Source organism: Anser brachyrhynchus, assembly GCF_964034855.1.
Source record: "Anser brachyrhynchus genome assembly, chromosome: 10".
Taxonomy (NCBI): Eukaryota; Metazoa; Chordata; class Aves; order Anseriformes; family Anatidae; genus Anser; species Anser brachyrhynchus.
The window spans coordinates 7,509,931-7,633,447 of NC_137705.1; the positions used below are offsets into that span (position 1 = coordinate 7,509,931).

The window sequence follows — 123,517 nt, forward strand, 5'->3', positions numbered from 1 at the left end:
GGGACTCTTGCATTCAATCTGCCTTTCTACCCTGGAGAAGGAGCATCTGCTTTTTCCATAAGCTTTCACAGAAAAAGCAAGGGGCTGGGGGAAGAGGTTGGGCTCACATTAACTGTACAAAGCTGCGATGCCCACATGGATAAAGCTACCAGAATTAGGCCTCGCTTTGATCTGTGAATATTTACCCTCCAGGTCAGGCCAGGCCCTTGCCCTGGGACCAGCCCCACCACCCGAGCAGCCCTTTCCCTGCTGAGCTCCATCCCCAAACCCATTCACATTGCTTCTTTCAGCTCCATTACAAGCTGCAGAAAGACACAGACCTGTCCTCTCTAAACAGCTGGCTGCCGTCCTCCTGCCACAGCTTGACCAAAATCCAATGCAAAGCATCCTCTTTGTTTCTGGAAGCACTAAGAACCTTTTCATGCCAAGGAGTTAAATCTGGTGACACAGCTGACGTTAATTTCCCTCTTTTAGCACCAAAGGTTTTCATCCCATCCTGTTTTATATATATTTTTATGTACCAAAGCTAGATCACTGTCACCTTTTCAAGCAAGGGAGAGGAGAAAAGGAAAGGGGTTGCACTGTTTTGCTGGTTCGCCCAGAGGCCTGCTAAATTCTTACCGAGGATGCTCTGTTACTGGCGTGCGAGAACGCTTTTTGTGCCCCGGAGGACTATTACGGAGGGCTAAATGCTGGCTGTGAGCCAGGACCTTACAGGAAGGAATCAAAGCAAGCATGAGAACGATGAGCATTTAGCACCAAGGCCCTAGCCCTAACCACGCAAGGTGGTAGATATCACCCAGTTTCAACACCTGCACTTCATCAGCTGCCCTTTTCCCACTCCCCTAGTCCTGACCATCCCTGAGCTTATCTGCTTTCTCTCCTCTTCCCATTTTCAGGAAATAACAGGCCCAGCTGACTGACACGTTGAACTAAGTCACCCCTCTGGTCACACGAGCACACCTCTGCCAAAAGACGCATTGCAAAGGCTGGACTTGGAAATTCCTTCCGCAGTGATCGCTCATTGAACGGGCCAGCTGGAGGAGGAAATAAAAATAAATAAATAAAGCTCCGTCCAGAAGGCTCAGCCTTAAGGCGAAAAGCACGTGGATTAACTCAATTCTCACTGAAGGCTGCAGCAGATTGCCCCACGGGTGGCAGTGGCAAACCCCACCACGGGTGCTGCTCCACGGACCTCCCTGGGGGCTGCAGGGCAAGAGTCGACCCCGGGCTCAGCCCCTGGCACAGACACGAAGCCCTCGGCCCTATTTCACAGCCGTTCCTGCCAGGACACTGCCCACAGACACTTTCCCTGCACAGAAGCGAGGTCAGGCGGGTTTGGACAAGACTTTATTCCATTTGAAAGGGAACAGCAGAGGGGATTCAGGCACTCGGTGTTATCTCTGTGCGTGTTTCACTCCCACTTTCCTTGTAAAGTGCAAAGCTATTTCTTCCTTTAAAGCACCGGTCATTTGGTGGCTTTCATGTTTTTGATCTCCTGCAGCAGGTCAGACATTAGAGTGAGACTGACCAGCAAGATCATGAAATCTTCAAAGTCAATTTTGTTCTCTGTCTCCTCATCCAGGGCAGAAATTACTTCCTGGTATTTTGGTTTGTTTTCCTGGCCCTATGGAGAATTTTAAATGGAGAAAAAAAATAATTAAGCATTAAGTTCCTTTTTTATTGTATCATCTGTAAAGAAAAAAAAAAAAAGCATCATTTTTCGTTTCCTATATTTCTATTCAGGATTTTATGTTCACATGCATATTAGTTTTTCTAAAGTTATCCCAAAAAACTCAAACAGAAATATTATTGTAATCGGACAGGAAAACAACCAGTCCCCAAAGTTTCCTGGATGCAGAATACATCTTTGAGAAGATACCTAACCACGACTGAAAATCTGGCAGTGATGAGTGCAGCTGGTAATTGCAGCATTTCTACCACTTGATCAAACTCCTGTTCTTTTTGGTTTAGAAAGAGAGAGAAAAAAAATGCAAGAAGTTTGCAGCCACCAGTACTTATGTAGCTGGTTTTCCACCACAGCTGGCTGCTGGTTTTACTGGGGGGTGGGTGATGGATGGCGAGGTGCACATGGCTCCGTAGCACGGGGTCAGCGCTCTGGCAAACTCCCAAATCCCTAATTAAATGCAATGGGTTTCTTACCCCATAAACACACAAATACCTGTCATTATATGAGTTTTTTTTGTTTGTTTTTGTTCATTTGTTTGTTTGCAATTGCCCTACTTTATCAGCAACAATATAAGCAGGCATGTCAAGAGTGATTTATTGCTGATTCTCCTCCTTTAGCCCCACACCAGACTCAGGCTCAGCACAAAGCAACTAATCCAAAGGCGTTTTTCCCAAGCCACCAGCTCCTCACCTAGGATCACCCCGTGGATGGATGCGCACACAGCCCGAGATGCCCACTCGTCCAAACTCTCACCTGTATGAAACTCAAAAACTGGGTCTGCAGCAGGTTTTTGGTTTCAGCTTTGCTGAGTTTGCCCTCGGGGTCAGCAGCGTTGTTATACACCAGCGCAGCAGTAGCAACAGCTTTTTCAAGGTCTGAGCCTTTTTCTAGAGCTAGGGGGAAAAATGTTGCCAGCCTATCAGGAGCAGCAGCGTTTGAGGTATAATTGAAAGGAATGTGTCAGAAACATCCTGAGTGGGTGGAAATCAGCGTAGTTCCATTAAAGTTAATAAGCCTGAAACTGTTTGCACCCACAGAGGACCTGGCCTAGATTTTATTTGGAGTGGGCCAGCAACACACCTCCTGTCCCGTGGAAACACACCCGAAGGCAGGTTTCACGTGGCCGGGGTGGGCACCAGCAGGGACGTAGGGTTGTGGGTGAGACCTGCCCGGCTGCCCCCTCCTGGGGACCTGCTGTGCCAGGGGGACAGGCCACTCCAGACACCTCTTGGGTGCGTGGGGACCCCCTGGGCCCTCTAGCAGGGGAAATGAGGCCCAACAGATGTGCCCGTGTCTGAGTATCAGCGACAGAGCTGCATGCTAGTGTTGCCATGTATTCAGGATTCTGGCTAAAACATTTGGCTGGGTTTATCCCCTCACTCCTAAACCACTTCCTAAAGACCATACGTTCCCAGCAGGTACCAGAGGTGGTTTGGGCTGTGATTTTAAGGGAAAGGCAAGCAGAAGAGGAGACATGGATGAACGCTGGGGCATCCAGGGGCAGTGAAGGGTCCCCTTACCTTTTATTGATGCCAGCTGCTTGGCTATAGGTATGCTGGTAGGGAGAGAGAAAGGACACACAGTTATCACCTGGTGGATGGAGCATGCATATGGTTTCTCCATAATAAGCTTTCTCCCTTTCATTTTATGTAATCCCCCAGAAACCCGGGGCTTCCCAAAGGAGACTGTCTTTCCTTCGCAGCAGGAAGATCAACATCCCTCACAAGCGGCACACAGCATCACACAGCTCCCAGTTCTTAACCTAAGCAAGTAGCCTGGAGTTTTTATTAAAGATGATAATTAAATAACTTGATCACTGGAGAGAGGCACTGCAGCCTGCGGTAGGTCTCTTCCCGGAGCTCTTTCATGTTCTGAAGAAGTTCCTTGGTTTTGAGCCCGTCCCCAGGGAAGCACAGAGGGCTTTGCCATTCCCTGCCCAGGGGTCCTCCCGCTTGGGAGCAGACACCGATAATAAATTTAACATTTTTGCAGGTAAATAGATCCAGATAAAGCCTTTCACGAACAAATCACCAGAGATGCAAAGAGCAGAGCAGTCACTTACCGCTTGGGCATCCCCGCTGCGGCTGGAGGGCTCTTCTGGGGGGCAGCAGGACTGACGGAGTAGTGCTTTGTGCTGGGGACGCTGGCCTTGCAGCCACACATCGTGAGGGCAGGCTGTTTGTGATCTCTAAGCAACTGGAGTAACAGCAAACAGGTGGATTCAGGCTCTGCCCCGTGCAAGCAGCCTGCCTGCAGCCGTGCCCCATCAATAATGTAAGTGCTACCTGCTGGTCACGGGACCAGCAAATACGTGGGTCTCAACGGCCTCTGTGACGTTGGCAAGCGGAGTGGCTCTGTATTTTCTGGGAGAATTTAACAGAAACAAACCAGACTCAGATGGAGCCTGAATCTGTGGGGATGTAAAACTGCACCAGGACTAACTCAGCCACCAAAGCAGTACCCATTATCATTTCAATCAGAAGCCTTCCTGGTGTTGGGCTAATGTAACTTGCCCTGTGCTACGGAGAGAGCTGCTCCTGTAGACAGTCAGAAACCGGGTGTCTCCCAAATCCTGACCCAGCATCGTCCTAGGAGAGCACACTCCTGCTACGACATTCGCTCCCCCAGCGCAGCACAAAGCGCTCTGCTCCTGCCCCAGCTACTAGCACAGCAGCACCCAGCACCACGCCTTGGCTTCGGTTTTTCCCCGAGCAGACACCGCCTGCCTCCAAAAGCAGCACCGAGCCATCTGGCAGAGCAGTCGCGCAGTGGAGGAACTGGAAGGGCTCTGATGAACTTTGTTATTTATTGGCATGGATATGGCTCTCAGGAAACCCACAGCTTGTCACACCACCCATCTCTGGGCACGTTCTTGCCGAGCATCCTTTGCCTAGAGGTGTCCGGACAGGGTGACGGTGACCTAAAGGGCCGAGCAGCTATTTTCATCCTGGGGGGTCTGTTAAAAGGTACTGACTTCAGCTACCTCGTCCAGCACATCCTTCCTGGGGAAAAGATACAACGCGGTGTCAAAACTTCCCAGAATGAGACTTTATGTAACAGGACACGCAAAGGAGACTGCAACAGATGGCCTAGAGAATTAAAATGTTTTCCTCGTTTAGTAGAAGCTAAATTACTGAAGGCTAATGAATAAGGATGTTCACCACCTTACTGTTCCTGGATTTTAATTATCTTAAAAAGCATGGGAAAAGAGAACCTTTAATTTTCCATCTAAGAGTGTCATTACTCAAACAATTCAGAGCCTTTTTCTGAGAGGTTTAAGCTGTCTTAGATCTCTAGTGCGTTCTTTAGGACTGGCTCATGAATAAAACAGAGCCTATAATTGCAATGACGCAGCCAAAACACATATAATCAATGCTCATTATCCCATCAATTAACACACTAAAATTAAACAAGAATTCAGGCTTAGTAATCTGCCATAAGCTCTTAAAAAAAAAAAGTCTTGATATCACGTTGAAGTGATAATTCCCTTTTACATCTGTTGAACCATACAAGAAGGCATGAAAAGCCTTACATCCTGGTTAATCCACAGAACGGGGGTGTTTGGTCTCAGCATCCGAGGTAAAAAGGAGAGCGAGGAACAGCCCCCGTCGCGTGTTTATCAGCTACAGGCAGTGCTGGGAGCTGCCGAGCAGAGCCAGCTCCCTGGGTTTTGGGCTCTTTCCATCGCAGATCAGATTTCAGCTCAATTTTATTTTATTTTTTTTTAAATTTAGCTGACTTTTGGGAGCCTGTTCTCCAGAGCAGGTGATTTCCTTTGCTGGGGCATTAGCAAGCCCAGGCAAGCCTGGGAAACTTTCTCTCTCTAGGATGTATTAATTAGTGTACACGGGAGTGTTAGTGCATTACAGACACAGGGTAGCACAAGGATAACCCTTGCTTTTGCAAGCGTTGATCAGCTTTGAAGACAGCAAGATTTTGGCTGTATGTGTTGGTGCAGTATTCTGGTCAGCAAGGTGCGAGGGAGCGGGGCCATCTGTTCTGTATCTATTTTGATCCACTCTATTTATGTTTGAGATATCCAGGTGCTTCTATCAGGCAATTTTTAGCACATTTCACACGTTAACAATACTGTCTGCATAAAACATGCAACCTGATGCTTACGACTACACAATCTTTACATGCAGTTCAGTTCGGATTTTGCAAGCGCTGCAAAAAGCCTCTGCCTCCTCTTCCTTTTTGGTGCTTTCCCAGAGTTTTCCCATCCCTTCTAAGAACTTCCTGCCATTCAGGACGACTTATGTTGCAACACACTTGTGTGCACGGAGTCCCGGCTCCCTTAGCGATGCCCCTACAACAGCAGCCAGAGGCAGGTGTGAGCTTGCCCGTGCTGGGGCAGGGGCGGTGGCACAAGGGAGTGCCCAAAGCTGCAGATGCTCTCGTGCCATTTTCCAGCCAGCCTTCGTTTCTGCAGCAAACTCCCAGGAGCTGCAGAAGAAGCGTTGCTAACTTGCACCCAGGGAGCTAACAGCCTGATTTCTTTGTGACCAGAACGTGGTCGTTTTGATCTTGCCTGACGTGAATTTTTTCCCCCAAAGGGTGAGGACTGGGAAGCCCCCACGCGATGCCCCTGGGTCTCACTGTGCAGGCTGAGCTCCGTGGGCTCAACCCCAGCACCGTGGTGGCTGTGGGACCACAGCAGCCTGCTGTCCCCCAGCACTGCAGCCTGCTTTGGGGTCATTTCCGTGGAGCCTGCACCTAGAGACAGGGACACTTCGTCTCTAGAGGGAAACAAAAAAGGCAGCTCAACAGCAGGAGGGTAAAGCTGACACCAGCCTCCTGCTGAGGCTTCCTGATTGCCTTTATTGAGCTCACACGCTGCTAAGCATCCAGAAGAAAACAAAACGCAAGCCTGCGCAAAACCTGAACCTAGGAGTGACCAGGGAGAGGTCCCCACCCGGGAGGCACGGACACCTCAGCCCACCTCCCCGCCCCGTGCAGGAGATGGCTGCGTGTGGCGCTCAGCCTGGGGTCACGAACAAATAAAATGTTAATGAATCCCACTGCTGAGGCAGAGCAGGTAAAATGCCATTTAAGAAAAGCTATTAGAAACAGGCTGTCTGCAGGGAAACATCGTTTGTCATCGCACGCCCAGGCACTTTTCAGACGTGGCACATAGCACAGGCCAAAATCTGCTCGTGCTTCCCGTGGGGCTGCCGGGGAGCTCAGCGGCCGCAGGGGTCCCTGGCACGCAGGCACCCCGCTCCCTCGCTGCCTTTGAAGATCTATCATAGAAAAGATATAAGGCACGGTCCCAACAGTTTTGGTATGGCATTCGTTTTCAGTGTGAAGTCTGAAAATATTATTACCAAATAATCTTCCCTCTGAGACACATTTGGCTAAAGGAAGATTAGACTTTAAAAAGGCAGCTATACTCATTAAAAATGGAAAATCTTATTAAAGAAAGACACAACGATAAAAATGTAAGAAAAGAAACTGGTTGCTAAATGCAACAAAAGGGATGCCCCCCTGCTCGACTACTAAAATTTTAAAGCAAAATGCTAACAAAATCCAAATCTTCACACTAAGGACATATGCGTTGATGGACGATGGGACAACCTGTGCCAGATATTAATATTGAAACACAGATTGTTGCTGCTCTTAGAAAATTCCAGGAGGAGAAGCTCTTGGGTTTAGTAGCAAGAGGGAATAGAAAGTAATCCTGGAAAAGAATAGTTGAGTCAAGGAGAGCATAAAGTAAGTAGCTCATCCATCCACATACATGCAGATTTTGACCTGCAAAAAGGGAGCAAAGCAGGCAGCAGAGGCAGCTGGTACCCAAAGCCATGCTCCCTGCCCTCTCCAGCCCCTCTCCTCATCCCATGGAGGGGATGAGGCTGCAGCTCTGCAACATCCTTCCCTCTCCAGTCGAGGGCAATGGGGAAATCCCCAAAGAACACGTGAGCATACCTCTTGCTTGGCTGGGAGGCGCACGGAGAGAAAGTCCTGCGCTCCCACCTCCCTGTCGTGCTCACAGAGGTACCTGCCTCTCCTCCTCAGCGCTACACTTGGTAATGCAAATATGCTCCCATCCAGGGTAACTGAGAAATGGGCTATAAAGAGAAACACATGGGAAAACAGGAGGGACAGCACAGAAGCTCAGCTAACATTTTTTTCTCCCATGCTGACCTAGTTATTTAACTAACTGGCAGAGATACTCACTAATGATGGAGAAGAAAAGCAATCGGTCTGCCAGCAGCAGTTTCACAGAGGATGCTAGAGTTTACTTAGCTATTTGTCTTAAAACCAGGATACATCAAATAAAGTCTTTGCTGTCTTGCTGCTTGACATTCTGCTGTACAGTCACTATTCCCTGTTCAAATAAACTTCCAATTCCTCAGCGATTGCCAAAGGATGTGATAAGACTTGAATCCAGATGAACACAGAGGAAGCATTCAGAAACATTTTCTTATGTAACACAGACAAGTACATGTATCATTTTTGTTTTCACTTGTGCTACCGCCAGAGTATATTAATCTGAGGAGCTGTAGATGAAGAGATTTTCCATCCCTTCTAATTCACAGTGAAGACTAGTCCCTGAAGGATGTGTCGGACAACCACCAGCTCATCTGTTCTGCGTGGCAGCAAGGCAGTAGTGTACCTGTGGCCAACCAGTAAAGCAAAGGACAAGTCCTTCATGAAAACATGTGCCTTTTTTACTGCTTTTGTCAACTATAGCACTAGCTCTGCCCTTCACGAGACAATCTTTGCAAAATCTTAGATTAGGGGTTACACAATTAATACCCAAAATAAGTCTACGTCTCACTTCCACCAGGAACAAACCTCAGCAAAACTCAAGTTTCTGACACTCAGCATAGAAAAGTTTGGAAATGGGACCCTAATCACCTAGGTGGAAAAGTTGATGAAGAAAAATTTGGATCACACAAAAAGCGTACTCCTCTACCTCTAAGAGAGAGGCCTTGAGTACACAATTTACGATAGTCCCAATCAACTAATACAAAGTGGATTTAAAAAATAATAAAAAATTATGAGGGAAAGTAGGATGAGATGTGAAGAGCCCATTCCCATCCCTCCCCACTAGTACAGATTGCAATTTCTTTTTGCTTGCCTATATTTAACTTTTTTCCAAACTGAAAAATGAAGGAACAAAAGAACAGAAAGCCAAAATAAAATTTTTCAGACCCAGAAAATTGAATTTTGATCCCATTTGGAATACAAGGACATTTAGTTATTCAAGTTTGTCTGTTCTTCAGGTTGAGAAATGGCTTTTCCAGCAATCCACAGAACTGGTGTAGTTAGCACAGCACAGGGCTAGTCCTACTGACAGATGGAAAGAGAGGCATAGAGGTGGGCAGATATTAAATTGCACAGTTTAATTTTTGTTTAAACTTATGATAGTGACCTTTAATGACAAGTATCTGTAGAAGTGTTGTACTCCACTGAACATTAAAACAAACCTCATAAAGGTGTTGGAAAACAGTGAGAATATGACCAATAAGGTCAAGCACAGAGATAATATTCTATCCATCTTTTTAGTTATTTTGCAGTGACATTTTAATATTATCATACTCTGAAAACATGCATTGTATGCAATAACTTTATTAGGGTCAAATAGATATCACAATATAGATTCATCCACCGAGTAGCCATAAACTGGTTACAACAATCATAGAAGAAACTAAGCTGTTTTAAGCTAATATGCTTTCAACATTACAGCTCATACAATAAGATTATATACTGATACACTTTTATTTAGAAATGCAGATGATCAGTTTGGATTAGTATACTGTGCTTCAGGCTTTAATTTCTGTCAATGCATCCCATATGCCGTAGCGAGGAAGGGATTAATTTTCCAGGGAGAAATCGGAACGGGCTATGAACCTGGCTCTGGCTATTTTAGGGCGAGTTCCTCTGAACCTGGGTTATTTGGTCAATCCAGTTACATTCTCCAGTAGCACCAAGCTAGCGCTCAGAGCAGCAACAGAACAGAGGGATATCTAACAATCTCTGAACAGCACGGATAGAAAGACTGTCTTACAAGAAGAGGGTAGAGAGGAATATTTAAGCTTTGTAAGGTCACAACAGTACCACGCATTTTTCATGTTTTGCTGTACTGAGCAACAGGGAATCTTCACGTGGTTTTGTATACTGATATCTGCACCTCTGTTATCTTAGTTAAATAAATACCTTTGTAAACATATAACACAGTTACTTGGTCCTTATTCTCCACAGCTCACATTAAAAGATTCACAAAACATCCATAGAAATAGTGATTTATAGAAGGAATACTTAGCTCAGTTAAATGGAATAAACATTGGTTAGGTACCATATGTACTACTGAATGCCATTTCAAGGAAAAACATTTTTGTTACAAAGCATTCAGAACTTGGGTAAGCCATATATTCAACTCTGCAAAATATATAAAAGATGCATACTTCTTTTAAACGGACATTTAACAAAGTGTAGTGGCAGAAGTTGAGAAGTTCCATTTTCACAGTCCAGACATTTGGTAGTATGAAACTGCTTATCCATGCACTAAATTACAGATGACTCGCTTAATTGAAATAATAGCAAAATCTTATGAAACAGAAGATATAATCAAAACAAATGCTCTGAAGAGTCACAGACAGGCAGTTTTGAAAATGTTACATGCATGGATATACAGAATAATCAGTAGAAATAACAGTAAAACACTTCTGTTTGTCACCAAAACGCAGAAGGAAATTCAGTTATATTACACATATTAAATACTACGGACTTGTGGCTACAAAATGCTTCTACCATCTCAACACATACAAAACTACCATAAAGTTATCTCTACAGAACATACTACAACACGGACTCCAGGTCACCACCCGCAATGCGCACATCCTGACATTAGTCAGGGGCTAAAAATGTCAGCCCCAGCCACAGGCCACCTCCCGTCCACCTCAGAAGGTAGGGCAAGATCTTCGATCGACATTGAACACTGCATCGTAGTACTAATTTGTGTGAAACCCTTAAAAACCTGGTGCCGCTGAAACTCGAGACCTGTTAAACGCTGTGTGTGTGAGGGATGTAAGAGCTTGTGCTGCGTGAAACCTTAGATTTGATTAGCGAAGGAGGTTGGCCCGCTCTGGCCGTAGCTCTGGGGCTGGCCATAGTCACCCACCTGCCCATAGGAGCCCGGCTGGTTGTAGCCCCCGGCCGGCCCGTAGCTGTCTTGGTTGTAGCCACCCTGGTTGTAGCTGCTGGACTGCTTCTCCATGGTGTCCGGAGGGTGCCGCTGGCCCGAGGAATGCCAGCCCGTCTCCTTAAACACAAACCAAATGTTGCCTGCCCACAGGATAAAGTTCAAGAATCCAAAGACCTGGATGGGAGAAAAGGAGCTCATCACCCCGCAGCCACGGTGCCACCACCCAGCCTGATGGTTGGGACCCTGCGTGGTCCTTGGAGAAGTCAGGGCCGTTCCCAGTCAGTCCTTCTCCCCAAATCTGCCAGAAAGGATCCTCAGCTGTGGAGCAAACACCTAAATTCACCTCCGTTAGCTCTAGCTCACTAGGTTAAGTGCATTTCCCCTGCTTTTTTAGAACAAGGTTGGGATTTTCGGCCCATTTTTTGTTGTTTGAGAACATAATTTAGCTTAAAGAAACATTGGAAAGATAAAATGGGAAGAAAATATTTTTAAGAGAGAGAAATTAATTGCTCAGCTGACTTTAAATAATTTTGTTCTTTAAACATTTTCTAAATACTGAAATGACATTTAAATATGCCATTTAAACACAGAGATTGATTTATATTGCTCTTTTTGAAGATTTTTAAAGGAATCTGTCAGGCACAAAACCTTTCCTTCCTTAAGGACAGCACAGACCCCTTTTCCAAAGTGTTGAAGATGGGTGGCTTACAAGCAAGCTGTCTGACAGACACGCTCGGAAAGGCACATTGCTTCCCCCAAGCTCCTGCCCTTCACTCCTGTTCCATGGCACCTGCTCTGAGTCAGGCTCTACCTTTCCCCACAGCAAGCTTCTACTTGCAGCGACAGCATTTCAGCTAATGGGTTTGCATCAGCTAATTTAGGTCAAAACACGGGTGAAAGAGCTGAAAATACGTTTGTAAGGTAACGGTGAAAATAATCAAATTCACTTACAACCGAAGTGTTCAGGCTCGACATAACGGGACTGCGAACAGGCAAGCATTTGTTGGACTGCTGTTTGCAGGCTGACATCAGTAATAGCACCTCGTCTGGGTCGGTCGCAATCTTTACATCTGACAGTCCTTTAGCCCAAGCAGATGAGCCCACTAGCCACAAGAATGAGAAGACCACTGTCACAATGAAATCCTAAAAGACAAATCAGTTGGGAGCATTATACTGGTGTGTCCATTGAGAAGAAAAACAATTTTAAAAAATCACCAGAAAAATGAAAGCTTGAATCAGAGGAGAGAGAAATAAATAAATAAGAGCTTGTTATTTTGCAACAGGTCCTGATTACCATCATCACCTACAGCACTAATTTTCAGAAGAGCTTGGTGTGCCCTGTGGCTGCCATCAACATCTCCAGCCAGAGGGCAGATCCTTACAAGCACGTGGACGATATGCAGGGTGCTGAGCTGCCTTGGAAATCTGGCTGCTTGGGAAGTCTGGTGCAATTTAAAAATGCAGATGCCCAGGAAGGAGCTGGGCCCTCCTGAGGGCTGTCCCTGGTGTGGGTTTCCAATGGGAAGCGCTTCCATCGGCAGCGGCATCTGAGGCAGAACCTGGAACTGGCTAATCCTCAGCTACCAGATGAGGAGCTTTCTCACAAGCTACAGGTAAGGCCAAATGTCCCTGTTGCATGAACTGTGCAGCCGCTCATTATGACGAGCAAACAAATAAACAGAAAGCCTTGCCAAGCACAGAGACTGCTCAGCTCCTCTGTCCCGGCAGCGCTTTTGCTCCTAATTCCCATCGATGAGAGAAGAGGGGAGAAGGTGCGGCGGTGCCTCCAGGCTGCAGCGACTCCCGGCAGCTCTGCTCTGAACCACTCTGCTCACTTTTCCCTCGAAAGGCCTCAGGAGCACGCACAGGCATAAACTTCTCCTTGTCTTGGCCAGAACAAGTGGCCAAGTGACACTGTTGCTGTGTGGGTTTGGGGGGGAGAAGGGGGAGGAGGTGTGATTTTTCAAGCTTTCTTGTGTCTTGCTAAAACAGAAGAGCCTTTCTGCTGTCATCTCTCATCCCATCTGTCAGCCCACAGCAGATGGTGGAGGTGCCAAAGTCTAACATACCGCTGACTGCATTGCTGCGGCTTGATACCCCAGCTCCCGTGGGGGCTGCTCTCCCTTTCCCCCTACAAAGTAAAGGTGTGCGAGGAAGGAGGAGAAAACGGTTGTTAAGAACACGGCGTTTAGGGTCTGTATCCAAAGAAATAAGGGATCCCTGGGAAAAATCAGTCTCCTTTTCTACAGAGACCCTGACATTTGGGGATTGGGCTCTCCGTGGCACGAAGCGTGGACGCGAGCCTCTGCGATGGGAGAGGCAGCAGCCGATGAACCAGCCGCAAGAGCGAGTCCCGAACAAAGGACCGCTCCGCTCACGCAGATGGGATTAAATTAAGCGTGCTTGGATGCTTCCCAAAGGATACATCCTTTTTTTAAACAGTGCCACAACTTATTCTCTGCAGGCCCGTGTCTGCCACGGCGCTTTGAGTTCCTCTGACCTCCCTTGGTGCTGCCCAAACGGGCCCTCTGGGAGAGCGTGCTGCGCCAGGAGCTGACACCTATCTTAACGCCCAGCAGGACCTGGGGTAGGCAGAGGCACGTAGCCCACGGTGTATTCTCTCTTCGGGGAGATTTCCAGCAAGAGAAGTTATTATACGCTTTGTGTCCTCGCACTAACGGAATGAGAAATTATTTCCTAGAGGCAACAGCTCAATTTAAAATATTTTCCTAAAAATTCCAGCTGGTAGAGATGCCAAATACTTGCCAAGCTATGAATTTCGATGGTGTATGCTTTTTTCTTGCTATGAGGCTTGACGTGTTACATACCTGGCTGCCAACCCCACATATAGGTTCCCATGAACCCAATAGACTAGGATGCACCAGGGGTTTGGGGAATACTTTTGTTAAACAATAATGAATTCTCTCTCAATGTTGCCATGCTGTTATATTTTGCAAGTGAAATCAAGCTCTGGAATCAGTGCATTAACAGTAAAATAAACAAACAGCAGGTAGAAATTCAAGGGAGAGACAAACAGACCAAAACTAATGCAATATAGAAGATGAAACTTGCTAAAAAGAGGAAAGTTTTAAAGTAAGAAAAACTCTCCAAGCAGGTGCCTACAGCAGAAGGGTTCAGAACTGCTCTCCAGCTCACACCGTCAGGCTCCTGGTTGAACCCTTCCTGCTCACAAACATCACTTGTGAGCTGCTCCAGCACTTCCAGGTAGGACACGCTGAACCTCGGTGCTGCAGTCTGAAGGATTCAAATTGCTTCAAAAACTGCAGGGACTCGGGTCAGCGTGGTCTTCAGCCACTAACACAAACCTTTCTGCTCCAAGTGGAGCAGGGAGGTTGGAATTTGATGGTCTTTAAGGCCCCTTCCAACCCAAACCCTTCCACAATTGTGACTGGAGAATTTTCTCCGTCTCTTCCACACTGCAGGGAATAAAATTTATGATGAGAGCAAACTTGTGTCTTCCCTATTTATTTTGAATCTTTGCTAACCTTCAAGCTTTGGCTGGGACTTGAACCTTTCTTGTTTTCAAGTGGGTTTGGATTCCTGGCTGAACATTTTCACAGCTCTGGGTGGAACAGAGTTACAAGATAATGACATGCTGAAAATAAAAGTGAATTTCAAGCTAAGCTGTTCTGTGGCTTAATGTTTATCTGGGGAATTTCTCCTTGGTAATTAAAGCCAGAGTGCCTGCATACTAAAACAAATCTAGCATTTGAATGTTTAATATCCCCATAGCATGTTTCCTTTTTTTTTTTTCCCCCCTCCTTTGGAACAAAGTAATTTTTGTAGTTGTTGTCTTGAAACGATGCCTACAGATCTCTTTGGTGTGTATTGTGGTATGGTTACTCTATACTTCTAATTGTGAAGTTTCTTTTTCAGATCTCAGCTGAGATACTTTGGTCTGCCTACAGGTGCCTTTGGGAAGAAAGCAAAATAGGAACATGTAGGAGAAAGCAGAAAACAAGATTTAAAATATGCAGAATATCCAAGGAGGGAATTTTTAAGAGCTTGAAGCATGCACAGCAAAAAAAATCTTGCTGCCTTATTCACACTGAAACTTCCTATTACCAGCTTTGCAAAAAATTCCTAATTGGGACAATTTTATCTATTATATGATTTAGAATAGAACTGTGAATATGCCTTTTCCTCTCGTGGTAACCAACACGTTTCTCTTTGCTATCAAACCACCGGCTTTCGCCAAATTCCTGACTTTGGGGGCAGCAGTGAGATGTGGATCCAGAACCCCAGCACCCCGCACGCCCTCAGCCAGCCAAGCCCGCCTGCAGAAGGCACTGCTCCGCGCAGCAGCAGGTGCCTTCCCCTGCTCTGAGCTGCTCAGCGCCTTCAGCAGTCCCCAGGGACCTGTAACCCACATCCCTGCCTGCCCTGCTGTCCCTCCCGGCCAGCGCGGTACCAGGCAGGACAAACCACTCCAAAGCCTGGCTCTCACAGTCACGCAGGAACCACCCCACCGACAGGGGTCCAGGACAGCCCCAGCCTGGGACAGCAGCCAGTGGCCGCAGGTGACAAACACCTTACAATTTAGCTCTTTTTTGGTAGCAAAACGTGCTTCATCTTTTCCCATGTCACTCGTACCTCTCCCCAAGGAGCCCCGAGCACACGGGTGAGGCGCGTGCTGCTGCACCCCAGGGCAGGGCAGCGGGCTCCCCTTGCTCTTTGTTTGCCCCTTGGTCTGCCCAAGGTCCCACCCAGGGTTTCCTGCAGAACCCAGCTTCGAGCCAGTTACGCACTTCTTGTCGCGGTCTGCGGCCCTGGGAGCTCTCTGACAGCAGACACACGTGGGGCTCTTTGGGAGGCACCCGCTGTTGCAGCAAGGTCAGGGAGCTTTGAAAAAGAGATGACAGAAATGGGCTGAAACAGCTCTTTGAAATGCAAAGAGCTACTCAGGTTATTCACATTTTGTTGTTGTTTTGTTTTTTACTAAAAAGGAATTCGTCTTTGTTTTTACAGGTGGCCCTCTATTCTTTGCCTATTTATTTTCTAGAAGGCAGAGCAAAGCAGAGGAAATTAAACATGTTTAATCAAAGACACCTCCAAAGAGAGAATTAGCAGTATACTTTACTCACTTGGTCCACAAAACATGTAAAGAACCAAATGGCTTTCTGCTTAATGTGATTATTCACGGGACTCCAGATGCGAAGGATCTCATCTCCTTACCTGTAAGCATCTTTATGCACTGCAATCATGAGATTATCAAATCACTACAAAAATTAAGTATCTCTTTCCAGGGTTACATTAGTCGGGTTTTTTTTTTTTGGCTAAATCACTTTATGCTCTTATATCAATTGATTGGGATACTAATCAAGAGATAAACATACACACAAATGCATCTGATTTTTCCCTCTGCAACTTTAATCCCAGGTAAATTCCCTTCATTCCTTTAGGAACTGGCAATCCAAGGTCTTCTCTCAGATTTATCTATCCAGGATGAAACCACCCAAATTATCTGTCTGTGGAGCCAGCAAGGCAAGATGAGGGCGCACACGTTAGCTACAGCTGTTGCTCACTGCACAGTGAATCCAGACAGCCACAGGAGGAGCTAGCGGCTCCTCGTACTGGGAATATTTCCCTGCCATGACATCTCACTCCTCTCTGAACATTAAAATATTTTTCCACAGTTAAAGTGCTGCTCAGCTGAGCTCTCAGCACAGGCAGTTGCTCTTCTCTGTATTTGTGTGAACAAGGCGAATGCAAAACGTTTGTGACTGAAATTCTCTCCATGAGTTTCCTGTGACCAAGTGCTCATTTAATTCTTTACAGTCATATGGTCCGCATTCAGTCAGGCCTGCTGCAATTTGGGATGCATTGATAGTGCTTTACTGCCTGTGCAAGGGATTTTTGATTTTATTGTTTTTTTTCTCTCCTCTCTCTACTTCTATCATACTTATTTTTCAAATCCTAAGAAGTTGTCAGGAAGAAAGGCAGCCAGCTCTGGGAGGGCGCAGCCAAAAGGCAGATGCCACCCCAGACTGAGCAGCTACCAAGCCAAGAGGAAGTAGAAGGCTTAAAATGGGAAGGGTTTTAAATACAAAAAGGGTTTTAAAATTGTGATCAGGCACTGCAGCAGAAGCAAGGACAGACAAAACCATCTCCGAGGTCATCACTAAGAGACAAAAAACCTGGTAGCCTGGCAGCGCTGCCTGACCCACTGATCCGCTCTGCCTAGGAGGGGTGAGCGAGGACGGCTCTGCCTCCCACACCGATGCGCTGGGTGACTGCTGGTGCAGCTCCAGCGTGCACAAAGCAACCCAGATCTCCGCAGAGATTGTCTTCGGCAGGAACAATCTCAATCAAATATCTGATTTGTTACAGGTGTGATCTCGTTGGGTACTTCACTGCAGGGTAGCATCTTCCCAGAGCTGGGAGATGCGTCGCCTACCTCCCTTGCACAAGGTGTGACATCCCTCAGGTGAGCCCTGCAGCCCTGGGGAGCTGGTTTGCACTCCAAGTGTCCCTTCACCCTTGAATCCCTTCTGGCTAAAGCTGCTTTCTTCTCTGCCTTAGACCCTGCATTTTCCTTAAATCTCCACCGCACAGGACTCACACCTTGCCCCAGGCAGGCTGCAGATATCTACAACCATTGCAGTGGGCAGCCTCTGAGGAGACCACAGGGGATGTGATCCAGGTGAAAAGTTTTTTTTTTTTTTTGTAAACAAAACAGAGCTGGCAGCACAGAGGAGATGCTGGAGCACACAGGACTCCCTTCCTGGCAGGATTAACTGGACATAACCCTAAGCCACAGCCCAGCACCTCTTGGCCCGGCTCCTGCCCCAGCAGGAGTTGCTTTTGCTGTAGGGCACAGAAGTATCTTTACATTCAGAACAAATAAGGTCATTTAGGCTTAGTTTAAAGACTGGAAAACTGCAAACAGCGGCTTTGGTAACAGACACCAGTTAAATTTAACCTGTAGATTCAATTACAATCCATTACACAGAACAAATTAAATCAATGCCACGCTGATGCTGTAGCGGATTGCACCACGCATCCTGTGACAAACACGACTGCAGCAGCTGTGTCAGGAAAGTCCTAGACAATGGCAAATGGCAGCATCATAAGCTGACATATTAGCATTATTTATCTTGTTCCTTTTTCTATTACGCAGGATAGCGTGGTTGGTCAGAAAAAAGAATTATTTTCCACAATAAAGTTAAAATGGCATATCTACGCAACTGATCCGTTGATGAGACAGTTTGAAATGAGATATTGCTTGGTACCAACCGAATCAAGCAAAGCAAGGCACTATTTATTTACTGTTTCTAAAGGGACCCCTTCATCTTGCCCAGTTTACCTCTCCTTTTTCTGTGATTTCCCTTCCTTCCTCCTTAATTTTTCAGGGTGAGGGGGAAATTCCCAAAGACTTCCAAAGGAAGAAGCTTCATTCCCTTTAACGCAGATTGAGAACCTTTACTTCTGTATCAATTCATCACTTTTCAATGATGCAACCTTAAATTACTCACATTTTCTTGCAGCAGAAAATCTCTCTCTCAAAACTGCCAAGATTACCTTCCTACAGTTTTATCTTTCACCTGCTGTTACTGGAGCTATTTCCTTTATCAGGTACAGACTTTTTGAGCCGGTGATTTATTTTCCTTCCTATTATGTTTTTCTGATGTTATTTTTTGGTGGCTTTCAGTCATTTGAGAAACAGGTCTCACCCAAACACCTAGTTCCTGGGAGTGTTAAACTTCATATTTTCTGAAATAGAGAATCGACTTTTTCCTTAGCTAAGTCCTGACTAAAACCTTGCCTTCTGTTTGAGTTGCTCTCTTTGCACCAACACTTGAGCATGGTATTTCCTTTCTTTAGTGTAACCTTATTCTTGCGACCAAGGAGGAGAGTATTGCCTGTAGCAGTGTGATGTGCCCCTAAAACCTGTGCATGCAGGGACCTAGCCAAACTTGATGCAGCTGAGGATTTGTGCACAAGTAAGACCAAGGGGTCTGTCACAGGTCATGATGCACTAACAGGTAAGGGACACCTCGAACAAAATAGCTGTCATGCGTTTCACAGCCTTGATTTATAAGAAAATGAATACATAGCAGCACTCGCTTCTTGTCATGACCCTTTCAGAGTCAGTAAAAAGAAAAATAAAGGCACAAACAGGAAAAGGTTGATGGGTGCATATAGTGATAAGTGGAAGGTGAGGAAGCTCCTAAACCAGCATGGAGACAAATGTACTGGGTGCTCATGGTAATTGTGGAAAAGCCACCACGTAATTCTCTGAAGAAAAGTCAATCGGCCGCACCCAGCAGTAATTGCACACTTACAATTAGAGGTCCCCTGTTGTTTTCACGGTACTTGTTCTGGAAGAAGATGTAAACCACGGTGGCAGCCAGCGAGTAGAGGAAGGCGAAGACCGCAATGGTGACGAAGAACTCCGCGGAAGAGGAGAAGTCCCCTATCAAGGAGAGCTTTTCTCGGCGCTTCCCTTCACAAGTGGGAGCATCAAAATTCACTTGATGCAACCTGGAAAATATTCCAAAGAGCAGCAGGTGAAGCACAGAAATAGAGAACCATTACCTGAATAAAGATACATCGATATTTGCCGCTTCCCTGTCTCATTCCTGATGCACATGGATCTCCTGCTTGAATAACCGGCCCTGCGAGCAGCCTTGTAGGCTGTGCTCTCTGGAGCTGCTCGTACACGTGAGGTTGCTTCTGGGTGAGACCCAGAACCTGCACACATGTTTTCATCAGACTTTTAATCAATCTGAGAGAAAAGTTGCTGTTCCAGTGGTTTGGTACAACTCACCTGCTCTGGGGCTTTGCCATGGCAACAACTGAAAAAGGGTGACACGAGAAGTGATTTGAGTCTTGAATTCTTACCATCAAGGAAGAACAGAACAGGTCTTATCCTCTCTATCAGTACCATGGGATACCTACATTTGGAAACTCAAAACTTGTGTAAAACAGCTTAGTGCACAGCTACCTGCAGCTGTTGGGCCGTGGGGCTGAGAACTGTACAGAGCCTTCTATGCTAAAAGTTTTTAAAGCCGAGCTGCAGCAGAAATACACAACTTGAGTCAAAGAAACAGCCTACACGCCTTGGTTTTAGCAATCAAAGCTTGTGCTCACACACCGTTCGCAATCAGCCACCAAGCTAATAGATTTGTGGGTGTCTGACAGCTCCTGCCAGAGCCTTCTTTGCTCCAATAATTTTAATTTCTGATTCAGAAAGAGAAATGGGGTCCCTTGGGTGTATGTGAGTGTGTGCTTTGGCTGGTACCACTGCACGTCCCAGATTAGCATCAGTGGGGACATGGGGCCCGATGAGGGATCATGCAGTTCTGCTCTGAGCTGGGAGAGCAGAAGGGACAAAGCCAGCAGAAAGTCAAAAGCAGTAATTAAAGAAGTTATGATCTGGTGCTGAGAAAGGATGAGGCCTTTTGGGAGATATTCCTCTGCTCAAGGGCAATTAATGTGCACAGCAGCGAGCCGCCGGCGGCAGCAGCCGTGAATGTATGACTAAATAAAAAGTTCAGTCCCTAGGGGAAAACAAAGAACCCACGGCAGAAATCGCAGAGGATGGATTAATGGACATTGGAGGATTGCACGACTTCTGTTTCCTGGTCTGAACTAAATGTATCCAAGCATGTAGGCAGAACCTTTTCATCAGTGGTTGATGCATAATGCCAGTTATCTGCCTCAGGCACTTTCCTCCCCAAGCTCCTGTCGCTGTAGTAGCATGGGGTGGAATCACGAAACACGTGCCTAGATCACAGAAACAAGCAGTGGCTGCCTCATCTTCCCTGTGAACGCAGCCAAGTCTGATGAGAGCCGCACACATGCGACTGATGCCTCTGAACACATCCGACAGCTTCCTGATGTGATTGCAAAGCTTTGTGGCATCAGTGCATGTGCGTTTTTTTTATTAAGTCTTATTACCCTTTCCTAAAGGTGGAGAAGAGGAAAACAAAGACTTCCTAGTGCCTGCCATGCCCGTTCTGCAGCCAGGAGAGAAAGTGGCTTCATTTTAACCATTGTCAGGACTACAGAACGGGTTGAAATGGATGATGTGCACGGTCAGAAAAGAAAGCTCTCTCTGCTTTCCTCATGCACAGCTGCTTGGGTGCTGTATGGACACAGAACCAAAGTGGGAGACGGAAACCCGTTTCAAAACCCCTTGAACTCAGTGGAAGCCTGTGCAGTATCTGGATCAGCACAACCCCCCCGCCCCAATCCCCCAGAGGAATGCAACACCATGCACAGAGGCTGTGCCAGTGGCCCTCCTCTGGTCTCATCCTTCCTCCAGGACTTGGGGCCAGGTCCAAGCCCTCTGTCCCCTTCCACCCAGAACCCTGGGGTGGGAAGGACACCCACGGTGGTGTGTGCGGTCCAGGGCCCCTTCAATAATTGACTGTATTTGCCCTGCCGTGCTCAGGTGTCCCTGCTGTGCTTTCAGGGCCTTGCAGTGGGCGCACAGGCCGCATCTCAGCTGAGGCAGGCAGGCGCAGGCCGTCCCCTCACGGAGGGCCAGGCCGTGCTGTGCTGATGGAGCTCCATGGTGCTGTGTTACCACCTCACACTGCAAAAAGACTTCAGAGAATTGCTCCGACCCTCAAGTTTCTTTCACAAACACTATGGAACCAGGCCAAGCTATGTTAAATACAATCCCACTGCTCTGGTGAACAAAAGAACAAGGCAATTCTGACTATTTTACCACGTAAAACAGATCTTCAGGGCTGCTTTCTTCTTTCCGTGGAGTCCTGAAATACCACACTTAGCAACATAATGTTTTACACACACCAAAGGTGAAATAACTTGAAGAATATTCCTATCCAAGAGTTGCTGCCCAGTCCTGCCCCTTGGGCTGCCCTGGTTCACCACAGCCCCATCCTGCCCACCGTCAACAGCCCACCAGCCTTGCTGCAACACAGCGAAGGAACCAGCACCACTACCCTTTTCTGTTCCCTATTTTCTTAGTTCTTAGCTGCCTCTTAGTTCTGAATCACAATGTTAACATCTTACTCTTGTCTTTCCAGCAGTACTTTTCTGGCCAAGCATCTGTCAGTGATACCAGATACCTTGTATTCACAGAAGAACTTCTTCCATCAAGTTATATTTATTCACTAGCTTTTCTTTCTAGACTTCTCCAGCCTCTAACAGGACGTGCAGCAATTGGTGCCTCCTGGGGACACCACATCTCTGCCCAAACCACTGAGATCTCCGTGCAAATGGCCCCAAAATAGCCCATGACACAGACCTGGGAAGAGGAGGCTGTGGCAGGGATGGGAGGTGAGGGAGGCCCTGAGGTGGTGATGGAGGATGTTGTGCTTTCAAGATGCATTTTAAAAGTTCCTTTAAGACAGAGGAGGGCCAGTGATAAGAAGTCCAGTCTTACTAATCAAGTCTTCTTTAATCTGGAAGTTCAAATTTTTCCACCAGTGCTGCTGAGTCAGACTTTCTGGGGGCAGGATTGCTCAGTGATGACTCAAAAAATTGCTTCTACCTCTGCCTCCCACTTTCAATGTAATTCTACCTGTTATGCCTCCTATTTCCTCTGACTTATTCTTCTTTCATCTTCTCTCATCTCTCATTCTTTCCACCCCACCTTTTCTTCCGAGTCATCCTTGGCCAGTGTCTTCCTTCTGCTGCTTTTCCATCTCCAGCACCGCCCCTGCATTTCATCTTCACCTCTCCATTTCCTAGAGGAAATCAGGAGCCCTGAGAGCAACTCTTTGCAATCACATCCTTTGCACTTTGTTAACATCTGAGCAATGCTGCTGGGCTGCATTAGCAGAAGTGATTTTCACTGACTGATAATACAAATAAGAAACACTTCAGTGATAAATTTACCTAATTAGGGAAAAGTCACAGAAATCTTTCCTCCCAAGTTCCTCAAAACCTGAGCCGGACAGTGCTTTTTGCCTTGTGCTGTGCTAAGTGTTGCTATTAATTGAGAAATAAAAACAGTGACTCAGGAACGTGACCTTACAGCCCGCACTCAGCAGAGCATTGCTAGGGGCAGCCTCACTGCTCAGCACTGCTAACATCAACCCTTCACCTGCTGTGGCTGTTTGCTAACAGCACCACCATTGCCAGGCTTTCTGGGTCTGTTTTCCCTCCGATTCACATGAATCAGAAGCAAAGTCCACCAAAGGCAGTCAAGTTGCACTGATGAAGTCACAGTAATTAAGGGCTTGTGAGATTTCTACCACTTGGCAAACTTTCCGCTGCCGTGGGAAATATGATGACAAGACAGCTGTATTGTCTGGCTTGACAAGATCAGAAGAGGGTAGGAATGTTTTACAGTGGAAAAAAAGGATTTTTACATTGTTCCCCGACAGCAAAGAGTGGTTAGGTTTTCAGACACTAATTACTCATACTCTGAAAACAATACACGCAGCCAGGCACGCTGAACAAAGCTACAGCTGCTACATGTGCGTGGGGAACAGAAGTTGTGCTCCCTCCATGCAAATGTGAAGCTGCCTTTCCTTGCTGAACTTCCTTAGTACAATATTCAAGACAATTTGCTTTCAATTATGGCCCCTCTCTTTCTCCAGCAGCCTAGGCCACCTGATGATCCTGGAGCACAAAAGCAGACAGAGCCAACTGCTCCAAAAGCCCAGCTCGTCCCACATCCCATTCTACCAGCACACAAAGGACAAGAGCCCAAGCAGGAGCGTGCACAGGGTGATCTGATCTCCTCTATTTCAGAGAATCTCCTCCTTTAGCAAGGCACTCAGGGCTGAGCCTTGAAACCAACAGAACATGCAATTAACAGCAAGTGCGTGCTCAAGTATTATTGATGAACAGGCGCAGATTTCCTCTCCCAGGCTCTGATCAGTGCCTGGATTAATAAATAACAGACAAAGTTCTGCCTCTGAAAATTCTCAATGGGGTTAGTGTTTCTCCATTTCTTTACTAGGATGTGGTGGAAAAAACATGACAAAAAATCTGTTTTGGCAGATTGTCCTATTTTCTGAAAATAGCACCTTGTAATCCACCCCCCCACACACACCCGTCTATGACATGCTTGAACAAAATCTGCAACACCCACACACGCACTTGCAAAAGCTCAAAGATCCATTATCCTTGCATCGGGCTTTCTTTCCCCCTCACTTATTTCTGGCAGTCACACTGTCAATTGTATTTACTGTCTGCAAAGCAATCGGAGAAATACACCACTGGAAATTAGTTACTGCAGGTAGCGCCCGCGGAGGAATTTGTTGCAAAATGTTTATCTTGGCTGGTAATCTCCAAAACAAGGGATAAGTGATATTTCAAAATATGGTAGTGAAAGGCTGAAATGCACGGGACAAAGCTGCTCTGGCAAGACAAGAACGTGATGGGAATTTTTGCTTTTCTCTCTGGCATACAAAGTAAAGGCATTTTTTCTAGTCACCCCTAGAAACACCGCGGGTCCCTCATTTTGGAGGACTGTGCTGATGTGCTTTCTCACCAGCATCTCCAGCCAGCCAGTCCCTGGACATATGCACCTTCTCAAGGTGCCAAATGTGGATTTTCTGTAGGTTTAGTGGAAGAACACTAATAAACAGGACCCTTTCCTCTCACAGCAGAGCCCATCATTCCCTGGAGATGCTCCCTGCATGAAGAAAAATACTTTAAAAGTGACCTTTAATGCTCAGGTGAAAGCAGAAATCTTCCTGAGAAGGAAAGCCCTTCTCTATAATGAAATCAAGGTCCACTGACTCTTCCAGAGCCACAACGTCATTCACAGCACGCCCTTTAAGGAAGGAGCAGTGCACATACTGCTGCTTACTGCAAAGAACATTTCCCCTGGCATTGGACATCCCTACATTTTTGGTGCTAAATCTTGACTATCCAAAAGGCTGCCCACACAGCAAGGAACAGACTTCCTTCCAGCTTTCAGGAGGGTGGCTGGATCTGAGCTCCACACCTTCCTCCTCCTCTTCCTCCCCCAAATCTGCTCTCTGAGGACATACTGCTATAGGAGGGGAACCCTGCAGCAGCAAAGCCATGCTGTGAGCTCTCATACACACCACAAACGCTTGCAGAGGGAGCCACTGCTAAGCAGTTGTCCTCCATCTCTCTATTTTTAAATTATTTTTTGCCAATTATAACCATTATCCAGTAATTCCCTTGGGATCTGAGTCTTTGCATGCAGGCCTCCCGGAGCTGTTGAAGTCGCTCTCTTTGAGGCAGCCAGCCCATTAATGCCACGTTTGATCTGCTTCGAGTCGTTAATACCAAAAGTTCTCTCCAGCCTTTCAAAGTCAAATACCTGAAGTGTTAATAGACCCCTGGGCAGCTGGGGGGATGCGAGGGGCTCAGCCCGGCAGCAGGACAGCAGGTACCATGGTGATTGTTCCCTGTCCCTTTTGCACCTGTGATGTTTTGGCAAAAGCTGAGTTTTCCACCCCTTCGCTAAGAGTGACAGGACTGTTTCTTTTCGAGCCTGCACTAGCAGCTTTTTTTTTTCCTGAGATAAGAGAATTAGCATTTGCTTGAGCATTCGGTCCCCTACATTTCCCACTGCCCATCTGCCACAACATATCCCAGCACTGCCCGAACATACCACAGCCATTCAAAATTTGTGAGGTGCTTACCCATATTTCCTAGGTGTCCCAGCAATTTTCCGTTCCTTGCTTTATCAGTCCCCCAAAAAGTCCCTCCCCTCCTTCAGTCTCCCCAGTGTCCAAAGGTGCCTTCAGACCCTCCTTTTTGGCCTCCTCCGCTTCCAGAGCAGCTGCGGTGCCGCTTGGCAGCCCTGCTGCTTTTCTTTAAGGAAGCAGAAATGGACTTTAGGACGCTATTTTCTGCCACATCTATCACTACAAAATCAGTTCATTTCTCTCTGGAAACAGGAAAAAAAATCTCCATCTGACTCAGCAACCCAAGCTTGATCTTTTGTTTCTTTGCTTTCTAGAGAAAGAAAGCAAGCAGTTTGCTGATCAAAGAGGGTTTGAAAGTATTTCACTTTGAATTTGTCCTCTCAATTTCTCCCCCAAAAGCCCTGATCTCTTTAGGATTATTCAGCACCATCAGTAGTTTCACACTTACACAAGCACTTCATCTTGCAGACATTTATTCTTAACTTCTGTCCCGGACATTTGAACATCCTAAAGACCTACCAACCTATATTCTCTTCTTCATGTCCAGTCAAAATGCTGGAAAATATTTCCCCCTCCATGTTTTCTCTTAAGTTGCCAGGTTCCCAGTCCCCACACACACAGCAGCAGTGCAAACATGTGGCCAGTACTACTTTGCTAGGCCGCTGTTTTTAACAGGACAAGCTGCCAGGCACAGTTGCTGACCCAACACTGCACCGTGTGTGCCCAGAGGTGGCAATTCCCCCAGCACCAGCAGCAGAGTGGGCATGCCACAAAGCCTGCCCAGAGCCATGTGGCATGCACGTCCTCTGCTCCAACCTCCTCCATCCCCCACCTCCTATCTCTTCTCTTCAGCACAGCAAGACAGGGGGCATCCAAGGTGCCCAGGTCTCCGGGAAGGGAAAGAACAAAACCATTTGGAGGATGGAGCCTAAAAGCTCTGGAACAGGGACATCCTCATTAAGACAGAGACCTGGCCCTGGTGGTGTCCACAGCTTGGGAGCCCTCTCATGGGACCTGCTTCCAGTGGTTGCGTCCGCAAACTTCTTGGAAAGCAGCAAGAGCCTCGCCACACGCTCCCGCAGGAAGACGTCCCAGCCACGCGCCGCTCGTAGCAGCGAGCCTCCCCAGACTGCACCCGTAACAGCAATCCAAGCCCTAGTACTCCATCGTAACACCAAAAAGGAAATCCATCGTAACACCAAAAAGGAAATCCATCGTAACACCAAAAAGGAAATAAAACGGCTCATTATAGAACATGCTGCTGCAAGCACTCGCAAAGCTGAGTGGGTGATCCCAACCCCAATTCCAAGCCCACATCCAGACCCAGATTTATCTCCCGAGAGACTTTCACAGCTCTCCTCGGAAAGGCACACTTTCCCTTTCCGTGCAAGCAGAGCACAGCAGTCAAAGACATCCTCCACCAGTCTTTGCAAACCCAAATGCTTTCTCAGATCAGGCTTTGTGGTACAGACTGCTGGGATTTCCCTTCACTAAGCTATTTTCTCAGGGCAAACTGCTTCCTAGCCACCAGGAAGCTTGGCTACTGTCTCCGAAGGAAGGAAACCCTTGATTATCCTTTAGAAATGTCACTGGGCCCACGGAACAGCACGAATTGGGAGGCCTGGAAATGTCACAGGCACATGTTAGCATTGCTGCACCCACAGCTGTCCAACTGTACCCAGTCCCACAGTGAGGACCTGAGGGAGCCCACAGCTCATCTGTCCCCCATGTGCTCCCTTCTCCCCCGGACAGACAGGGGAATCAGCTCAGAAAGCAGCGAGCCTGTCATAGCCAAACACGAGCTTCCATATGGAGAAAAACCTATGCAGATCTCAACTTCTAAGGTTATATTGCAAGGAATAGAAAGCATAAGGCCATTTTATAAAAGACAGATTGATCTAATGAGACCATTCCTGGGAGAGGGTGCACCAGGCCCCTGGGCAGTACATCGACGTGGAGCAACGTGGGGGCTCTGAGCCCCCCTTCCTACACCCCGCCAACACGATCCACAGCTGCTCTCACCAGTTCATGGCATTTACACCACCTCCATCTCACCTTGCCTCCCACAATCTAATGGGCTACTAACTCCGCATAAAGTCAATCCAAATTCCTGGGTACCACTGGGTGTTCAGCCAGAATCACCCAAAACCATAAATTCTTTGCGCCCTGCAAGAAGCAGGGTTCACATACAGTTTAATCTAGGTCTATAAACCCTGAAAGCAGCAATTTCAGCTTCAGGACCAGCAGACATAAATACAGGAGCAATTACAGAAGGTGCAGCAACATTCATTCCTTTGTATTATATTTTCACATTAACTTTGTATTTTAACTATAATTTTCCCAAGTATATTGTCCTAAGGCATTAGAAGCAATCAAATTCAGTCCTCTGTGGAGTTTTACAGTATGACTCCAATAAAACTCCCAGTCAAGACATTTTCATTCAAAGTAGAAGTCAGTACCCTTTCTCAGGGACCCTACTGTTCTGGGGAAACCTTCAGGGCTGCTGCACAGCAAATGCAGATTTGGGAGCAGGGGAAGGACTTGTCTGATCACTGCCACCTGGGGTATGGGATCAAATACCAAGCAAAGCCAAAGGGTTTCTGCTTTGGTTATGTCTGTATTGGCAGCATGAAAATTGGCAAAAAAAATGCAAGGGAAGTGGTAAAAAGACTGACTTTTAGAAAAAGCCTTTGTGGCAGGCACAGATAAAACACCATCACCATACAATGCTGTAGAGACTACTCATGAATATATATTAAAAATTCAAATAGGAAAAAAGCTGCATATGTTAAGAAATCCAAGAGTGACTTCCACTTTAAGATCAAGTTACAGTTAAAGTATTAAAGACTTTTTCTTACACCAAAACATTAAACATAAAATAGAGCATCTACAAAGCAAAATAAGCCAGTCTGTGGATCAATACCATCCACACTCATCGAGAATCCAATTGCTTTGAGTGTCAAAAGAAAAGCTTCTACAACTCAATGAAGATTTAAGGAGCAACATTCTCCCTTTTCTGCAGCAGACACCACCTCCAGAAAGTCGGTGACATTTTGGTAATTTCAGCAATGGTCACTTTTGCAAACTGTCCACCAACATGCATGGAAAATGACTGGGTTTTGAAACAATACTGAAAACAAGATAAGCTGACAAAGACTGCTGAGAGGAGAGACTTCCATAGTTGCCTGAAGTCAGCACTGCAGATGACTACTAAAGTTTAAAAACCTCCTATTTATCAGCAGCTCCTTGTCTCCCAGCAATGACAGACATTTATAATCTTTTGGTGAAAGCGTTTTCCACTGAATTCTGAAGCAAGACTTACTACAAATGGGTTAAAAAATGAACACTGGTACATTCTGGCACAGAAATGTGCTAATATTGACAGAGGCTTTTTCCAAAGAAAGATAGCTGTAAAGCACCGAGATCGCTACTTTCTCCTTAATTATCATCTGTAGCTTCTAAGTAGGCAATTTAGGCCTGACTGTCATCTTTCAAAGGAAAAATTAGCCTACCCATCGCATGCAGATGAGGTGTACACTTTAAAGGGTACTCAGTGGAAACATCTTTATTCAAATGAGATGCCTAAAGAGTGAAAAGCTCCCGTAAAATACAACTTCCTTTTCCTTCAGACTCAGGGACTACTTCAAGAGACAGTTTTACTAGCACTCTGGAAATATAATGTGAGATTTAAAATAAAGAGGGAAAACAGCATTTGTTTCGGTCACTGCTGTAGTGCAAAGGCATGCATAGACGTCTCCTCTCATCAGGCTTTCCCGTTAGCACTAGTAGGCAACCCTGCTCTATCCCACTGACTTATAAGCCAGTTTTATATATATACATATATAAAACTATTTTTTTTTAAGTCAGAAACTTAGAGCAATTATAGGGAAATGGGGCGCTGAGCCACTGTTTCCTAGAGTCTCCATCCCCAGCTGGATGCAGACCTGTCCAGCCCAGTCCATCCACTCCTGGAGTTCATCCCCATCATCGCGCTGCAGCCAGGGTCTGAGCAAGGCACTTGGTCAAGACAGGGATCTGCAGAAGCGAGCTATCCACAAGGCAGAAGATACGATACTAGCAGATGACCTCTCTGCCTGGCAGCACAGCATCCTGAAAGCACTGCTCCTTCACAAAGTTTCATTTAAATCAGCTGCTGAAGCCCAAACACTTCAGTGCAGCTCTGCCAGTTACAAGAAAAATGTTAGGCTTTTGACATGAACAATAAAGTAGCAAAAATTCCTCAGTACAAACTCAGTAAATAAAGCCTGTCAACTAAGCTGGCAATCAAGAAAAAAAATGTTTCTTAGAGGATTGGTTAAAACACACCTTAAAAAGATGAATACCAGCAAGAAATATATGTGCACAGCAGGTGTACTACTCAACCGCTTGCTGTCAAAGCAAAACCAATTAATAGCCAAGTGTGCAACGAGGCTGAGATCAGAAGAAAAACACAAATAAGTTTATAGGACCTTCACCAGAACCCTTTCCCAAAGAAAAAATATTGCTTCAGGGCACTTGGATGAGTGACAAGTCCAATCTGAAATGGTGGTGGACTGTTCAACTGTAACAAATAATTCCAAGAAACTGTTTTTTTTTTTTTCTTCTTAAAAATCAGTACTGGGGTGAGGGTTAAGTTGTTGAACATCCAGATATGTGCCAAATTTGCAATAGATACTGTACCAAGCACAGAGCCTAATGCTGAGAAACTTATTAACATGGGACCAGAGATGTTCCAGCCCCCAAAATACAAACTTGTAAAACTTGAATTGCACATACAGGTATCCAGTAGAAAGGCTGCCTTGTGTTCTAAAGTGTGAAGACGTAAAGTAATCCTTTGTGATAAAAGCAGAAGAAACAAGGAAAAAACCTAGGGTGATCATTAGAAACAGCCTTATGAAGATCAGCTTGGACATGAAAAAGCCTGGCAGAATTGTGGAAAAGCTCGGCAGAGCTCCAGGAAACACTGCTGGTGGGGTGGTAGGGTTGGACTACGGGTTTCTTTGCACATTACAGCGTGACTACAGGGTCATGGATGTGGGCTGCAAGAAGCTTACACGAATTGGTGTACCACTTTGCCACAACTCTTCCCCAGAGGTTAACATGCTTATTTGTATTTCCCCGCTTCCTTTTCAAAGAGCAAACAAATCCAGGCCCAGAATTAAACTGGAAAACACTTTATACTGGATTTAGTTTACTTGCTTGAAATTCTTGACACTTATCAACTAGCCATGGTCTAAGCTGCGCACCTTCTAGGAGAAGAAAATGAATATCCTCACACACAGCAATGAGAACGAAAGCAGCTGCTAGTACAGCTGCACGCTTTTCTACATCCTAAGTCCTGCTGGAAGGTGCAGCTTAAAAAGCAGCGCTCAGGTATGTGACTGCTTCAGCACCACCACTGACAGCTGTGACAGTGCTGTGGTGTCAGATGCTCGGCAGCATCCCTTCTTCCACCCACACCTGCTCCAGTTGTCAGCCAATAATCAGAAAACTGAAGGCACTGGAAAGGAAAATGCCATGTGAATACGGACTTACTCAGACCCAGATGCAAGAGAATTGGTGGGAAATTCATCCTACCTACACAAAGCCTACGTGCCCATGCAGGCAGATAAGCTTCAGGATCACAGACCTGATGAAGGAGCCTGAGCTCAAAGCATCTCTGATTTTTTCCAAGGGTATCAACTGCTCTGACAGGAGACATAGCCTTTTCCAACCAAGGCCGCTCCTGTTTTTAGAGCATCTCCTCTCCATTCAGTGAAAGGAGCACTAGAAAAAAGCGGAAAGATCAAATTCATGAAAAAACAAAACACAGAAACATTTAGATAAAACTTATTAAAATGAAATCAAGTTCCACAGGCAGCGCTGGGCCAGATTTTCCATGCACAAGTCTGCGTCTGCTACCCCACGTGCTTTTTGCATGTTCCTCATGTTTGCACACAAAATGGGCAGCCTGCAGGTACATTCACACCACAAGAATATATCCAGGTGCTGGCTCCTCACATCCCACACTGCTCAGAGAGCACCAGCCACAGCTGGCAGCCACACCAACAGCTCAAGGGCCATCTACAGCCTCAGTCCCAGCTGGATCCCTCCTGCAAATAAATCTGATTTTGTATCATGTGCTACAATTACTCAGCAGCATCTCTAGTTTCCTAATAAGCAAGACCGGGAATTGCAGATCTGGCCACTTCCTTCCAAAAGCAATGGTCAGTGTGCCTGTTAAAACACCGGGAGATATTTGCTGACTAGTTTTCTCAGTTTTATTAACTTTTTGTATAAAGTACTACTCAATAATCATGCAAATTAAAACCACTTTACTGTAGGGTGTATTCTGTAATGAATGCTGAAGAAGTGACCTATTTGGAAGTGAATCACATTACAGATTCATATAACTCAATTTTCAGGATCCATCTCATGCATACTAAGCAGAAATGAAAGAAAACACAGACAAGTTGAAGGCAAAAAGTAAACATTTGTAATACCAGGAAATAGGACTTCTGGGGTAATAAATGTGTGTCAAGTCACAACAACAGTTCAAGGAATCAAATTCAGTTTCTGCTGTTTGGAAAACGCTACATTTTAGAACATGTTAAAGTAATAGATGCTATTACATCTGGTTTGTACATACTCATAAGCAAAACAGCATGTGATTTCCCAAGGAACCAAAATAATTTCAGTCCTAATATACTGGGTCTGAGATTGGATTATGCTTTTTTTTTTTTTTTCCTTAATCATCTCAATTCCTTAAAGAAATCACTTATGCAGAAGTGAGAGGTTTCTAGAGTGGTCCTGACATCTTTAAAAACAGAAGACTGTGGGTGTTCTTTTGAAGCAGGATCCTAAAACACAGGAGCATTTCATACATATTTTTAACCTCACTATAGTTTTCAGATGTACTTGAACAACAAAACCTCCTCCTCAGTTACTAGTGGTCCTACTTTAAAGCATTAAGGCACCAAGAGATGCAGACAGGCAATCAGTGTAATTTTCAAAAGAATTTCAAAACTGTCATTAAAACTTCCTTCATTTGCAGCTTAGTTAATGGCTACTCCACAGTTAATGACTACTTTATCCCCTTTTTTCTTTTTTAGGTCAGTGTGCCTTTGTTTTTTCTTCCCTTGCCTGCCATGGCTCCCTGTGCTGTCCTGGCCTTTATGAGGCTCTTCGTGCCCACAGCTGCTCTTCTTCACCGAGTTCCTATTCCCCCGTGGTTCCTATGGCCCCATCCACACCAGGTCCAGCCAAATTAATTCCTCCTGCCCACCCAGAGTCTAAATAGTGTTGTGAGCAAAATTCAGGAGCCCCAAACTGGAGCTTCATCAGGAGCAACCTGCAACCGAACCGCCCCGACCCAAAGCGTACCTGAATGGGTAGGCAAAGGCTATGTCGATGTTGAGGTCACTCTCTGACTTGTTTGCACAGTCCACACTGAGGCGCAGTCCTCCAGAGTACCCACCGCATGTTGCAAATGCAAAGATTGCAAAAAGCTGTCGAAAAAGAAACAAGATTTTTATTTTATTTCATTTTGGCAACCACCGCAAGCAGATCCGTGCAGCAGCAGCTGCCCCCTTGGGTGAGGTTATCCATCACTCCATGCACTCACAGCTTTGCCATGCAATATTCCTGCACCCTTCCCAAAAGCCAATACAAAGAACCATAAAAATTGAAGCTCTGTTGCTTCACATAGACAGAACCATCACCGTTTGTCTGTGTCGGGCATCTCAGCCCTCCCCTCCAGCCCCAAAGCCCACTTGGGATTCACAAGACAGTCAGCTATTTAAATCACCTGGCTGATGGGCAAGTTTGGACTAGAAGAGAAGGATGAATATTGACTGAGCATAACGAGTCAGTGCTGACACAAATAAAACATGGGCAGAACTATTTATAATGAGCAGGCAGGGATAGCAGTAGTAGACCAAGACAGTTCACATGGCCGTCATCCCATAGCACAATGAAACAGAGTCGTGTTGCCCTTATTCCATTTAATGTAAAACTTGGGGAGAAAATAAGATGACTTTTTGATATTTTTCCTAAATTACTACTATAACTCAAGATAGACACAACAATGCCATAAACTGAAGCTCAGCAAAACAGAAAAAAAATAAAAATAAGACATAGGATAAGCTCAGGCAAATTGGTTAGGAACAAAGAATTAGGGTGGTCTGATGCAAACCCACAACACATCTTAATCTTCCAGGAGAAGGTAAAGGAGGGATTGGGCAGGCCACAGACACATCAGCATTTATAGTTATTTCAGGTGTTCAAACAGAGGAAGAAGAAACCTCATTGATGCAGGCTGCCTTGGAATATCCAGAGCAAAAGCGGGGAGAGCTTACTTACACAACTGTGATCTAAATTAAAGGACAGGCTAGGCTTTGTTCCCATTGCATCAGTATAGACCTGAAGTAAGTACATCAGCTTTAACTGAGCTATTCTGAGATCTGCAGTGGGTCAGATATGGTAACAAGTAACCCCCCAGTCACAGTCACAATTAAATATACTAGAGGCGAGAAACCCAAAGGAAACAAAGTGCATGCATCTGGAAAAACATCTGATACACGGCTTCCCCAGCACAGATGTACACTTCAATACTATTCACCCACCTTAAGATGGCTAAGGTTGGAGCCAGCAGGGAGCAGACCATGCTTTGAGAGAAGAAAGGAGGGCAACCAAAGAACGGTGCACAAAGCAGTGCACACGCCTGGAAAAATAAGGCAAGGTGCCACCCTGCTACTCACTTCCACTGCATGTCACTAAGGGGCAGGTTTGCAAAGGTGTTTAGGTGCCTAATGATAAAGAAATTTGATAAAATTGTGATTGATTTTTTTTTAAGCTGGGTTTACTAAATAAAAAAAAAGAAAACTGAAGTTTACTATGAATTGGCTTGTTAAGTAATTTGAAATAAAACTTCATGCCATAACTTGAGTAGCGTTCCTTAATCCTAAACCAGGCATTTCTGGTAAATACAAAGTGTTGTTCTGCCTTTACATGTGGAACAGCACTAAAATCAGTATTAATCATCTCACTGCAATTTGTGAGGCAATGTCAGAAAACAATATATTAAGGAGAACAGGAGAGATTAGGGCTGACCTGCTTTCTGGCCTAATTAATGGAGTCGCAAATGCAAGTGTTTTGCAGATGCATAGGGAGCCGCAAAGATTAATGGCTTGCAATAAATAAAGAGAGAAGCGAAGGGCTGCAGTGCAGGACAGGCCTACCGAAAATGAACAGCCATCACCTGCAGCTCTCAGCATGGGGACAGGGAGAAGAAAGACGTGCAATTCAGTGCACCTCCTTTAGTGGAGTATCAGAAATTAGTTTGTGTGCCACCATGTTTATTCACCAGGGCCAAAGTGCCACCCCAAAACCCACAGCTCAGACTGTTCCTTCTCAGAAAGGATGTTCTCCTTACGGAGCATCTTCAGCAGCAGACTCAGGCCCCCACAGCCTCAGTCCCTTCAGATCCAGCACCACTTACCCTGAGTGCCACGAGGCTTTTCCGATGCCTCCTCTTGCTCAGCAAACCCTTCCTGCTGCTCCCCCTGCAGCCACATCCCACCAGGGCTGCCCACCACTTTCTATCCTTGCTCAGCACACGCTATGCTACGAGCGCCCAGGCAGCACCCACAGCGTGGGAACAGGTGGGGAAGGGAAAAGGAACCAGCTGGAGATTTTTATACCCAGCTCCAGCGAGGGCTGTGCCAGCCCCAGCCCAGCTCTCAGCTGCAGCTGGGTCAGATGCTGCTCGCAGCTGTGCGCTGAGGCCACGCAGCACCTTTTGGAAGCACATTTACATTTTATTTCATGGGGGAGCAGGGCAAAGACTTTAAATCTTGAGTATTTCCCCAGGGTGTCTTGGCCAAGCAGCAGGCATAATTCTCCTCTTGGCAAAGCAACTCTGTGTCTTTCTTTCCCCCCCCCAAGTTTTGCTGCTTTATGTTGCCAGCGGAGCGCCTGGTGCATTAAGGCAAGATTTACTTGGTGGGTTCTGTGCGTGCTGTAATTCTGCGGCAGTTGCAGGAATGCTGTAAACACTACTGTATTTTATTATATCAGGATTTGTGTAAATGGCAGTTGTAAACCCCATAATGGGAGCTTTATGGGCCAGATTCAATAAAACCTCCATCTGCAAGATAATTTTATTGAATCTAGCCTCTCTGAAATTGAAAAGTTTATGGAGAATGGGAAAGCGTTTCCCTATGTTCCTATTTACTCTTTGCCTATAAATCCACGCTCAGCCCTTGTCCCATCTGCACCGTGCATGCATATCGCTTTTCCCCTTCACATCAGATCAGTCTCCCAGTGCGTGCTTACCTCTGGTTATTTGTTATGTGCCCTCTGCCCTGAGGGCCAGCACCGTGCCTGCCTTCCCCGAGGAGCAGCTGGGAGAAGCACCGTGCCCCTGGGGCATCACATCCCTGCCCGTGCATGTTGCCCACCTCTGGCCCAGCCCCGGCTGGAAGCCCCTCCGTGAGATTTTGGACACATTTCTAACAAGGCAGCACGTCTCTGAAGATGGCAGTGCCTTTCTGAATGGCACATAGATGTAGGTATTAATACATAATTAATCCCCTGCTTTTCAAATGATGATATTCTCCCCATGACCTTGCAGCCTTGGCCGGTGCTGTTGGCATATTTTTGTAGGGAAGCCAGGTAAATCTCACAGCCTAGCTTAACAGAAATTTATTACGGTACTGTGCAGTCATAATGTCTTTCCTGTTGAATCAGATTAGCACGTTTTAAAGATCAGCTGGACACTTAGCACACTGAGAAAAAAACAGCAGTATAATTCCCAGCAGAGCACGTGCAGCTCACACCCGTCCAGGGCAGGCAAAGACGGGAAGAGCAGCCCATCGGCTGGAAGCCCTCTCTTCGATTCCAGCCTCAGTGCAGTGCCGGCAGCTTCTCTATTTCTGTGGTCAGGAGCTGCTGGCCACCCCACGACGGGTTCCCCCTGCAGCCACCCGACCAGAAGCACCTATTTGCACGCACGCATCCAGGCTTTCATTTCAGCAGCCCCTGGAGCGAGGCTTCGGCCCCGCTCCCCTTGGTGCCTGGCGCTGGCACCCCCAGGAGCTGGTCCCAGCTGTGCTGGGGCAGGTGGCAGTGCCGCAGCACGGGACCCCAGGCACCGCTCCTCCTGCCCCAGGACTGACAAACAGGACGGTTTCCTATCGCTTCTCAGTGCTTGGCTTTCAGACAAGTCCCCTCAACAGGTTTGCCATGAGGACCAGAAGAAAGCAGAGCAGCTCCCGACGAGGCGAGCTAAAAGGCTTATGTAGAGCACGCTGCACTAAAACATCCTGTCGGGAGGATAACGCTGTCATTTAAAATTGATGAAACTTTTATATAAGCCACTTGCCTTGCCTGGGATCACACCAGCCCCGTGCAGCAGCCCTTGGCAGCTCGCTGGCAGATTTTGCGGGGCTGGCTGGGGATGCACCCCACGATGAGGGCTGGTCCTCAACGCTTCCGCTGGGCCGGGAGGGCAAAAGGAGACTGAAGCTGCCGGAAACCCACCAGGAGAGCTCCTGGCCCTGGGTCCTGCCTCGGTGCTGGGAAACCGAGGGGGAATTCTGACACTTGTGAAGAGCAGCAAGCAATTCTTGAAACGCCTCCTCTTTTATTAGTCACTTTACACATCGAAAGCATTTCACAAAGACATGTATTTCTGGCAGGGCTTTTGGAGGTAAGACTTCCCCATAATATACACACTGAGAAGTGTTTGCCAGAGCTCCGTGGCTTTGTGCCTCCTCTGCTCGCTGGGGCCAGGGGGAGGGAGCACCCCCGTGCCCTGCAGCCAGCATCGCCCCGCGCGCTGCCTCCCTTCACTTGGATTATTTATTTATGGAGCACAACCGGCAACTGAACATCATTATTAAGACTGCAAAGGGGAGATTCAAAGGCACTGAATGACTCTACGGGAAAACATTTACTGCAGAGCTGATGGCCCAAAATATGTCACCAGTGAAAGATTGGGGAGCGCTCTCTCCTCCAGTTGCCTGCCTGCTTCTTTTTTAAAATCTGGCATTTTTCCTGCGTGGATCCGAGCTGCAGACTTCCTGGAATCACTTCTCCTACGTACAAGCCTTCGTGCACTGGAGATTATCAGATTATTGACTTTGGGATTCCTAATTATATCAGTTTGACTGGTTGATGAATTGGAGGTGGATAGCACTGCAGCCAACGCAGCGCTGGGGGGGAGGCGATGACTAGCAGGGCTCATTTTCCTCCAACGACTATCCAGGGAGCGAGCTGAAATATATTCTCCTCCTGCTGAAAAATAAAGCCTAGAGCAATTGTCCACTAATTGCCAGGATTTAGTGTGCCCTCTTAGAAATAACCAGCAGCACTGCAAAAAGCAAGCCTGTGCCTGCCCAGACCTGGCTTGCTTGGACCAGGAGCCTGGGGATTAGGGAATATTTGAGGGTGTGGGGCTGGAGGAACCCCACGTTGGGAATGTTGTGTGCCCCATCATTGCCTCACTTTTAGCATGTTGGTGAAAGACCGCTCAAGCAGCTATCCCACATCCTCCAGGATGTGGTGGCAGCTGGGACAGGACTTCTGGGGTCACCACTGCGGCTGGGCACGCACAGCTTGTCCAGATCTCACACAAAGCACCTCATAGCTCTCACTTGGGTACCAGGCTTCATTTCTAGTGCATTCTGAAAGGGGAATGGAAATGCAGCTACAATTGTGTCGGAGGAAAATACTTGCATCGACAAGTTTGCCTGGCTTTGCACTGAGCTAAGCAAATCAGGCTTTTCTCACACAGTGTGGCGAGGACAGCCATTGCCTAAAAACACCCCGTCCTCCATCCCTGAGGCTAGCAGGACCCTCACAGCGGGCTCCAAAATGTCCCCACGTGGCCAGGCTTTTCCCTGGGCCGTTTGGGGCAGCAAATCCCTGGGCTGGATTTGGTGGCACCTGCGGAGACCGTCCTCAGTGCCGCTGGGCAGGAGCCCTGCAGCGGGCAGGGGCCCTGCAGCACCCTCTGTTTCAAGCACAGCATTTCACTTAATGCCTTGTGTTTTTAAAATTAAAAAAAAATACTTAATTTGATTCTTAATGGAAAGATTTATGGAAATGAAATCGGGGTATTTTTAGTGAGTGAGGACCATGTTATAATAATTCAGTTCTACAATACTTTAATCCCAAGGAGACAATTTTCTCTCTTTTTCTTTGAAGAAAATCTTTATCTATTTTACTCATCTTTCATTGATTATTCTAAAAATCCCATTTAGGCCCGCCACATAATGGTATGGTAGTCTTTTCTCATTATATTTTAATGGAATAAAACCCAACTGTATATGAGAGGATTAGATAGCCATTCGTTGAGGTAAAGAACATTGTTCCTCCAGATGGCCAGACAGAATCTGTGTAATGCCTTTCCTATTTATTAAGTTCAAAATGTAATGCAAGCTGATGAGATGTTTCATCCAGTGTTTAATGGGTCAGCCATAAAGTTGAAAGCTAATGCTAAGGTTGGCAGCTCGCACGGAAGAGTTAACTGGCAGAAAATAAAGACATATTTCGACATCTTCTTGGACTTGGTGAAATGAAAAGTTGTCAGGGAACAAAGCCACTTGCACAAGCAGGGCAGAGACGTTAAGCTCTTCCAGCCCCTCCAACCACTTGCCAAAGGCTTGACATAATTGAAGACATCTACAAGGACCTGCTTCATTATTACTATTACTATTATTAGTAGCCTTATTGTATAAATTGCCTTTTGCACATGGGCAGTGACAGGTCAGCAAGGAAACCACAGAACTAAATGCGCCGATACTCACCGCCGACAGATTTACGAGTACCTGAGTAACTAGTGGGTGTGCACCTGCTTCACTGGGGATGTATCACACACAGTTGTAGCTCTCCCCAGCCAACGCCTGCGGTTCTTTCCCCCCCGGCAGCCTGGAAGTTACAGCTCTTCCTCTGCTGCCTTCCTAACTCCACATCCCTACCCTCTTCTTTTAAGGAGGTGGGAGCAAAAGCGAGACAGATTTGTTTAATTTGTGCATGCGATCCCTGAATAACTCATGTTGTGACATATGCCACTTCAGCGGAGACGTGCACTCCTTTTTGGGCCTGAAGACTTTTCCAGCCTGCTGGCACAAGAAGGCAGTTGTGATGCTCTCGGCGGGGATGTTCACTGCCACGGTGCCCCAGCGCCAGGAGTGGCCACCCCCAGGCTGCTCCAGTTCACGTGTGAATGCAACTCTGTCCCTGCTCCCTGGTGAAAACACGGGATTTTTTTGCGGGCTTTACAGTCTGATTATGTGGGATTTGCTGTGTAATGAGTGTAAACATTTAATTATAAAAATAAAAAGGTTGGACGGTTGCTCGTTTCCTTGCTTGCCTGGTGGGTTTAAAAACATCTGGGTTTAAAACAGCCCACCATATAACATAACTGCATACGGAGCGTGATCCAAACCATTACTAAGGCGGATTTACTCTCTCCAATAAACACAGGGATTTACCTTAGGGCTGAGCGGTGTCCACACATGAAGCACTCTGAGAAAGTGCCCCAGAACCTAATGCCACTGACACCCCTGACGGGGGTCCCTTAGGGGCTCAGAAAAGCCATGGTGGTCCCATACCTCCTGCAGCATCGGATGGCAGTGGGATACACATGCAGCTTGTAAAAAAAAGTGTCGTACATGGTAGCTGCACCGTCTGCCCTGGGACACCGTCTGCTGTAATTGCTTCGTTAGCCAATTTGCGTCTTTGTTCTTTCCACCCGCCCCAGCGCTGCCTGGCAGACCTGAGTGCCGGAGGAGCATCTTCCTGCTCTGATTACAGCCTGCCACATGCGGCACCGAGAGGTGGGAGCTCTCCTTTGACCAGAAAATGCGCTGACGGCTGGGTGCCCGCAGCGCAGCGCAGCGTGGGGGCTGCAGCGAAACCCTCCCCGGGTCAGGAGCAACTCCACATGATTACCACAGGAAAGGCGCCTGTCCTTCAATCACGCTGTATTATATATGACCTAATGATTGCCCATTGACTAGCAGGGATTATACGTTGGCTGAGATGTTTCTGGGTGAATGAAAGGGCATTAACCTCATTATTATCACGGCCGTGCTCATCAGAGGCCATTAGCAGCTTCCTCTCGGCTCCCGGCGCTGCTGCGAAGCCACTTGGTGTCATCTGCTCCCTCTCCACCCGCCGCCCCGCCAGCACGCATGCCTGCGCTCGGCTCTGTCTCATTTCTCAAGCAGACTTAAGGAAATGGGTGAGGATTATTTCGTTTGGGAAGGCATCCAGAGAACCCTTGGGACGAATAATCCAGCGCAACAGCTTTGTCCCATGAGGATCTGAGAGTGCTTTCAAACTGCTAAGCAATGAGGCCTCGCGTCCTCCTCACATCCCCAGCAATGCTCCCTGAAATGATGGCTGGACGTTTTTTTTCAGTCTTCCAGCCTCACAACACCCTTACGAGCAGGACCACGGGGAACAAGGCTCTCCTTTAGGAAGTCACGGCTGCGTTTCCAGGCAATACGTGTGCGCAGCCAGTCCTGGCCACCAAGACCCACGGTGGGTGTCCTGACCATCACAGAGGTGCCCTTCTTGCTCCAGCCCAACCTCCCCATGGCATCCTTTGCGACACAGGAAGGCTCGAGCTGTGCCCAGGCTCCTGTGCAGGACCAATCCCCTCGTCTCAGAGCAATTTTGGATGGAAAATTCCATCAGCGCCAGCTCCGACCTCAGCACCCGCCTCTATGCAAAGGGCTGGAAGAAGAATTTGCTCCTGGCTAGCTATCAGCACACATGGTAAAAATAATTTCTTTTCTAATAATTAAAACGATGGGCTATAAATGAATGCTTGCCTTGTTGAGCTCTGGGAATTCACAGGGAACATTTTGAGCAAGAACCGTTTTCAACATTAAAAGCTCCCTTCCCTCTTCTTTTCCTCCACTCCTCTTACACTGTCCCCAGAGATGGCATTGCTCTCCTTCCTGACACTAGATCATAAAGAGCAACACCAAAACATTAATGTTTTTAGGGAACAGTAATAACAGTGTCCTTAAATTGAAAAAAAAAAATAATAAATATTCCATATCTCACTAGCTCTTGACACACTTCATCTGGCCAGCTTAAGCTGTCCCTGTTTCCTCTCCATCCCCACCCAGACCATATTCCTCCACACCTCTTCCTTGTCTCTTTTTCTTTCCATGCCTTCTCACTGGTGTTCCCTGAAATCTGCAGCTATACCTGTTTCTAAACACACACAAAAAAAAAGATAGAAAAACTTGGCAACCCCCTTGCCTGAATGCTCCCCATTTCCTTCATGTTTCAAAATACTTGCGATTCGGAAATAATCAGGCATGCTTTTCTTTCTCTCAACTGCCAGCAGCTGCTGTGTATCTTCTGTGCCACTTCCCAATGTACTTCAAATCCTATCAGAACCCAGAAAAAAGCAGGCACTTGTTCAAAACCCAAATGCATCAATATGGTTTTGGCTGTTGCAATCTTTATACCTGCACTGCTGGCGATGATTATCCAGCTTTTGCATCTGCAGATTCAGGTCTGTGGAATAAAACCAGGGCCAATAAAATAAGGAAGCAAAGAAAACACAAACAGAAAATGAAAAAAGCAATTGAACATGCTATAAATTCAGGATCAGGTAAAAGCTAATTATGGTCATGTTCGCTAGGAAGAAGAGGGCACAGTGAGGGAGATAGACTTATTAATTATTTGTGTTATGGTAGCACTTAGAAGCCCCAGTCCTTTATCTGGGACTAGCTGTGCTATACATGGCAAACACTCAAATATCTCCGGGTAATTGCACACATTTTTAAGAAAAATGTGCAAATGCTCTGTTCTTTCACCTTCAGCAGCCTCTGCTTTGTTGTTGCTGCTGGAGGAGTCTAAGTTCACCCCTGGCCTCGTGCCGAGCAGCTCGCTGGATGCTCTCATGGGTCCAAGAACAAATAATTCAGCACGGAGGCATCCTCCACCCATAGCCAAAGTGGGCAAACAGCAGCAAAACCCTCACTGCGGGCACGAGGCTTATCCATCAACAACCCCATCCCCCGGCCTGGGGGGCAGAGCGCTCACTGTTGCCAACAGGGATGTTTCATCCTCATTGACTCTGTGCAAGTTTGATTGCTTTTCTAATTAAGATACATTTTATGGTAATCTACCAGGCCCCTTAGACTAAATCACTCAGTTAATCTGTTGTTAGTGCCCATATGTTTACAGCTTTCGAGCCTGCTGCAGCATATTTGCTTTGCCAGGGTGCTGGGGAAGTTTGGTGAGAGATGAGCTGCGGCATGGTCCTTCAGGTGGTGGGACAGCTTCCACCCAGACGGCCAAGGCAAGGCAAGGCAAGGCAAGGCAAGGCAAGGCAAGGCAAGGCAAGGCAAGGAAAGGGATACACTGCAGAGACAGAACCCCATGCTGATCACCTGTCTCTTCCCCTGTATGCACAGAAGGGGTCAGCACATTTTTCTCATTTTCCTTTTTTCCCTCCAAAATCATAGTTGGACATGACAGCAGAGGAAGGCTGAAGACTTTCACAGTATTGCCACGTCTCTGACCCCAGACACCGAAGCAAAGAGGATTTTCATCACAGGCTCAAGGGCTCTGAGCATCCTCTTGGGCAAAGGACCGTCACCACTTTGCAAACCAAGGGTTTGGTTTGACTAGCAAGAGTCAGCCCCCTCCCCACCTGCACCAGACACCGAATGAAGCAACAACTGAGCGAGTGCTGTACCATGCTGCCCCTGCAGGACCCCAGCCTCCCCCCCAGCCCCCAGCCCACCACAAGACCATGCTGCATCAATGAGGGGCACCATGCTGCTCTCTGAAAGGACTCGTGTTCAGCTTGCTGAAGGAAAGAGAGCCCAGAGACAAAATCAAGAAAGACCAACCTCCGGGTCAAGTTGCCATCTGCCATCCTACATACAGGGAAATATTTTCTGAAAAAAACGGTCATATAATTGTACAAGAACCCTTAATCAAGAATGACACGACGAATAAAACACCACCTGCCATCACCAGCAGTGACAGGCAGCTGCTATCCAATACCAACAAAAATACCTTCCCCCCCGTGGAGCACCTATTGATCTGAACGGGATTAACAGAGGTGAGGAAAGTATTCATTAAGTCTTCCAAGGACTTGGCTAAAAAAAGAATATCTGGCATTCAGGAGGAGATATTTAAGAAATCAATCTTTTAAGAGCTTAAGGAATTTCTCTAGGAACTGACTGAGCTGCTAGGTGCCACACAGCCAACGAGACGCGTCTCAGAGGAGAAGCAGCTCCCCAAAATACCTCCCCAAAAATAACATTTTAGCTCCCCTAAAATAACATTTCTACCTCCTTCCAAACCCTAATACACCTGCCAGAAAGAGACAGCAGCTCCTCCACCCTACTGGCACAGCTCTCGTGGTTTCAGCCCTGGAGGTGTGTGAAGCTCTTTGGGCATGGTCAAGAAGAGGTGGCAGAGGATGCTCCGAGGGGGGCTCAGGTGGGGAGAAGCCACCCCCAGACCTGCCACCACCAGGGAGCAAGAGGTGGAGGAGGACCACACCTTGCAGTGCCAGGATGGGCGAAAGGCGACAGACTGAAAACCGTGAGCACGGAAGATTTTTGTATGTACAACATAGGGAGTAGGGCAAGCTCTGCTGTCCCCCCGAGTTTGTCTTGGCCGTATCCTGTAGAGGGAGCATGTGGGGGCTGGAGGGATCATTTCTGCTCAGCCACAACGTCCTCTGCCAAGGAAAAGCCTTGCAGCGATGGACGTAACCAGACGGCTCACAAAGGGCCTTCCACTCCTTCGGCTGCTGGCGAGGGTGAGCCCTGCCCTGCCTGCAGTCACGCCAACCAGCCCTGGCCACTTTTCCTGCTTCAAATCTATAAAGACAAGCCGAACCATCTTCTTAATTAACCACAGCATGCCCAGCTTTCAGGGAAGTCTGGCACCCCTGCTATGATGAGTTACGCGGCACAGAAACCCCAGCCCTTTCGTTCTGCAGGACTGGAGGCAGGAACCACGCTCCTCGGCTCATGTCAGCCAGCCCCTTCCCCTCCAGGGGCACCCAAGCGTGCTCCTCGGCCACCTTCCTGCTCACCTGGAGGTTCCTGCCCTGAGCCACACGCCTCAGGCTCGGCAAAGCTGGAAATGCTTAAAGCAATCCTCAGGCAGGCAGGATTATGCTTAGAAAGTGTGTGAGATACGTGCTGCTCACTCATGCCCTCCGCACCTGAGAGATTAAACGACTGGGACAAAAAGATTAGATTGGGAAAGCGACAATTATGGTTACGCGCCTTGGCCCCCAACACTGTGCCGAGCACACACGCTCATGGGAAGCTATGCAGTATAAATACACTCGGTGCTTACGAAACAGCAATCGTAAAAATGGAAAACAAAAAAAAAACTGAACCGGGCGCACGTTCGTCCTGTTTTGGGGTGGGAAGCGGAGCCCCAAGGACAGGCTCCCTGCTCCAGCAGCCACCGCGCAGCCCCCAGCAGGGCTCGGGAGCTGGCTGCAGAGGGGGCACAGCCCCCAGTGCTGCCTGCAGCTGCTGTGCACACAGGTGGGAAGGCAAGCGCAACTCCTCCGTCTGGAGAAAAAAAAAAAACAACATTGGAACAATTAAGCTTGCCCAAAAGCAGCTTAAAATGACTAAGCAGTTATTGCCAATTTGAAATTTTGCTCTGGAAGAGTTCAGCCTGCGCTGCCAGACACGTCCTTACCTTCTCTTATGGGTTTAATAAAGCCAGTTACTCTCTTACTGGAGCACACTTCAAGCATCTATTAGCATGCCCTGGTATCAGGAGAGTAGGTGGATTATTCCGGGTATGGTGTGTGAATTTTCCGAGCAGGTGAATACTCGAGCCTGTTCTCACAGCAGCTCCAGCTCGTGGAGTTTTTAAAGACTTGTGAAGCACCGACGTGATCGACTCCCAGGGATATGATTCAAGTACGAAAGAATCAAAGTGCCGATAAATTAATGAATATAAAGCAGCGAATTCAAATGTTTATCATGCAGTCTGGAGGTGTTACAGCTATACATCTTGTTTTCCTCAGCCTGACTGTTACAATCACTGTCTGGCATTGCCCGGAAAGCACACGGTGAGCTATGGTGGGGAGAGAGAAATAACTGCGCCTCGCTGTTATTTACAGGTAACAAAGAGGTCTCCAAGTTAGCCGAGAGCGCGGAGGAATGAGGCTGCTGAGCTGTACAAAGCAGAGGCAGGGAGCAGAAAGTCAGAGCAACAGTCTATTGACCTACATTAACGATATTACACTCTGAAAAGAACGCTATGCTCTTAATTATTTTAAAGATTTTCTTTATTTCGGTAATACGTTTCGGTGAGGAGCACGTTGCTGCCCACCTGCCGTACTTCAGACTGATCTCTCCAAGGTAATGTGCAGTCAGATATTCATGCTTCAGGTTGATCGATACGAAATAGCTCTTAACTGATTTTTTTGTATCAAATATTGCTGCATTATTTTCGAGGAGCCTTTGGTTAAAAGTGCCAGAAGAAACATGACAAGCGTTACGTTTGACATTCCTTTAATCCTCACTCTCCACATTTCTGCTGTAAAATGAAGTGCAAAACAAGTTTTCAAAGCAGGCACCCCCCCCTCTGCAATGCAAAATACAAACCAAAAATATTTCAATGTATCTAAAAACCATGGAACAGTTGGGCTCAGCATGAGAGTACAAAGAAACCAAAGCTAAAACCAATTCGGTGGGCTTTGCAATTCCTTTAAAAACCCACTTCTCCCCCAAAACAGCACAGTTACACAAATAAATAGATATGCATATAACTTACCGGAGCAAATATCACCATACACATTTACAAAAGGATTTATAATCCAACTTGCGTCTCCTGAAATAAAGCAAGGTTTGTCTCATACTAAAAATAAAGGCTCCCAAAAGCTTCTCGCAGTGGAGAGGGAGAGAGAGAGGGAGGGAGGGAGGGAGCGAGCACCAGCTCCTTGCCTCTCTTTTTATGAAGCAAATAAGGAGAGCAAGAAAATCAATGCTGAGAGAAAGTGAGCTGATATACCAATCAGGCAGCAGCCTCAGCCTTATTTGCGGAGGGATAGCAAAATGGTCATATTATTAGACAATGACTACACGCAGCCTAAGTGGAGAAATCTAATACTTTCCCCGTGGCGAGAGGCTGATTGCTTTGTTGTGGTGCAGGTACCACCACGGCGTGCTGAGATGCAGCCCAGTCCTCCCCACGGAGCATGCAGAACAGCTTTGTTCTGCGTGCACGCCCTGGGGAAAGGAGCACCTCGCCACTGCTGGGCTGAAGTTGGGCTCAGCTTAACGAGCCTCCGAAGCTGACGCTTGCAGGTTGCCCCCGGAGCAGCGCGTCTTCGCGGCTGGCTTTTGGGGGCTCTTTGCTGTGTTTTTTTGCAGACCTCCCTGCCGTGCCTCTCAGACAGCTGCCTGCAGCTCCAGCAAGGAGCCCATCCAGAAAGGGGATCAGACCTTTCAGGTCACGTTTACCGTAACGTGCACTGAGCTTCTCCTGTGCCCTCACAGAACTGGACCTCCAGAGCATCTCCCTCAAACTCGTGCTTTTTCCACTTCTTTTGTGTCAGAGAAAACCTAGGGGGAACCCACGGGCTCCCTTCCACCAAACAGGAAAAGTTCTACGCTATTAATTTACCCAAACCAAACCTTCACCGTGCCCCTGGTGCCCCTGTTTGCTGGAAGGAGGAGGAGGAGGAGAGCGCAGCAGGAGCTTAGCTCACTGCCTCCGACACGCAGGCATCTGCTCGCCAGCGGCACTCATCTCTGGCAGCTGCACACCGGGTCTTTGGGATGCTGCCACACCTGCCTCCCCGGCACCGAGACACAAGGACCCCACAGCCCGTCCCTGCAGACTCCTCACCAGGTTTCAGACCTTGGCAAGAGACAGATCCACGGCTCCTTCTCTTTGCAAGGAGCCCGGCTCTCATCACAAGCCCATTGCCCCAGCGGTGTTTTGTGTAAGTGAGACCATGAATCACACTCCATGCTATTTTTTTTTCCCCCCAGCCCTGGATTTATCACTGTTTTGCCCTCTTTTCCAGACTCTGCAACAAACGCATGTGACTTAATAGATGAAACACAACGTGAACTTTCTCTTTTATTTGGAGACAGAAGTTACACGCTGGCGTACAGAAACACCTGCTGGCTCACAACAGTTCTCCGCAGAGCAAAATTTGAGCGCATGTACTTTTCCGTAGCAGTTTGGAATTCAGATTGTGCCAGGAGAGCTGGAATTCACAGGGAAAAACATAAAGATAAAAACCAAGGGGACTGAATGCACCTGGTAATTCAATTTGTCCATTTGGGGCTGGCACTCCCAGCACTGGATGCTCACAGCCCGGGCACAGAGGATGCTCACACAGCCCCCGACGAGCTCCGAACCTCTGGGCCTGTTTCCCACGAGTGGGAGCCGCACCGCCACGCTGCCAGATGTCCCTGCTGGCACCACGGCCCTGCCTCTCCAACAGGGGCGGCTCGCTGCCAGCCAGCGCTGCAAGGAGACATCACGGTGCCGAGCGAGTTCTCCGGGGAGAGATGCTGAGGCGCTGCTCCGCAGCTTGGTGCGTTCGAACGGAGGGGAAAAGCATCTGCCCGCTGCTGTGCGCGCTGCCTCCCCGAGTCGCAGCCACCCCGCTCAGACAACCACGGTCTTCTGCGTCGTGCTCAGGTCTACGGCTGGCACCGAAACTCGCTGCATCTCGCGCGGACCAGCCTCCTGCTGCACGGCGTGACCGTAAGCGAAACGCAAGCACCCCTCGTTCTCGTTTTCTGGTGGGATCATTTTATCTTCCCTCCCCACCCCACCTCTGGATTATCAACAGCTACACAACGCTGCTACTTAAAAACCTCACGGAAGTCTTCGGAAAAACCTTGAAAAGCGTCCAGTAAAATAGCTTTGCAGAGGTGCCCCCGGGAGCTGCCAGGCCTTGGCCCTCCAAAACACGTGCCCACCTGGGTACCTGCGCAGGACGCGAGGGTGCAGGTTTAGCCAGAGCACGATGGGTGGCAGCAGGTGACAACCCATCTTGTCCCACAGCTCCTTCAAACAACGCTGCAACACAGACTCCGTGATGGAAGGAGACCCAAGCTTGATTTTTTGTTTTTAATCCCAAACTGTGACACGCCATGAACGGATCGGGTCTAACACTGCTGACAGCAGATGCATTGGTGCTTGCTGATAAGGCAAAACTCTCATCGGGATGCAGCAGGCCCTGCAGCACTGGTGCTTGCTTTGGCTTTATTAGATTCCTTTGGAAAACTTCATTTGAAATATTGGATGGGACACTTTACATCGCCAAGCATAAAACCAGGCTCTGCCAGTGTCAGCACTGCTAGGACACGTCCCTCTCCGTGCTGTATCAGAGCTTTCCACTTTTGATTAAGCTGGGAGTTTCAGAGCAGACTAAAATGCTTCGTGGGATTTGAGCTCCAAACTCCTTTAGATACCACCGCAGAGCTGTACACATCCAGCAGATTTCTGCCAGCTTTGCTGCACCACTCCAGGGTCTAAAGAGCCTCAGCCCCTGCCTGCAGAGGGTTCCTGGCCGGAGCAGCTGGAAGGGATGCAGTGACACCAGTGACCGTGAGGGCTGCAGCCTGCTGAGAAAATCCTCCTCCCCTGGGACAGAAGCAGACTTGGGAGGCATCCTCAGGAGGACAGCATGAAGCAGGGCTGCTCTGCTCCCATCTGCACTTTGCCATCTCCCCTCACATCCCCCAGCCCAGCGCAAGGTGCCTAAAGCCCACATGCTATGATGGGAAGGGCAAGGAGGGAGCCCAAAAGTACAGGGTACACTTAGACCCTCCTATTGCTGTGCTGCTTTACTCTTGGTACATGAGCTCATACCACCCCAGCAGCCCTGTTTTACACGTCCCACCGCGCAGGACCTATGCTGAAAACCTTCCAGCTCATGGCACCACGGTCCTCAGCTCTGCCCGCGGCTGCATCATGCCTGCCTGGCCAGGCTAAAGCAGGAGCAGGCAGCTACATCAGTGCCCATGCCACATTTGCAGGACCTAATTAGCACTATCAGAGCCTCCATCCCGGCTGTGCTGTAATGAAAACATACCTGAAGCAGCCACTGCAGATAACCCACCAGCCCAGGGAATACTCACAAGGGCTGCCCTTTTGCCAACAGAGATTTTTCACATTTCCCTCTCAACCTCTATTTAAATTTGGGAAGACAGAAAATTAACAAAGTCTGAGATCTAACTGGAAGCCGTTTGTTTTTCCCAAGGAAATGGAACGTTTCCTAATGAACCTCCCCTCCCCCTGCGCCGCCCGGCTCTGGATGCAAATATTGCTGCGAGTTTATCAATCTGCGCCTTGTTTCACGCTGTTTGCAATGCTAATGAGTAAACCAATTTTGACATATTATGTAAGCCAGTTTCTGAAACAGAGATTCTTGGCAGGCCAAATGTAAACACAGACACCCTCTTGCATCCAATTTAAATGAGCATGTTGCTGAAAGCACTGAGGGCTTGATTCTGTTGACTTATTCCTGATTTACTCCAGTGCAAAAAAAAAAAGTGGAAAAACAAAAAAAATACCCTTCAATTCAATTACTAGTGCAGCAACAATTTGCAAAATGGATCTAATTTTGTAACACGGAAATATGCTGGAATAAGCTAATGCAGGGTGGTGACTGGGGCACCGTGTGAGCATCAGCACAACACACGGCCGGGAGCACACATGCCATTCCAGATGGAGCTAATGGAGGAGATGACAGCTCTCCCCTCCCTACCTCACCAACCAAATCCAGGTCCAGGTAGGGGACAACCCAGAGCGTGACTCCTTTCAGCCTCCTGGCTCTTCCACCATGGCTTTGCAAGAGGACCCTGCACACCTTGGCAGCTCCATGAACCACTCGTCACCTTGTCCACCCAGCCTACTGTGAGGTCCCCAAACTGGCACCTGGCCCCAGCACCGGGACAGCTGGACACCCTGATGGATGGATCGTATCCAACCTCTGCAGGCTGTCCGAGCAGCAGAATGACGTGCTGGAAGGCACACAGGTTGGATGGCAGGCGGCAGTGCCCGGCAGCGCTCTGCCCAGTGACAGAGGAATGAGCTGATGCAGATTTAGGAGTAGCAGAAAGAAGATGGGATGCATTTTAAAGGCACCTTAAAAACAGCTCTGCTAGAGAGCTGGACAGGATTCATTAAAGTGAAGATGGGCTGGAATCAAATCTCTAATTTGCACTTTTCACAATACCATCTGGAACATTTGCATCTGCCAAGAGCACAGCGTATTTCTGCGGAGAAGCAGAAGCAAATGGGGTTGCAACATACCTGGAGGTGGCCTTTACCCCTCTAATGGATCTGGGCATCTCCAGAGTGTTTTAAAGCTAAAACACAAGTGTGAAGCTGAACTGTGCTGCTCCCGCCACAGCAGAGGAAAAGAAATGAGATGCTCTGCTGTGAGGTTGGGTGTGCTGCTGCAGAAAATATTTATTACACGTGTCAGAGATCCTGCCAGACATCACAGCTACAAAGCCCAACCCCACGTTCAATCCCATGTCACTTCACGACATCAGGACCAGGATGCCATTAATCATACCCGGCTCTTTTGCATCATAAAACAAACGAAAGCGTGAGGAAGAATACTTTTAGCCTCCAAGCAAATATCCCATCCTGAGCTTTCAACGATGACAGCAAACCTGAGAGCTTTTTCCTTCATGCTGCGTAGCACTTTCAAGCTAGGATCATAAGCAGCCGAAATGTCACACATTTGCTGGCTCATCAAGTTCCACCCTGCAATTTTGGAAGTACACAGTTGCTAAAGTAATTCAAGGTTTTAGCATCAAGTTTTTTCTCATGCCATGACTGTACATGAAAAAGAAGAGGACAGTGCTCGAAAACAGGGCAGCTGACAGGTGAGCATCACTTGGGATGGAGACAGCAGGGAGGTGAGATGCCAGCACGCACCGCTGCAAAGATTGGGAAGAGAAGAAGCCCTGCACACCCTAGAGACCATGCAGGACCTTGTCCAAACTAGTCGGAGCCCAGCTCTTTGCCAGACATCTCCCACCCCTCTAAGCATGGACGCTTAGAAGTCTGGCTGCTACTCCTGGCAGCTCCCTTTGGAAAGCCCTCACTGCCCATCCAAACACCTCCTGCATTTCTGATGGGGTTACTGCCCACTCCCCCAGCCTTCTTTTTCATGTTGCTTTCCGTGTTTTCAGCATTAAGTACTGTTTCTGCACTTCTAAAATACCAAAGACTAGAAAAACACAGAACAAAAATAACCTGAAAGCCAAACGGGCATGGATTGGATGATGAAAACAGCATGGAACAGGAGTGAATCAGATTAATTTCTATTGTAATTTTTGTAGCTATTTAACAGGAAGAATGAGAAAAAAATCTAATTACTGTCAACTGTAAGTTTTCAGCTTCCCAGCCAGCAGAGTGCTGTTATTAAACTACTGCATAATTGCCTCTTTTACTCCGCTTCCCACAGAAGTTGTGTTATTTCACTCATAGTTAAACTCATAATATTGGCTTCATAACTAATCCTGTCAATTGAAATCCCCGGGCTGGTGCAAGGATAAAAATAGCCGAGTTGCTTCATTCCTCAGCTTTCCTTCAAAGCCCATCTCATAAGCACTGGGGCTGCAGTTCAGCAGGGCCACGTCCCTCTGACCCACAGCTACCTGCAGGAACATGTCCAGCCAGGCACAGGGACGGAGGTGACTGTCCCTCTGTGCTGGGCAGGACAGCTCCTGCCCATCTCTGTCTCCTCAGGACGAGAGCCGAGGTGAGATATTTAGCATTGCACAGCTGAACCCCACCTCTAAGCCCAAAGCTTTCTGCCCACCATGGGACTTCAGGCCAGCACTGAAGTTTAGGTGATGCTTGCAAAGGCTGCAGGTGCACAGAAAGCACGGGTTTTTGCCTTCCCCAGACACCGAGCACTAGATATTCATCTCACACACAAGACCGTGCCAGGGCACCCAACTCCATACTCAATCAAAGAAACTCATTGAGATGAACGATCACCAAAAAGAAAAAGATTTGTCTGCGCACTTACTCAGGAGACTGCCATAAAGCACTGGACCTTTACCCATCTGAATTTTGGAAGTTCAGGCCCTGCCCGAACCCCCATTTGCTCCTTGTGCGTTGGGCAGACCCTCCCTGCTAACCCCCAGCACCGTCCTCCCCTGCAGACGCAGTGTGTTTGCTGCAGGAGAGCCAGGCTCTCGCAGGACTTCACACGGCGACGCATCCTCCTGCCAGCAGGATGCTTCCCTTGCCCAGGACACACAGCAGGGCTATAACCTCCATCCAGCTCAGGTTTGGGCGAGGTATCAGGGCTGGAAAGGGTGAAGGAAGGTGGCTTTGGTCTCACACCCAGCCCTACTATCCCCAGCTCTGTCTCTGGAGACACCAGCCCTGTGCCAGGGATGCTCTCTGGTGGGCACGCACAGAAACTGCTGAGAGCAGGCAAGGAGCAGATGGGAAAGGATGCGACATCCAGCACAGGTGCCTGGCCAGCAGCTGCTTCCCCTGCAAGCCCAGGACTCCAGCTTCACCCTCAGACAGAGCTGCAGAGAATAGGAAACAATATTAAACCCCTCTCCTAGGGCTTCCACATGGAGCTAAAGCAGCTCTGCAGTTTCTGCATTTGCCTCCACCCCATTCAGCTGCTTCCTTGGCTGCAACTGATGCACAGCCCAGAGCACAAAACACTCCAGCTGCACCCCGGGCCTGCAGGGGAGCCACAGGAGATGGCTTCAGCTGAGTGCTTTCAATCCTGGCAGAGCCACCAAGCAGCAGTACCACCACCTTTGCTTTCCTGGTTGAGATGAGAGGATAGAAAATCATTTGTGCCATTGCACAGTCCCTCGGTGCTCTCACACAAACCAGGACCGCTCCCAGCAAGCCCAGCCTGGAGACCTGGATGCCCTCTGGGGCTGGGGCCAGCAGCCCCCAAGATTTAAAATAAACACAGCCTCATGCTGTGCTTGTTTTCTCATTCATGTTTGTGCAAGTGGACCTGCAGGCCGACGGAGCTCCTTGACTAGTAAGCCTCAGAGATGCAGAGAAGCTGTGCTATAAGCCAAGGTTAGCCCTGCTGGTGGTGTCACTAAACTGCCAGTGCCTGGCCTCGGGGTCAGGGAGCAGAGCCCACAGCCTCCACGCCTGCTGGCCGTAGAAAGGATGAAGAAAGAAAGGGCCCAGGTACCAGGACTGAAGGAAACCCACTAGCCTAAGAACTGTCCCTGCACAGTTCTCTAACGATGTCCAAGTACAGGAGGAGAGGAAAAGGCAAAGAAAATTGAAGCTGCCAGATACGTGGGCAGCAAAACCCCCAAGAGGAAGAAGCGCTGGTGATGGGACACCACGTGCAGACACCCAGAGCACCACAACACATAGGTGGTATAGGCCAGCCCGCCTCTACTAGAGGTGACAGCAAATGCTCCCTCTTTGGATGCTCAGCCAGGTCCTCGAGGAGACATGGCAAAGCAATTGCTCTTATAAACAAAGGCCTTGATATCCAGGTGTACGTCCCTGGGCAGCAATTCTTCAGTGTCTCAAACACTGCCAGGGGCTTCTGCTCTTCCTCCATCTCCCCAGACTCCAGTGCCTGTGGCATGTCCATTTAGTTTTGTCAGCTCTTCACCCCCAAAGAGAAGGGGGAATGAGAGTCCCAGACTGCCCTCTGCTCCTCATGACGTGAGGCAATGTGTTTTGGCGGCTTCCCATCAATCACCACAGGTCCTTCAGGAGGAACCTGGAAGAGGAGAGCACAGGCCGCGTTAACACTAGGTAAATCAAGATTTTAAAGAGTAACTTTCAAGTTTACAACCTGGTTTGAGCATGCAAGAAAGCATGCACAAGGTCTCACTATTCCCCACATTCAAGTACTCTAGGTGAAAGGGTAAAAATGCATTTCAACCAATGATTTGGCCAGGGGAAAAGGAAAAGTGCATTTCTGCCTCAATAGCATCTAATTAGCACTGGGATTTTAGATGCAAAAGCAAAACATAGGCCTTGCCACCAACTTCGCATTTTACAGTTCAATCAAAGAAGTCAGCTTTCCTTGATGGCTGTAATTAAGGGTTTGCATGGAACACAAGGCCTGTTGTGCTTGCAGCTGAGCGGGGAGCCTTTCCTTTGGCAAATCTTGCATGCCTGGGTGAGTCTGCAGGCCACATCTGACTAAAAAGAGTTTTCAGCCAGCTGTTATCAAAAGTCTTGTTCCCAGATGTGGGACATCCCACTGCTCCAGCTCCCTCAGATCTGGGATCCATCCCCCACCACATAACTACATCCATCACAGGAGCAGGACACAGCTACGTTGGGTCCTCACCATGCAGCAGACATGACCATGTGCCTGGGGGCAGGGACTGTCTGCACGTGCCCATCTCATGATGTACGACACTTGGACTTCGGTCCTGCAATGGATGTCCTCCTCGTCACACCCACAGCAGTAGGTAGTCCTGGGGGACAGGGACCACTGACGATTCCCCATGTGGAGAAAGAGGCTGGAGGGAAGTAGTGGGTTGGCCATTTGGTGAAAGATTCCACCTCTCTAAGCAATGCCCAAGCAGACGGCCACTTTCTTGGTCATGCACTGCCCTATCTCTTCAGCTCTAAGACACGTTGACCATGGAAGGTCATGAGGACATCTTGTGTAATCCCGACGCTCAGTGAAACCAGCCACGCCCATGACAGAAAATAGTATTATCCTTTTTTCCTCTGGCTATATCTTACCAGAATCAGCAGCAGCAGGGGTCTTCCGAACATCAGCTTCAGGAGGGTCGGGTGGTGAGGTACTGTATTTCCCCTGTGAACGAAGGGGAATGGTGCATTTTTTAAGTTCTGCGTTAGGCAGCCGCACAAGTCCTCTAGGTGGAACTTCCCTGTGGATCGCAGGAGACTGTCCTTGTCCAAGCATCAGAAGGTGTCTGTGCAAGTCAGCTCATTGTCCTTAGACTTTTGCACATTTTTGTGAATATGAAATTCAAGCATTTGTTATTATTTCTTGATGTGAGGAACCCCCCAGGAGCACTCCAGTTTGCCCAATCTCACGCAGTGCACGCAAGCTCTCACCTATGAGCTCTGTGCCAGTCTTTTCCAGTAAATGGATCTTAAGTGAGCTGCCCAGTATCAGGAACTCCTTCTGAATGAACTGTAGTATATATAAATCCATCACACCCCAGCTGTTTCAGGCTACCTCTGGTGGCTCTTTGTAGCTTTCTACCCCATCCACCAGCCTGGCAATTTACTAACTCTTATTCTCCAGGCACCTCACTTCTCTTGGTAGAAAAGCAATGCCTGCTGCTGCCATCTAGATGAGCTCCACCTCATTAGCTCTCTGTTTCATTCTGAAACTTGGCTGAAAACTTATTTGCTCTTTTTCTGCTCACACCTCTCCGTTTCCCTCTCTCTGCTATTATCTCTCTAATTATATTATTTCATCCTGTAATGAATGTAGCGCTTGTAGGAACGATGCTCTGCAAAATTACCTTCTATTTGCATTTACATCTGAGCTTTTATCTTTACACAGAATAGATAAAGAGGGATGAGGAGGGATCTGACAGTTACCAGGAAGCAGCTGTGGCTGAACTTTTCACCAGCTTTTGAATTACTAATGCCTTTTTTTTTTTTCTCTCTCCACTCTCTCCTTCTCCCCCACTTGCATTTGTCACCTTTGGCAGGAACCCTCTGCAGCAGCCTCTCCTTCTCCAGAGGCACTGACAGGTCCCTGCTCAACACAGCCACCTGGGCCACCACACCTGCCACCACAGTCAAATTTGGTTAAACAGGCTAACAAGCCTAAAATCCATGGGGAGGAGGAGGGAGCTGAAACAACGTGATCTTGTAGGCTTCATTTGCTTCAGAAATCAACTTGAAAAATACTGCCAATCAGGACTTATAGAAAACATAGGTTTCAGGGAAAAAATGCGAAAAAGATCACTGTATGCTGACTAGTAAAGCATCCAACCCCACATGTGGGCTATTTGTGAAACAGTCAAGTAGATCTGGTTTCAATGCCAACATGAGAGCTGCAAGCCCCCATTAAGCTCCGAAATTCAGTATCTTGAAACTCTGCATGAGATTCCCCCACACCATCACTACCCACCGAGGGGTAAAGTGCTTCCAAATTGGATTGTCCATCCCTCCCTAAACAAATTCCCAGCTCCACAAGACGATAATCTCATCTTGGGAGCTGAACCGTGAAGCATGTGAGACAAGGCTGTAAGCCGATGATCAAACTTTATGAAAATGCCCTAGCTCTTATCAGGACAAATCAAGCTAAGACGGATCAGAGAATTGAAATCCCATCATTTCATAAATCAAACCACTGCCTGAGCGCTCCCACTGGCTGTCCAGGAGCACTCATGTTTGAAGGACTAATTGCAAACCAGTATGCTTTTCTTTGCTCTTTTCCAGAAGATAAATTAACAGAGTTATCACGAAGATGCTGTTCTCCAGGCAGCAAGCCACCGCTAAGTCTGCCCAGGTGAGCCCCCTGCATCTCATTTACCTTACCCAGTGCAGTGGAGGATTGCAGACACCTGGTTTTCTCTCACTACTGTACTTGCCTGGTTTATTGCCAGTGAAGCAGAAGCAGCCAGCTCTTCCCGGCTATTAGCACAGGATGTGCTGTGCCCCTGATGCAAGGCACTGCGCTCTGCAGTCCTCGCCCCTCCAGACCAGTGACTTGTTCATGGGTGCTGGGGCTAACCAAGCCCTGGTGTTTGCAAAAGGTTGTATGTACTCTCAGAGGCAACACAGGTATTGTTTATTTATTATTTCTTAAAAGAAAACCTCCAGGCTCTTTGAAGCCACACCACCCAGTCCAACCATGCTGAAGCTGGCCAGCAAATTCAAAATTTATTTCTGCACCTTCCTGAGATTCAGGGAGCCAGCGTGCACACAAGCTGACTCACAGCTGAGTTATTTCAGCTGTTGCTTAAGACAGGACTTGCAGACAATAAAGCAAACATCCTGCTCAAACTAATTGCCCTCCCCAGAAGCCAGGCAGGTAGCAAGCTATCACTTCAAACCTCAGCTAGCACTCCCAGGCATCTCTAAGTGCTCATCTCCCCTTGAGGCAATTAACTCCTAACTCACTGACAGTTTCTGTCTCCAAGAAGCAGTTCCCAAATTACTGGCACAGGACTTTGCGCTTGGATCTCCAGCTCCTGTGCTCTTATTCCCTTTCATCTGCAAGGCTTTGCACGGGTTTGTGTCTGGGCGTGTGAACCAGTGAATTCATTATTTATGGGGCCGAAAGAGCCAAGCTGCTCAAATGGCTGCTCATCATTTAGCTCTTCTGCATGTCTCTCAAAGGCATAATAAACATTATGGGAGAGCAAATATCAGGCTCCGCAGGGTTGCTTGAGTGAAAATAGAGATGTGACCTCGCGGGTGCCGCGCAGAGGGTGTGCCACGTGCCACGCTGTGTGCCAGACCCCATGCCAGCACCTGGCGCTGCCGGGTCCCAGCCCTCCCACAGCACCCTCCCTGTGCAGCCCCAGGGGTCTGCGTGCTCCAAGGGATGCTCTGGGTCAGGCACCTTCCCAGCATCACCGACGTGCTCGGTTTTAACAGCTTTGCCAAGCAGCACTAGAGGGCAGAGCTGTTTACCCTCAGCATATCTGACACAAGGTTAAAAAAAAAATACATATAATATATATATATCTTCAGCAGCATCTGATTTCTAAAAGACTCCCCAATATGCAAGTCTGTTAATATGCAAAAGCCACACAGCACATTTCCACCTAGAAATCACAAACACAGGCATTAACAAGCCAACATTGAGCCCAGCTTTCCTTGCTCCAACTGCCTTCCCGAAGCCTGGAAGACCCCACATGCGGGGCTGCCTCTTGCTGGCAGCACTGCCAGCCAGGGCTTCTTGCAATCGAAGACACGTGGTATCTCCAAATAACCTCCATGACTGACAGATAGCAAAGCCTGTGTTCTTCCCATCACTGATTTTAAAAAAGGACCTTGCAAATCAGCAAGCTTTGATCAGAGCCCTGAGATCACACACCACACCGACACTCCCCTGGCCAGGCTTGCTGCTAAGCCTCTCAACAGCTGAGAAATGCTTCTGAACAGACACAGTGTTCCAGGCTTTATTTAGCTTTGATTTTGAGAACAGAGAGCCCACAGGAGCCCCCCCCACAAGGTAGTGAAGCAGAGCTGTTTGAGGGTACTTCCACCCACCCACACCAGGAGCCTCGGTGAGCATCTCCACCAGTGACCACCACTGCTGCCAGCTCACTGCACCTCGTTCATTAGGGACAATAATTCCTAAACCTGCCTGCTCGCCCCATACCATCCCAAAGCCTTTGTCTGTCATAACGTTCCCTAACTTTCTTATTGCACTTTGCTGATGAGCTCCTGGTACCAACTGCCCAGGGCCCAGCTATTTGGGGAGACGTCCAGGTGATGGGCATCAAACAGAGCAGCGGGGAAGGAGCACCAAGAAACCCCAGGTGAGGATGCAGGTCCTAAGAATCCCACTCCAAAGCACTCACAAATCTTTTTCTTATTATTTCCCCAGCGCACACACAGTGTGCTTTTCTTTATTATCATCAAGATCAGTCACCCTGCAGGTCTGCCTGCTGCCGGGAAGGGAAGCGGAGGAGCCTTATGTGGGAAAGTCACTGTTTGTTCCAGAAACAGGGGAACTTGCTTATGAAGAACCGTAACGCATCGTACTGGAGCACCTGGCCCCGCTTCCTATGATGGTACTTCATAAGGAAACCTCTCCTGAGAGGGAAGGAAAAGGCCTGCAAGATACAGCTCTGAGCACAGTGCATTAGCGGCTTAAGTGACAGCATAGAATAAAGCTACCGATCTTGATAGTCTGAAGAAATAAATCTATTATTAATACTTACAGAGCAGGAAGGAAATTATAGTTATATTGGTTTCATGTCTCAGTCACGTTTTGCCCCTTGCCACAGCTACTTTACACCACATCTTTTCCTCCCGGGCACAACCTGCATTTCCTTCCTCGCAGAGAAAAGGCACCGCATTGACTTATTTTTGTGCGGAACTTGCTTTTAACTTCACCCAGCAAAGCGGGTTGGCAGGATCCTCAAGCAGAGGCCAGGCAGCCCGTTGCCCTGCCCGAGGCAGGGGCAGCCGTGCCACTTCTGGCAGATGTTTGTCTAACTTCCGACCCCCAGCAACTGCAACTCCCCAGCTTCCCAGGGCAAATCTATTTTGGTGTTTCTCAATCCTCATATTCAAGTTATATATCCCTTAATATCATTTCTGCTCATCCCCACCACCACAGATGTAGAGAACGACCCATTCCCTTCCTTTCCGTAGCAGCCCTGGAGAACCCATCCACAACAATCTCCTTGCAGTTCCCTCCTCTTGAGAGTAAACAGCCTTAGTCATACAACTTTTTTTTTCCCCCCCCCACAGCCTCTATTCTCAGCTCATTTTTGCTGCATCTTTCTGTGCTCCGCTTCCCCAGTTACCTCTTCTTCTGAGGGCAAAGCCCAAACCAGGATGCTTTCCCAAGGTCTAACCAGCATGGAAGGACTGCCTCTCCCCCCCATGAGGCAGCTGCTGTACCCCACACCTACTTGGCTGTTTTGCAACACCACACTTGTTCCTTTCAGGCTAGGAAGCAGCAAGTCACAACCAGAGCCTGGCCTCGGGGCTCCCTGTGGGGTCACGGCCAGGCTGTGCTGGTGAGGCTGCTCCTGCGGCTCCCCAGAGGACGCTTACAGGAAACCAGATGGCTCCAGATATTTTCTCCGCGTAAAAGCCAACCCTTAAATTACCTCAAGGAGCCACCAGCCTCTTTCCCCTGGCTACATAAAAGGCCCAGGCAGATTACACACCACAATTTAATTACCCTAAGAGCTCCCGATCCCCTTACTCACTGGCCACTTTGGCTTGCCTCGTGCACACTTTGAGTCCTACCCTGCACATCTCCATCTACTCACATGCTGCAGAAGAAGAAGCCAACAGCAAGGAAGAGCTTTAGGTCTGACTTACACAAGCACCCGGCCTGTTCAACTTCCACCCGTACCAGCCACTTGGTACAGAACCACTACTCAGGCTGCCCCCCTCCCTTAAAAGCCATGGCTCAACAAGCCTCTGCAGATGGGATTAATGACGGCCCCTTAAACTTTCAGCCTGGTTAGCCTGGAATCACCTGCACTGAGTGAGGCCTTCAGCTCCGGTGAGTTTATTTCAAGCTGCCAGGCCAGGTGTGGCTGGGTTCCCCCTGCTCGCTGCGGGCAGCTTCTGCTTTGCACAAAACTCGAGCAGCTTTTAGATTGCAGCTGAACTTCCTTCACCCCTTATCGTGCGTTTAACAATCTGACGTGCAGCTATCTTCTTCAAACAGAGTTAGGCAGAACATTAAGATGGATATTGTTCCTGCTCCCCGAATGATTATAAACAAATTACTGCTGGAAGGAGCAGCATTATATCATACTAACATTAGATCCACTTCTTTCGCTGGCTGTGTGGTTGCTCTCTAACTGCGACTGTGCTTGGCACAGGCAGTGGTGTTCCAGCTCTGTGCTGGGCTTATTTCATAGAATACTTACATTTACTCATTTGACTTACACGTTATCTCCAGGTCTGCTGCAAGTCTCATTCAGAAGCCATAAATTACGAGCAATACATTCACAAACCATACAGAAGGGCTAGCCCTGTACCAAGAAGAACACAAAATACTAGCACCCTACATAAAATGAAGCAAGGCCAGACAAGGTTCAAGCAGCATTACAAAGCTAATGCCCCCTGATGTCCATGACCAAGACTGAGCCTGGTTCAAACCACCCCCAGGTTTTAGTGTACAGCAATTCGTGACTGTAGCCCACATGTACCTGCAAAACCTGCTTGTGGCAGCACATATGGTGGTTGTGCAGCAAAATACCTGAACGGCAGAAGCAAATTTTCATGATAATCATAAATGCTCAATTAGCTTAGACAGTTTTTCAGTGCTTGCTCAGAAGCTGTTTCACTACTTAATAATTTAAGAGTAGAGCAGCCTTTTTGTTACTGCAAAACTGGGGCCTGTCATCAGGTGATAAATAAAACACATACAAACTGCTAACTGAGAAGCATCAAGAAGTCAGAGAACCCCAGGGCCTGGACGGATTTAAGATCAGAGCATAGCTGTCATTTGGCTGTGCCTATCATCACACTAAGTGTGATGGACATGATACCTGCTTAGGTACTATCCAGGCATCCAGGAGGAGCTTGTGAAGGGGGCATGCAGGTGCCACTCCACGGGGCAGTTTCACGCAGCCTGTGCCCATCCTTGCCCCCACGATGCTCCCTGTACCCGCAGAGCTTCCCTCTCCTGGTGCCACATCCCGTGGTGGGTAGGAAAGGCACCCGGCACGGGGCTCAGAGGTGCGGGGCCAGGACCTTCGGGCTGGGGAACACACTGAGCAGCCTGGGATCTCTTTGCCTTGCACCTGCAGCTCACTTCTTGTCTCATATGTCTGCCTTTATTTATTTATTTATTTATTTTTATTTATTTTGAAGAGCTATCTCATCAATTAGGAAAAAGAAAAAAAAAGGGGGGGGCCAAAGAATATCCGACGTGACATTTAAAAACTGAGAATCACCTTGTAGCTGCAAACCCACATAATGAACGTACCCATTTTCTCCTCTTGTATCGTGCACGTATTTTTAAATTCAGCTTTCATAAAAACATCTTCCATAAGAAAGAAATAATAAAAAAAAAATCTTTATTTTTAATATAACAATTTGATTCTCTTTTATGATGTTTGCATAGTTTTGTTTAATTTTGTAGAAAACCAAAATGGAGACTAGGATCAAAGAGAGTGATTTCATTAGAGCTGATAGGTTTTATAGAGCTCCGCAAAGTTCTACCGTCGCCTGAAGATGTTTTAATGCAGGAAAGATCTTTGCATTTCCAGCCTGCCAGTTTCTGTTAAAATTAATAATTGCAGGCATAAATGGGCTGCTGGTTCTTACCTGAGCTGTGATTTTAGCACCCAGCTCGGAGGTGACATCTTCCCATCTGCAGAGGGCAATTTGGGGCAGGCTTAGAAATGTCAGCCGGGTCCCTGCCAGCAGATGACACCATGGCCCATGCCTTGGATTAATTGAAACTGCAAGTACTTCTCTGTACCTCAGGAAGGAATGAGTGGGAAATAAGAAAAAAAAAATCACCAGTCTCAAGTTTATTTCCGCCAGCTGTGTGGTCTCTAGTTATTTTCTTAAATTTTCTTTTCATTGTTTTTGTAAAAAAAAAAAAAGAAATCCCCCGTAGAATGATTGTCAGTGACAAAGTTTGACAATATTGTGCAGTTCATAACCTCAGATGTACACAGGCTTAACTGAGGCTTTGTAGGCGGTGTTACTAAAATACAACTAAATTCATTCAGCTTTGGGGTAATTGATACTGTTTGTGGCTAAGACTAGTTGAAACAAAATCAAACAGAGGTCAGACTCTGCCCTCACCTTCAACATCCGTAAAGTGCTGGAAGGTAATGGGGGAAACAGGCTATTATTTACAGGACATATAATTAAAAATTGAGTATAACATTTCCTGAGGCCATGTCTAGGGCCCGCTGCTGACATTACATTCCCGTGTTAGCACGGACACTGAGATGCAGTTCCCTCAGGAGATGCCTGGCGTGGCCAAGCCAGGGCCAGGTATTCACACCGTGGAAGAAATCTTTGGCTGCTTCTGGATTTTTCTCCTTGTTTCTCTGGAGCACGATTATCCTGGAAGGGCGAAGTTCAGTCAATCCAGCCCAAGCTGGGTTGGCTGTATTGAATCTCCAAGATTTTAGCTAATTAAAGAACTATAGCAAAACAATTTTGCTCTCTCTCCCTCTTTGAGGTTTGGACCCAGGAAAGCAGAGAAGCTTTGAGACTGTCACGTCCAGGACTCCTTCTGGCAAGGCTGGCCTTGCTGCCAGCCGTGGTTATTTTGGTGCCTGCTCGCGGCTGAGCAGCAGCAGCCCCGGAGGCATTTGATGCAGAGGAATTTGTTCAGAAACCTCACAAGCTAACAAAACATGAAGTTCCCAGCAACCCCCTCTTTGAAGAGTGTTTTTCTTAGAAAACCAAAAGTTATTTCTTTGCCAGTTCTCCACTCCCCTGAGTACCCGGCTCCACCACCAGAGGTGATGCTGGGATGGGACCACCACATCCTTCCAGCAACACCACTCACCTGGGCCTTTGAGCAACCTCCACGGTATTGCTCCTGCTCTAACATCAGCAGATACGGCTTTCCTCAGTGCCTCTGCTATCTTAAGGCCCCCATCCTCTTTGCAGAAGTGTATAAAGAAATGATAAAGGCTTGTGAGAGCCACTCCAAAGTAAAGGCACTTTGAAGCCCAGGCCGCTTTTGAGGTTTCTGTGAGCTTGGCCAGGCTTCCCGCTGGGCAGAGATGCGAGAGAGAGCTGCTCCCTGCCTTGGAGCCCGGCTGTGCTCGCTGCACGCCCCCGGCTGTCCAAAAAGAAACGGAGATGCTCCATGTCTCACCAGGGCACCGGCAAGGTGGGTTTTAGGGGAGGTGGCATGCAAAGGAAAGAGCCAAGGCTGCATATTCCCCGCAGCTTACAGCAGGTGAGAACATAGTACAGATATTTAGTGATCTTGTCGTTGCTATAATCCAGGCAAAGTCACAGCTGAGTCCTTATGGGGCTTTGATTTTAGAGCTCAGTCCTTGTAAACACGCTGGCTGAACTAAGGGTACGGATAAAGGCAGCAGGAGGTTTTTCTTCTGCAAAAAGCAGGGAAAAAAAAAAGGTTTTATTGAAAAAAAAAACATCACAAAAACAGGCTTCTATTTAAGCAATTTCTTTCCAAAATTTTGGAGAGGATTTGATTTCCCCTTGAACTTGACATCAAAGCAGACATTACGTTTGGATTAATAAGCACAAGAAGCGAAACCAATTAAAATATTACTGTCACTGAAGACAGACCTGGCTGGGTATAACAGCCTGCCAGATTTCTGCTGATGTGGTGATGAAACGCAAATATTTATGAGCCGAACGCTGCCTCCACCATCGTTCAGAGCCTTCTGTGTGCTCCAGCACCAAGTCAGGATTACAGCAGGGGAGGCTCGTAGCAGATCAGCTCTTCGTCTCAGCCCCCCCTGCCAGGGGAACAGCAGCAGCCGCATTTTGTCCCAGCACTTCTCCTCTTCATCACAGCGTTAGGCAAATGCAAACGAAAGCGTCAGGCAGGGTAATACCGCTAAGAGTGAAAAATCCGGAGATAACTTTGAAGTGATGAATCCAGCCGCCGCACAGAGAAAGCCTTATTTATGCCACAGCAACGGGGCCCGTGCACTATTAAAAGGAGCAGCCTTGAGCTCCCGGCAGACAAAAAGGAACTCTTCTCCTTTACAGCCAAGGCACAAGAAGAAATTGCTTGCCAGCCTCGCACGGAAAGCCTGCAGCCAAGCCAACAGCTGAGCCTCAGTTCCTCGGTAGCAGCCCCGTGTCCTGGAAGAAATACCCCAGCAGTGCAAAACTTTACCTGAAAATTACACCCACCTACTTAAGAACATATTCCTCCATGTCTATGACATCTATTACTACAGCTCAAGAGGGATTTGTCCTGTTGTTTCATAAATATCACCATTGCCTGCTATTATATATCCAGTAACGCCCAAGTCACAGGTTTGAGTTTAGACACAGAAATGTTTGTTTTCTGCATGATTTGAAAGCTTCTACATTATCAACTACAGCAACAAGTGCAGTAGTTACGGGCTTGTGGCTGTAAGTGAATCATTGTAATTCTTCTGACATACTCTATCGTGCACTTCTTATGTACAATGCCAAAAGCTCCTCGGCTCAGTTCATGTCAAAGCACGCTGCCCTACGACTGACAGTCTTCTGTTGCAAGCTTCTATCTTCTTCACAGCGTGGTGCTCCTGAGAACCGAACGGCAATAAGTAGCTGGGGGTACCGAGGCACTGTTGTATTTTTCAGGAGGCTATGGGTCTCCACCGTGGTACAGAGTAGGAATAAGTCAGATAAATCCCTGTCAGGAACAGTTTGGGCTGATCCTGCCTTGGGGCAGGAGGATGGACTCAAGGAACTCTCAGGATCGAAAAGGATGAGAAATAACTGAACCACACGGAAAAAAAATTACCCATTGGATGGACAAAGCTGAGTAACTACTTCATTACCTTTCTATCTTTCTAAATGACAAGAGATCCTGTAAAGCCACGTATGGTCTTGGTTTTTGGAAAGTACTTTTGCTGAGGAAAAAATTGCTCATTTCAAGCAACCTATTCCCAAATCCATTTTCTGGGCCACATACTTGCTCCTATGTAACATTCACAGAGGGAGAGTAGCTACAAATCTTTCAGGAAAATGATTAATTTAATATCAATTCTACTATGATCTACACTGCATCCTCAGAAGGCTGTGGGAGAATACAGCAGCCAGAAACGAGAAGCGAGCCAGTTATTAAGTTCAAGCAACATGTTAATTAACCTCCAGGAAAAACACCTCCAAACCTTTAGGGAGGGGAAGGAAGGAAGGGAAACCACTCCTCCCCTCATGTTCCAGGTAGGTTCAACATCCAGCTGCAAAATGAGCCTGAAATAGGGCGAGATATAGGGCGAGATGCTGCAGCCTTGCCGGGGACGGTGCAGGACTCAGCTCTTGTCTCCTGCCCGGGTCCCCCACTGCCTCCTCCACACGGAAGGAGAAGGTGCAGCTGCAGTCTCTACAAAATTCGAGCAAGAAACCTCACCTTAAACTAACAGAGGGGAATTCCAGCTTGGCCTACAGGGAAGGACCGCAGGTTAGTTGAGATGCTGAGCCAAAGATCCTTTACAATCTCAATACCAATTTGCCCGCTGCCCTCGGGACAAGGCACTGCCTCCCTGTTCTGCCCCAAAGGGCCGGCCCCAGGCCATCGGCATGCCGGTGGGTTTTCACGGACTCCGATTTTCTCTCTCCCTGTTTCACAACCAGCAGCAGCCGCTTTGAGCAGACCAACCCCTGCTGCTAGCACTGTTCTGAGGAACCAGCACTGGACGTTTGCTCTTTTCGTATTCTTCGTCCACGAACACAGCCCCCTCTGGGCTTCCAGTGTGACCACTCTGAAGGCAACCTGCACACATCTGTCAGGGAACGGCTGGGTGTGATCCTGCCTCTTACACATGGGCGTTTATTTCTCATCAGTCTTCACTGATGGAGGAGGTCAGCTTGCCTCCTTCCTTGCCTCCAAGTGCTTTGCACTGAGTCCCATGCAGAGCATCCTTGTACTCGCCTTTAATATTAGGGTGGTTGTGGTTCCCAGATAAGCACAGATTCTCCTCATTTGGAATTACTTCAAACTGTACCATATTTCTTTTTTTTTTTTTGTCATAACCTTTCCTCGTAGACAGCATGTGCACTGGTGAGATAAACCGGCAGCAGGTGAACGGGCAGGGGAGTGGGGATTTCTCACATTCTGGATGTTACAGGAGGCAAACACAGGAAATCGTGGGTTTCTCGAATTGTTACAACTTTGCTGCCAAGCCTCAGCTCGATCACAGCACGAGGAGCTGGAGCTCACCTCAGAGAGGGGATGGGTGGTAGGCAAACCTTCCACCATCAGCATCTCGCTGTCTCACTGCAGCAGCACAGGCTCCTTCCAAACCATCTTAAATACCATTAAATATCACTCCTAGCACACTAATTGTGCACTAATCCACACACCTTTGGCTGTCTCTGATACCAAAGTTATAAGCCATGGCCCAGCAAGTGGGGACCATTGCTCTTCGTACCAAATAGCTTTTCCCTGCATTCAAGTTCATCGCGAGTAGGTTCTCATATGCTAAATTTATGCAAATAAATGCCACTTTGGCAACTTCTTTTGTCAGCACTTTCATGACAAGTTACATACATAATGCAATGAATCCGTCCTGCTGAAGAAAAAGGCAAGCGTTCCTGAGGAAATAAGAAAAAATTAAGGAAAATATTCCAGCCTGGAACAACCGTCAGCACCTTCAGAAAGTTATTCATTGTTTCCTTCGCTGGTGAGATTTATTGCAAACAAAGGAAAAGGAAAAGCAGTTAGGGAGAAGCAGAGAAGCCTCCTAATGACCAACCTCTGCACGACAGCCCCCCACCCAGGGCGCTGGGGCTGCTCTCCAGCACAAGCTGGCGTTCAGCAGGAGCACTGGCAGCAAAGCCTCCCTCTTTGCAAGCTTCCAGGGCCCTGATTCACCACCATAAACATCTGTGGCACATTAAGCTGTGCACCTCTGAGCTGGGAGAGCGATGTCCCCTATCTGACTAAATAAATCACATTACTACTTCAACAGACATCACCATAAGGACTCCATACCCGGGCAGATCTTGTTAGCGGAGCTCCTCAGCCCAGCACCTTGGAAGAGGTTAATCCATTTAGTCAAGCCTTGAAAGATCATGCTGCCAGCAAAGTTCAACGTATTGCACCTGGGATCTGCACAGGGCAGAGATTTTTGGGTGAGATTTTATTTTATTGAGAGCAGAGCATCCTTCCCCTGCAGTGGCATCTCCCAGCACCAGCCACAATTGGTGGCTATTTTGAAATAGCTTTCTAAATCATAACTGCAGGCAAGCCCCCAGGCTTCAAGAGGGCTCCCTCCCTATTTTTGATGGGAGCACAAAGTAGGTTGTTACATAGGTAAAACCAGATATCTGTGTTTGTTTTGTTTTTCTAATAAGCCATGATCTGCTGACACATATAATGCAGATTACAGGCTCTGAGTACATTTAAAAATGGCTGCTTACTTGGTCAAAAGCTTAGTGTCACAAGGTTGTCTCAGGGCATGGAGATATAGGCATATTTCCTTACATTTTGTTTAAAATAATGAAAACTAGTGACTCTCTTCAATCTGGTGATGCTGTATCCACTGCTCCAGCTGAGAGATGTTATATCCAAAATATATTCTGTATCTGGTATCTGAAACAGCAGATGCTAAGGGTCCTCCATCCCCAGACACAGCATTTTTGACCTGGGAAAGTCTCTGCAATTATGATTCCATCACTGTTGCCCCTAATGTGTAAGAAAAGAGCAATAACTCTTCTTGGTTTGCTTTTAACCACATTTTATGGGTTTCAATGTAAACAGAGCCACCTGTGCAAAACCAGGAGACTCCAATTACAAATAAGCTTGACTGCTAAGATGACCCAGCTGTAATAAGCACAATGAAACACAGCCCCCCCCAGCCAGAGAAGGATACCTCAGTTTTCCCTGTACTCCACTTTCCTGATGTGTGCACGTGAAAGGCTGTCTGTCAAACCAAAGGAGAAGATGGACGTAATGTCAAATCATCATGTGCTTTTATATATTCATATTCCATCTGAGCAATAAGTAGAAAAGTGAGTTTAAATGCTTGATATTTTCACCTTTATTGAAATGGAGCATTTTTAAAAAACAAAACAAAACCAAACCACCTACTGCATATTGAGAACAGTTTCAAAGGTTCAACAAAGTGATTCCAGCGAAGTCCACAGATCACAACAAATACACTTGGGTGTAAGTGTTTTTTAAAAATTCACCTGGAGTGGCTAATGTTACTGTCTTCGTCCTTCACAAAAGCCAGGTTAGCTCAAAAAGACATCAACGAATATTTTAGACCAGGAAAACTCTTTATTGACCACTACTGAGAGGTGTACAGAGACTTCATCGGGACTGGAAACAGCTGTCATCTTCATCCATGCTTACACATTGTTAAAAATGTAATATATATTTGTAAATGTATATGCCATAGTATATAAATATGAATACAAATGATATCATAGAGTTCATAAAACAAACTCACAGCAGTACAAGTCTCCCCGCTGGCCTCTGCACCAATAAAAGTACCCAAGCTGCTGTACCGCTTACTATACACAGTTGCTCTACTGCATGGACAAACAGCAATACGTGCAAAATCACACACAAACGTATTTTCCACCCACCAGGATAAACAAAAAGGTTTCCCAAGAACACAGATAGAGTGACTTTGATATCACGGTGCCTGGGAACGCAGAGATAATGAGCTGTCACAGCCAGGAGCAGCTCGGCACCAGCGACGCAGCTCTGAATGGTCACAGCTCCCAAATAATACCGATTGCTTCAGCATTTCTGTCGGGATCAACTTGACACCTCAGGCGGTTTGGAGAAGAAGCACTTAGTCAAGATACAAGATCCAACCACATCCAGAGGAAACTAATTAAACAGAAAGCATAAAATACTTCTAAAGCATTAAATGATGTCTGGAAGGACACCTCAGTACAACTGAACTGACCGGAATTCAGCGAAGTCTCTGTTCTTCTGATCCCACAACACTGGGAGTTTTAGAGCATTCAAGAAACGTGTTTGATGATTGTTAATCTCTTGCAGTGAAACCATCGTTGGAGAAGGACATCAGCAGCAATACCTTCTGAATGATCCTTTCATGTCACTCACTGATATAATGATGCTACACTTACTTCCATTGACTAGAAGATGCATTTATAAGGGATAAAATATTACTTTCAAGGAGCCTTCATAAATATTTAACTTTTTTTTTTTAATTTTACAGTTTTGGAACTGGAACCACTCTGTTTTTCGAGGGGCAGCAAGGATCCCGCCTGCAGCCAGCACAACCTCCCTGAGGCCGTCCCTTTGGCTCTGCAGCAGCGAGCGGCACCCAGGGCTGGCCCCAAAGAGCAGCCGGGGCTCATCCAAAACTGCTGCTCCCCAAGCACATCAGCCTGGCAGGCCCTCTGCATGGAGGTGCTTGCACCCAAACAGTGAGCTACTTCAAAACTCCCCTAACTGAGCAAAAGCATTCTGCTGAGCTAGGTGCTGGCAGGTTTAGCCCATACGGATAAGTGCAGGCATGCTATTTTCTTGTCAGTACCATATCCCCTTATGTCTCTGTAAGATGAGCCAGATACAAGTGATACCAAACTTATGCATCCTGCTAAGTATGCATTTAATTTATTCAAAATGTACTAGACAAGAATTCAGCTGAGCTTAGCCCCTGCTGCAGTCTCTTCTTCCCAAATTCTTCGTCTGTTACAGAAAACACACTCCGGGTGACTGGAGAGGAGGGGACCAGCTGAGTGCAAGGACTTGGGGACAGCTCGGGGACATATTCCTGCCTGCACAGCTAAGGCACAACTCCGGGTAGGGATGCTCCCATCGCTGCACACAATTACCTACCAGGTTTTTTCTCTCTGCAAAACAAGCACCATAATTTGGAACCTTTTGCCCTTGTTAGTAAATTGTCGCAGATTTTGCAGGAGCACGCTGGAAGGGCAGCTGTTGAATCTGGGTCACCAGAAAAGCCCATGTTTTTCCACAGCCGGCCAGAGCCTGCCACCAGGTGTCACTAACTTCTTGATTAACGCAGATCTGATCTGAAAACGCTCCTTTATCAGGGTATTTCTTACCCAAGGGGACGACTTTCACACACGCCGCCAGTACCCAGAAAAGATGGCCACCTCCCCCTCCAAAATCAGATGGCACAAGACCCACTCTTGTACCAAAGCTTTCATTACAGCTGCCCCTGCCAACGGCGTTATGTTTGCAGCCGTTCCTGCAGCCTACCAACTTTTAGAAAAAGAAAACCTAACCCGACCATTGAATTTAACTCGTTTCCATGAAGGATGTTGGGGCTAAAGGTATAAAACAACAGGGTTAAAGAGTACCTTGGGAAAGGGTAGGTGGTAACTGCAAAAAGCACAGTTAACCGTCCTGATGGCTGGAGCAAACGGTGCTGGGACAGCGACTTCCCATGTCAATCAGAAATAACACAGGAGTGGAAGCAATGGAAAGAAAACAGCTCAGATGGTGGAAAAAATCTTTTTTTGTTTGTGTACAGGCATGACATTTCTACAGTCAGCTCAGAGGGAGAACTGGAGGCAAAACATGAGTTACTAATACCTCTGCATCCATTAGAAAACTACCTGGAAGGAAAATAAATAAATAAATAAATAAAAGGTATCACAGGAGGTACCATACCCCAGGTCCCCTATGCAGTACCAGGTGGACACAAGGTGGAGGCCGGGGCACACAGAAGCAGCCCCCAGCACCAACTCCGGGCACGCTGCCACTGCGCCTGGTGCTCATAGGCATTGCCATGCTGTGAAGATGATCAATGAGGAAATATTCCTGCAGCACCATGACACTGCCTTGTCATGTGAAAGGCACTCCCGGAGGGGTTCAAAGCTCTCTTTTTATCCTGATTTGAGCTGCAAATTTCTCTAACTGGGCACAGACCTTCCCTACTGGTTGATGGGCCCCAGGTCCTTTCATTGTAGCAAGCAAACCCTCCCAGGGTGACAAAACGTAACAGCAGACTTGAAACCTTCAGCATCGTAGAGAAATTAGAACTTTCTGTTCTTTGGAGCCTGGCCATATGCCCCGGAACTTACAGCATCACTCTGGGTGGCCCTCATTTCACCATAGCCTTTGAGACTGTCCCCATGTTGTCCACCAAAAGCATTACCACTGGCAGCACTGCTAGGTTCAGGGATGTTGTTGTCCACATCCTCATATAAGACCGTCCCTGAAATCTGAATTTTTTGCGTTTGCTTCATTAGGCCATGCAGATACTGAATCTGAGAGAGACACACAAGACCAGAAATGATTTGTTTTCGAGGCACCACTTTATATGTCACCCACTCCAGGAAGACTTCAGCTTTGGATGGCCACCAAAGCCCCACATCCTCTACATCAGGCTTAAGCTAAGATCTTCCCACCAAGCTGCAAGAAACACTGAAAGACTGTCAGTTGTAGTGAAAAAGCTGAAAGTTTTCAATTAAATATAAGGCTGCAGGTAAACATGCCTCTGTTCTGTATTGATTTCAAAGATGCTGTGTAAAATTTGCAGCCCTACCTTGCTAGCAACACAAAATCTCAAAGGTATTGCACAAGGTGTAAAAAAAAACTCATCATTTGGGACAACAAAGCAGAGATTTTGCCCAACTGAAAAGCAGAGGTGCCACCTGTGGTTTTAGGACAGGGGTATTAGCTGGTAGGATCTTCAGTGGTGAGTAACCTTGGTGCGTTGGGTTCATTTCTCATCAGGAGTTATACGTTTTGCATCTGCTCCTGGTTCTCTGCAGAGCCCCAAAGATGATATATTTCGCACAAGGAAATTGAGTCCATGGCACATAGCACACTGCATATTCTGCTGAGAAAAACATACCACGCTATGGAGGTGTGTGGTGGGTGATGCAGTAATGTCCCAGGTTTGGCCCTACTCCTGCTGTGGATCAGGGCAGCATCTTCCTCACGCGCCAGGATCAGGCCCCTTGCACAAGCAGTACTCACCAGTGGCTGAGCAGTTTTCTCAGGGTGGGTATCTTCTCCTCCAACAGAGCCTGGCTCAAACGAGCAGAGGCCTTGCGTTCTGCTTTGATTTTGCATTTCATTATCCCACTCTTCACAGTGAGCAGATGTGAGGAGGCTTTTCGCTTTTTGGAGCATTGCTGTCTCCAGACTGGGTAGAAAACACTGCATGATACCAGAAAACTGTCCAAATACATCCAAGTGCTATATCCTCTTATCCCTTGACCTCCTGCTTAATCTAGAAGTAATTCCAGACCTCCTCCCTTATTGAATTTTTGAATTTATTGCAGTATGATGAAGCTGAGGTTCATTAGCAGCGTCGGTAGAGGAAGAAGTTTGTCATATTATTAAATCAGCAAAGGGGATTCAGGAGCCCTGGATTCGCTTCTCAGCTCAGACACTGGTTTCCTGCACAAGCAACCAGTCTTTTAATCCTCTTGCCCTCCCATGCATTAAACAGAGGTGGAAACTTTCTTTCTCCACCTCTCCTGCCTGTAAAAGCTGTGAGGATGGTTGGCAGCGCTTACTACGAGCCACATTTCAACACAGCAAAGGGTGAAGTGAGTGCCTAACCCACACTGAAGGGCTTTAATTGTGTTTTTATCAATGGTGAGTCGCTGCAAGTCAAGAACTGTGACAATATACCCTAAATCATACAGGATTACCACACTGTGTCAAACAAACATATAATTAAGCAGCTTTAGTATGTTAACAGTTTGGAATCAGATTAGTGTTGTATTAGGCTAATAGAGTCAGTCCCCATTAACCCAGATGAATTGCTCAACTCCGTTAGTTTATTTAGATTTTTTTGTCCAGAAATTTAAAAATATAAATCTAAGTCTCAGCAGAAGGTGCACGTGCTGTAGGGCAGGATGAATTCATCAAGATATCTGGGCACGTGGATAAACCGAGCGCAGCTTAACCGGTTCAACTGCACAATGCAGAACTAAACCCCCTAATCCTCTGTGATGAGATTTTTGTGCTGTATGAACACAGCGGGTACCACGAGAGGAGACGACGTATCTGGGCGGCACAGTCCTGAAGCACCTCTCCCTGCATGCAAACAGCACTGAGCTTCCCTGGGCTTAGCACCCCTCCAGCACCAGTAGCCTAGCACCACCTCATCTTGCAGACACAGCTAAAAATGCAGGCATGCAAGGCACAGATGCAAGCAAAAGCTGCTGCCTGGCTTCCCCAAGCTATCCAAGTTTTAAATATGAAGTTTAGGGATCACACGCATCAGGACAACAGTGCTGGGATGTCTGCACATGTTCGTCAGGAATGACCGCAAATGCAGGGCTTGCACCACAGCAATATTCACAAGCCAGCCCAGAAAGAGTTTTCATTTTCCATCCATAGACTACTCTTAAGGATGATTACACAAAAGCATCCAGCTGAAAGAAACTGTGGATATCCGGGTAAGGAGAGGGAGAAAGGGCCAACCCCTGTTGCTAATGACCTTTACAGCACAGATGAGGTTTAATCCAGCCTCGCTTAATGCAGCTTGCTCTTGGCACATCACGAATTCAAACCGCTGCAGAGTGACAGGTTGCCCCATCCAGGTACAGATTTCAGACTCGGAGGTGATGCTTCAAATCCAGATGCCTACAGCCACCCACACACTATTTCATTTAGATATATATATACATGTGTGCAAAAATATATATTCTCATTACATACGTGTAATTTTTGTATTTTATATATATTTACATTCTATGTTGCAGCAAATCAACATCAAGATTTTACTTCTTTAGTTAAGCTGGCTAAGGCAAAATCACACATTATGGACAATCTTTTTAAAGCCAATTTTATATTGCTTTACACTTGCAAAATAAATTAGATTAATTGTCCACACTTTTCTATAACAGTGGAAATAATTCATGTTAGAAGTTAATTTTAAGCTGATAAACAGTGCAGTTTGTAAAAAAGGCAGTTTCTGAATTAACCATCTACATTCAAGGCAGCGTTCAGCCAGCAGGAGATGCATTTGATTTATATTGTGTGAGTACAAGTGAGCCACCCAAGCACCCACAAAGCAGACTACATATGTCCAAGTAATTAGCCAAAGAACTAATTCATCACACCCTTTCTGAGACAAATTTAGCAGTATGAAAGGCAGGATGCCGTTGCCACCTGACATTTTGTGACTGAGCTTTTATTCACAGCAAGGTGCTATTCTCAATACAAAGCCTTGAGTTACAAAAAAAAAAAAAAAAAAAAAGAAATCTTGGTCCATGGTGTTTATGCTACTGGGGACAAAAAGTCTGCTTAGAAATATCACCAGGAAAATGTCACACAGTGAGGTACCCGTGACGGAATGGCTTGGAAACGATGGGTTTTGTGCTGAGAGTGAAATAGCAAAACAGACCGTAGATGGGGTTGGACGATGCCGTGTTTTCCAAAGCCTGGAGCTCAGCACACAACGCTAAGAAGAAAAATCACTTGCATCTGTTTTGTTTACAACAGCAGTCGGATATTTTTTGTTTGCTATCAAGCACTTATTGACAAGTAGCTCGCCGAGATGGGAATGTTTTATAACAAGCATCTTTGCACTAGCAGAAGACAATGCTGTGCAAGAGTAATATGGTATAAATACTTCACATATGGTAGTATTTACAACATGCAGCAGTAAACAACCTAAAACGCCTGGTCATAGACACTTACCTCCAAGGGGAGCTTCGCTGCCATGTCATTAACAAGCCTTTGTTGGCGGCCGTCTTGAAGGCAAACAGGAAAGCCTGAGCTGCGGCAGTGCTGGCAGACAGCTCAGCTCCCCTCATTTTTACCATGGGGATGGCCAGGTGCATTTTCTAATTACAAAACTAATCCTGGACACAGTGCCTCATGTGTGGTTCACCCGGAGGGACAGGAGGATCCGCAACTTGGGAAGACGCCTTTTGTATGGTGCTGTCACTCTTGGTGGTGCCCCGGTAGTCAGTAAGAGGCTCCTGATGCTTGTGGAGGGGAAGAGAGGGACCCATGAGGAGGCACCACATGAACCTTTACACCCCAAACCCCAGCCATTTCCCTCAAGACCAGCTTTTGAAGGATGTTTCTTCCCAGCAGAGCTGAGAAGAAACTTCCCCACTGACAACGAGGGACCTCCTGGTGGAGCCTCAAGAGGAATTGCCCTCAATTCCCACAACACGCTAAGGGTCTAAACTAACCGTTTTCTATTTCATCAAAATTGAAATAATGCATTAAACAATGCAGCCGGAAAGAAATTTCCCAAAGAACGGTTTTTATGAGTGTGTATTTTCCCCTTTAAAACTTTCATTTGTCACAAATAGCTGTTGACAGGCAGAATGACATGTTCTGTACAGAAATTTTTGACATTGTCAAAATTCTTCTTCTGAAGCTTTCAAAATGAACAGTTTCAGTTGAAAAATATTGTGTTACAAGACTTTAACACATATAAGAAAGAAAGTATAATGGATCAAAATCAAAATCCTTCAGTTGACCAGATCTGAGGTTGGGGGTGTGGGTATCTTTTTCAAGGCAAGCACACTTTCAAGATTCCAACATTTCTTCATGACTCAAAGCAGACGAAATTTTGGCAGCCTTGTCTTTTTTTTGGAGGGGTAAGACGTGAAGGCTGCTTCCCTCATGGCTTTGCCAAGCATCACTGAAGAAGAAATGACTCTCACGTGTGGGGAGGAAGCACCGATCCGGCTGTGGGCATCCACCCCACCCTGACATCCAGGGGGTGTGGTGTGTATGAGGAGACCAAAGCCTGTTGCTCCTTCACCAGGGCACGACAAACCTCACAGCTCTCAGGCCTCTGAGATCAGGAGTTGCTGTTAGTGCTGCGGCAGCCAGGACACTCGAGCGGTACCACAAAACCCACAGCCAAACGTTTCATCCCAAATGGAGGGAGGGGGCCTGGCTGCCATCCCCAGGCCCACTGCCTCCCTTTGGCACTTACGGGTACGAGTTGAAGACAACAAGAGTTTCAATCTGCTTTCAAGGGACTGATGCTTCTTTTGATGAATCAGATGGGGCCTTGGTTCGCTTTTAATGTTTAGTGAAGGATAAGGTAGGTAAGCAGGCTATGGTGTTGTCAAAACGCTCACACACCCCACAACAAAGATGAAATAAACCATTTCAATCTCAATATTGGAAGCTTTAACTATCTTTTTATTTGTGTTTATATGCAGCGATGACATTCAGGTAAGACTAATGCCCGTACTAATTGCCACAGGCTCAAAAGCAATGTTTTCTAGGTAACAAAGCACTTACAAAGACAAATCTGTATCACAGTTTCATTCATACTCAAATCCGAGGGAATGAGTTGGCATAATTGTCAGCTCCATCTTTTTGACATATTTGTAATTTGATCTAAAAAATTAATGCAGACAAAGTAAAAACATTCACGGCAGAGGATAAAGAAACACACAGCCCAAGCCTCCCACTCCCCTCAGCTGGAGGCGATGCGTTCCCTTGAACACGGTATTTATCTTTGCCTTCCTAAATTATTTGCTGGTATTATTATTTATTTTTTTCCTACAGACATGCCAAGGTATTACTTCCAAAATGACTGGTTTCTATTCTCGGTTATCTGCAGTTCCCACCTCCTGCCACCTGCCAGCCAAGTCGCGGCGGTCGCTTGGAGCAGAAGGTCGGAAGCGCACGGGATGCTCTGCTCTGCTCTGAGCAAGCCCTGGGGCCTTCAGCGGGAACGCCAGGGCTCCGGGCATCCTCCAAAAACACACCAGGAGAGCTGCAAAGGAGCTGAGGTCAGAGGGAGAGGAATGGAAACTGAGTCACGGGGCAGCTGCTTTTCTGGGTGTGCCCCGAAGAGCTGGGGGAGATGCGCTGCCCATCGACCCAGCCAATGCTTCCTTTCTCCTGCCGCCCCAACAAACTGGTTGTACGATGAATACATCACCACGCACACGGGTACGGCCTCTGCAGAACATATTGCTTACACAAGTGCCAATTGTTTGGCAGTTGGAAGAAATTTGGCCAAGCCCCATTAGAAGGCGCTGTTTGGAGCCGTGCTGATGCGTCATCCCCTTGCCATAGTATTTTTAGAGCGATCTGCGATTTCTTGCACTTCTGCCGAGCACTGGCCCTTCCCAGGCTTAAAAAAAAAAAAAAAATCTGCTTTGGCCACGATGGGCACACAGCAAGGAAAAGCAGCCGAGTTAGTATCACTGTGCTCTGAATTCACAGCAAGTGCTGCTACCCTCTTGCTGTAAAGCAGAGTGAGCAGACAACCCGAGCAGTTGGATCCAGATCTTCGTTCTTCAGGTACCGGCTTTAAATACTTTGCAACAGCTAAAGCAGCACAAGGATTCCACATTCAGTTCTGAACTTCTCCCTAACCTTTGTGGTGGCATTAGCATAAGGCAAGGAGACATATTTTGACTCCCATCTGTGCAAATCCTCCCCGTGCTGCAGAATCAACATTCTGTCAACCAATTATTTTATGCTGTATCACAGCACTGGGGGGGTGGGGAGGAGGGGGGAAATCATCACACCTACAATCAAAAGAGCAAGGTTTTGCAACATAGCATGTACTAAAGATGTCTGTCTTAAGTCAAACTAGCAGCCATATTTTATTCAAGAAGCATGTAAACAAATCTGGCACATTCATTATAAAAAAAAAAAAATTGTGTACCTAGCATGTTCATCACATTTCAGATATTCCATTCCTCCCTCCCCACTGAGCTCCATGGAGACAAGTCAATCACAGTTAACCATCTGGTAATCCTTAGCCCAGGCTGTGCAGCTGCTACCTACCATTTTTAATCAGGGCTATGTCTTCCATTCATGCTAAATAGGAGGCACGAACAGCTGCTTGGCCAACACTTTCAAGCAAGCTCTCTCTCTCTTTAGTATTCCTGGCTTCTCTTCCTTTCAGCTCTACATTTTGCCCATGTTTTACAAGCTTTCACTTAAAAAAAAAAAAGAAAAAAGAAAAAAAAGATGATAGTAGTGAAACAAGAGGAAAATGTTTCTAATAGTTCAATCTTTAAAGGGTATATCTGCTCTACGCGTGTTCCTGGGGGGGGATACAGACTGTGATCACAGCCGCTGCTGTGGAAGTAAAAAATCAGCGTGCCTATGGAAATGTGTTGCTTTCTTACCTACAGAGCCCTGAAGAATAGCTCTCCATTGCTCATTTCAGGTAATGAAGGTTTCAAGCATGTAAAAGGCCAAAAAAGAAAGTTTAAATTGCAAATACAGGAATTCAATTTCAAAATGAGCCCTGTACTTTCTGCGGTGTGCACCGAGAGTTTCCTACAGGCTTTTCTGTGCCCTAGCATTCAAGCAGAAGCCTCCTTGCCTCCAGGAGATGGAGGTCAAGGACACTGCCAAAGGCTTGTTGTCACCCACACCACCACACCGGGCTGCCTCACCTACTTTGCTGCTCCCCTGTGAACCATGCCTTTGTTTCTCCTACCCTCCAGAATGACTTCGAGCTTATTTTTGAAGAGGGTCCAACTTCCATAGCACCCAACTGTCTTTTCTGAAGATCTGAGTATTACAGCATCATCACGGCAACATCGCAGCTGCGATTGCTCCATAAAGCAGCGCTTACCCTGTGCAGATGACAGATACCTGCCCAGCCCTGCACTGGACACACATATGCAGTCCCTCATTCTGTCTACTCCGTGCATCCAGAATGACGACTGCAGAAGTCTCACCTCAATAACACGAAAAAGTCAACATTTACCGATGGTGAATCACAGATTTGCTTCAAAATCAAGATGATGGTCACAGCAATCTCTGGTGATGCCCTCTAGGGCCACCCCAGCAGGATTTCCACCAGGATTCCTCGGGTGCATCCACTCAGGTGTTAGCTGCGCCTGTTTGTTTAAGCCAAGTCTTACAGCAGAGGCTGCTCTTGTGAAACATTTCTTTGCAATTTTTTCTTCCCCCAAATCCTCCTGCAGCCAAAAGACACATCACTTTGTCACTTGTAGGGGCCTTTTCAGAAAAGCAGTATCCTGAAATAAGGAAATCACCCACTGCCTCCATATAACCACATGATTGTGCAGCAACAACAGTCAATTTATACCCAAATGCTTTTGTTATGTATTTTGTTATGATAGCGTTACAACAGAATAGAATATTGTTACTTGTTCAACCTAACAATAGATAAATCCAATATGAAGGTCATGCTGGAAATAAATAATAATTTTTTAAAAAGACACAATGCTACAGCTATTAGTAAACATTGTCTTTATTAATGACATGACACTGAGGAGGTAAAATCTTGTATGAGCATATCAATCAGTTTGCCATAACAGAAAATAAGGAGGACATTTTCAGTACAGAACAATAGCAGAAAAGTCAACACAATCATAGTCCACCATGAATTCAGCATTTAAGAGTTTGCCACGAGTAAGAAAAAAAAGCAGATGGCTGCACAATGTTTCATCTCATGGAAGGGAAAATTCCTTCAAAATACAACACATGTTAGAGCAAATTTAAAGAGAAAATAAAAATGATCTAGAAATGTGGTAGAAGGATCCCGTTAAAAACAGTTTAGGATAATGAGTGCCACCAACCTGAAAAGGTTAATTTCTCTTTATGTATACACACACAAAATTACAACAACTGTTCTGCTTTAACAGCATTTTAGTATTTCATGGGGATAAAAAAGGTTTTGACTGCTTTATCTAAATGCATGGACTCACTTCCACTCTTGCATCAGCCATCATGGGTTGGAAAATCTCATAGTTTCTCTGTTAGTCCTTCCGGGGAGCCTTGTTTCAACCCACAGAAGTCCTCCCCATGAGTGGTGGACCAATGACGTACGTCTCTAGGCAGTGAGGCTGACAGCAGTGAAAATGGCAAGAAAAAGGGCAAAAGAGAGGAGCACAAGGAAGAAAACTGGACAGTGGAAAGCACAAGCAGGAATGATCCTTTGGGCGGAAATACGTTATACAGTGGAACAGTTTTCTGCCTACTGACGAGCTAAACTGAACTGGAAACAGGTGCTGCACATATACATCAAACAGCTACATCAAACTGGCCCTTGCTGAAGGCTGTGTTCTGCTTATAGGCCAATGCTCACAATCTACCTTTCCCTCTGTATATCCCTGCGTGTTCTGGACGTGAATAGCCTCTCCTTGTAAATTTAGGATAGAAAACACAGTACAAGAGAATAACAGATATGTATGCCAATAACAGGCAGCACCAAACTATCTGAGTATTAGGAAACCATGGGAGCCAGCAGATTTTATGGTAGTTGCTCTGATTGTGCCAGCTACAAACCTCTCTATGGACACCACTGCCAGCACCAGTGCTTCTCCAGAGGGGATAACGGGACAAACTCCAGCTCAGGAGCACCACCCGAACATCTTCCATGCAAACTGCCACGTGCCAAACAAGTGCAGAAAACACTTTCTGTGACTGCAGCTAAGAGCAGCAGATTTCCTCAGTCATTGTGAGGCTACAAAAAGCTAAGCTTTTCAGCCCAAATACTCTTACATGTTATCCTTAGCAGCAATGCCCACATTGTAGCTGGTGGGTGCTATTTCTGGCAGAAAAGCTCGTTCTCTGATGACACTACTGGTACACCAAAAGGGACCATTTCTGATAGGGAAATGTTTCCCTGAGCCTTTGCACTATTACAGAGAGAGGCAAGTGATGGTGCCCCTTCCCTGGGCCAGGCAGTGTTCTTATAATTAGGAAAACCTTATGGCACTTAGAACATGTGATAGCTAGGTAAAATCACCGAGGTACCATTAATCCTCAAAGCAATGGGTGCCATGTGGTATAGGACATAGACAGACACACATCTACCCCTGCAACAAATCAGAAAGGTTAAAAGCTTCTACACTTGCACAAAATGTGCAGATCTACCTCAGATTTGGAAGAATCCAGTGGGCAAATACTGGATTGTGCTGAGATGCTAGGCAATACAAACAAACAAAAACCACCACCACCAAAAAAACACACAATGATGGGTTTGGATTTAATAACTTCTTGGTTTTTTTGTTTGTGTGTCATAAAACAACATCTTCCCTTGGGGCAAAATCTCACTTTTACAGTATTTGGTCCCAAGAGAAGAATGTATTTTTCCTTAGATTTACTCCTGAATAAAAAGCAGCCTGGCATCTTTGTTGGTTTAGAGGCAAAAACAAATCACAACCTGCCAGATGTGAGCTATAATAAAGGTGGTGGTGATGATGCTGGCTCCCCCCCTTCACACACCAAGTGTACTGGTTATGAAACAGAGACTGAAAGGGAATTGCAGCATCTTTAATTAAGAAAACAGAATGAACTGGAAATCTGGAAAAATAACTTGTGACTAATATGCAGATTTTATCAGCTTGCGGATCTGAAGCCACAGTTTGCTGGAAGTTGTATCCATTCTGCTAATTTTCTCAGATTAAAAAGGCACTTGTGTTCTCTCTAACTGAATGCTTTGCCTCCATGCTTTTTGCAGCATATGCTCAAGTTTGCAGTTACTATTGATAGAATGGAAAAAAAAATACAATTCCTAAGATTTTTTAAAAAATTCTTTAAGGTCAACACTGCAGAATTTAAAACACAATTCAGATAATCAAAATCAAACTTGAGTCCTGGGACCTTCCCTTGCAAAATTACTACCACAGATGGAATTTAATTTAAATGAAAGGACACAGTAATGCTTAGGCTGTGGTCTCACTGGAGCCTGTGTACATGCATAAAAGCTGGCAAGTACAATAAAACAGCAGAAGTGCTCAGACTATTCTAGACTGAGTGTCCAGTGGGACACTTGAAAACTGTTAATTTGGAGAAGGATAAACATGGTATTTTAGAGCAAGAAGAGAAGTCTGCTCTGTGATATTAGCAGGAACCCTGGGAGCATCTATGCTATCAGCAGGAAGAACTTGTTTAGCAAAAGAGCACAGTCTGGGACAGCAGAGCCCCACAAGTGAAGGATGTGCTTACACCCTCACACCATGCACTTCTTGAACCCACCAGCCCCACTGCTAAAGCAAGAGACACTGAAGTCATCAACCATAGTCTGCAGAAAGGGACAAATCCCCTCTCACACATGGGCTTACCACCCAGACCTGGGGCTTGTAATGACTCTCAACCACAGTTTTCAGCAGTAGTCAAGCCCTTGGTTCCCTCAACACCACCACCACAAAGTGAGGAACGAGGCCATACTCACTTCGGAGCCTGTAGCCATGGAAAAGGAGATGGGGTGTAAAATTGGGAAAGTACAGATTGGGGCATTGCTCTGCCCGCTGCTGCATTTCTTCCTTCTGCTATGATGTGAGAATATGCAACGCCGTTCAATCAGAAAGTGCTAAACAGGCCAATATGATATGACCCAAATATAGTACCACAGTACGTAATTATGAATAGGAAAAAAATTAGTCAGGCAATAAACTAAAGGCACCACAAATAGGAAGCATATACATCTACCTATAGGAAGGCTTATGTTACCCATGACGACTGTGACAGAGTTAGGTTTGGAAGCAAAATTTTCATTTCATAAACATTTTTCAAAAGCAGCACCATATGAACACAGATGTAGATATACAAGCTCATACAATCTCGAAGACGAAGTGACTAAAGCTATCATAATATGTATGACCGGATAAGAAACATGATACTGTCACTCAGCTAACAGCACGATACATGAGAAAGTAACACAGAAAATGTATTCCTAAGGAGTGTGAAAATACATTAACTCTTTGGTGCTCTTCACAAGCCATTATCACCTACAGAAGGCACACCATAAAATCCAAATCCCAAGTGTCAAAGATTAAAGACGTGATATACAGCCATAATCAAATTTAATTACATTGTTTCATCCACAATCACCCTGTAAATGAGTTGGGATCAATAAATGAATTCCCATCAAGTGGAACAAGCTGCACATTCAGCAGCATAAAAGTTATCCCTGTCCACAGCTACAGAAAAAGGATTTGTTCTCGGCATTATCGGGACGAGATCACTTCTAGATTGGCTGAAGCTGGGGACAGCAGCATTGCCAGTCCACTGCTTCCCAAAGGCTCCTTGCAAAGGGCAAGGCTTTCAGAGTGGCTGCAGATAGCTTACGTACCCACCGCAGTGGTCTTCATTATATTCAGTATTTGAAGCATAAAACATTCAACAAGAGGATATTTTAACTCCTAAAACCAGTCAATTACGTTTGCTGAATTACACTGCGTGATCGAGTTGGTAAGGACAACTAAGGAGTAAGTGTGCAACAAAAGCCCGGTTTAAAATAGGTCACTCCTTTAGAAAATTCTGTAATTACACACTGCAAATGCATTTGCATGTTCAATGAGTAATACATGTTTCTGGCGATGAGAAAGCCTGGAAAAGCTTAATCAAAGCCGAGCTTATCACAGCAAAGGCTAATTGGCTTCCATAGTGCATCATCCAGCAGAATCTAACATTAGTGCAAGCTCCGCCAACCATTAGTTGGCAGAAAATCCCAATTTATTTTGATAACAGAGGTCTTACCTCGGGGGGTTTCCATGACCACATAATCAGGTGGTGCATCAGTGGCCCATCCCATGCCCTCCAGTCAGCATCGCCCAGTTAATCAACTTGACGGCCAGGAAAGAGGGGAACCGACCGTGATTCGGAGAGTAATTTGGGAAGGGAGAAAGGTACTGGGTGATACATAATGAGTTGAAATCTTTTTTCTTTTAAGGAAGAGTGCAAAATAGAAACTAATTAAAAAACTGCCATGAGTAATGCAATCCAAAAAATGCAAAATAATTGATGGACTGAAGTATTTCCCTACAGCAAGCTGTCATCTTGGTTTGTGAATTGTAAGGCTGATTTCCCCAGTGTTATGCAAAGGAACTGACCTTTTTTTTTTTTTTTTTTTTTTTTTTTTCCCTTTAGACTTCATATTTTAGCAGCTGAATCTTCTTCACACTGAGGTGAGTTTTCAGGCAAGGAATAAACCTAACCCATCTCTCCCGGGCATGATCTGCACGTGCAGGAACGTGGTGATATTCTGGACAAGCACATCTTCGTGCTTCCAGACTTGGATTTCCACTGGAACAACACACGACAACAAATAACAAAACCTAAAGAAAACCAGACCTTACTGGGGGAGTGAGGTTAAACCCATTTCATATAAAAATGAATTTATTCATTTAACACTCCATTTGAAATCACCTTACATCTTAAAATTATTGTGATCAACCTAGTAGAAAATACCGTGACGTGTTATTGGCTTGGTGCACATCAGCAGGGAGGAGCTAGAACCAGAATCTACTGCCATTCTGAATGACCCACCAATACAGCACTTCATTGCTGAGCTCAGCTAATTAGCAATGCCCCATTGACAGGGTCAGGTCCAGGCCCAGCCCGTCCCCTTCCCACGGGACACACAGCTCCACCACTGCATCCAGAGCTGGCCAAGGCATCTCCAGATTACCTGTGGTGTGTGCACTGCGAGCATTTGTCGTTCAAATCCCTCAGCCACAAAACTCCAACGACAACGGCTAAATGCAAGCAAAACAATCTAATTTTGTGCTTCGGAAGACCAACTAAGTAGGAGTCCCCTCACCGCCTGTAAATCCAAGGGCCGGACCTGGGCGCTTAGGGCCGCGTGTTTCCTAGGTGATAAGCCTTTCATTTTTCTGGAAGACATTTGAAATAGAGCATAGGAAGATTAATCCTCCCCAGAGAAGAGAGAGTTCACTGGCTAATTTCTCTTGCATTTAGATGTAATAATTAGGCGTATTGATTCTCCCGCTTTGTTCCTCGCCATTATAACGAAATAATTAACAGAACTTCAAGAAAATATTTGAAAGCGCGTTTCACGTTGTCTCTTCAAACACGGGCCACCTAACACTTACGCGCACACTCAAAGGGAAAAGCTGGAGGCAGACTCTTGCCTTATTTTATCTCTGTAGTTCATCAGGCACCAACTTCAGGCAGCAAAGCACCGCCTCGGGCTCTACTCCATTTGCTGCCGCTGCCGACTCCGAGTGGCAGCACAAACGAGACCCATCTGGTGCGAGCAGGACGCGCGCTGCCTTCCTGAGCTATCGCAGCAGCTCGTTATCGAGGGGGCCCTCCAAAAGTTAAGGAGAAAAAAAAAAAAAAAAAAGAATCAGGATTTGTAATGCTTGCAATTCCCCTTGAAGAGCCTCGTGGTAGCTTTCTTGCAAAATATTACGCAAATGGTATTTCTAGTTCAAATCTGTAGGATTCTTAGAAGACAATGCTGACGTGTCAGCACTGAAGAGCGCTCACGGGCTCCATTCTCTCAGACAGCAGCACAAGCAGGGTTTTCAAATACGAGTATGAAATTGTCCATGAAGGGCTCAGCACCCACAGGAGGATAACATACCCCCGAGACGGGTTTTCTGGGGCTCCCTGATGCCTTTAGGGATGTGCAGTTTGGCTGAACGGATCAGGGCCCGAACTGTATCTGTTGTGCACCCCCGCACGTACACACAGGGAAAGCCAAAGCTGTAACAGTTATTAGTAGGATGAATGAAGATATTAAACAGGGAAAAAGTTCTGAGAAAAGCCTATTTGCCATTTAAGCCGAAAAGGATTTTCTCATATCTAATTTGACATTACCAACTCAACAGTTTATAAGAGTTCTCTGATCTCTGCAGCATGCCTCAGTTTTAAATAATTTTCTGGATTTTTTTTTTTTATCAAATAGCCTTGACAAATATTAATCCTGTTAAAATACAAGGAAACGCATATGCATTTTAACACACGCTGGCATCAAAATGCCAGTAAGCCCGGATGATACAAAATCCTGGTTTCCCAGCTGCCGAGAGGCAAGTTGGACACTTGCCCCCCAAAAAGGGTGCAGATGTGCTGCCCTGGGGTGTAGCACCAGCTGTGTGAGGTGTGTATGAGCATTCAGGTCCAAAGCGAGGACCAACCTATGCAGAAGCGAGGTATGTGCAAGCATCCAGGTCCAAAGCGAGGACCAACCCACGCAGAAGTGAGGTATATTTGCGGAGATTGCTGGAGCATCTTGCCACAAGAAGGGAAGTCACAGCCTTCCCCGCCTTCTCCCTTCACACAAAGCTCACTCAGACCCTTGTGACTAATTTAGCTCCAGCAGATTGTTAGCTATTAACATTTAATAGGCATCTCCTGTACCCAGTGGTCACTCTGACAGCAGGGAACCGATGTTGATGACTGAACGCTTCAAACGGAAACCTGGGATGTTTCCTACCTGTCAGGAAGAACAAACATCTGAAGAATGTGTTTCTCTGATATTTATATTTTCTTGGAAATTTAGGTTGCCTGTATGACTCACATTCATGTTTTTCACTTGTGATATTTTTAAATGCTGAGAACTCGCACTGATTGAGTACAAGAAGTGCAACTTTTCTCCCGTCCTACCCTAAAGGGCCTTTCAGCCAGGTATAGGTGACGGTAGAAGCTGGGAATGGGTCATCTCCATTTAGGAACATCGGTCACATGTGAAAGCTAAAATTTGGCAGATTTGAAGAAGCACATCAACCCATTTTCTATGGGAACACCATGCATATTTGAAAACAAACAAAAAATCCAGCCAGAATAAGGGTTCCTTTCTCTCCTTTCACACAAGAGTATCTTTACAGTCTAGATCAGAGCTAAATAAAACAAAGTAATTAAATAACCAATTAAAGGAGATATTCTCAAGATGCATGCACCCACGCGGCTTGTTCCCATGAACATCCTGTTGCTGCACATCCCTTCTCAAATTCACCGTGCTTGTATGAGGGCATCATAGAGAAACCTTTGCCCGCCATAGCTGCACCCAGAGCCTCTGGTCTGAAATTACAAGTCTTACTGCTGGCCTCAGAGAGCCTAAAGTCCCCAAAAAGAAACACAAGGAACAGGAATAAAAGGGGGATTCAGGGCTTTGAAATACTCCCTGGAGTCCAGGTTCTCCTTCAGCTCAGAGAGGGCTGATTGGGTTCCCGCTGGAGCAAGGCTCACTGTGAAATCATGTTCAGGATAAAACGTCTTTAAGAGCAGGCAAATGTAAACAGTGCCCTTCTTTAAATACAAGTTAGTTGCTTTATAGCATCATTCAAGAGACAAACACAAGCCTCAAGCTCCGACAGACACAACTGGCTGCCTAGAGGAAAATCACAGGCAAGATTTTACTTTGTCAGGGAAGAGTTTTTTTGCTAACGGTTTTGTGAACACATTTCTTTCTGCAGGAGGCAGCAAGAACAGGAAAGTTGAGGCAGACCAACAACACAGCCAGTCAGAACAGTGACAAAAACTGGAAATTTGAGAAATTGTAAGAAAGGGCTCTCTGCCCAGCCAGGAGGGAGAGAGGCAGCGCCCCTCACGGGGCTCAGGAGCACACAAGGCCCCTCCAAACTGCCCATGCAAATAAGCACCAGTGCCTTGCCAAAACACCTGAAGCAGCTTCTTTTAAAAGAAACAACCTGCAAGGGCCTGAAAAATTCGCTAACGATTCCGCTCACAAGGGCTAGCGTTACCACATTACCCATTTGGTCTATACAACAATTTCTGCAGCTGAGTGCCAGGGAGCACGGTTTTCTTTGCAATAACCCAGTGCTCTGCCAGAGACGGAATTTAAATACATTTCCATTGAGATAAGTTATCTCTTCCCCTCCCCACCAGCAGCTTTTAAAAGAAGTGTCTTGAACTTACAGCACTGCAGGGTTTTTTCTCCTCGGATTTTTAACTCACTGGCATCATGAAGACCTTCAGCAATTTACAGTGTGAAGAGCACTCTGCAGATTGCCCTGCTCTAAGCCAGCCTGTACATTACGGTCACTCCATTACTTACATTGCATTACACCGGGGCAGCCGTGCCCGGGGCCAGCCCAGGCCAGATGCTTCCCAGGGCCCCACACCTGGGCTGCCCAGCTCCTCTGCCCCAGCTGCCCCTCCGCAGCGCGGAGCCGAACAAAACGCGTTGTACCCTTGGAGCTCCAAAGAGGGATAAATCAGAGAAATGCTGCGGAGAAGGCAGCCACATCATCAGGCTGCGCTAATCAAGGTGGTGCAATTAGAGGAGAAAAAAAAAAAGTTGCTGGAGACATCCTAATTCTGTTGAATGATGGCAAGGAACATCAGAGAGCCCAGAATATATTTCTCCCTAATTTTTGCCACGATGGTCTCAGCTATGTCTTCTCATCAGGCAGCGGGATGCAAGTCAGACTCCCCAGTCACGTGTGGTTTTGGGGACAGTTTTGTTCAGAGAGCGTTTTAGCAACTACGACCAACCAACATGCAAAGATTTTGCCCTGCCTCTGGGACTTGCTCGGATACTAATAAAATAGCATCTTGGCCAGAAAAATCTCGTGGGTTTTCTTCCCACGCGTTCAAAGCGGAGCACCCCTGCAGCCCCTCACCTAATTCCTGCCGGCTGTTTTGGTGAGATCGCTTTTCCCTGGGCCCTTCCCATCCGTACATGCCACGTGCTGGCTTCAAACATCACAGATAATACAGGTGTTAAACAACAGAACAGACTGCAGGAAACTCTTTGAGGGCACCTGCATTTCTTAGTAGCACGGCACACCGATAGCATGCCAGGAGGCCAGTGCCTAAGGCACACAGGAGCGCTATACATGGTGCGTTGCATTCGATTTTGCTGCGTGCCACCATATGGAACAGAATCTCAGCGTCATCAAACGTTTACCTAAACTCCATTAATGTCTTCTGCAAGCCAATATTTATAGCATACACACCAGTAGCTGCTGTCAGAGTGTGTATAAATGTTAAACTGAACTGTTAAAGAAACATAATGACAGATGTAGAGATGCTGAAGAGTGCAATCTATTCTAATTTATGATAATTTATTTCCATCATCTGGAGCCCTATTCAGAAGAGAAAGCTGAATGCATCCCAAAGCGCATCACGGGATGGAGTGTAAAAATCCCCAGAAAATCTCTTTTAAGAGAGTACTCTTGTCCTAACACCCAGTACTTGCTTAGCAATCTCTCTGTGCAGGAGCGATACAGATGTGGGGTACTTGGAGCCCTGCCTCCCGGCAGCCCAGTAACACGCAGATTTTATTGCGAGTTGGGAATAGCTGGGAACTGTTCGTCCCGTGAGGGATGTTGGATCATTGCTGAGTCACTACTTTTTGGGCACTAAGCTGCGCAAAAAAAATATTTGTTAGCTTTGTCAGAGCCTCTTCAGCTGCATTAGCAACCCATACAACATCCACAGTGGCCAGTGCTAATGAGCACAGAAACAAAAAGATGGAAAAGCATTTGTATAAAAGAGCAAAGCGTTTTGATGCTGTGGCAGAAAGAGCTTCTCCATTTCGCTGCTCAGCAGCACAAGCTGTGCTGGCGCGGTTCTGCTCCGAGCCCCTCCTCGGTCTCCTGTTGCTGCCGTTCTGCTGTGAAAACCATGACGGAGGGGATGAGAAAAAGCAAAAACAAAAACAAAAATGACAATCTCTGCCAGCACTTGGTCCCTGCAGTCAGGTGTGCATTGATCCAGCCACGGAGCACCACAGGCAAGGAGCTGATTTTCACAGCACCGTGGCACCGTGCTCGGCGGCAGCGGGCGACCTTCTGCTGCGCCCACCCCGCGTCCCCTGCATATGTCGATATGTCAGCCGCAGTGACGCCAGCCTCTGCCGCCTGCCAGGGCCTCGCAACCTGGGCAGGCACGGATGGATCTCGTGCTGGGATGGGCACCCCTCCGCACAGCCGCCTGCCACACGCGACAGGCTGCGACGGCAGCGTGCGCACCCAGGGAGCCAAGGTGCAAAAGAAGCAGGGCTGCCAGATGCAGTGCAGCTCTGAAAAACTTCGTTTTTGATCAAAAAAGAGGGCTAAGCACAAAACAGAAGCATAAACTACAGCACCAATACGCACACTGTCTAAAAATTCAGTGCTTGCCAGCTGAAAGTTTTCCACCAAAGCCGTTTTCTGCATTTACACTTACCTTTTTACAAAAAAAAGTTGTCGTCTTTGCTCCAAAAATGTCAACTCTCCTTTGCAAGTCCCAGTGCAAAGGGCTCAGGAGCACAAGGCCATGCTGGACATGGTGCAGCACCAGGAGCAAGCCTGGCGCATCGCAGTGGGCTGCGGACAGGAGGAGGAGGAGCACACGACCTGGCTGCTGCTTCTTAATGGAATTATTCTAAGCTGAAATATTGTAGCTTCTGGCAAAAATATTTCTTCATTCACTATCCCACTAGAAAGCCCAAGATTCCAATGGAAACTTACATAAAAAATTACTGTTCCCCCCATGAAATGAAGTTCCTTTCTCCAACCAGCTCAACCAACAACTCTTTGATGCGGTGATGACCGCTGCTTCCCTGACACCTAGGTATGGCCCGAATCACAAAGGCCAAATACTCCACAGCTTCTCGGTCACCAGCCCCAAGCTACAGAACAGGAGAAAGCTTACTTCGATGCCTTTGCCACGAAAGCATTGCATGCTCCTACCTCACTTACCTCCTGTCATCACCAAAGCCCAGTCACCAGCAGCGCAGAGGAAGCAACGTGTAACCACGTCTTTATTTGAGGGCCTTGCCACGTGTTTAAGACCAGCCACAGTGGGGCTGCTTGGCCATGTGCCTCTCGGTGTGCACGTTTTGTGTTTCTGCACGGAGAAGCAGCAGCCTGCCAAACACTCTCGCATTGTGCGGTTGGCTGGGACGAGTCAATGAACATGCCCTGAGCACAGGGAAGGCAGCGCTGCCTTGCTTCTGCTCTGACGGAGGGATCAAACTTTATTAATTTTTATTAATCGTCCCACTTGAAGCTGATTCTGTTTTGCAATAAACCACTCTCAGCCTCAAGTCTTTCAGTGGATAATTCCACCCATGACATTCTTCTCACCGTACCATTCACAGCAGATAAAAAAAGGGAGAGACTACATTTAAAAAGAAGCTCTACTGAGACATCACTAAAATATTCCCAAATAATCTCTTGGTCCATGTGCCTTTGGTCACCAGCTGGCAAAGTCTGTTTGGGATGCACTCGCTACTTGACAGCATGCAGCTTTTGCACTTTTATTCATACTCAGATGCATTCCTGCATCCGCGTGCAAGATTAGAATAAAACGCTGGTAGGACACAACAAAAGACACTGTGCATATCAGCTTGCTGAGATCAAAGGCACACAGCAGCACAGAATTTAATTAAAATGTTAAAATTAAACAGGAAGGCATCCATTGTTTAATTTTTTTGGCAGGCGTGTTCTTGCAAAGCGGGACCTAATTCCACTCCAGCACGCCAGCTGCCCTTGGAGATGGCAACCAGCAGAGCTCTGCGGGCTTCTGGCCGTGGGATGCGGTGGGGAGGGGAATCTTCTGCTCACTGTGGTTTGGTGGGGAGAGGTTTTGAAGCACAATTTCAGAGAAAGCACCCAGAGAAACTGCTCCGCTCTAAAGGATAATTATGCAAGTGAACGCACTTTGTGGTAATAAGGCAATTTCCAGGATCAAACCTAACCCCACCGTGCAGTCCATAATACATACGCGGGTGTAACTCCCCTGTAGAGTCCTCAGGAGCTGTGACCTTGCCCTGTTCAATCGCTCCCAGAGCCAGCTCCATAGGAAAACTGTTTCAATGGGGGGGGAAGAAAATGATGCAGAGCAGTGGCACTTCTTCGCATGCACCTGCACGAGGAGTAGCAGGGGAAGCGGCTACCTGCTTTTAAACTTGCACACAAATTTTTTTGTTTTTTTTTTTTTTATTTATTTTTTTTCCTTTTTGTTTTACTTTGAGCATACCCCCAGCAGACACACAGGGAGAAGATCACTCTGAAAACACTTCATGCAAGGCTCAAGTTTGCTTGAGAATTTGCTTGAAATTGAGATATTTGCTTGAATCCTGGAGCATTTTGACTTGGATGCTGAAGGCAGCCATGGACCATAATACAGCTCACGTGCCAGCTTCCCCCAAAGGCAGGCTGAACCAAGAGGCCAGGCGTCTCCTTGGTTTTGGGAACTCAGCAATGATGGGTTTGCTACTTCAATCATGTCATTTCTGGTGCCAGAGAGGCTTTTCCCCTAGCATCAGGAAGATCAGCACATAGAATGCTGCACATGGGGCTCCAACACCAGCACCCAACCAAAGGGTTTGAGCTGAGGCTTAGCACTTCAAACCAAAGATAATTTGCATTTTCACCACCTGAGAAATAACGCAAGAGGGCAGAGCATGAACATCTAAGGTGAAGTCTGAGGACAGACACAAAATTCTTCTTGTAATTCAGAGAGCTGCTGAAGTGCTGCTACTCCAAGTCAGTGGCTGAGGTAGCAGGGACCACGCAGCTGTTAGGCAGCACTGCTTTCAGAGACCTTCTGAGCAGAATTTCACCCTTGGTACTTCGGGTTCCTGTGCACTTCCAGAGAACACTCAGCCAGGCCGCTTGCAGCGGGTACTTCTCGTGGAATAAGGATCAAGTTGACAGGCCGGGAGTTCTGCAGGACAGTCGAATCAGATTTATTTCTGACAGCGGCTGGCTCCGGGACTGTACACCCATCTGAACATTTATAACACGTTATTGAAGTCTTCCTGCTCCACAGTTTTTTGCCTGCTTCCTTAACACAGAGGCATGGGAGACTGTCTCCTCGGTGCCTAGGATGCCCGCTGGGACGTTAGCAAAGAGGCGTCCCCAGTCCCTCTATACAGGGTGTTGTGACCTCTGACTCTGACACTACGCCCCAGAGTTCTGCTGTGTGATGGCACCTCTGAGCAGAGGCTGGGCAGCCCCAGAGCTCCCCCAGTTTCTCCAACAAGCCCCTGGCTGCTGCACACCCTGCTCCCCACGGCACAAGCTCCCGCAGGCGCCGCCTCCGATGCAGCCCTCTCCCAGGTGCTACGGCGTCTTGGCAGGGGCACAGACTGAACAGCTTGCGCGCAGCAACGCTGCTCCATCCGTCAGAACATCGCAGAGGAAGGAAAGGTGTAACAAAAAAGGGCGACAGGCGCAGTGCTGCAGCCTTTCCCAGGCAGTCTCCTTGCACCGCGCACCTTCCCCACTGCTTTAGGACTGAAGCTGGCATGAGGCTCGTGAGCCCTTTCTGCTCTGAGGACCGCAACGCTGCCTCCCACTGCAGATGGCTGCTGCTCCGGAGAGCCCCTCTCTCTCGGGCCCACGTTAGTCTAACCTTCTGCTGAGCTTTCTCCCCTCGCAATATTATAGAAACATTCGGTGCTGGCAGTACCCGAGCTGTCCGGTGTGGGATCGCGCCTTCCCATCACAGCCACAGCCTCCGAGCGTGGCCGCCAGGAGTTCTCACCTCTCTGGGTGTCTGAGCTCAGTTCTGAGCAATTAGCTAAAATATACAAGTAGGACACGCAAAAATCTTCTGGATTTCTCTTCTGGAAATCTTCCGGATTTCTCTTCTGGAAATCTTCCCTATTTGACTGAACGCTATTACCGAGCCCTTTTAATGTCATAATTTGTGTCTGCAGTTAGAACCATTGAAAAATCCATCATTTGACATTACTTAAGCATTTTCTTAAGAACAGGCAGCAATATCAGCTTTTCCAGCTGAGCGGTGAGGTATTCTGAACGGGAAAAACATTGTTTCCAAAGACAAATCGGAGAAGTTTCTGCCAAAAGATAAAAACTGTGCAAATTAAACAATGCAAAAGCTGGCAGTTTGTCTATATTCGGTATTCCCTTGCTTTTGCCAGAAAGAAAGCAAGCTGTCACCTTAGCAACTATGTCACACTTTGCAGTACATATGTCACTTTGAACAAACACCTTAAAAGCAGCACCTCCACCCTTATGTTCCTTTCCACAACGTCCTTTGCAGCACGTTGTGGACCCCCCCCGAGAGTCACAGCCTTTAAGAGCCCTCTGGCCAGATGCTGGACAGACAGACGGCCCAGTGCTGTTCTCCACTGGGTATCCCATGACCATAAAACATGTAACCGCTTTTATTTGGTGCCAAAGGAGAAAGCTGGTACAGGTGTGGTGCTCTGCCCTTCATGGCCAGCCCTCGCGGAGCTCAGCATCACCCTTCTGCACCCCTCGCCCCGCAGCAGGAGGGGGTTCCCTGGGTACAGGTTTCGGGCTGTCATCGGGAAGACTCCTGCCCTGGGGACCACGCGTGGAGCCACGAGCTCAGGCTCACATGGGGACCACAGGATCCGAAGGATGGAAGCTGTTTATCGCGAGCACATTCCTCCCTGCCTGCAACATTTGGATCCGGAGATGGCAACAGGCAGGGCTTTTACCCGGGGCTCCAATTATGCAGATGCTGATTTACAGGAGTGATGACTGAAACATCTCCCTCATAAAAATTGGCAAGGAGCCTTTAACTGTGTATGTCTAATGGCACAGCCCTCTATCTCCGTGCATCTTCTTGCTAGTTTGAAAGTCAGATCATTTTTGTTCTTCCTTTCACAGAAACCTGGTTTGCATATATAATCAAATTTAGCATTAATGAGTCTCTCTCCTCATCTTCTATTCCTAATGCTTTGAGCAGCCACACGCAGATAATACCATCTGATTCTGCCATCAAGAAGGTGGCTTACCATAAGGAGATTTTACCAGTTTCACTCGGATTTCTTTCTAACTCCAAAATCTCCTGCTTCCTTGAGCGTAGTTCCTCGACCACACGTGCTAACCCAACGTAACTCTTGCGTGCCTGGTCCCACTAAGTTTGGGCTCGACCTGCCTGAGAATTATCAAGATTTAAACGAATACTTGGGTGACCTTTTACAATCGATACTTCCATGATTATAACATGAGCTCAAATGGAAACGTTAGGCACATCTTGAATGAAAGATGCTGTTTATTTCCAACGTGGTCAGGCATTACTGACGTTTTCTCCTTCCCTCCTTGCCTGTACCAGCATCTGTACCATTTTAAAAACAACTTCCAGACACAAGATCAGCACGATTCCCAGTTTCTGACGGGATCTATGCACACAAACATCCATGTGAGCAGCGTGCAGAAGAGCCAGCTCTGCAGTCTGCACAAACGCGGGATCACAGAACAGATTTCCTGCTCCTCCACTTGTCTTCCGAGTTTGCAGTCTTTAGGGCTCCATCTCTCTCCTGCTACCATATGGCAGCATATGGCTTGTCGGAGCCAAAGGTTCCCGAATCACAAGACTCCCAGAAGCTGAGACTTTAGGACCACAAGGTAAAACACCATGCAGAAACTGTGAGAGCTTCTGCTGCCTCTGCCCCAGTCCCACTGACAGTGACATACGCTCTCACATCTGTCTGCAGCAAAAACTTCCCAGATATCTTTCCTAAATTTCACGTTTGTGAAATGCCATGTGCAACAGAGCCTGATGTCTAATGGCAAAATCTACCTCCCAGTTCTTCCTAATTAAAATAACTTCTCCAACAGAGCTTGCTGCCTGCAGAGCAGTGGTGCCCTGGTACATGCCCAGAAGTTGTATGCCCAGTTCTGGGGCCCACCAGAGCCTGTTTGCAGGGCTCACTGCTGTCGGACGCTCACACGCCCTTGTTTCGAAGTGGCAGGTTTTGTCCTTACTGAACCACAGTGTATTTTGCATGCATTATGCTAAGCTGCCTATAAGAAATCATCCAATTAATGACAGCTTAACAGAGAAGGGTTAGTTACACAGTAATTACCTTTCTGACGTTAAAATACCATAGAAATGGATTTACAGTTTTTTGATTAAGTAGCACGTTTTATTGATCTGACACTCTACATACAAGGTCTGTGAGATAGGAACTGGGCCAGGTTTGCAAAAAGAACCTGCTTTTCAAGGAAGACTTTCAAAAACCAATCTTTTTTATTTATTTAATATTTTTGTGTATCCTATACATGGAGATGGACAGACCCAATACAGAATGCACAGTCTGGTCCTGGTGTTGCTTGATCATAAGCAACATCAAATTTTCAATAATAAAAAGATATTATTGTTATTAAGTCTTTTCTCTTAAAACAAGGGCAGGGAAGATCAAACACTTCAATCTTCCAGCCTTGCATCTACAAGGAGCATTAGGCTCTAGCAGGATTGCCCTGCTCCACCACCAACAGTACTCCTCATGGATCACTCTTTGCCCGTGCCAGACAGCAGCCTTCTGGTTGAGCAAAAACCAAGCAAGCACAAGCAAATTTGATGAAGAGGCTCAAACAGCTTTAATATATCTTAGGCCCATAGCACACTTTACAGAGCAAATTACTAATCATGAATGCCTTGTGCAGGAGTCACCTTGTTCCCCCCCATTCACTTTCATCACCAAGATCTCCAGGTTTTTCCAGGACACACTTGGAAGCATGCACCTACTTCAGTCCATTCATATGCATGCAAATATAATCCAACAAAAGCGCTCCACAGCCAGACGAGCAATCAGCAGTAGAACAAAAGACAAGACTTATTATCCATCTTTCAAGACTGAGAGACCCTTTGCCTTCCAAGTACGCATCTGTTTGCAAGGCAAGGGTGCTAACCTTTCAGAGGCAGTAGAAACAAAGCGAGCTTGACTCTTGCCAAGATGATAACAGCCTGACCTTCTTCCCATCTCCCAAGTCAAGTGATCTCATCGCAAAGGCAAGGAAGCAAAGCCAGGTCAGCTTGGTCCATGTACACACAGAGTTTTGAAACCACATTGGCATTTCACTTGTCTGGTTTCCATCAGAGCTGAATGGGGATTTGTTGTCCAAATGCCAGGCACTGCTTTGAAAACCTTTGGTACATCCCATGAAGAATCATGTGTGGTGAGTACCTACAGTCATGCAAAGACTGGAATGTATTTTTTTTTTCTGCACAAAGCAAGAATTGAAAGAACTCCTCGCACAGATTCGGGTTTGTTAAACTGCTTAATGTCCACATCCAACTTGACCTATGAAGAAAAGCCCCAGCAGTGTTTTTCAGACTGCTACACCACCGGTAGATGAAAACCATGGATATAAAACTGCTCCCAGGTACATACACACTGATGTGAAAGGGGCGCAGCAGAAGGACAGTCCTGTAAGCAACCAGAGCAGAGGGCGCGCATGACTCAGTCTTGTGAATGCATCCATAGGGCTTGTCCTGCAACACAAATGTCTCCCATTTGCCCCAATAAAAGCAGCGCTGGATTAGACAGAGCTCCTTGTATGGTCTTTGTGCCCCAAATACCCCCTCAGCTGTGCCCATGCCTGGGCAGGGCTCCAGGCTGGCAGTGGTCAGCTCCTGCCCAGAGCAAGGAGCTTGTGATGAGCTGTAAAGCACCTGCAGAGCCACCAGGGCTATGCCAGCGCCCCTCCACTTGCAGAGCAGTGCAGGCTCTGCACCTCTGCTACTTATCAAGGATTACAGGGAAATGCATTACGGACATCACCGCAGCTCCTGGTATTTTATGTGGTCACTGGACAAATGCCGGGCTGTTTTGCATCCACAGGAATGGAGTTGTTTGTGGCAAGTCACTGTGAAGCAAAGTCCTTAAAAACCTCAGCCTAATGATTGAAAGTATCCATATTTACAAAAAAATTTTTTTGCAGGTAACCCCATGAATCTATAAGAAGTACGTCATATAGATGTCACATTGCAGATGCACAATGCCCTGCTTTTCAGCTGATTTGCTTTTGTAGGGCTCCAGAGAGGCAACAACTGTGGGATAAATATAACACACTCGATAAACTTGCTTTTCTTACTTACTTTTCACGGACCCAATAAAAGCAACCTAAGCACATCCAGATATCTACATGATGGAAATTAATCCAGGGAGATGAACATATTTCTTCTCTTTCATCTTTCCTTTCTCATTACTGTCAGGTACACATATAGGGGAGTCATTTCTCAAGTGGAGCTTTAATAGTGTCTGTGGCACTGCAACTGGTCGCAAAGGACTGTAGTGCCACAGCAGATAGCCATGAAATAAACTCAGCAGTATATCCTTGTCTGTTATTCCATGGGTCTTCATGTGAGACAAGGAAACGACGGGGAGGAAGAATAAATTTGGCTCTTAAACTGTTTTCTCCTGCCCCCAACACGTGCCATGAAGCAAGAGTTGATTCAAAACTGGAAACACCCTGAGCCTATCTTGTACAGCTGTGTGCAATTTTCCAACTCCAGAACTGTGATCTGTATGCTGTAAGTACACTATTACCATGGTAGAGCTCTGGATTTTAAAAACAAATGCAACTCTGAGGCTTAACTGTTACAAGTCCCCCCCCCTTTTTTTTTTCTTTTAACCTTTCCTGGGCCTGAGCCAACATTGTCTCTACACGGCTTCTAAATGCAATTTCTTGGCTGGAAATAAGATTACAATGTACATGAGAAATACAAATGTAAACATATTACCGTACCATGAATATTCAGAAGACTCAGCCCTGTTTCAGCATCTTCTCTCTGGGTGATAATCAGAACAGAAGCCTGACAAAGGCCTGACCGAGTCCCTGCTCCTCTAGACACCGGTCCGTGACTGCACGGAAGCTGCAACTCGCACACCAACAGATTGCTCCTGCAGCAGTCACGCTTCCACACCTGAGGAGCCTACAGCCACCCCAGTTGTCTCCAGATCTGCAAATATTTGCACTTGCTTGTACAACGGTGCTCCTGGAGTTGGCGTATGAGAGGTTTAATAACAAGACACGTGGACCCCCTGAGCCACTTCCTCCATGGGCCTACCCAAATTGCCCTAAAGCACACGTTCAAGATGGGACTGCTTGGACCAGCTGAGGACATTTTTGGTCCACACCACCTCCAGGTCACCAGCCTTTCCGAGGAAGACCCAAGAAATCATCAAGGAAGTCCGAGGAGCCCTGCCACCTGTGCTGTAACCCTCCCCGTGCCATGACCCAACGCCCGGCATCAGTGCGTCTCCAGCTGGGCCGTGAGCTTTGCTTCTCCCCAAATGCGACCTAGGACCCAGGTGGGAGGTGTTCAGAGGTGCCACGAGTAGCACGGGGGCTACAGCACACAAAGAGGGGAGAAGTGCCAGTTTTCCTCCTTCTTAGACCGTCGAAAGGGCTTTCCCCACTCCTGGGTCCTACCTGCTTGATTTCACACTAGAAATCAAAAACCTGGCTTTCTGGGAAACGCGAATAAAAAAAGCGCAAGTTTTCCAAAAGCACGAGTTAACACCTCCCTCTGAGATGGTAAATAAGCCAGAAGAAGGCAATGTTACAATCACTCGCTGTTGCTTTCCCAGATCCCAAAACTCCATGTAAAGCTGTGTTATGATTCAGCTGTCACGTCACTCGCGTGGCACCGGTCACACCTTCCGATAGGTGATTACTGCGAACCTCCGAGAAACTCATCAGCGTTAACAAGAGCAGGTTTAATAAATTCCTCTGTCACCAGCACTTTCTGCATAAAAACCCCACTCACACATCATTTAACACCCGAAATGAAACAGCTGTAAATTCAGCAATTAGCGGTGTAATTTGACTGTTCTGATCAAGTGCACTGAAGGCTGCAAGGCTGCTGGGGGATGTGAAAGCTGCCACAGAATCTGCTGGAGCTTTTTTAAAGTTTAAAATGGCAATTAGGCTGAAAATTAAAAAGAAAGGAGTTTGAGGAAAAGATGGCCACTTATTTGAGACCAGAGATGGTGGGGAGAGTTGAATGGCAGTCGGTGGGCATGGTTAGAGGAGAAGGATGATGGGAGCAGCACAAGGAAGTGAAGAGAACTGGAATTTGTGTAACCCAAAAAGCCTACCGAGTATATAACTAGATGCAGTCTTACACACTCCTTGCACTAAGATGCACTTAATTCTACTCACAGATATATTTCAAAAGGGGGGAAAGAGTAATTTCTGAGACCATCTTAAGTTGTAATGCACTCTGCATCCTCCTTCCTCGTTCCCAAGGGACTGATCCACGCCAGCAGTGTCAGAGCTGTTCCCACACAGACACGCGTGTGTTTACAGACATGCAACCACAAGAGTTTCACATGTAGTTTTCAACCATGACAAAAGGCAGGCTTATATTCAGCTGCTGGAAAAAGTTACAGAACTAGGAAATCATCGAGAAAAGAGCCCTGAGAGTTCCCACTTAGTGTCTCAAAGACGCCAACGTGCTGGGGGGGGTGGGACAGTTTCCTGGCAGGGCTCAGGCTGTGCCCCCCCAGCGCTTGCTGCCCAGCCACCACCAGCACAGCTTCAGCGGGAAGATATTGAAGACACCATGCTCCCAGCAGCTATTTGCCAAAAAAAAAGCTTTGCTCCCCGTTCTGCTTCGTGTTTGCTTTCACAGCGAGCTGCAGGGTGTGCTGCAGGGTGGCTGAAGCCCCCCAGAACCATGTCTGGTGCTCAGCCCCTCAGCACCCCGACTTCTCCTGGAGGCAGGAGCAGCAGCGCCAGCTGGCTTTGCAGGAGCTCTGGGGACCTCGTCCACCCTCCGTAGCCACCACGCACAAGTCACCCCACTGCAGGGCCACCTCGAGCCCACGGCACCGCCACGTCCCCATCACCCTGCGCCACGGGACCCGGGGCTTTGGGGCTCTCAGCATGGAGAGGAGCTGCTGGCGGCGTGCGGGGACCAGCAGCTGGCTCCGGGGAGAGCAGCTGCCCCCCACACATGCCAAAACTCCCCCTCAGCAGCACCCCGCGGGCAGGCTGCGCGCAGCGGGTGCCAACGTGCGGGTAAAGGCACCCGCGCGCGGACGCGCCCCCCAAAAATACGCGGCTTACATAATTCCCCAGCCAGTCGGCGTTAGGGGAATGTGATTAATCCTCCATGACATGTTCTGAACTTTCCGTTCGGGGAGGCTCTCTCCTCCCGCAGACCTACTGGCGATGAATGTCATTTGACCTGCAGACTTCACTACGAATGAGCATCAGAGCAACCAGCAGTGACATTGCTCCGCAAACCAATTATCTGCCTCCTTCCCTGCTCGGCCCAGAGACAAGTTTGCTCAACGCATAACGAGGATTTTTTTTTTCCCCCCCTTTTCTTAAAAATTTGTTTACACCCGGCACAAGGATAACGGGCACCCACAACCTCCCCCCCCAGAGCTGTCCCACCGACCCCACCACCGCAGGACGACGGGTCCCCATCCTCAGCCCCCCGGCACCCCCCGTCCCAGCCCGGCTCCCACCTGTTCCGCGGGGCGCACCTTGGGGACACCCCCCCGAGCCCCCCACCACCACCACGGCGACCCCCCCGCGACCGAAGCACCTCTCCCCATCCCTCCCCACGCGGGACTCACCCACTCGAGCACCCTGAGGAAAGCGAGCGGCTCCTTCACCACGCGGAAAGTCCCCGCGGAGGCGAGCTGCGGGCAGAGAGAAGGGGTCAGCCCCGCGCTCCGCACCCCCCCGCCCCTCCACCCGGCCCCGCACCGCACCCCGCGGACCTGGTCCACCGCCTCCATGGCGCCGCAGCCCCGCGGAGCCGAGCGGAGCCGCCCGCCAGCCGGGGATGCGCTGCGCGCCGCTGCCCCCGCGCACGCCGGGCGGAGCAGCCGGGCGGGGCCCCGAGCCCCCCGCACCGCCCCGCGGAGCCGCCCCGAGCCCCCCGCACCGCCCCGCACCGCCCCGAGCCCCCCGCACCTCCCTGCGCCCCCCCGCACCCCTCCGACCGGCGCCCGCAGGCTGATGCGCGCAGCGCTCACCCCTCACTCCGCCACTCACTTATTGCTATTATTATCATATTATTATTATTATTTTTAAATATAAATCTCTCCATATATATTTTCTTTAATTTTTAAACATTTTCATTTCAAAAGGAAAAGGTCGGGGAAAGAGTTAAAAAATAAATAAAAGATGATTCCCCGCGCCCCCCGCACCCCTCCGACCTGTGCCCGCGGGCTGATGCGCGCAGCGCTCACCCCTCACTCCGCCACTCACTTATTGCTATTATTGTCATTTTTTAAAAACATATATATAATTATTTTTAAATATTGTTATTTCAAAAGGAAAAGGTCAGGAAAAGAGTTAAAAAAATAAATAAAAGATTCCCCCCGCCCCCCGCACCGCTCTGACCTCCACCCGCTGGCTGATGCGTGCAGCGCTCGCCCCTCACTCCACCACTCACTTATATTATTATTATTAAATATATATATATTAATTTTTAGACACTTTTATTTCAAAAGGAAAACGTTGGGGAAAGGATTATAGAAAATAAAAAGATTTTCTGTTGTTTTAATTTTGAAACATTTTTATTTCAGAAGGAAAACGTCGGGGAAAAAGAAAAAAAAAAGAAAAAAAAGAAAAAAGAAAAGAAGGAAAATATTAAAAAAAAAAAAAAAAGGAAAAAAACAACCTGCCAAGAAGCTACTCATATCTGTGCAGCAGCAGCCGGGCCAGCCGTGTCCTTCTTTCCCCTCTTGATCTCCCCGGGCAAACTTGCCTGCCGCCCCCGGCCCCCCGCGGCAGCCCCGCTGCCGTCCCGCTCCCTGTGCGCTCCCTCGTGCTTTTGTAGCATTTCCTTGACAGCAGAGCAGCGTTTTCCATGTGTGCTGTCGTCGTGCTGGCCTCGTTTCCCAACGTAACCCCAGTGATTAGAATATATCCTGGGCGGCACAGCCTGGCAGGAGCAGCAGTTCCCTGCATGGGTCCGTGCTTGCCTTGCCCTCGCGTGCTGACAGCGCTTCCAGTTCCTCGTGGCTTTAAAACATCGCCACGAGAGGTTTGTGATGGGGCCAGATCCTGCCCAGCAAGGGCTCAGGACGGCACTGAGGGCACAAACCCATCACCCTGTGTTCCAGCACGTATCCAGTGAGATTTAGATCCCACTTCTGCAATCACTTACGTACTCAATTCGCCACCACCCCAACGAACAGCTCTGCCACCAGGACCCCAGTGCTCTAACAGGATTTGGGCCCTAAGTAGGTCAGGGACAGCACTACCTGCCTCAAAAATACCTGAAGATTTCTCTCTGTAAGCAACCAACCAGCTGCAGGAGTTTAAGTTAATTAGATTTGTTCAAAATAAAGCTCAGTTAAAAAATCCGTATGTGCTCTAGGAGCAAACAAGAGGCGTGTGGGGGTAATGAATTTCTGAAAGTTTAACTGGAGCTTGATGCAGAAGATTCTGCGTCAAAACTGTGGAACTGTAAACTGGGTCATATCTTATGACAGCAAAGGGAGGGGGCCCAACCTTTATTTTTTAAAACTATTTCCCCATCAGAAATAGGCTTGGGGTCAGAATTACAACTACATTTCATTTTTTCAAGGAAAAGAAAAAAAACACAATCGTTGTCACCTGTACCCTCCTTCCTTCCTGCCCTTGGAGAAAAATAGGAAAGAAAATTTGATTATGAAATATTATGGAAGCTTTTTTATTTAAATTACAAAATAACTTTTTAGGGAATACAAAACACTTCTCAGCTATCATAGTAACTGCCTGGAGGTGGTTTGGTACTATGGGAGGCAGACTTCCTTGGCTGTGGCAAAGGGACAGAGCATCCCTAGGTCTCCAGAGGGCACAAGCAGGCAGCAATACACCAGCCACCCTCTGCCTTCCTGCCACAGCTTCCCCCGCTGGTGCAGAGAACCAGGGCCAGGTCCCTGTGAGCCACCTGCCTGCAGCTCCCACACCTGGGGCAGAAACCAGTCCAGTGCCCAAAAAGTGCAGCCACGCAAAATACTGAAACATTTAGGAGAGTTATAACTGAGCAGTAGACCAGGGAGAGGTGGGCATTTTTTTTTCCCTTAATTTTATTGGTAGAAATGAAAGCTCAATTTCCATTGAGTGCCCTGAAGAACTGGAAGCCTAATTCACCTACTCTCTCATTAACTACCTTTTCTTATAATCCTGAGATTTTTAGGAGCACTTGAGCTTCTGTTTTCAGAAACTGTCAGTCTCGGACACACAAAAGCAGATATTCTGAAGACCCTCAGCACCACCAGGATGGGCTCTGCTGACAAACAGAATGGTTTCCCAGCTGCTCTCCAGCTCTGTGAGCATCGGCTTGCAGTGGCTTTGGGAGCTCCCTTGTGCTGCATTTTCCATCCCCTTTCCACCACCCCAGCTGAGTTCTGTCTTGGTGCTGTTCAGCGCTCAGTCACCCCCACCTCAGCTCCCCCCTGGCTGGAAATCCTTGCAGAAGAGTGGCAGTAACCTGATTTTACAGTCAACACTCGGTACTTCTTCTAGAGGTTAGTAAGTCTTCCTGATGACTATTAGCATCGGTCCTTTGATATGGCAGAGCATGTCTCTCTGGCCTTCACAGCTGCTCTTTGCATGCAGTCCCAGTTAGCTTAGAAGAGCATCTCCTTGCCACTTCTTGAGCCTCACACTACAAAACTTGCTCTGCACATGACATTTTTAGAGATCCACACTTTTTTGATAAAATATGAAACACTGAAATGTATGTTCAAACCAGCAGACATGATAGGTCTGCAATTAGTTGAGAAACAGCAAGAACCTACACCCTAAGACTACTTCTTTTACTAAATTATACTCATTGCTTTCACACCTGGATGACGGCGCTTGGCATGCATTAATCAAAAATTGCTACAAAAGGTGCAATTAGAAATCAGCATGAATGAACAAATGGGGAGAGCAGAAGTGTTTTATAGGGACAAGATCTCACACCATGCATGTGCTGCCCAAAGACAGGCGCCTCCCACCCTTCCCTTTCAGAGATTCCCCATGGCTCAGGATTAAGTGACGCCCATGGGAGCTAAAAAGTGCCCACTGTGAGAGGGGGGATGCCAACATCAGGTGGCACTGCCTCTGCTGCAGGTGGCAGTGGCAAGAGCCATAAAGGGCTGATAGGTGCTGCAAGACAGTGGGGATTTACCTTTGCTTGGGACATCTTTTGTTTTAATCTTATAACCATCTGCTAACAGGGAAATGATCTCTGGTTCTGCTAGACCGGACATTAAAAGCACACACACAAATATATGCACACACCTATAAAAAAACAAGAACCTATTAAAAAAACCAGATGAAACTGCGTTTCTCCTTGTAAGTGAAAGAGCACAAAGCCTACGGCCCGTGGGCCCGTCCAGGCTGCAGCAGTGAAGGCCAGACGGTGGGGTCACCCCATTTGAAGGGATTGAAGGCAACTGGTGATAGCACCAGCACTATTTTTTTTGTGAGCAGTTGGGTGTGGAAAGGAGGTCTCGCACAGGCGCGAGGAGGACCATATGGTGCTTAGCACGCCAGATTTCTCAGCTCCAGCCAGGCCTCAGTCTCACACTCTACCTGTCACTCTTCCCAAGATCCGCACTCCGGAGGGTCATTTCATCCTCTCGGGGTCCCCATCAAATTTGTTCACAACCCGTTATCCCCAGGAAGGGAGAGTTGCCTCTTGGATCTTTGTTGTTTTTAAAGCTACCAGCCCCTTGGAGCAGGTTACAATATTTTTCCCTGCGGCTGTGTTTTGCACCAGGGAGCTTTTAACCTCTTCCTGGCAATGGGGGGTCCACTCTCCCATCCTAATGGGAATTGCCAGTCATTTCATGGTTTTATTTAATTTCATGTCTCCACTCTAACAGTTAGGCAATAAAATATAGGGCTATGGGATAGCCAAAAATTGCCTCCCAAGTGACCAGAAACCACACATGGGTGAACAGTGGGAAAAGCAGCAGACATCTCTGCCCTAGACATCTCCCTCTAGCCCATCTTCCAGCATCTTCAGGCCTCCCCCTTGGTCTGTTTCCAAATTCTAGGTGTCCGTCCCTGCATATAAATAATCTCTAAGAAAAAATACTAGGTGTTTACTCCTGCATATATATAATCTCTAGGAAACCTTGTTTCCCCATGAGCTTCATTTCTCAAATTTCCTCATCTCCATAGAATAGCACCAGGTGGGGACGTCAATGCCTACCAGCACGTTAAAGTCAATGAACTAAAAGGCCATGGTACTGGAGAATATTCCACCCTCAGAACCTAAAAAAAAGCTCACAAACAGAAATCCCCGTGTGATCATTACAGAGCAGAATAGCTCAGAAAAGACATGCCTAAATACATCGCCATATACAATACAAAGTTTACAGGACTCAAATGGACCAGTGAGAAAATTGTTCACTATTAAGCTAAAGATACAAAAGTGTTTTCTTCTTTAAAATTAGTTTTGTTAAATCAGTATTTGTTTTTCCAGTAACACAATTTCTCTAAGCAGGTAGCAGGGTCATTTTCATAGTGTGGGATGCGTATAGAGAGCACCTTATAAAGGTTTGGTGGTTAAATCAAGCAGCAGATGTTTAGCCGCATGGCTGATGTTGACCCAGAAGTATTAATGTCTACAAGTCAGACTATCTTAATGCAGTTCTTAGATCTCACACAAGACTTAAAATTATTTTTCTCCTGATCTCTAAGAGTGGCTGTACCAATCATCTTTGGTGTCTTTTCGGATTTCAGTTACGTGCATTTGAGATGAAATTGAAAGTCAAGTTTTCCTGAGTCCAAAAGGCTTGTCCGACTGCGCTGAAACCTTTGTTCAGTGTACAAAGCAATTCTGGTTTGATTTAAAAAAATTAATCAGTCATTTTCCTTTTCTGTCTTAATCCTTCACTGACATCAAGTCTTGTCATTTTTGATCCTTGCTTCCAGAGTGTATTGTCTGACTTTAATCAAAAGCATTCTGTAATTAGGTTCCAGCCAATTTAACTTAGACTATTTAAAAGTGAAAAATAGCCCTGCTTCCTGGTAAAACCCAGCTGAGTGTCAGAGGAGTTGAGCAGGGACAGCTTCAATTCATAATTATTTTGCTGGCAACAAAATCCTTCCCTTAAAAGCACGGGAATGCAGTTTATCCTGGGCATCTTTCGGATGATTTGTACACAGGAACACAAACAGCAGAGACAAGTGTGAGGAGCACTGCTGCAGTCAGATTCTGTCTCTCTCCAAAAACCTGGGTCTGGAGCTCTAAAAGGGACGCTGTCAGGGCTGGGATCCTTCAAATACGACCTACTTTTCCATTGCATCCTTTACCAACGAAAACGTTTAAATGCTACATTTTCTTAAAGAAAGAAGGAAAATGTCAGTGCGCTGGCTCCAAGGTACAGCTCCAGAAACTAGAGCTGCGCTGGGGTAACTACAGAGGAAGGGGCTTGCTCTGAGCCCTGGATGGAAACAACGCCCTCAGCTGCCCCAGACCCATAAGGGATGAGTCCGTGCCCTGTCCCCACACCCCTGCACAGGGCTCCAGAGCAAGAGCAACCACCTTGCCAGCTCTAGGATTGATGCCTGAATGAGAAATACCACAAACTTTGTCTTTGGGTACTGGTATAAAGCAGACACACACCATTTACATTCTCAGAAAAGGATGAGGTGGGTATACTACATGCACACCTGTATCCCAAGAAGTATTTCCCATCTCCTTCCCTCTCTAGGTGGGCATCTATTTGCCTCCCTTGCTCTGGGATTTAAAGCCCTGCAATTTGGCAGCACAGCAGGTGCAAATCGCCCAAAGAAGTGGAAAAAAAGGAACCCAAACTCACCAAAATCCCCAAATGTGCACCAGAACAGCTCTGGAATTTGGAAGGAATTTTTCATGGTTGGCTGTGTAAGATAGCTCATAGAAAAAGTAGAGAAGAGGAAATTTCTCAAACACCACTGCTCTCCAAGGCATGCCAAGCAACTCCCCGTGCACACAAAGCCTGGAACAAGACAGCAGCAATATCTCCTTCTCCTTAAGAACTGCTGCTTGCCTTTTACCCTGCTGCTTGACAAAGCACGGGAGGAAATTTCAGTCTTCTCCAGGGAAAGTTCAAACTTGTATCATCCTTTCCAGAAGGTGCCCCAAGCACTGGGCTGCAGACAAGCCCAAGCTGAGATGCAAAACATCTGCTGTGCAGCTCCAGCAAGGTCAGAGCAGCAAGCAGGATATTACAAATAAACTTAAAATACTCAGCGGATTTTAACGGTGAAAGCCTGGCCATGGCAGACGTTAAAGACTGTGACCCACTTGGATGTTCTTGCAAGAGAAATCTCATTAGTACTTGGTGGGTGGATAGAAGAGTTGAGCGTGGTGCCGATTCCTGTAATCTGCAACGGGATTTCGAGAAACTCAAGCGAGCAGTTCTCTATCCCACTTTTTGGGCATCAGAAAGAGAAAATGGACAAGTGCAAATTATGGGAAAGTAAAATCCCAAAGATCTCAACAAGGGACTGCCTGTAACATCCCTTAATGTCACACCTATTGCTACTTGCAGACAATTCACACAATATCTTTGCTTTCCTCATGCTGACTACACTTCTCCAACTGCCTTCTCAAGCTCCGGGGCTGAGCAAGTAACAGTGCTTCAAACCTCCAGGTTTTCATAAGGGGCTTTACTACATTTATCTGGATTTTTTGCTAACAATATGAATAATCTGCATTCACATGCTGAAATCAGATTACCTGTAGCACCCCAAAACAGAATTATCCATCATAAAGAAGACTGTTTAAAACAATAGCTGACCACCAAAAAGTAACTCAAAATCCCTTTCTCATGTTACACTTTACCTGAATTTTCTTCAGGTCTGCGATGTGGCTAAAGATGTTACAGTTCATCAGCAACCAACATGACTTATCTCCAGAGCTGTTGAAAACATTAAGATCGGTTCCCTCCTCCCAAGCCATTTTTTTCAAAATTTTGTTTCATCATATAGGATCTGACCAAGAAACTTGAGATTTTTGAGGTCTGTTAGAGTTCACTATTCCTTGCAGCCCTGTCCCTTACAAGACGCTTGCAGGGTGCAGCACCCCAGCGTGGAGCTGGCTCTGCCCAGCCCCTGAGATGGGCAGCACCAAAGCCTCCTCTCCCCACAAAAGGCTTCCAGGTCCTGCTATACCCTAGCTTAAAAAGCTGAGCCCTAACAAAGCTGAGGCCTAACAAGCAAACCTGAGGCCTAGTCTTGGCTCTGCCACAGACCTCCCGCTTCTAGCCTTTAGGAAGCTATTTAAGGTCTTCTTTCTTGATAAATTTTCTTCACAGTATTACCTTGCTTTTTCTCCCAGGGAGGGAAGAGATTCATTATCCAGCATTTGCCAACACCTACCTCACTCCCGTTCAGTTTTATTGTTACACTAGGAGACTAGCTACAACATCACTGAAAGCCACCTGCTTTCTTCATGGATAATGGAACCTTACTAAACAATACCCAGATCTCATCAGGATAAATTAGCTCTCCAGGACAGTTAAAAATAGCCTTCTAGAGCTCCAAGTCCCTGGAACAACAGAGAAAGTACATACCTTTTGTTTTGAAGTATTTAGAGACCCCACCACCAATTCTTCGTTGGAAAAAAGCAACACTAGAGAACACTGCAGTACAGAGAGCAGGAAAAAAACACTGACACCAAAAAACATAGTAAAGAGATGCTAACTAACAAGAACTAGCATACAAATTAAAACACAAAACTAAAGTGGAAAAAAAAAAAACTTAAAAAAAATAGATCCAGAAGATCAATTAAAAAGAAAAAGAACACAGCCCAGAGCAAGAACATCAAGTAGCTGTAATTAGGGTGGGCTTCTATTGAGTTAATCCCTCCCAGAGGCATTATTAAGTCAATTAGGGATGGGTGAGGAAGGCTATGTATAGCCCTCTAATGGCTAGTTCTGCCTGATAGAGCTGAGGGTTTGGGGGGAGAGGGAGGAAGAGGCAGGTGAGGTTTTTCCTGAAGCAGCAGTACAGTAAAGCACTAGGTGAGTCCAAAGTATGGCAAGATCTGCAGAGTATCTCTTGTTTCAGTCTTCTTTATCATTATGTACTTCTTAAGAGAACTTCTTTTCTTGCTGAAGTTCATTTTTCTTAGAAATAAGAGAGATCTTGAGACCTTTAAAACAAGAAGAGAGCAGCAGAAGGGAGTTCTGCAGTATCATTTTTGTCTTCTTCGTTGAGTTTTATCACCTATTGTCTCCCTTTTGTATTTTGGGGTTTTGTCTATGCTTTCTGCTACAGTTTTCCGAAGTATTTGAAATCTTGCAAGAACTTTTCTTCAGGTGCAGAAGGAGCTGGGGACTATGGTAGCTCTCACAAAATCAGTCTGGGGAATGGAGGAAAAAAAAAGGATCGAGTTTCTGAAATAACTTATCCAGGAGAAATGATGAGCTCCAGCTGTCTGAGAGCATTTGGTAGGCCTGAGGAGGACTGGGCAGATAGAGAAGAAAATAGAGGGTTCCTTTCCCCCCAGGCTGTTGTCAGCAAAGGTCACGTAGTGGCACTGTACTGATTTTCTCAGAATCTGCCTTGGCAGAAGCAACTTCTAGAGCAGCCTGATCTTTATGAAGTCCCTTGAGTTTGTTTCGATGACCTGTGTACACTAGAGCTTCTTTATGAGCCTGGAGATCTGTGGAGAAGTCCTTTGTGAGCGTGTGTGCATACACATATATTTGTGTGCCTGCCTTAGTGGGTGACAGTCCTAGCACTTAATAGAATAGAAACAGCGGCTTTGGCAGTGCCACTGCATAGGGATGCAAGCTGTAAGGACGCGTGCAACCAGAGAACAAAATCCAGCTGTTCTGGCCTTAAGGAAGGAGCTCAGCATGTGTGAAAATGAGGGCAAGGTCTGGGTATTCATCAGAGCAGAGCTATGAGCCAGCAATGTGATGTGGCCATGAAAAGGCAGATGCAGTTAAGAACCCTCTTAAGGGTGGTATTTTCAGTGGGGATAATGTAGTGCTTGTATCACTATTTAATTTGGGATGTCATGTTATGTTATGGTCACCCAAGAACAAGAAAAGTGAAATCAAAGGCAAAGGTGTACAAAGGAGAGTGCAAGAGCTTAGCTGCTTATCCAAGCAAAAAAAGCCCTGGGAGGGAGCATTGTGCCCATCCGCATGCCCTGGCTGTGCAAGAGCCCTGAAGGCTAAGGGCTCAAGCTTGATTCCTTTGCCAGGAACAGCTATTCCCAAGCACCTTGGCCAAGAGGCCTTAGCTGTGTAAGTACATCCTTGGATAGGTAATATAACACCAGAGTTTTTAAAAATCTGGATATGGATACTATATAAATAAAGGAAACAGCTCTTGGGTCTCCTACTCCTCCTGAATTTAACACAGACCACCTGTTGATGTTAAATGTCTTATTATTGGGACATACTGATTTAAAAGCAAGGCAATGCCTAAGACCAGAAAGCCTTTACATTGTCGTATTAATACTTCTAACAATTGAAATATTTGGATATATGCAAAAAGATACAGTTCAAGCAGTTAAAATGCTTTTTAAAATATCTTTCAAAGCACGTTGATTTAACAACTTGCTCCATTTTACGTTGAAATCCTTACTACCATGAACAACCATGCAGCAAAATAAAGAAAACAATTAGCCACTGACTAAACACAAATAGATTCCTGTTCTTTCTGTTTTTAAAGGATAAATTATTTTTGGTACAACTCTTAATAGCATTGAAAATGATCTTCACATAGCAAGAAGAGGAAGTAGACTCCTAGGAAGATTTTTCACAACTGTCAAGCAGGACATCTAATGCAAAGTCTGTTCAGCACTGTTTAGTGCAAATACGAATGCACTGGGATTTGGGGTTGTTGAGTTGTCTTTCAACTAATTCTTTTAGAGCGACTCAGTTCATTGTGAGGAAATCATAATTTTTCCTTTATAAAGCAAAGCATCCACATCACAGAAAAAGGAAGAAAAAAGGAATAATGACAGGCTATGGACATTTTATATAATGCAGTTTAGTGTTAAGGATCATAAATTTTGTAGTTTAATGAGTAGCTTCTCTGATATTTGAGCTATTTTTTGTCTTTCATAATTCAGAAGTGATATAATCCCATTTTGCAAACCAACACTTCATTCCTAATCCTCATTTGTATCAAGCCCTTGTTACACCTTTTCAGTAATTCAAAAAGGACCTAAAAATAAGTGTGGTTTGCTGGCACAGCACGTTCAGTATGAGTAACAATCAGACCCCTTACCGAAAATGCATCAAAAAGAAAAATTGCATGTATTCTGTGATGACAGGAAAGATTTTTGCAAATAATGGTCTAATTATATGCGTATTTACATGTTAATCTGAGTTTGCAAAAAAAAAAATTGTGTTCAAAGTGAAAGTCAGGAACGCCTAAATATCTTATAAATATTAATTCGTTTTTATTGTGCAATTTGTCATGGCGGATATCTTTAGCCAAACTTGCTCTATTGACATGTGGCCTTGGCATGCCTGGCAACACAATAATGATCATCCCCACTTCTGGGCTGCATGCCTGCACCCAGCAGGGCAGGAAGGGTGCTTTCTTCCACCTCTGGTTTTAAAGTTTGTAGTGGGTTTGGGATGTGAGCTCCAGAGGATGATTTTCAAACCACTGCTAATAATTTGGCCACCAGCACCAGGCTGGGACGTGTGTCAAGAAGCTGGAGCGGGCCAGATTCCTGCCCTGGGATGGGGATGGTTCATTCAGTTAACAGAAGGCCCTATCCTGGCCACCTCCAGCTCAGTGCAGCACAAGGCATGATGCCAGCAGGCTGCCCTGCTCCACGGTGCCCAGAGCCAGCCCGGAGGATGCTCGAGGCTTCGGGACAGGCAGCCTGGAGCAGCTGCCCCCGCGAGGCTGAGCTGCAGCCGCTCTCCTGATCCTGGAGCTAAATCTGGAACAAGTCCTCTGAGATCAGTGGCATTTCCCTCGCATAAAGCCATTGTGTGCGCAGGCAGATTATCCCAGGCCAGATGTCATTTTCTGCAGCCGCTGATGGCTCCTGCACTGTGGGGTATGGCTTGTCTGCACCTTTTCTCAGCTTTTTACTGCACTTACCTTAGCTTCAGAGTGGGAGAATTCAGTCATCTCTTGTTCTTCTACCTTATTTTCCAGGAACTCAGTTTCATTATTTATAACTATTATTCTGGCACGTTAAAATGTGATTTGCTAAAATAAAGCTGAGATTCTTCCCAGTCAGATTTAGGATGCACAGAGATCAACATTTTTGATTGGAATTGTTCCTCGAGCCACCACAATAATAAACATTGCCAGGCTTGCGATTAAATCCTGAGACCCATCAGCACCAGAGCATGCAGAACAGCCCCTTGACCCAGCCAAACACGATCGCTGCAGTTCATCTGCTTTAACTAGCTCCGGTGCTGGCCTCAGTGGCACAAAGCTGTATTCTCCCCTTGAGCAGACCCTCTGAGAGCAGCGAACAAACATAAGGCCCCAGCTCCCATAGGCAGCGTCTCTCTGCCTCTCCTGGAGGACACGAGCAAACCCATCCTCACGCTGCCCAAAGCCATTGCCTGGACAAGTTGTCTTTCCTTCCTGAATAAAGGAAAACCTTGCCTGGATCTGCATGGGCATACAAGTTTCAAAGCTGGCTGTGTTTAACTCTGAGAGAAACAGAGATGGGATTTATTACTGGTACTCGAGTAATTTACAGCCCTGGTCATGTGCTAGAAGCTGTAGGAACAGAGAACAAAAATGCTTTGTTTGAAGGCCTTGCCTAGAAAACCCAGTACAGAGCGGACTTCTAGCAGATCTGCTGTTTGGTTTTCTTCCGTTGCTTTTGGCCTAGGTGATTGTGTAGTTGCTGAGACAGAAGAGATGGTTCTGTAGGAGGAATGCACCCTTTTGCAAACAAGCCCTTGAATCTGCACAGACAAAAGCTTCTTGCTCAGCATGTCTGCAGTCAGACCCTGACATGCACATTTTGGGAGAAAAGCATGAGAGAAGGTGATGTAAATGTGACCAGATATCATCAAGATTTAGAGATTGCAAACATTTGCATGTCATTTCCACGCTCTTGGTCCCACTCTAATCACCAGTGTAACATCTGGACCTGTATTCTTCAGAGGCTTTGAAGAGCAAAGCACTTGTGTGTCAAATGAACTTCCCTTTTGCTTCGGTTCAGACACAGAAAGACATCAAAATAACACCAGAGATGACAAGTAGCTAAAGTATACCTCATTTTTCATTGTATAGACTCCCTAATCACACTATGCATATGCTTTCCCTAATGCATTTTATAAGCATGGCAAGCAAACCTCTCTTTGGAGCTATTTTGTGCAGGCAGACTTTAATTCTGGGGAGAGAGAGGAACAGAGCAGACATCTGTGCTCTGTTACATAGCTTGAGTTTAATTTTGAGGAGAGAGAAATGGAGCAGAGGTCTGTGTTCCCTTGTACAGCTCCAGAGTTTAATCTGGGGGAGAGAGAATGGAAACCAAAGCAATGATTTTTCTCTGAAAATTCCCACCTATTGTGCCAGCTGAGAGTCAGCCTCTAACCCTATTCCTCCAGGTCCTGCTGTACCCTGATCATGCACGACCTCGAGGGGAAAGGAGCAGAAATATCTGGTGTATCCTCTGGCATATGTCGTATTTCACAGCATGAGTGTAATGCCTGGCCATAGTACTTTCCTATAACCCAGCATGCAAGTCAGAAATCCTAGTGCTTTCAATTACTGGGCATCTGAATGGGAAAGCTGCTGCCGATGGGATTAACAGCGGTGCAGGGCAGGCAGCACGCAGTGACCTGGGGGGACCAAGGAGCAGCTCCAGGAGCTGAGCTCTGAGGCAGGCAGAGCTGTGAGCTCGGTGGGGATGTGCCCCGGGTGGTGGTGGTGCACCAGGGTCCTGCTCCCCATACCAAGGTGAGCTGGGCAGTTCCAGCTGCTGATTTCTGTAGTGATGAGGCAGGGTGGGAAAGCGTTACGTGCTGCCGGAGTGGCTGCATGCAGGACGGGTGAGCACAAGCCCAGAAATGCTGCTGGCAACAGGGCTCCCATGAATTTGTGGGAGCAGGGCTGGGGCTCTGAGCTCCTGTGTTATTTTCAAGATACTGCGCCTCTAAGTTGCCACTGAAGGACACAACCTAAGTCATCTCTTGTGCTTACAGGTATAGCAGTTTGACCCCAGAAATCTCATCTGATGTGACGATATGCTGCTGGTTCTGGAAACTGTAGCAGGTTTGGCTGATGGCATAAATGCCAGGGTACACCAGTCATGGCTCTCCTTTGTATTGATCATGATTTTGTTTGTCAAGATATCGATCTATGAAGAGCAACCCAATTATCACTCATCCAAGATAAACAGCATGACTTGTTATCACGTATAACATAGAGGAGCTATCAAAAGGCAGGAGGTAATACAGCATGCAGATTCTCTGGCCCCATGAGGTGGAGAGTCTTCCTGATAAGAGTACCCTAAATTTGTGCTTCCCCACGCACAGAGCATGGTTTCAAGGAAATTAACAAAAAATATCCTTTGGATGGGCTGATGCCTTTGTACTCTGAATTTAAGAATGAGGACCAATGCTGCAAGTGAACATCCCCAATGCATTTAAATCACTAGGAAAAGCATCAATACCCACCTGAGGATAAGGGACAGAGCTCTCCACCTGGCACCATGCTATCTGGGACTGGGGATAATTTTGCGAGTGTCAGGCCCAAAAATGGTTTCTCGTGCCAGCTTCTAGGTTGTGAATATTTGGGTTTGCCCTTCACACAAGATTTATGGGATGCCTGGTACAATGTGTTCCCCAGGAAGTGGTGTCTGGGGGAGGCGCAGGGGAGAGCTGCAGCCCTCCTACTTAACCTTTCCAATGGAAGAAGAAAAGTGAACAGGGGTGAGAAGTCTTTGCACCCCTCCATCCTTTACATCCTTCCAAAACACAATCCAAAGAGCTTTTTATTTTAGTCAAAAAGACATTGAAGTGTCCTAAGAAGTATCAAAGCGGATGAACTTGACGGATGCCCCACAGTCACTAACTGGAATCCAACCAGTAATCTTACCTGCTGCAGTTTTCAATGATCACCATCAAATAATAAATAAATAAATAAAAGTAAAAAGAACATACTACAAGTACATGAGTAACAAATGCTTTTTGAAGTTCTCCTGTGCTGGGGGGAGAGCACAGCACTGCCAGCCTGATGGGGAGCTGTGGTGCCAGGGGAACTGCCGTGCTTCAGCATCTTCCCCAAACTCCTCAGTGCCTGTAAAACTGCTTGCTTAACTTGCTGGTGAACCGTGCCCTGAGGTAGTAAAATGCTTTAGGGGGTTAACTGTAAATACTGGTCTAAAAGCTGTGCTCAGGAAAGCATACAGACTTTTCTAATTCCTTAGTCCCGTGTCAGGTTCTGGCAGTTAGCTTGTGCTGGGCGTTACGTTTACAGGTAGTCCCAGGCTACTTTTCAGGTCTCCTTTTGCACCTCTTACTTCAATTTTCCTCTCACAAAATGCAGACTTTTCATGAGCAACACTCTGAGACAGAAGAACTCACAACTGTTTCCTTACAGAATAATCTGAGCTCGTAACCTCACATCAGGAGAGTTATGCCCCCGTGTTTAATATATGGGACCCTTCTCGTCCCAACCCTATAGGCAGAAGTTTCCTTTCAGAAGCAAAATCTGTATTCCCTTGCAACAAAATTCAGCAATCAAGAGTTTGACTAGCTCTTAGTGTTTCCAAAATGGATGGCATAATTAAATGATTTAAAGCCTGCTGTAATCAGGAGTGCACAGTCAATGAATATTCAAGCTGTTCTCATTGTTAGGGATGATAAAGAACCATCTCTTTTGGTGGGTTATTTTTTATTGTCTAAAGAGTCATCCAGAAGATGGTGCCACAGTTCTGCCTGTAAAATGAATGCCAGACCAGAGAGAGTCCTTGCACAGAAAATAATACCTCATCGAAATTTAAGAGTAAACTTATTTTCAAGGGCAGCTCAAAGCTCCAAAACTGACATTTAGTCTGTGTTAAGGCTCTTATTGAAAACTAGGGCAACGTATCTTTATTGCTTTTGCTCTGTGTCACTCCAGGCAAGGTCAGCCAGCTCGACAAGGAAGAGAAAACCCATCCCATCTCCCCGTTTCCTTCTGAAAAAGGGATAGATCTTTGGGTATTTGTTAAAACACTCTTCCTGGGGAGCAGCAAGCCATCAAAAACTATAAAGAAGATGAGCACAAAACAAGCCTCTCTCTCTCGATGCTTTATGAGGCTTCAGTGGAAGTAGGAGGTGCAGCATAAATAGAGAACCTAGCTGTTTCTTTTGGTTAAGTAAGAAAGAAGGGCATTTTTGAGGTTTTGTGTCACCGAAGAAAGTAATGATGTCAAGTCTGCAGATCCTTGTAATCAGATTAAATAATCTGATTTCCATTTCGTGAATCTTCGCACTAACACAGAAGGAAAAAATGAAAATTGAGATTGCCATGAAACAAAATCTTCGCTCCTACCGAAAGCATGCATTTAATTTTTTCTTCCATTACAGTTTTCTGTTGTCTGAGGTCTCTTCTCTGTAGCTCAAGCAATTTGTCATCCGATTAGTCTGATGAAGCATAGAGAAGTCATTTGAACTGTAAATTTTCTGCAGGCAAAATAAAATGCAAACAAGAAGAGCTTCCTGTGCCTGCCAAAGTGATGATACTCAGAATACAAATAAGAAAAAGCCATGCTGACAGCATAAGCTATTTTTATATTCTGTCATTGGCTCCCGGGCATGGCAGTTTGAACGGGACTGCATCTGTATTCCCAAACCCAAATAAACCATGTAGTCTTAAGTGAAGTTCATGTCTTACAGAATAGCTGTTTAATCACAGTGAGAGGATACATTGCAGGCAGGATGAATCACGACGTTGATTCACACTCGAGCTGTGCGTTTGCTGCTGGGATCAGCCCGGACAGGAAAGCTAAGGAGAGGAGGGATTCCTGCCATCGACACGGGGAGCGTGGGGCCAGCGGGGAGCTCGTGGTGGCTGCAGGAGCTGGGGGCACCTCACGTCGTGGTTCAGTCCTGGGGCTTTTAGGAGTCCACCTTGAGCCCCGCCGTGCTGGGTGAGTCCTCGTGGCCATGCTCAGGACACGGGTGCTCTGCCACCCTCCTGTGGTGGCATCCCAGCTTCTGCAGGCAGCCGGTTTCATCACCTGAAAGCTACCCCCAGGACCAAAGCTCATGGTGTGACAGCCCCCGGTCAGGTTGTCTGCATGAAAAGGGTGCTGAATGTCTGCAGATGAAGAGGGATGCTGGGCTCCCTCTGTCCTTCACACAGCCCTAGCATCTCTCAGCCTCACCCTCACGTGGCTCCTCCGTGCAAAGGCAGCTGTGGCGTCCTTCCCTTCTTCAAAATCGAAGGCATTTAGAAAACAGAAACATTTTTTTTTTCAACACTCTTAAGCTGCTGAATTATTGCACAAACACATGGCATGTACTCGTTACCTGCCAGGATGTGCTTAACAAGTCTGGCTAATTGCGGTAACATCTTGCTCTTGCACACCGTTTGTCAGCGCTGGATCCCAGAGCCTTTCGGGAGGTCAGGAGCATTAGCAACAGGCAAGATTTCCCACCGAAAGCAAAGCTGAAAGGAGCACTAATAGGACTATAGCTGGCAAATAGACCATGCAGTCACACAGAGGCCTTGATCCCACATGTTGGTCCAAAATAATCCTCTGGAAAATGTTACTGGAGGAACAGGAGACTTTTGTGATGCAAAAGAGCTTCTGCCCATGAATTTCTGGATAGTACTTTTTTCCTCTAAATGAGCACAGAGAGGAGACTTCTGCCAAGCCTGGGAGTGTTTTACAGTCCAGGCACTACTAATTCGCCACCATGCAATATTATTTAAGGAATGCGATTAATTCTCACCTCCTGACTTAGAAGATGACTCTGATCTCTACAACAAACTTCTCGGAAAAGCCAGGCTGCTGCCTGCATTGGTACAGGCAGTCACACCACACTTCGCATTTAACCAGCCCCAGAAGAGCTCGGCGAGCTTCCCATGTGGGTCACATTCAGCTTGTCCCTTCCCTGGGACACCGCCTGCGGCCCTGCAGTGCTCCCTGACACGCCAGGGACACGGTACAGGGACCACAAGCAAGCACCAAGCTGTCTCCCAGGATGGAGCCCCAGCCAGCAGCCATCCAACCCAGGCAATTAAACCGGGGGCAATAACCCAGCCTGTCATCAAATTTACACGTAGCTCTTCAGGAGAAGTGGCTGGACGCTTTGCTTTCCCCCGGCATTTGCTGGGCCGACTGCTCAGCAGCTGCCCGGGCCATGTGGCTTTCTGGCACACGCGGGGCACTCAGTCGGGCACCATTTGGGGGGCACGGGTGGCCACGCGGCGGAGGGATGATTGATAACCCGATCGGAGCCACGGCTGTGCTCCCACCCATGCTTGCTGCCAGGCCCTTTCAAGAGCGAGATGCCTCTGCGCTGTGCTCTGCTTTTGACAAGCGAATACAGCATGATACGCGGCAAGATATGTCCGTCAGGCTTTTCACAGCTTTGGACAGGCCTGGCTGCTGCTTTAACCCAACTCCTGAGCAGCTGAGCATGTTCGGGGATGCCCCCAGTGCACCCCTAAGCCAGGAGCTCTCTTGCAAGCTTTCTCCTACCCTGGATGCCCAGAAACTATTGGTCTTGATATAAGACTGTAAAATCCTTGCCCTGTTAGGATGGGGGCATGAGACACATCCTGTATCCTGTGTGAGTGATGCAGGCCAGGGCCTCTAGCATCAGCGCTCTCCCAGGTCCCAGAAACCTTCTAAAAAGTACAAAAAGTCAAGAATTCCTGTGCAACCCTACCGTTCTGAGAAAAAGGGGCTTCCTGGTTGGAAAGACGTTGATCCGTGGATTATTATTATTTTTAATTTATTTTACTTTTTAATCAGCCTGTTCTCTGCAGGAGGGGGTGGGAAGCTGGGTGTTAGGCAGATCTTTGCTGGCATTGGGTAGTGGAACTGCACCTCCTGCAGTTAGGAGATGCTGAGGTAGCGGTGACTTGGGCAGCATGGAGGTGAAGGTCTGCTGGAGAGCTCCGAACTGCAGATTCATTCTTACTGAAACCTACCTTGCTCAGGTTTGAAAGAAAAGAAGGGAGAAATAATATCCAGATTATTAGCAGTGACTTTTGCCTTTTTTATTAGGACTTCACCCTGCTAGAGGAAAAAAGGGAAGGCAGAGCTAACGTCATGGATAAAACTGAAGCCCAAACCTGATTTTCATGCTCTATTTATTGCAGTAGATCAGAGGTCTTGTCTGAGATCCTTGGGAATGTAAAGAACAGTGAGTTTGTTAGAGTAGAGAAGCAGTTGCATATTTTCTCCTGCCTCAACACAAAACTCAGCTGTCTTCTCAGGCTGAAATGAGTCCTTGTTCAGAAGCTGACCTCAGGAGCAGAAGTCTTTCATGCTGGCCAAGAATTCGACCCCAAATGCCTTACATACAGCCAGCTGGCTGGGCTGGGGCGCATCCTCTTTGCTCTGCACTGGGGGATGAACCACCCATGGGTGCAGAGCCTGGTGCTCAGGTGCCAGCACCCAGCTCTCCAGCAGGGAGGACACTGGGGTGCAGCTGGGTGACCCAGAGCCCCCAGAGGTGGATGTGCCATGAGCACCAGGGCCACGATTTGGTCTGGGAGCAGCCAGCAGGCACTTCGCAGACCTCACTGCCACAGGCTTGTGGCACAGGGGGTATTCGGAGGCAGCACCTCAAAAACACCTTCCCTTTTCTTTACCCAAGCATACCCCAAAACGGGGTCTCCATTTCCTCTCTCCAGACAAGTGACCTCCCCAGAGATGCTGCTGTTTTTTTGGCTGCTATTTCCGACATGCTGAAACTCACTGACGCGCCGGCCGGGCCTCCGCACCCGCGAGTTTTCTCTTTCCAGGATCCAGCTGGGTGCCTTGGGGGAGTTAGAGATCCTCGATCGTGAAACTAAAGTGAAAAGCCCAGCTCCCAGTGCGAGGGCTGTGTTTCTAGCCCCAGTTTTGTCTTTCGGGGAAAATGGCCTCACTTAGCAAGTTAGCAGCGAGAGCGCGTGGGCCGTGTGCCAGCACCGCCATCGTCTCGCTATCGGCTGCGTGCTGAATCACTCACTACACAGTGACCTTTCAGCAGGTTATGGGAATTATATTGAATTACTTGGGGGAACGCTGGGACCAAGGCATCGGCAAGTGTCCTTACAACCGGGGGATTGCGTGGTGGCCTTCCCTGTGCCTGTTCCACCAGCAAAGAGCTGCTCCAGAAGTCAAAGAAGTGAGATTTTAGATTTTTTTTTTGGTAGCGGAGCTGTGGTTTTTTTCTTGTAGGATACCTCATGCTGAGGTAGATGTGAGTCAGCTGGTCTTTCCTTTAGGTGTCTGCATTCATTTGCACAGAAGAAGTAGCTTTTAGTTTGATATTTGCTTAAATGAACATAACAGAAGGTGAGGAGGAGAGAAAATAATTAGCAGACTCAATCACAGAATCGCTTTCAAAGCTCTTCACAGGTACTAGAGAAGCAAAGCACCCAACTGATGGGAATATTTTGAGCATGCTGATGTTAATCACAAATGGTCTCAGACTGGTTCAGTTTAAACCAGGGATCTCTGGCTGGAGATGGAGCAGCTTTCCCAGCTGCACAGGCTCCTGTGAGCAATGCCAAGCAGCCACTTTATTGTTTACTGGCACATCAGCATGTGGAGGAAGGAGAACGCCTCGTGAGCCACAGCAAGAGCCACTAGAAACATTTCTCGTGTTCAAGTTTCATAAATTTTTTCATGACTTTCTGTCCTATGAACATTTCTCAAGTGCACTTGAAATGGAGCTGTGCTGACAGCAGAGCCTGTTCTCCACTCTTCCCTACCCATGTAGGCAGCATTAGAAATCAGGACATCAAGTATCTCAAATATTTGTTAGGTCACTGCAGGCCCTAGGATTCATAACCCTGGACAACACTTCAATGCCGGTAACAGCAACGTTTCATTTCCTTTTACTGCTGTGGTAACGTTCGAGTGCTGAAATACACGCTTCTGGTCTCTAAGCTCGTGTGGTGGGTAATACATCTAATAATCCACATTTCATTTTGCAATTTCCAACAGTAGGAAATTGTGTTTGCAAGGTTGCACTTGTACAACACATCCCCAGAGCTCTCCCTGGGTAGGGGTTTGCAGCTGCAGGGCCTGGGAATGTGGTGTTTTGCACCCCCAGCTGGAGCTAAAACCCAGCATCACATTACCTTTCACCAAAAGTGTCTCATTTGTAACCCGCTTATGCAGCACACACTGCAGTTGGGCTCTTATGTGTGAGGCAGATACATACTTTAATCTAAACCAAATTTCTAAGCATTGCACTAAGTAATTGCATGTGTATTATATAAAATCTTACACACCTGATGACACCGCTAATGAAGAGCGGCTCTTATAAATGGTGGCACTTGGAAAAAGCAATTTAGTACTTTTAATATTAACTGAATTTCTTGTTGCAAAGAAACGTACCATTTCTGAGCTCCCCCCTTAGCAAGTGTAACCACTTAAATCTGTGCTGCTAAAAACAGCCAGCACTCTTTTTATTTGAAAGCGAGCATAACACCGATAACTCTGATTATTTCAGTGCAATAGGAAAAAGCAATACCTTAATATTTAGCCGTCCTGCTGAACCCGTTCCGTCGCATTTCCCTGCAGTTTGCCGAGCTGCCACTTGATGGGGCCGCCCGTCTCCTTTTGTAGGATCCGTCCCTTCTCCTACCAAGGCTCTGGCGCTGGGGAGGCTCTGGCAGGCAGGGCAGGGGCCACATCTCACCCCCCTCTGCCCTCCTGAGTCCCAGCTCCTGAGCCTGTCACCCCTTTTCAATTTCTCTGCCTCTTCCTGCACTAATCCGTGGTTGCAGATAAAATTGCTTTCTAAATCTCTCTGCCCTGCCCCAGGAAAAGGATGGTGGCAGCAGTGGCTCTCCTCTCTAAGGTGTGGGTGAGCACATCTGAAAACTTCCCTGCAAGCACAGCCAGCAGCCAAGGGAAGTTAATTTTCCCCTCCCCTCGATGCACCTGGCTCAGATCACCCAGTTTTGGGTTCCCCCATTGAAAAAAGCTGTGAGTGTCAAACGTGGAGGAGGAGAACAGACCAACCCCAGGTGCCTGCCTGACCCAGGGCATGCGGCTCCACCTCTGTCCTTGTTATTCCCAGTGGTGCCACAGTTTTCCCACCTCAGTTTGAGGTCTGGGGTGATCCCCTCCACCAGCGGGCACCTCCACTGACCTCTCTCAAGTACCAAGAGGGCTGGGGGGTGTTTTCTCAATTTAGAAGCACTTTGAGTTATCTCAGTCCTTTATTTTCTGCTGAAGGAGGCAAGCAGACTGCAGAAAAGCTTTAACAGCACTGGGAAATGACTTCGAGCTGGTATTATTTCCTTACATTGTTGGAATATTGGCCAATATTTCATCAGATGTGCTTTAACCTAATATCTCCTTGGCTGAATTGGCAAGTGTAGGGCCATCATACAGTCTGTTAATGAAGAATAACC

General features: G+C 47.0%; 2 protein-coding genes and 1 long non-coding RNA gene across 6 annotated transcripts; all 3 read right to left on the minus strand.

The window, feature by feature from the left end:
* Positions 1-1,334: 1,334 nt before the first annotated feature.
* On the minus strand, positions 1,335-4,308 carry SNTN (sentan, cilia apical structure protein). The gene is made up of 4 exons (XM_080605729.1): positions 3,753-4,308; positions 3,211-3,245; positions 2,444-2,583; positions 1,335-1,627 (listed from the first exon to the last, which is right to left on the minus strand). The coding sequence occupies exons 1-4, from the start codon at positions 3,851-3,853 to the stop codon at positions 1,469-1,471; spliced, it is 435 nt and encodes a 144-aa protein (XP_080461855.1). The 5' UTR covers positions 3,854-4,308; the 3' UTR covers positions 1,335-1,468.
* A 4,944-nt stretch (positions 4,309-9,252) lies between these two features.
* SYNPR (synaptoporin) lies at positions 9,253-109,683 on the minus strand. 4 transcript variants are annotated; one of them, XM_080605725.1, is made up of 6 exons: positions 109,555-109,683; positions 101,632-101,697; positions 32,783-32,907; positions 19,151-19,349; positions 11,796-11,987; positions 9,253-11,018 (listed from the first exon to the last, which is right to left on the minus strand). In XM_080605725.1, the coding sequence occupies exons 1-6, from the start codon at positions 109,666-109,668 to the stop codon at positions 10,752-10,754; spliced, it is 963 nt and encodes a 320-aa protein (XP_080461851.1). In that variant the 5' UTR covers positions 109,669-109,683; the 3' UTR covers positions 9,253-10,751. The 4 variants fall into 4 exon arrangements, with proteins under 4 accessions (XP_080461851.1, XP_080461853.1, XP_080461852.1 ...); XM_080605727.1 differs by lacking the exon at positions 109,555-109,683 and adding an exon at positions 101,779-101,894; XM_080605726.1 differs by lacking the exon at positions 109,555-109,683 and adding an exon at positions 101,770-101,875.
* On the minus strand, positions 50,500-60,254 carry LOC308200273. The gene is made up of 3 exons (XR_013955406.1): positions 59,980-60,254; positions 55,139-55,211; positions 50,500-54,155 (listed from the first exon to the last, which is right to left on the minus strand). It is a non-coding gene; the product is annotated as an uncharacterized lncRNA (long non-coding RNA).
* Positions 109,684-123,517: the final 13,834 nt, after the last annotated feature.

Excerpts from the sequence above, each read along its gene's own strand:
- SNTN (XM_080605729.1), bottom strand. The coding sequence starts at position 3,853 with ATGTGTGGCTGCAAGGCCAGCGTCCCCAGCACAAAGCACTACTCCGTC. Across the intron at positions 3,246-3,752 it reads GCAGCGGGGATGCCCAAGCG|CATACCTATAGCCAAGCAGC; the intron begins GTAAGTGACTGC and ends TCTCCCTACCAG. Across the intron at positions 1,628-2,443 it reads AGTTTTTGAGTTTCATACAG|GGCCAGGAAAACAAACCAAA; the intron begins GTGAGAGTTTGG and ends AATTCTCCATAG.
- SYNPR (XM_080605725.1), bottom strand. The coding sequence starts at position 109,668 with ATGTTTTTTGGTGTCAGTGTTTTTTTCCTGCTCTCTGTACTGCAGTGT. Across the intron at positions 32,908-101,631 it reads TCCTCAGGGTGCTCGAGTGG|CTTTTTGCAATCTTTGCATT; the intron begins GTGAGTCCCGCG and ends CTTTTTCGACAG. Across the intron at positions 11,019-11,795 it reads CGAGCCTGAACACTTCGGTT|GTCTTTGGATTCTTGAACTT; the intron begins GTAAGTGAATTT and ends TCTCCCATCCAG.